Genomic DNA, 118213 nt, shown 5'->3' on the forward strand with positions numbered 1-118213 from the left:
CCCACGACCCCACCCCCAGTCTCTATAAAGGCTGGAGCCTCACCCACTCCCTGGGCTCTGAACACTCCCTGACCGCATGTTCCTGGGGACTGGAGCCTGGCTTTCTGGAGGGCAGGTCAGCGGGGAGGCCAGTTAGTAAATCCTCTCTCCCAAGTGAGGGTGGTCTCTACACTGTGCATGACCCCTGCTGTGCACTATAAATGCCACTTTTCTCTTTTACTCTTGAGCAGTGGTGGGGCCATCATCCTGACCCAGAAGCCAGCTTCCCTGTCTGTGCCTCCAGGAGAGAGTCACCATTTCCTGTCAAGCCAGTGCAAATGGGCATGGGGAAATATCTTGGATCTGGATGAAACTTGGACAAAGACTTGAAGCCCTTATAGCTCACATCCTTACGTTGGCCCCCACCATCCCAGCAGCAGGACAAGTGGAACCGACTAAGCCTTCAGCATCAACACCAAACCAGGGTGGGCAGCCTGTGCACAGACCTCCCCTGCCCGCGGGGTTTCTAGGGAACAGCTTGCCGTCAGGCAGCCAGGATCATGTTCCAGAGAGATGCAGGACATGTGGAGCTCCTGATTGAAAAGACCGTTTTTTTCTCGGTGGATATCATCAGCCTTCCACTTCAGTGCACCTCTGCTGACTTCCAGAGGCCCCCTCTGGGCCTCCCTGCTCTCTCTGCAGCTAGAGAAGGCAGCTCTGGCTGCATGCACGGCCCACCGGTGGCCTGGAATGAGCACCCCCTAGGACAGCCCTCAATTGTGATTGACAGGAGGAAGTGGATAAAATACCCCAGCTCCCCACCTCTCAGCTGGAATCATCCAGAGACATTTTCCCCTTGTTTCCACGTGGGGTTGAGATCCAGGCATCCTCACCCACAGCTGCCCTGCTGATGGGCAGTTTACCATCCATCTTCTCCCTGTCTCACTCCCCTGCTCCCCAGCCAGCACCCCTGCACCTCTGTAATACGCTGCCTGCACAGGACGCCTGAGCATCTTGGAGAAAGTTCTGTATATGTCTGTCAGGTCCATTTGGTCTATAGTGTTGTTCAAATCAACTGTTTATTGATTTTCTTTTTTTAACTGTTTGTTAATTTTCTATATGGATGTTTTTATCTATTACTGGAAGTGGGGTGTTGAGGTCTCTGCTATTATTATATTGCTGTCAGTTTTTCCCTTCGCATATGTCAATATTTGCTTTTCATGTTTATGTCTCTGATGTTGTGTGCATACAAATGCATAACCGTTTTCTTCCTGTTGAATTGACCTTCATCATTACAATTATCTTCTTTTTCTCTAGAGACAGTTTTTTTACTTAAAATCTATATTGTCTGGTGTAAGTATAGCCATCCCTGTTTTCTTTTGGTTACCATTTGCATGGAGTACATTTGCCCATCCCTTCGCTTTCAGCCTATGTGTGTCTTTAATGTAAAGTGAGTTTTTATAGGCAGCATATCTCTGAGTCCTTTTAAAAAATTCTATTCAGATGCTCTATGCCTTTTGAGTGGGGGAGTTTAATCCGTTTACATTTATAGTAATTACTGACAGGACTTACTATTGCCATCTTGGTAATTGTTCTGTTGGTTTTGTAGTTGATTTGTTCCTTTTCTGTCTTCTTTTGTTATTTGATTTTTTTTGTAGTGACTTCCTTTGATTCTTTTCTCTTTATCTTTTGTATATCCATGACAAGTTTTTTCTTTGTGATTATATCAAGGCTTGTATGAAATACTTGCAGTTATAACTTTTTTACTTTGATGATAACTACAATCACATATAAAAATCTTCACTTGTACTACCCCCATATTTTGTTCTTTTATTCAGAGTTTACTTCTTTTTTTTTAAATATTAAGGTTAAACTAATAGAACTTTTTATTTTTTAATATCATTTTTAAGGTTGACTTTTATATTAGGGTTAAAAATATTTTATATACAGATATATATTGACCTTTACCAGTGAGATTTATGTTGTCATATGATTCACATTTCTGTTACTGTGTTTCCTTTCACTCCTGGGGGGCTGGGGCCAAGGGTGTGGTACAGAGGTTCTGGCTGGGGTGGGGTGGGGCACAATGGTGCAGGATCTGGGCAGCTCCATCAGACGCAATCCATACTGAGGAAGGTTGTGGGGGGCCTCAGCTATGAAGGCTGTGACATTCACAATTGTGCTGATGGCCCCCCACCGCTGGGGAAGGCTGCTGGTGTCCTCCTCTCCTTTTCCTCCAAGGAGAGAAGTCGTGCTCAAAGGGATTCCTCTTGGTGCTGAGCTGTGGTGGTCTGGGGGGTGGGGTGACACAGGTAAAATGCTTCCCACACTTTCTATGCAGCCATCTTTGGTGTTTGTGCCCCCCTGGGTTGCTGCAGCTTCTTAATTGCAGTGTGGAACTCTCTCAGAGCGATTTTTGTACATGAGTAGCCATTAAATCATTGTTTCTGTAGGAGGACAAGGGGTGGGACTTCCCAGTCCACCATCTTGCTAACATCACTCTCCACCATAAAAATGTTCCCCAATTCATTTAGGTACAGCATTAGAAAGTTAGCCAAGGAGATTACAAACAACAGTGCCTTTAGTTTGGAGCTTCTTCGAGCCCCGTTTGTGTTCATTTCTTATGGCTACTGTAGCAAGTTATCTAAACAGTGGCTTAAAATAACAGAAATGTATTCTTTCACAGCTCTGCAGGCCAGAATTCTGGGCCAAGATCAGGCTAGGGCAGGGTCATGCTGAAGTCAGAGGCTGTAGGGGAGAATCCATGTCTTACCTCTTGTAGGTTCTTGTGGCTGCTGGTACTCCAATCCCCGCCACCAACTTCCCTTAGCCTTCTCCTCTGCTGTGTTCAACCCCCTCTGCCTCTCTCTTATAAGGACACTTGTGATTGCACTTAGGTTAATTCAGTATAATCTCATCTCAAGATCCTTGATTTAATCACAAAGACCCTTTTTCATGTCAGGTAATGTTTTGGATTGCAGAATTAGGATCTGATACCTTTAGGGACCATGACCGCAGCCTGTTATTGCAGTATCAATTCTCTCTCTCTTTCTCTCTCTCCTCTCTCTCTCTCATTCTTATGTTCACAAGACATTTCTCTTATCCAATGCCAAGTATGTCTAGGCCCAGAGGGTCACACAAAGGAAGACCTTTCTCATGATTTTTTTAAATGACCTTCTGTGTCATCCATTACCTTGAAGAAGAAAGACATCACCAGAGATAACCCTTGACCATCTGGAGAGAAGCTGTCTCTACAGAGAAAGTCATGGGCTATTATCTTTTGGACCTCTGATTGTATGTAGCGGCTGTGGTCCTCAGCTCTCATGGAGAGTATTTGTGGTAACTCTCTCAACTATGATATACTTTTGTCTCCCTTTTTATTTTTTTAAATAATTTTTTATTATTTTATTATATATTATTATATATTATGTTATATGTTATATATATTATATATATTATTAATATATATTATATATTATTATATATTATATATTATTATTTTTAATAATTATTTTTATTAAATAATTTTTATTATGTTATGTTAGTCACCATACATGACATAACATAACATATGTTATGTTAGTCACCATCATTAGTTTTTGATGTAGTGTTCCATGATTCATTGTTTGCGTATAACACCCAGTGCTCCATGCAATACGTGCCCTCCTTAATACCCATCACTGGGCTCACCCATCCCTCCCCCGCAAAACCCTCAGTTTGATTCCTGGAATCCATAGTCTCTCATGGTTCGTCTCCCCCTCTGATTTCCCCTTCTTCATTTTTCCCTTCCTTCTAATGTCCTCCATGCTATTCCTTATGTTCCACAAATAAGTTGAAACCATATGATAATTGTCTTTCTCTGTTTGACTTATTTCACTTAACATAATCTTCTCCAGTTCCAACCATGTTGATGCAAATGTTGGGTATTCATCCTTTCTGATGGCTGAGTAATATTCCTTTGTATATATGGACCACATCTTCTTTATCCATCCATCTGTTGAAGGGCATCTCGGCTCCTTCTACGGTTTGGCTATTGTGGACATTGCTGCTACGAACATTGGGGTGCATATGGCCCTTCTTTTCACTGCATCTGTGTCTTTGGGGTAAATACCCAGTAGTGCAATTGCTGGGTCATAGGGTAGCTCTATTTTTAACTTTTTGAGAAACCTCCACACTGTTTTCCAAAGCGGCTATACCAACTTGCATTCCCACCAACAATGTGAGAGGGATCCCCTCTCTCCACAACCTCTCCAACATTTTTTTTCTTGTCTTTTCAATTTTTGCCTTTCTAACTGGTTGTCTCCCTTTTTAATCTTTTTTACTTACTGGGGACAGTGTGTTTGGTATTGGCTGAGTGGCATACCTAAATTGCCCAAAGAATGGAAATGACTATAATTTGGTTATATTTTTCTTAAGCTCATGAGACATTTTGAAACATTTTGCAAAGTCTGGGATAAGAATAATTTTTCTGGACATATCCTGGCTCAGGAGATAGGAGAAATCCCTCAGTTAGGAATATAATATCCTACTGTCTCTCTGATTTGTGACACAAAAATCAAGTTCTTGCCTATTTGCCCCTCATCTGACTTCAGTTACTGCTGGAGGCTATTAGAATGATTCACTTTCCTACCAAACTGATACATCTCTCCCCTCCAGGACAGGCTGCAGGGATTCAGGGAAATATTTTGCTATCATATTACAGTGATGAATCAGGCCAACCGTGGCCCAGGGAGGCTCCATGTGACCCAATCTCTCAAGTGCCCAGCCAAGAACCCAGGGCTCCTGGTAAGATATCATCTCCAAATCAGCTGATGCCCTGGGATCACATCGCCATGAAGAGGGGATGGAAGAGTTGGAAGAACCCCTTCTACTTGAGTATCTCCCTCACCCTCACTCCTGCTCCATAACTGGGGAAGAGAGGCATTGGAGAAAGACAGGAGCTTCTGGGCTGTCCCTGCTGGTGGGGACTTCCTTACACAGTACAGGGTTATTGACCCTTGGCCCTAGAGATATAAATATTGAAATCTTTGGTTCCTACTTTCAAGGAAGCCACTGTCTATTAGGGAAGATGGACCCCTAGATACATAAATAATTACGTACTCATGAATACATACATATTATGGCTTAACCGAGATGTGCTGTGGTTATAGTGAAGATAAGATGAGGGTGTGGAGGAAAGAGGGGCACTGGCTGGGGGAGTCAGGGAAACTGCGTGGAGAGGAGAGGCTTCAAAGAGGAAAAGGGATTTTCAGGGGGACAAGGTGGGGGGAAAGTATTATCTACTCCAGGCAGAGGGTGAGGCAGCACTCACTGCTGATGTTCTTCATTCCCTAGGGCAGCACGGGGTCTTTCTCCCCCTCCCCCTAGAGCCAGGAGTGAGGGAGGCTTTACCTTTCTCTCGCAAGAACCATGGTGTTCTCCAAAGATCAGACCGAGATACTTTCTGTATACCTGATTTTTTAGACTTTGCCCAACTATGGGGAAAGGCTCACTCTACTTTGGGTGCTGAGGAGTTTCTAAATTTAGATGGCTGAGAATCTGTTTCCAGTGGACAGGGTATCTCTCATGAAGAAGAGGATTATTTTATTTTATTTTATTTTATTTTATTTTATTTTATTGTGTAAAGTAGGCTCCATGCCCAGCATGGAGCCCAACATGGGGCTTGAACTCAACGACCTTGAGATCAAGACCTGAGCTGAGGTCAAGTGTTGGATGCTTAACTGACAGAGCTACTCAGGTGCCCCAAAGAGGGTGATTACTGAAGAGCTTTCACCAGGCCAGGGACACTTTGTGCAAGTCCAGCCTTCACTCTTCACTCCTGTCTCCCTCAGAGGCTGTCCCACTTGCCACCGGGGCCAGTGCTCTTTGGACAGTAAGCTTGGTTCTATCACACACAACACAACACCCATGCCCTTGTCCCACCAGCCCAGATCAACAGTGCTAGGTCTAGAGCTGATCTCTTGCTGCCTACTAGCAGGTCTGCAGGAGAGGAAGGTGCACACTCTCTCTGTGGGCAATTTGCTGATGTCCCTCTCCATTCTGAGTCTTTGGCACCTACACAGGGCTGCCATCTAGAAAGCAAGGGGTGCATCCAGTGACCACACAGCCTCATCTTCATCTCTAACCACATCAGGCTCCTCATTTGTATTTCAACCCTCCTCAACATGTAGATTCCTCCTTAGTCATGAAAGATTCTTTTGTAGAGCCCATAAAAGTCTTTACTTCCAGTGAGGAGACAATAACTTATTCCTAAATGTCTCCTTAAATTCCTGGGGGATTCTAAATGCCAGTAGTGGGATTGTTCAACCCTCTGTTTTCCCAGAACTCAGGTTCTCTGAACACTGGTAGGTTCTAGAAGCAGAACAGTCAAGGTGACCACAGGTCTATATGCTGCCCCTGGGGACTTGCCTACTACCTCTTTTCCCTGTGTTCTGTTGACCTGTAACTGACAGCATCTTCCTTAGGGAGGCTGATGACAAATGGACAGACAAAAAGAAGGAGACCAGGTTGAACCATACAAGCATGCTCCATGGAGGCAGCTAGGAGGACACTGAAAATATCTTCCCAACATCCCAGGATGTCCCCCAAAACTTCATCCTCATTGTTCTCTCTGGGTCCTGTCCACGGGACCTTCGAATTATAACCTTGCCTTAGAAGGCTGCAGAAGTGTGCAGAAGATCTAACCTGAGACCCTTCGGCTGCTCCAGCTTCCAACACACAGGAGAGAAGGTAAAGGCCACAGCTGTGGTCTCCAGAGGCAAGAGACACCATCTTTTCTCTTGAGACACGGGCTAGACATGGTGCTGCATTGTTGGGTCAACAATGTGTACCCAGAATTCTTTTTGTGGGCATCCCTCTCCTCATAATAACTATTTTCTTCAACCCCAACTTAACTTTAAGTACCAGTCTCTGTTGTGTATATTCAGAAATATATTCTCTGTGATGAAGCAGTGTGGCTTGACTATTTTGCTTTATCTCTCTGGTCTGGGCTTCAATCAATGGTTAACTTGGCATCTAGTTAGAGCAGAAAGCAGAACAAGACCCCATCTCTGTAACAATAGATCCCTGAGTGATCACTCTGCAGGTAGCTGGCTGTCTCTGGAGAGGAGCCCTTTGAACAGGCCAGCCTCCCTGGTCTCCCTCAGTCCAACCTCAGCTTCCGTGGGACCAGAGGCACCTCCATCACCTCTACCACCTCCTCCAGCTTCAGGCAGAGTGAGCCTGCCAGCCTGAGAGGCAGGACTGAAGAGCTCTGTCAAGCCTTCAGACATGCAAATTGACTCCATGGAGACCCGTGCTTATTTAACCCTGGGCATGGGCCCCCATTCCAGAGCAGCCCTGACCACGATCTACCTGCCCAGCCCCATCCTTCTTGCCCTTTGGTGCAGAAGCAGCAGATTCAGGGGACCCTCCAAAATGAGCCTCCAGGCCCAGCTCCTCTGTCTCCTGGTGATGGGCTTTCAGGGTAAGCGTGTTTCCCACTGCTGATCGGGAGCTGGACCTTTAGCCTTTGACACAGTGATCATATGCTCAAAAGGGGGTTTGGGAAATTATAGTGGGATATGTGGTGTGGTTTTGACTTAATGCTTAGTAGGAAATCCGGGCACAGAGCCCAAGGCTGACAATGAGGCAGAGGCACAAACAGCCTTGAACCTGTCCTCGGCCCCCTAAGGACCATGGAGGACCCTGTCCATGCTCCCACCGCATGTCCACCCTGCCTTTGGAAGCTCACCGGGGACCGTTTAGGCTATAAGGGAGGGATGCGTCCATCGGCCTCTCAGGGTGGGGCCGTGCCCTGTTGGGTCACCTTTCATAGCTTACCCTGGGCCCGAGGACACATCAATAGAAAACTATGTGAATTCTTGGACACAGGCAAAGGTGGGAAGGCCCGGGGGCTCTTGACTTCTAGTTTCTGTCAGGTTTAAGCATGGCATGGTTCTTCTGAGGAACGATGTTTCCTCGAAGGCTTTGACCGACGTAATACACTGTGTTGCCTGGATGGGGTGTCCTTGCAGGTTGCGGGGGGTGGCTCGTCCTGACTCAGACCCCAGAGACCCTGGCAGCATCTCAGGACAGCTTCATCTCCATCACCTGTAGAAGTAGCGAGGAGGTAGGTACCTCCATGGCCTGGTACCAACAGAAACCCAACGAGGCTCCCAGGCTGCTCATCTTTGGGGCTTCTGCCCGGGCAGCCGGAACCCCATTCCGGTTCCGGGGAAGCGGCTCTGGCTCTGACTTCTCCCTCACCATCCATGGAGTAGAGGCTGAAGACGCGGGTGTGTATTACTGCCAGCAGCACTTCCGCTGGCCTCTCCCAGTGACAGGTTCCCAGACAAAAATACCCTTCTGGGCTGTGGATGCCAGTTGTTGAACAAAGACACCTGCTTCCTGCAGGAGGCCACAGTGTGAGAGGAGTGACGTACCCAGATTTTAGATTCCATACTCTCAGAGTCTATGTCTTCTGACCTGGTGCAGCAGGGGCAGGTTGGAGAGTTACTGTCTCCCATTTAAACCAGATCTACATAGAGGAAAATGTGGAGGTGGATAGAGCCAAGCAGCAATCTAGACAGAAGCTTTAGATGTATTGCTGTTCTCTTATTTATTACAGCATAACAGAGCACCCCAAAACTTAAAGGGTTAAAAGAGCAACAACTCATTATTTCTCATGATGCTGTGGGTTGGCTGGGTGGTTTCTCTGCTGGTTTGCCGGGGCTTGCTCATGCACCTGCAGTCTGCTGGAAGGTCAGCTGGGCTGAAAGACCTAAGCTGGTCTCACCCCATGTCTACCAGCTGGTGCTGGTTGTTGGCTGGGAGCCTCGGGGTTCCTCTCAGTCTCAACAAGGAGAGGGGTAGTTAGCGACCTCCTCCCACAGGTGCAGGGTCTAAAGGGTTGAACTGACTGTAGAAATTTATAAATTAATAATAACGCAACTTGTATTTTCACCATCCACTGACCATTGTGAATACTTCTCCCCAACCTGCATCCCCTGTCACGCCACTGGATGCACAGGCAAGCTCCCCACAACAAAGAATTTTCACGTCTACAATGTTAACAGTGCCCACACTGAGAAGCCTTGTTCCATGGGTTACTCTTTGCATTGACAGCTATCCCAGTCTCCTGTAAGTTAATAGTCTCCCTCTTCACTTACACAGTGAGATCCTTATGACTATGTACTGTCATCACCCCATGCCCATCGTTGTGCTATTTTTGTCATGCATTTTACTTTTACAAATGTTTTAAAACTTGCAATGTATTCTTATTCACATTGCTTTAAATAGTCAATTGTTTTTCAGGAAACTGTAAATCAGAAGACAAGTCTTTTATATGTACCTATCATTTACCATTTCTGGTGTTCTTCATTTCTTTTGTGTCTCCATCTGGTGAAATTTATCTTCTGCCAGAACTTTCCTTTGAGTTTCTACGGTGCAGGTCTGATGGTGACAAATTATCTGTTTCTTTTTCATCTTTAAATGGCTTTATTTCACCTTTATTTCTGAAGGATATATTTACTAGAAATAGAATTCTAAATTAACATATTTTTCCTTCAGTGCTTGAAGATGCTGTCCTGTGGTCAGCTACGCATGAAGTGTGCAGTCCTTTTTCTTGTGCTCTGATACTTTTTTTTTTCCTGTCTGGATTCTTTTAAGGTTTTCTCCTTATGGCCAGTTTCCATTAGTTTGACTAGGATGTGCCTAAGTGTGATTTTCTCTGTGTTCATCCTGCTTGCGGGTTGTTGAGCTTCCTTGGATCTGTGGGTTGACTTTTTCATCTGCCTTGGAAAATGTTTAGTCATTATTCGGCTCATAATTCTATGGACTGTTGAGGGTTGGCTGGCCGTAGGATGCTCTTGAATAGCTTTATCTTTGGCAGCTGGACTCTTTTCCACATGGTCTTTAATCTTGCAGCAGCCCTGTCAGGCCTTGTTCACAGGGAAGTTGTAGGGGCCAAGAAACGAAGGAGGAATTACGCAAGATCTCTTGAGCCTAGGCTTAGAGCTAGAACAACATCCTGTCTGCCACATTCTATTGACCAACGCAAGACACAGGCTAGCCCAGAATCAAGGGCTGAGCATATAGCCTCTACCTCCTGATGCATGGAGCTGCAAAGGCATGTGGCCATGGGCAGAGAAATCACCAGGTGGAAGAATCCTTGAGGGGCCAAGGCAGAGAGCACAGTACCCACACTGTGGCATGAGGAGCCAAATTCACTCTGCTGGGAATGTAGTGGCTTCAATCTGGAGAACACTAGAGACACTTGCATCATGTTTATTCCCTGGGGCCAGAGGTGACATCGTGCTGATCAAGTTCCCAGCCTCTGAGTCCATGACTCCGGGAGACAAACTCACCATCAGCAGCCAGCCAGTGACTTTAGTTTATAAAACACAAAAAACGAGGAGAGGCTCCTAAGTTTTTCGTTTACAAAGTGATTAATCAATGTTCAGGAACCCTAGGCTAGCTCTGTAAAATTCATAGATTCTGTATGTAAACAGCAACTCAAAGGCTTTGTGATACTGGATATTTTGTCAAATATTTAACTTGCTTTCACAACTTTACATCTGTGAACACAAACCTAATGCGCTCAAGCTCGTCACCCAGGGAGGCCTTGTGGTTCTAGCTGTTTCCTCTTAGGCAAGGGGACTGCTTGGTGTCTCAACAGCTGCTGAGCAGAAAGGTTTGCTGAGCTCATAGTGAAGGTGATTCACTCTTTCCTTGATAAAATAATAATCTACACCCTTCAAGAGTAATTACTGCACAAGATGGTGGGCTTGTGGGTTCCTTCCTTCCTTATTTATTTTTTTCATTCTTTTGGGTTTTCTTTTTCCCTTTGTACCTCTATTTTGATAACATTATTTTGAATGTTTAGAGCCTCTCAGAACAAGTTGAATTGTGATATTTTATAATTTATGTATCCAATTTCATGCACTATTTTGCTAAGTTTGTAATTAGAAATTGTACCCTTAGATGCACCAATTAATTTTTATGTGAATTTTTGAGCCAGTTAATTTCTATTAAACCAAAAAGCATGTTTTATGTTTATTAAACATACAGACTCTATTTTTAAATTAGGAATGTTATACATTATAAATTTACACAAGGATTTCCAAGTAATAGCAGAAAAGCATGGGAGTTAAGGACTCCTTTTTTCCTATGGGGCTAGAATGAGGAAAGAATGCTTTATGCCTTGAATGCCTGCCATCGTCAGGAGGAATGTGATGGGATGAAGGAAGCAGTTAATGGGCATCTTAAGACTTTAAATAAGAGAACTTATTTCAAAGATACAAAATCTGTACTAAAAGAGAGATGGAGTTGGGCTTTTCTCAGGAAAACAGATGCCATCATGGAATTTCCAAATAAGCTGGCTTAGCCCAGGGTATTATAGGGTCGAACACTGGGGAGTCTGAGGAGTAAAGGTCAAGGAAGCCACTTCCAGAGTTCCTCAATTCAAGAAATTCCTGAATCATGGAAAATCTGCTACAAATAATTTCAGTGGCAGCTCCAAAGAAGATGAGTCTCCAGAGATATCTCAGAACCCATGATAAACCTCAAGAATTAGAAGAAACCCATCTGTGGCCTGCATATACTTCGGCCCACAATACCACTGGAGAGTAAGATTTTCCCATGCTGTTCCAATTTTTAGATCTTACACAAACACCTTCCATTAACCAAACAAAATCTAGAGTCATAGGGGAAAGGGTTTGTGGGAAGTGATGCAGATGAGACTGTAGAAGGGCAAAGCAGTGATGCTAAGCAGATATATAGGCAATCTGCTCCACTCCCTTGTCCTCCAATGTCCAAAACACTTGTTTATGTGTGTTTATGTTTCCAATTAAAGTCCAGTGCCATCATGCATCTAGCTAATATGATGCCATGATTCCAGTAAAACTCAAGACATGTTCTCCTTCTTCCCCAGAAGGGGATGCTTATTTATTTTCCAGGTCAGCCATAATCACTTTTATATCAGGTAATTTAAAGAACGAATTATCAGGTTGATCACTACAAATACACCTTATTTAAAAAGTAAGGGAAAGAGAAGGGGATATAGCCACCAGGTGGTTAGCTAGAAGCCCCAGGCCCTGAAGCCATTGTGAGAGTTCAGGGATCAGTACTGATCTCTTCCTTTGTCTTGCTTGGCAGTTACCTAGAGTCAAAAAGCTGGATAAGTTTTGGTTAGGGAAAGTCCATGTTGTGGAGCCCATGCATAGCCTCATCCTTGCCACCATGGCCACTTTATGCCCGAGCTCGATGAACAAGCACTGAGGTGTCTGGATAAGAGGCTGCCTGACATCCACAGAGTTAGTCATTTACTCTGCCTGATGATTGAGAGCTCCTTGTGCAGGGCGTGTGTTGAAGTGAACATTTGCATAGGACACAAATATTCTTACAGTATGTGCCCAGGCCAGAGGTCTATTCATAAAACTCGACTTTTGAGCTCCTCTTCATCAATCTCCCAGTCTTGTTTTATCCAGTGTTCTGACCATGTCACCACACTGTTAATCCCTGCCCCTGAATGAGTGAAGACTCTGATTCAAGTTATCTCTATGAGAGGTAAAGAGGACTGGAGAACCCAACTCCGAGTTCTGCCCACTAGATGAATTTCTCCCTACATGCTCTTCCCTGACTATTCTTAAAGTGGTCTTTAAGCCTATAAAACTTGACTTCTGATTTCAATTTATGCATATCTTGCATACACTGGATCTGAATTGTTATTATTTATTATGAATCCACATTAGGATTAGGATGAAGGAAAGGGAGCAATTCAGCAAGTGTAGGTGCCATGAGAGTTTGAACAGCTTACCTGTGTGCCTTGGGAACTGCGTCAAGGCCTAGCCTGTAAATCCCATTTCTACCTGATGATAGGATAATACTGTGCATGGGTATGTTATGGCTTGTTGGATGTTACCACTCAATTCATACAGGTTAGGTCACATGTCTACTTTGGGATCTATATAAAACATGTAGTCTCTCCAGGACTTAACAGCAAGCTAGGACCCTATCTCAAAAAGAGAGTTGTTCAAAGAGATCATAGCACTATCCCAATACTCTAGAGGTCCGTACTGTGCTTTTCCTGTTAGAGCTTTCTGGAGCCTCCAAACGCTCTCCCTATGCGCCATAGGCACCTTAAGCTTCACTGCCCTGCTGGATCATCAAGTCCTCCGCAGGTTATCCTTACTGCACAGTGTTGTTCTTCTCTGGGTCTCACTCAAAACAGGCAACCTTACAGATTACTAAATAAATGAATACGTACTAGCTTCAAATCAAAAGAGGACTTCCTGGTGTAGAGTCTGTTTCTCAGTTACTGAAAATGTGGGTTTTATTTTTTTTTTAAGTTTATTTGATTATTTTAGTAACTTCTACACCCAACATGGGCCTCGAACTCACACCTCCAAGATCAAGAGTCACATGCTCTTCTGATTGAGCCAGCCAGGCACCCCTGAAAATGTGTTTTCATTTTGGAGACAATTTTTTTTTGACATTCCCCAGACAACTCAATTTCTAGAAACTTCTTTGCAACTGCACCAGGACCATGGAGGAAGTTCTGTGTGATCTGCCTTGCACTTCTATGTTCAACCATCAAGTACATGGTTTTAAGTGGACTCTGGATTTTTAATTGTGCAAGTCCTGATAATGATTTCTTAAAACTGAAAAAAAAATCACCCAATTTTTTTCAAAATGTTTCTTGTACTTCCTCACTTTCTCTTCTCAAGACTCCAATTATTCATGTAACAGACTGCTTGAAGTTGTCACACAGTTCACTGATGCTCTCTCTGTTCATGCTTTTTTAAGTATTGTTTTTCTCACAATACTACACTTCAGACAATTTCTAAAGCTAAAGTTGCTAATCTTTCTTTCTGAAATATCAAATCTTGCCACTTGAATCTGTCTGATGGACTCGGGTCTTGCTTTTAAGCTCTGTTAGGTGGGACCAGAATAGCATTTTGTCCAGGGGTAATTTGCCCCACTCCCAAGGCAAAGACTTTTTGAGTCCTCAGCTGGATGCCCTGTGAATCATGAGGTTTTCTACTCTCACTGGTGCACACAATAACTCTTTCTGGTCCTGTGTGAGCTCTGACAAATTTTCCCTGTAATATTCTCATGCAGTTTTTCTCCAGCCTCAGTGGGTTCTTGACATGCATGTGTTGATCAGTACACACTTGAATATTGAGAAGAACAATCTGTAGACATCTTGGGTTCTCTCTCTATGCTGATAGTTTTTTTTAAGATTTTTTAAAATTTATTTGACAGAGAGATAGAGAGTACGGATAAGCAGAGCGGCAGGCAGAGGGAGAGGGAGAAATAGGCTCTCCGTGGAGGAGGGAGCCCGACACAGGGCTCGATCCCAGGACCCTGGGATCATGACCTGAGCCTAAGGCAGACGCTTAACCGGATGAGCCACCCAGGTGCCCCTATGCTGATAATTTATCACACCAAGGACATCAGGGTATCGGAGTAAAGAAGAAGACTCTCTGTCTTAAAAGATGTATAAGCACCGAATGCAAGGACCTTGTAAAATTTCTTTGAATTTCTGGGCTTTTGTCATTCTGATTCTGTCTTGTGGCCCTCACAGATAGACATGTTCTCTGCAGACAAATTTGTGCAGGTCTGGCCTGGGACTGCTGGGAGACACTGCACCTGGGTGCTGTTATTGTAAAAAGTCAGTCCTGCAGCAAAGCCCAGCCTTGACAGAAGCAAAGAGGATTATATCAATATTCATCTTGTGATAAGTTCTCAGAATTCTATTAATTCTTGATTTCTAGAATAAAAATATTTATGTAGGCAACAACCTCTGGCTGCCAAACCTGGTGTTAGAAGTTTTTTTTTTTTCTTTTCATTTTTTAAAATGCAATAACCCCCCAGTGACCAGGTTCAACCAGAGCAGCACAAATTTGCCTGCAGAGGAGGTGTTTCTCCCTGGAGGTTACGGGACAGAATCAGTCTGCTGTCCTGTGAATAAAGAGTTCTTTTGGTCTCTTTAAGATTCATGATACACTTTTCTTACTGTGTCTCTAAGACAGCATCCATCAGATATTACACAATCCTAGATACTCTAACATCTTGTACAGGCTCCTTTTATTTGGTGCTTGTGAATATTATTGAGGCCACAGAGATTCTTCTTTGCTATAATTTCCTGCTATTCTTGGCATAAGAAATTATCATCACTACCACCCAGAGATGCAATGAGGTAGAAGAGTAGTAAAGAACTGTGGGTGTCATGATGTGTAAGTAAGTGCCCAGATATTGAGTATCTGCCATTGCTAACCTGTCTCCAGCTAAGCCGTGTGTCCTTCTCCATTCTGAGTGCTCTGTCCCACCAGGCAACACAAGTGAAAAGCTTCCTAAGTGTGATAAAACTTCTAACACCAACCCATAACCAGCAAGGAAATTGACGTAGTAATAATAAAAAATCTCCCAACAAACAAGAGTCCAGGGCCGGATGGCTTCCCAGGGGAATTCTACTGAACATTTAAAGAATAATTATTATCTATTCTTCTGAAGCAGTTTCAAAAAGTAGAAATGGAAGGGAACTTCCAAACTTTTTCTATGAGGCCAGGATTACCATGATCCCCAAACCAGACAAAGATCCCACCAAATAGGAGAATTACACACCAATAGCCCTGATGAACATGAATGCAAAAATTCTCACCAAAATACTAGCCAATAGGATCCAACAGTACATTAAAAGGATTATTCACCATGACCAAGTGGGGTTTATTCCTGGGCTGCAAGGATGATTTAACATTCGCAAATCAATCAATGTGATACATTAAATAAATAAAAGAAAGGACAAGAACCATATGATCTTCTCAATTGACGCAGAAAAAGCATTTGACAAAGTACAGCATCCTTTCCTGATTAAAATTCTTCACAGTGTAGGGATAGAGGGAACAAACCTCAATATCATAAAAGCCATCTATGAAAAGCCCACAACAAATATCATTCTCAAGCTTTCAGTTTTTCCCCTAGGATCAAGAACATAGCAGGGATGTCCACTCTCACCACTGCTGTTCAACATAGTACTAAAAATTGTAGCCTCAGCTAGAACAATCCGACAACAAAAAGAAAGAAAAGGCATATGAATCAGCAAAGAAGAAATTAAATTCTCACTCTTTGCAGATGACATGATACTCTACATGGAAACCCCAAAAGACTCCACCCCAAAATTGCTAGAACTCATACAGGAATTCAGCAAAGTGGCAGGATAGAAAATCAATGCACAGAAATCAGTTGCGTTTCTGTACACTAACAATGAGAAAGAAGAGAGAGAAACTAAGGAGTTGATCCCATTTACAATTGCACCCAAAACCATAAGATACCTAGGAATAAACCTAGCCAAAGAGGCAAAGGATCTGTATTCTAGAAACTACAGAGCACTTATGAAAGAAATTGAGGAAGACACAAAGAAGTGAGAAAACATTCCATGCTCATGGATTGGAAGAATAAACATTGTGACAACATCAACGCTACCCAGAGCAGAAGGGTTATTGCACTGTACCATTATTGCGATAACTCAACCCTGCGGCTGTGCCCAGTTATGCTCCATCCCCTGCTGATTTGCATATCACTGGAGCACAGCCCACCTCCCTGAACACTAATTAACAGGCTGGTCACACCCTGGGCAGGACGCAGTCCCGGTCAGGACACAGCATGGGCGTGAAGGCTCCCACTCAGCTCCTGGACCTCCTGCTGATCTGGCTCCCAGGTAAGGAAGGAGAACCCTGCGAATTTACTCAGCCAGTGTGGTCCCCAGCGAAGACCTCTTATAACATGATTCATAGTGTGGATATTTGTTTCTATGTTTCCAATCTCAGGAGCCAGTTCTGAAATCCAGATGACCCAGTCCCCATCCTCGCTATCGGCATCTCCAGGAGACAGAGTCACCATCACTTGCCGGGCCAGTCAGAACACTAACAGGTGGTTAGCCTGGTATCAGCAGAAACCAGGGAAAGCTCCTAAGCCCCTGATCTATGAAGCATCCAAGTTGCAAACTGGGGTCCCGTTGCGGTTCAGTGGCAGCGGGTCTGTGACAGATTTCACCCTCACCATCAGCAGCCTGGAGCCTGAAGATTTTGCCACTTATTACTGCCAGCAAAGTAAGAGTTACCCGCCCACAGTGTTACAGGTCAGAACATAAACCCCCAGGCAAGCAGACGTGAGGCTCTGGGCTGCCCTCGCTGCTCCCCTGGTGCCCACATCTGCTCAGAGAGTTTCGCAGAGGCAGCCCCGCTTTGGAGGTCACTGGGAGCTTTGGGAGAGGGGCAGGGAGGCTCCTCGGCCCCCTGACTGACTCCCTTTCCCCCAGCTGATTACACCTGAGGAGTGTGGGGTATGGCATCAGCCAGGCTTCGTGCAGCAAAAGAGAAGCCACTCTAGGTATTCCAAGCAGGAACGTTTCAAATTCATAGAGTTTGACTCTGAACCACAACCTTTCAAAACCTTTCAAAGTCTAGGGAGTGTGATAAGAAGGAGAACAGAGGCTAGAAATGGGTGATTCCCTGGTGCTGCCCCGGAAGCCAGAGCATGTCACCACTGAAGGTACAGGCTGCCTAACCATGTGGTCCTCGGGCCTGTCTGGGAAGCCCGGGCATGAGGTGCCTGATCCTGCAGCCTCTGAAGCCCCTCCCCTGGTGATCCTCCGGTCCTCGCCTCATCCACTCTGCCTGCAGCTGCTGATCGGTAGGATCAAATCCTCCCCTTCTGACCTCCAAATTCCAGTGAGGCTGCCTTATTGAGCACCTCAAAGGGAAGCTGTAGAGGAAAAAAAAGGGGAGATGTGCTTCCAGAAGGGATGCCAATGATGGGTGGCCAGCTCTCGGAGCTCTGCTGGCTAGAGGATGGACCCAGAAGACACTTGAATGTGCTTCCAAGTATTATCAGCAGGTCTGGGATCATAGCCTGAAACTTTATTGAGTTATATGGTAAACAGAAAATGAGGAAATTACATTAAATATATAGCAATCATTTGACAAATAAATGAAAAACGTTTTTGACACACACAAAAAACACTAAACGTGAACATACCATTCTTTTCCCTCAACATCTTCCCAGCGGCTTGCAGCATCATCTACATCACTGCGAACTTCTTATAAACACAAAATTGCGGGTCACCTTAGACCTTGAGATGGGAATCTGCACTTTAACAAGTTACCAGGTTTAGAGAATGTTTACTTCAGCTAAAAAGATTTTTTTTTCCAATGAAGCCATTTAAGACAATTTCTATTTAAACCTGTATGTTAAAACCACATTCAGCTCTATTTTGAGTTAACACAAAACTAGATTTGAAAACACTTTTACAATAGTAAAATCTAAAAACACTTATCTGCCAATGACATGATTAAATACTTTGTTTTTATTTAATTTAACTTAATTTTATTTTATATAATTTTATTTTATACTTATTTTATTTCCAGTATAGTTAGCATACAGTGTCATATTAGTTTCCGGTGTACAACACAGAGATTCAACAATTTCATACATCACCCTGTGCTCATCCCGACAAGCACACTCCTTAATCCCCATCACCTCTTTCACCCATCCCCCCCCACCCCCCACCCGCCTGGTAACCATCAGTTTGTTCTCTATAGTTAAGAGTTTGTTTCTTGGTTTGTCTCTCTCCCTCTTTTCCTTTTTTTTTCTTCGCTTATTTGTTTTGTTTCTTAAATTCCACATGTGAGTGAAATCATATGGTATTTGTCTTCCTCTGACTGACTTATTTCACTTAGCATTATACTCTCTATCTTCATCCATGTCATTGCAAACGGCAAGATTTCATTCTTTTTTATTTTTTATTTATTTATTTTTTTAAGATTTTATTTATTTGACAGAGAGAGATACAGTGAGAGAGGGAACACAAGTAGGGGGAGTGGGAGAGGGAGAAGCAGGCCTCCCGCGGAGCAGGGAGCCCGATGCGGAGCTCGATCCCAGGACCCCGGGATCATGACCTGAGCCGAAGGCAGACACCTAACGACTGAGCCACCCAGGCGCCCCCATTCTTTTTTATGGCTGATAATATTCCACATCTTCTTTATCCATTCATCTATCAATGGACACTCGGGCTGCTTCCAAAAGTTGGCTATTGTAAACAATACTGCTATAAATATAGAGGTACATGTATGCCTTTGAATTACTGTTTTTGTATTTTTTGGGTAAATACCTAGTAGTGCGATTAACTGGATAGTAGGGTTCTATTTTTAACTTTTTGAGGAATTCTTTGAAAATTTAATAGATTAAAGGTTTTTAGAAACTTGAGGAGTTACAAAGGCAAAAGAATATAAATTTTGTGCACCTGTGTTGGAGATCATTGGACTTAAATTTCCTTGTGCAGCTTGGTTTGGGGATTTTGTTCACTTCTGAAACTTGCCATTAGAATATTTCACCCAGAGCAGGGGTGCCTGTCTGGCTCAGTTGGTAGAGCATGAGACTCTTGATCTGGGAGTTGTGAGTTCAAGCCCCATACTGGGTATAGAGATTACTTAAAAAATAAAAAAGAAAGAAAGAAAAATGAGTAGTCACTGCCCTTCCATCTTGGTCCCAGATGAAACAATATCCATAGGCTGGAGAGCATCTCAGTGGCATGTAGCAGAACCACCCGGCTGAGCCCTGCCTGGATCAGCCAAACCATTGTTAACATGAACATCTGTGGATATTAAAGTTAATGCTTAGTATTGTGTGCCACTTGGTTGTGAGTGGTTTATTATCAATCATCATGCAAAAGTTGACAAATACAATATTTATACACCTACACACTTACTTAGATGCATTTTATTAAAATTGACCTCAATATGAATATTTAGCAATCTGTTCATAAAGATATTAAGAAGAAATTAAGACAAAATAGTATTTGAATAAAAAGTTAAAAATTACCTTATTTATAGAAAAATATACAATTAGGTGTGTGTATATATATATATAAAATATATAGGTGTATATATAATATATAATATATTCATGTTCTGTGACTATTATATATGTATATATATGGTGATGTAACTATAAATATATATTTTTAAAATATATAAATACATGTGTTTGATCATGCTGATAATAGTTATAAATATATTTGATAAAATTTAACAATTCATTACTAATTTTTAGTTAAGAAATGTCTTAGTAAACTAGGAATAAAAAAGATCAGAATAGAGGGCTGTCAAATAAGTTTTCACCCAAACTGGGTTATTTGTGAGAGCAAAAAGGGGGTGCTATTAAATGTTAAAGATCACATTGGGACTGTGTCAGACAAAAGAGAACTTATCATTACTCTAAGGCATGAGAATATGATCAGCAAAAACTGATGAGAAGAATGAGAAGCAGTAAAAATAGGAAGCGGAGAAAGTTAATACCCAAATGACATTAACCTCCAAAATAAAGAATAATATTAACCATGGAAATAGCCTCTAACAATGTATAAGCCTTCTCGACTGCATAATGCCTGAAGAAGCACTGCATGGATTTGATCCGAGGAGATACTCTCTCGTCTTGTTGTCCATGACTCATCGTTATTTAGTCTAAGTAACATATCAAGATAGAACTGGTATTTCACACCCATCCCTAGAAAATGAGAGCTCATGAATTCTATAGGGAAAAGTATATGTTCATACAAAAATTTAAGTCTTGGAGGGTCATCCCAGATCTATTATTTTCTTGTTTTGAGAAGATGCACAAAATTCAGAGCCATGAGGACATATAGGGATCAGAAAAATTAGAGGTGATTTTTTCTTTTCTTTTTTTTTAAATATTTATTTATTTTAGAGAGAGAGAGCGAGTGGAAAGGGGGGGGTGGAGCAGAGAGAGAAGGAGAGAATCCTCAAGCAAACTCCCCACTGGGCTTGGAACCTGAGGCAGGGCTCCATCCCAGGACCCTGAGATCATGACCTGAGCTGAAATCAAGAGTCAGACGCTTAACCGACTGACCATCCAGGCGCCCCAGAGAGAGAGTTTTTTCTGACAAACACCTGGGAGAAGCTCCTCTGGGGCTGGACGTGAATCCTGGGTGTGTGTGATTCCCCAGGAGGCACGGGTTCTGCAGCTGCAGCCAGACCTGCCCAACCCCTCCGTGATTTGCATGTTTCCCCCAGAGCCCGTTTCTGCTCTTCAGAATCCTCATGAATAGGCTGCTCAGACATCTGGGGCAAAGAAGAGCCTCAGGCAGGGCCTTGGATCGAACATGGGTGTCCTGACCCAGCTCCTCTGCCTTCTGCTGGCCTGCCTCCCAGGTGAGGAGGGGAGCGCAGGGGACATCCCCGAGATGGGGGGGTGCTCCTCTCCTCCTGACTGTGGGATCTCCCCAGGGCTCTGTGGATCCCTGACCCGGGGTCTCCCCTTCCCTCGGAGACCCAGGTGCTCTCAAGTTAGGGGACCAGGGCCGCCAGAATCTTCTGGGAGGAAAGTGGAGTGGGACCTGGTAGACAATGGTGACTTTGTGTTTCGCTTCCTTCCCAGCCGCTAGTGGGAACGCTGGGCTGACCCAGTCTCCGGCCTTCCTCACTGTGTCCCTGAGAGAGAGTGCATCCATCACCTGCAAGGCCAACGAGAGCATCAGCGATTACTTGAGCTGGTATCAGCAGAGACCAGGCCAGGCTCCTAAGCTTCTCATCTATGATGCTGATAACCTAGTATCTGGTGTCCCAGACCGGTTCTCTGCGATTCAGTCTGACACAGAATTCATCCTCAAAATCAGCACAGTAGAGGCTGAGGATGCTGCCAGTTATTACTGCCAGCAGGATTATACAGTTCCTCGCACGGTGCTACAGCCCTGAGCATAAACTGTCCCCCGGGCTGGTTGGGGTGGGGGGGGGCGGTGGGCGTTCCAGCACCTGCGCTCTGCTCTGTGCTCTGTTCATCGGGGCAAGGGCTGCTTTGGGGAAGGGCTTGCAGGGCTCAAGGGTCATGACCTGCAAGGGACTTTGTCCTTTGAAAGCTTCCTTTTTGAACAACATAAAACAACCAAACCTTCAGTGAATTCTATCAAGGAGGTTTCTAGGTCAGGCCTGTAAATCCTTTCTCTGAGAAACACTCTGCGAGGTTTTTTGTTTTGTTTTAAGACAGAGAACTAGGCAGAAAAAGGAACCCATATCCAAGAAAATATTCCTACTAATACTATTAATAATAATAGTAATAATAACAATAATACTACTGATGACAGTCAACCAGCGATAGTAATTACTCTGCCAGTTGCCATTTGTTGAAGTCTTGGAGATGTGCTCTGTGTCCAATGTGCTGCACCAAGCCTTACGCATCCAGAGCAAATAGTCACACAATCATCCTCTAGAGATAAGAAATCAGGGGTTCTCAGACACCAGTGCTTTAGGGAAGAAGATGGGGGGCAAAATTCTGATTTTCAGACTCCATAAGTCCTATTCATTAATTAACTCATTCATTTAAAGAGTAGATAATATTAAATGCAACAAAGTGAATTTCCTGTATATAAAGTGAATTTAAATATACACCTAGATGAATATACACATACGCATATCCTCCTCTAACTGCTACCCAGTCCAGAGAGTCGCTGCCTCCAACATCCCAACGGCTTCCTCATGCTCCTTGCAGTCACTTCCACACCCCATCCTCCCCCAGTACCAGCGGCCACCAGAGCTCCGTTTCCTGGTCTTAAACTTCACATGAATGACATCATACAGTATGTGCTTTTCGGCTTCCTTTGACAACATGTTTTTTGAACTTCACTTGTGTTGTTGGTGTGGCCATAACTTATTCCTTTTTACCGCAGAAAAGTTCTCCAGTATATGAATCTATCACAATTCATTTTTCAATCTATGAGTTCTTCTAGATTGGAGACTGTTATTGATGAAGACTTTAGGAACATTTCTGCAATGTCTTTTGTGGACTTTCGCACTCTCTTCCCTTGGGTACATTCCTCAGAATGCAAGTGCTGAATCACATAGGTTTGGCTTCAGGAAACACTGCCCCTTTCTGTTTCTGCTCCAGCAACTGTGAGTACAAGTTCCAGTGGCTGCAAATCCTGGCAATACTTGGTGTTGTCACACTTTTTATTATAATCATATTGGTAGATCTTGAGGTGGTATTGCGGTTAAAATGTAGATTTTCTTTGATGAGTAACAATGTTGAGTAACTTCTCATATGTTTTTCATTGGCTATTTGGATGTCTTGGGAAATATCTGTTCAAAATAGATAGATAGATAGATAGATAGATAGATAGATAGATAGATAGATGATAGATACGGGGGTGAGAGAGAGGGATTATCTTTTGTTATGTCTATTAACTTTCTTGATGAAGAAAATAAGCTTCTAATCTCGATGGGGTCTAATTTATCCACTTTTTTTCTCTCTTAATTTTGTGTGTGTATATGTGTGTTCCACGTAATAAATATTTGCCTTACCTTAGAGTCTGAAGTTATCCTCCTGGGCTTTGTTCCGAGGCTTTGTTATTTTAGTTCTCACATGTAGGTTATACTCCTCCAGGAGTTCATCAGGGTTTTTCTTCCCACTATCCATTTCATTGCATTTCCATCTCCGATGGCTCCTCACTGTTTATTGGAAAAGAAACACAGCATAACATCCACTCCATTGTGTGGAAAATGGCCATCCCAGGATCCCTTTTCATGTAGGGTGAAGTTAATTCCTTTCACAAAATCCTTTATGACACAACAGCTTGAAACAGAACCAACATCTGAAAAAATTAAGTAAAGGCAGTCTTCGGAAGTAAAGAGACTAGCAGTAAGCTAGAAACGGAAGAATTTCTTCAATTTATATGAAAATTCAAGGGCAGGAAAACCCAAACGACTACAAAGGGAGTAGGAAGGACAGTAAGCGTGGTTGGGAGTAGTTATGGACAGAAAAGTGCACGTGGGAGCCTTCTGGAGAATTTGAAATACTCGGTATTTTCATCACAATGGTGACCATTTGTCACTGTTCACTTGTGCCCTGAAAATGTTTGCTCTTTATTCTGTATGTATTTTATCTCAATCAAAATGAAAAAGGACAAAGCCCAGAACCTTTTAAACAAACATAAGAAAAAAACAAAAATCACCAAATATTTGTGGCAACTCAACCCCACTAAAATGTAAATATGACTAGGAAAGTTCTGAAAACCCATAAAACTGGGAGAGAAAATAGAAAGGGACATGTAACTGTGTGCCTTTACCCTTTGAGTGCCATAGATTTTATCTCTATTGGTTTTCCTTCAAATGCAGAGACATTTGATCTTACTTTGCTCACAGAAGAGCCTCCCCAACCCCTTCCACTGGCTCTCTCCACACAGGGAATTTGCATGTTGTTCTCTAGGGAGGCCCCTCCCTTGCAAGTCTGAGATAAAACATCATCTCTCATTTTGCTTTGACTTATCAGGACTCATCAGTTCAACCTCCCAAAATGACTTTCCTTTCTCAGTTCCTGGGGCTGCTGATGCTCTGGATCACTGGTAAGGATGGAGGGGAGATGAGAAAGGAATAGGGAGGGGGTGAGGAAGGTGAGCTCTGGGACACAGCTGCTTATGATGTGTATTTGTCCACATGTTAGATGCATACATCTTGCTCTCTAGGATGAGGCATGTTTAGATCCATGAGACTGAGGAAAATTCCAGAAGGAACAAGGAAGGATCTGTGCTCTGATGAAGACTGTGACACAGAAAGAGAGGGACGGTGTAGGTGACTTCTAGACATCCCTTTGTATGCTGCAAATCTTGGTTTCTTTTTTGAAATTGGGTATTTTAGGGTAGAAATCAACGTTTTTAAATGATTTAGCCTGAAATAAATAACAAGAGAAAAATTCTGAAAATGGCTCATAAAGTTTCTATATAACCTTGCATTTCTCTCTCCTTACTTTAGGGGATGTTGTGATGATGCAGACCCCACTCTCCCTGCCCGTCACCCCTGGAGAGCCAAGCAGGGCCAGTCAGAGCCTCCTACGCAGTAATGGAAACACCTATTTGAGTTGGTACCTGCAGAAGCCAGGCCAGTCTCCACAGGGCCTGATCTATAGGGTCTCCAACCATTACTCCTGGGTATCAGACAGGTTCAGTGACAGCGGGTCAGAGACAGATTTCACCCTGAGAATCAGCAAGGTGGAGGCTGAGGATGCTGGAGTTTATTACTGCCAACAAACTCTACAAAATCCTCCCGCAGTGGTCCACCCTGCACACAAACCTCCTTCCTCTGGGTGGCGCAGCTGCCCATGGGTGGTGATAGTTTGGGGAAGAAGCAGGTTTAGATTGTCTTACTCTGTTCAGTTAGTCTACAGGTGAGCTGGGATCAGCAGACAGTTTAACATTTATAGACAAAAAGCCTTCATCCCCAGCACACTATTTCTCCACTTATCCTTATGAATCAGTGGTGTATTTCTAAAGAATTTTTGTATTTATTCCAAAAAACTAGACTCCTATAAGGCAGATGGATAATAAGGTCTTGAGGATACAGAAAAGTCAGGCACGTCAACATACCTCTTTCTCCCAGTGTTTTGAAAGAACATACACGGTAAACACATGCACAGAGCCTTCCCTGAGCTCCCTGTAACCAGAATGCTTTGCCACAGATTTTACCTTTTTGGGTGACAATTCGCTGTTATTGGTCCAAGGCAACCAGCTTTAGTCACAGGTGACTCAGGGCTCAGCAATCCACTCCAGCCCACCTGCAGCTGGGGGAGCTCCCCTGCTGGGGGGGGTGATCTCACTCAAGGACAAACAAACTCCCCTTTAATCAGAGAGAAGAGCCTCCCTTTGGATCCAGGAGGTGACCAGACCTCCATGTCTCTAATCTCATCCGAAGCAGTGTGGGCCTGGCTGTTTGGGTTGACAAAGTCTAGAGAACACAGTGCACAGAATGGGGAACAGTAGCAGAGTCTCCATCCCTCATAAAGGGACTGCAGGGTAACAGACTCAGACCCCAAGGAGACAGTCTTCCCAGTCACACAGTCACACACTGGCCTCCAGCTTTATGGAGCTCAACCAACAGCATCTGACAACAGAGACAAAGTACAATGAGACCCACCTGCCTAAGTCCTTCCTCATTCAGTGGTTGATGGTCAAGGTTGGAGATTCCCAAAGACTGATGCTCAGCTGGACCTCATGTTCCTTGTTCTTTCAACCCGTACAAAGTCTTATTTCTCAGTGCTGTGAAGTGACTCAGGTAGCTTGCTGGTCAGTTTTGTTCTCCAGGCCCCAGTACACTTTGTTTATCTACAGGAGATAGAAATGTGTCCTTAGAATTAGGAATTTGTGTCCTTTCTCCATTTCTGATATTTATGAAGGGCCCACCACAATATGACCATATCAAAATTAACTATATGTATCTCCAATGACTCTTTTTAAAATAATGTCACATTCTGAAGTACTGGGGACTAAAAGTTAACATAATTTTGATGGGACATAATTCAACCAATAATACTGAATAGAAACATTCCTTAGTACATTTGAAAATAGTCCTACAAAACTAGCTTTACAATTTATAGAGTCTCTTTCTTTCTTTTTCTTTCTTTCTTTCACTACTTAATTTTCTGACAACTTTCATTGGTGTATTTAATTAGGAGGGTTGGAATTGTCAGGACACAGACTGCTACCTGCTAATAGAAACACCTATTTGTACAGGTGCCATTAGAAGCCAGAAGGGAGACCTAGAGTCACTCTCCTTACAATCGTAAGGAAGGACCAGGCCAAGAAAACCAAAAACCTAAACTCACATAGCAGAATGAAGGGGTGACGCATACTGTCACTAGTGAGATGTAGGACATATGCATTCCACATCCACCTGACACAACAGCTTCTCTCAGTGACCACGATTCTTGAGCCAGAGTTCAGGGTCGAAAGCTCAACAAAATTCTTGTCTAATTACGTTCTCAGCATTATTTGAAAATGTTATTCTTAAGGATTTCCCAGAAGACATTCAGGCCAAACAGTCTTGAGGAATCTTACATATTACACTGTCCTTGTTAATTTGTGTTCTTGGCCAATTAAATCTGACTTTGGGGTTAACTCAACATAAAATCAGATGACAAAATCTGTTTTTGCATTTGCTCCCGAATTTGACTTGTAAGAGAAAAGCAACTTGACATGAGTACCATTTTTCAGGAGCTGTTCAATTCCACATGACCTCATTAGGCTGACTCGAGAAGTAAAATCAGGTTATTTCACTATTTGATAAAGGCTGGTGAGGTAGACCAACACGCCAGAGCAGCTCTGACCCAGCACCCTATTCCATAGTGACTGTATTAAAACAAAAGCTCAGGAATTTGTCAATGATGGGTCCCAACGTCTGAACCTATCTGGGACCCCAGAGTAAGGGTTGGAAACCTTATAGATCAGGCCCTATGGAGACTGGCCTGGCTTCTGCTGGAACCAATTCAAATAAGTGGAAGAGTGTCAGCAACGTGGCACTCACCTTCCAGAGATGGACCCAGGACACACGTGTGTGATCCGCTCTCTGATGCTTGCTCAGAGTGAAGGAACAGTAAGCACTGGGTGTTTGCTGTGATGCACACTTTCACAGCGGGATTGCTCTTCCGACTGCTGCACGTAGTATGGCCTTGACTTTATGGTTTTCTCTCAAACACAAAGGTCTCAAAGACCTTTTATTTCAATCTGCTCACAGGTAGGCCCCTCCCACCTCCTCCCTGCCCCTTCCACACTGCTGCACCCAGCAGGGGATTTGCATAGTGTCCCCTAGGGAGGACATTCCCTTGCAAGTCTGAGATAAAAGGCCAGCTTGAATCTTGCTTTGACTTACCAGGACCCCTCAGTTCAACTTCTCAAAATGAGGTTCGCTGCTCAGCTCCTTGGGCTGCTAATGCTTTGGTTCCCTGGTAAGGACAGAGCGCGGAGAAGAAGGAGAATTAGTGGGGGTGGGGGGTGAGCTATGGGGGCTCCGCTGCTCTCCAAGTGTATTCTGTGTGCCTGTAGGAGGTGTGTGACTTGACCTCCAGGGTGGGGCAGGTGATGTGTAGATGTGGGAGGTGAGGAAGATTCCAGAAGGAACAAGGACCTGTGCTCTAGTGAGGACTGTGACAGAGAAGGTGGGGATGGGGTGGGCAATGTTCAGAGGCTTCTCTCTACTTCACGGATCTCGGGTTCATTACTGAATGTGCATTTCCGGAGCATGTTTGAAATCTCAAATAATGAGAGTAAAAAAAAAGCAGTGCTTTAGTTAAAAAAAATAACAAAACGGAGACAATGAAAATAGCTGAATATATTTGTAATGATGACGGCACTTCTCTCTCCTTGCCTAGGATCCAGTGGGGAAATCGTGATGACACAGACCCCCCTGTCCCTGCCCGTCACCCCTGGAGAGTCGGTCTCCATCTCCTGCAGGGCCAGTCAGAGCCTCGTACACGGTACTGGAAACACCTATGTGAGTTGGTTCCGGCAGAAGCCAGGCCAGTCTCCACAGACCCTGATCTCTAAAGTTTCCGTCCGTCTCACTGGGGTCCCAGACAGGTTCAGTGGCAGCGGGTCAGGGACAGATTTCACCCTGAGAATCAGCAGGGTGGAGGCTGACGATGTGGGAGTGTATTACTGCCAGCAAGGTACACAGTCTCCTCGCACAGTGGTTCAGGCCCGAACACAAACCTCCCTGCCTGGGGCGTCCAGCTGCCTGAGTGAGGAGCTTCTCTGGGGAATCACAGGAGAGTCTCTGAGTCTGTGTAAGAGGAAGGAGTTGGAGGACCCGGGGGCGCAGCTTGCAGCTGGGCGTCGGGCTCCACATGGTAAGGCCCCGACAGCTGCCCGGCCTGGCATGGCAGAAGCGGCAGGGGAATTTAGGGGCTCCTGTCCCGTGAGGAACCGCTTACGGCGATTGCCAGAGCTCCTGAGGGCTCCCCCTAATCCTCCGTGCCGTGCCCGTGTTTGCCAAATAAATGCGGCCCGTCTAGTGAGCAGGGCATTTCCCCACAGCGATCCCAGTCCCGTGCTGCAGCGTGAGCATGAGCTCTTGGCCTTGTCACCCTTACCTTCATGAAAGACCCTCGTGTTTTAGTCTCATGTGCTCCTCTTTCACCGGAATGTCATGGTGGCCGCTCTGGGGACTGATGTGAAACTTCTTTGCCAATAGGCATGTTTACTGTTATCAATTCAGAGCTATAAATTCACCGCTTTCTTGTCCCCCAGAAACTTTGCTCTGCGGTATTTTCTTTCACCTCAAAAAACTCTCCACTTTCCCCTTTTGTTCCTTCTGGACCCTACTTTTATTTAGTGTTTTCTTACTGGTTTCCAAATATCTGGGGCTTTTTCTGGTAAGTTTCTGTCATTGCTCTGGAATATAATTACCCTGTTTTCATAGAATACACGTTTTGTGATTTGTATCCATTTAATTTTATTGGCATAACTTGCGGCCCACACTTTGTGGCCTATCTTAGCAAATGTTTCAGGGGGAATATGTATTTCATGATTCTTCAACAGAGTGGCCAACAAGTGCCCATTATGTCCCGAGGGTTGATGTCCTCGTTCAAGTCCTCCGTGTGCCCACTGACCCAGGGGCCGGGCCACCTGCCCTGGGGCTGGACCTGCTGCAGGGTCCTCTGCTGCTCTGGGCCCCACTCCGAGCCGCCTGACTCCCCTGTCACCTGGTCCCAGGCCCAGCCCAGCACTCCTAGAGGTGGACTGTCTGGTCCCCGAAGTCAGTGAAGCCTGTCCCGTGATTCCTTCTTTAAAGGAAAAGCAGACATTAGCACAATGGAAGGGAATATACTGTCCAATCCTAGTCACGTGGTAACTCTTCTATCACTGGGGAGACTATTTCCCATGATTTCGTGCCCACTGACTGTAGAGCAGAGCGCCCAGAAATGTCATCGGGACAGCAGCACCGAATAAGGGAAATCAGCAACCAGGCCACATCCAGCTGTCACCAGCACCCCAGAAAGAGCTCCCAGGCCGTTTGTAGATGGTTGTGTTTGTCTTGACACGATTTCTGTATTGTGGCTCTGGTTAGGAGGGTGTAAAATTTGAAATTAGTATCTGTCCTTAAAATCTACCTGCTTTCACCTGGTGCTTATTACACCAATGCAACACGAGGGGGCGGCCAAGTCAAGTGTCGAGTTCTTACTGCTCTCCTGAGGCAGGCAGGTCCTGGTCCCAAGTTTTTCCTCATTTGCCAATCACCTGGAAGGTTCTATTGCTATGAGGATGTTTATTCAAATGATGCCTCTCGTCTCTCTCATGGTCTCTCACACTCTCTTTCCCTAGGTCTCCATCTCTCTTTCTGTAAATGTCAACAAGGAGACAAATTTGGTAGCAGGTTGTTCATGATCTTTCTCTCCTCGTTCACGTCCTGAGCATAGAGGAACTGCTGTTGTGACCAACACTGCAATGTAGTTTGAAGCCAAGGCAAATGATGGAAGTCTTGAAACCTTAGCATGAAACCAAAAACAGAAGTGTCGCTCTCACCCGCCATTTCTCACCAGTCACTAGTCAGTGACTAGCAAATATTTGCTTTAACTTTTTGCGTAAAATCAGTAGGCTTCTCCTGTTTATTTTGCCTTAAATAAATCATTTTGGAGCAGAGTTCCCATTATAATAGATTAACAAGTGTTCCCCTAATTGGCTTCAAATTTCACGCAGGGCTGCTGAATCTCCGGGATATGAGAGAGCCACTCTCTGGGTTGAGGATGTTCCCAATTTCCTAGGCTAAGCATGGGAGATACGAGGGAGCTGTGCCCAAGGGAGTTTCTGACAAGTTGTATTTACCTAGAGCTTCTTGTTCAGTTTGCTGATTTCCTCCTGTGTCTGCTCCACGGAGCTTCGAATCCAGTTACTCCATATTATTTTAATTTATTAATGATCCTTGGTCTCTACTTGGCCTAAGACGTGCTCTGTAAAGGTCAACATACACACTTCTGGAAGCGCTAAATGTCTCGGCAGGGGATACTTCCAAGAACATTTCAACTTTGGGTTACCCTCGGCTCCAGGCCAACAGAGACTGAGGAGATGTAAAGTTTACCAACGTGAGGCTGCTGCTCCCAAGGCGGAAAATCACCATTTCCTTTACAGATGTGGAGACTGTATCTTTATTAACAAGACAAGGAATGGCCACTAGAGCCATCGTTTGGCGCTTGCTTCTCTGCTGTTCTGAACATTCCATGGGTGTCAACGGAAGATGAAAAGAAGTGGTTAAGGAGCCCTTCGGTGGATTTCAGAAACCAGTTGAAGTGATCGAGTTTGATATGGTTTCTGCAGAGGCTCTTAACATTTCCCTATTGGAAATTTGTAGAATTTTGTAGATTCCTGAAATTGTTGAATAGGGAAAAAGAAGCATCAATCTTGAGAGTTCTCAACTTATAATCTCCATTTTTATTCAGGTAGACTATCTCTTACAATGAAAAATAAAAAATTCTTTCCTGTGGTCTTTGTGGTGTATTAGCACAAATTCTCCTATTGTAGGCAGCCTCACATAAAACTTAAATAGCTAGAATCCCTGATTTGGCTTGAGAATTTTCTGGCCTTTTCCCATCCCCATTTCTCAAGTCAGCCAGAACATCACACAAGTTCAAAAGACAAACCTCACCTGCAAACAGAACGAAAGTATTAGTAACTTCCAGACAAACTGTGGCTTTGAAGGAAAAACTTCGAGGACAGATGCCCATTCCTTCAGAATTAATCCTTAAGCGGAGATGCTAGAGATGAAGGACTTAGGAGGCAGAGAAAGCTCAGGCAGACAATGCAGTTGTGGCGTGACTTGGTCTAGTTAGTCTGTGGTGACTTCGGATCAGCAGAAAGTTTCATGTTTACAGACAAGGTGACTTCATTTAGCACATGATTCCCCCACGTATCTTTGTGGATCAGGTGTGATCTCTATCTGATATTTTTTATATTTATTCCAAGAAAGGAAACACAAATAAGTCAGACATTTGGATGCCGATTCATGTGAAGCAGAAGGGGAATGTGGTCTTGAGGGTCCAGAGCAGTCAGGCATGTAAGCACACTTGTTTCTCCCAGGGTTTTCAGAGACCATGCACACTCAGAGGATAAACACGTTCGTGGAGTCTTTCCTGAGCTCCCTGTAACCAGAAAGCTTGTCCATGTATTTTAGCTTTTGTGGGTGACAATTTGCAGTTATTGGTCCAAGGCAACTGGCTTCAGTCACAGGGCTCAGCAATCCACTCCAGCCCACCTGCAGCTGGGGGAGCTCCCCTGCTGGGCGGGGTGATCTCACTCAAGGACAAACAAACTTCCTTTCAATCAGAGAGAAGAGCCTCACTTGGATCCAGGAGGTGACCAGGCCTCCACGTCTCTAATCTCATCCAAAGCAGTGTGGGCCTGGCTGTTTGGGTTGGCAAAGTCTAGAGAACACAGTGCACAGAATGGGGAACAGTAGCAGAGTCTCCATCCCCCATAAAGGGACTGCAGGATAACAGACCCCAAGGAGACAGTCTTCCCAGTCACACAGTCACACACTGGCTTCCAGCTTTATGGAACTCAACCAACAGCACCTGACAACAGAGACAAAGTACAACGAGACCCACCTGCCTAAGTCCTTCCTCATTCAGTGGCTGATGATCAAGGTTGGAGATTCCCAATGACTGATGCTCAACTGGGGTTCCTTGTTCTTTCTACCCATACAAAGTCTTACTTCTCGGTGCTCTGAAGCGACTCAGGTAGCTTGCTGGTCAGTTTTGTTCTCCAGGCCCCAGTACACTTTGTTTATCTACAGGAGATAGAAATGCTTCCTTAGAAATAGGAATGTGTGTCCTTTCTCCCTTTCTGATATCATATTTATGAAGGGCCCACTGCAATATGATCACATCAAAATTAACTATACGTATCTCCAATGACTCTTTTTAAAATATTGTCACATTCTGAAGTACTGGGGACTAAAAGTTAACATGATTTTGGTGGGACACTATTCAACCAAAGTACTGTATACAAACCATCCTTAGTACACTTGAAAATAGTCCTACAAAACTAGCTCTACAATTTATAAAGAGTCGCCTCTTCCTTCCTTCCTTCCTTCTTTCCTTTCCTTTCCTTTCCCTTTCTTTCTTTCTTTCTTTCTTTCTTTCTTTTTCTTTTTCTTTCTTTCTTTCTTTCTTTTTCTCTCTCTCTTTCTTTCTTTCTTTCTTTCTTTCTTTCTTTCTTTCTTATCTTTCTCTTTCTTTCTTTCTCTTTTTCTTTCTTTCTTTCTTTCTTTCTTTCTTTCTTTCTTTCTTTCTTTCTCTCTCTTTCTTTCTCTCTCTCTCTCTTTCTTTATTTCTTTCCTTCCTTCTTTCTTTCTTTCACTGCTAAATTTCCTGACATCTCTTATTGGTGTATTTAATTAGGAGGGCTGGAATTGTCGGGACACAGACTGCTCCCTGCTAATAGAAGCACGTGTTTGTACAGGCACCGGCAAAATGTGTTTCTTCAATTGCTCCTGCATTTGGTTTGCAGGGTAAGAGCAATTAGCTGCCATGAGTAGTACTGTTCAGGAGCCGTTCAATTCAACATGACCGGCATCAAGCAGACATGAGAAGTCAAGTCAGGTTCTTGCCTTATTTATAAAGGCTGGTTGGGACACGGTCACCCCAGAGCAGCTCTGACCCAGCACCCTAGTCCATAGTGACCTTACTGAAATGAAAGTCCAGGAATTTGACAGCGATGGGTCCCTGTTCCCTGAGGTATTAAAATAATGGATGCAGTCATTGCTCTTCTCACAGTGCAATCTCCCACTGCAGCTGGAGACTCGTGGAGGAGCGTCCCCAGCCTACAGGTCAGGTGACAGCCTCAGGATCTCACACAGAGCTAACAAGAACTGGGGATGTCCTTACACGACCTGGTTCTACTTGATGACAAGGAGTCAGTATGAGCAGAGTACTTCTAAGCACTATTTTAATATATATATAATAAATTCTTTTTATTTCTTTCCCATCATCTCAAGGGAATTATTTCTCCGAGAAACCTTGGATTAATTCTCTCTCTCTATCTAGATGTGTATATGGAGTGAGAGAAGCATGACAGACCCTGCACCATATTGTAACAACTGGTTTTCCAGAATATCATGTTTTCATATTCACAGCCTGGGATATGATATTCTTTTACCTTTTCTATTGTCTCACGCTGGGCTAGTAAGTCTCTCTGGAACAGACACATCCTTTCCTCCCTGTCAAGTTCCTTTCATTTGAGTGCATTTCGCAAATTTCGTTCACTTGGTTTCAGGAAAAGGCCATTTCTAACACCTGATTCTACCGTTCTTAACACTTGACCTGATGACAGCAGGGACCAGACAACTCTTGAACTAGCTCCACTCCAAACTGTTATTGGGGGAAACGCTGATGACAAGGACCAGTGGGGTGGGAGCTGCTTCCTTACCCAGACTAAGTGGAAGAGTGTCAGCAACGTGGCACTCACCTTCCAGAGATGGACCCAGGACACACGTGTGTGATCCGCTCTCTGATGCTTGCTCAGAGTGAAGGAACAGTAAGCACTGGGTGTTTGCTGTGATGCACACTTTCACAGCGGGATTGCTCTTCCCACTGCTGCACGTAGTGTGGCCGTGACTTTATGGTTTTCTCTCAAACACAAAGGTCTCAAAGACCTTTTATTTCAATCTGCTCACAGGTAGGCCCCTCCCACCTCCTCCCTGCCCCTTCCACACTGCTGCACCCAGCAGGGGATTTGCATAGTGTCCCCTAGGGAGGACATTCCCTTGCAAGTCTGAGATAAAAGGCCAGCTTGAATCTTGCTTTGACTTACCAGGACCCCTCAGTTCAACTTCTCAAAATGAGGTTCGCTGCTCAGCTCCTTGGGCTGCTAATGCTTTGGTTCCCTGGTAAGGACGGAGGGGGGTGAGGAAGAGGTTGTGGTGGGGAGGGTGAGCCGTGGGGGCTCCGCTGCTCTCCAGGTGTATTCCGTGTGCATTGTAGAGGGTGTGTGACTTGTCCTCCAGGGTGGGGCGGGTGATGTGTACATTTGGGAGAGTGAGGAAGATTCCAGAAGGAACAAGGACCTGTGCTCTAGTGAGGACTGTGACAGAGAAGGTGGGGATGGGGTGTGCAATGTTCAGAGGCTTCTCTCTACTTCACGGATCTCGGGTTCATTATTGAATGTGCATTTTTGGAGCATGTTTGGGAAATCTCAAATAATGAGAGTAAAAAGCAGTATTTTAGTTAAATAACCAAATGGAGACAATGAAAATAGCTGAATATATTTGTAATGATGATGGCACTTCTCTCTCCTTACCTAGGATCCAGTGGGGAAATCGTGATGACACAGACCCCCTTGTCCCAGCCGGTCACCCCTGGAGAGTCGGTCTCCATCTCCTGCAGGGCCAGTCAGAGCCTCCTACACAGTAATGGAAACACCTATTTGAGTTGGTACCTGCAGAAGCCAGGCCAGTCTCCACAGAGCTTGATCTACTTGGTTTCCAACCGTTTCACTGGGGTCCCAGACAGGTTCAGTGGCAGCGGGTCAGGGACGGATTTCACCCTGAGAATCAGCAGGGTGGAGGCTGACGATGTGGGAGTGTATTACTGCCAGCAAAATCTACAGTCTCCTCGCACAGTGGTTCAGGCCCGAACACAAACCTCCCTGCCTGGGGCGTCCAGCTGCCTGAGTGAGGAGCTTCTCTGCAGAATCACAGGAGAGTCTCTGAGTCTGTGTAAGAGGAAGGAGTTGGAGGACCCGGGGGCGCAGCTTGCAGCTGGGCGTCGGGCTCCACATGGTAAGGCCCCGACAGCTGCCCGGCCTGGCATGGCAGAAGCAGCAGGGGAATTTAGGGGCTCCTGTCCCGTGAGGAACCGCTTATGGCGAATGCCAGAGCTCCTGAGGGCTCCCCCTAATCCTCCGTGCCGTGCCCGTGTTTGCCAAATAAATGCGGCCCGTCTAGTGAGCAGGGCATTTCCCCACAGCGATCCCAGTCCCGTGCTGCAGCGTGAGCATGAGCTCTTGGCCTTGTCACCCTTATCTTCATGAATGACCCTCGTGTTTTAGTCTCATGTGCTCCTCTTTCACCGGAATGTCATGGTGGCCGCTCTGGGGACTGATGTGAAACTTCTTTGCCAATAGGCATGTTTACTGTTATCAATTCAGAGCTATAAATTCACCGCTTTCTTGTCCCCCAGAAACTTTGCTCTGCGGTATTTTCTTTCACCTCAAAAAACTCTCCACTTTCCCCTTTTGTTCCTTCTGGACCCTACTTTTATTTAGTGTTTTCTTACTGGTTTCCAAATATCTGGGGCTTTTTCTGGTAAGTTTCTGTCATTGCTCTGGAATATAATTACCCTGTTTACATAGAATACACGTTATGTGATTTGTATCCATTTAATTTTATTGGCATAACTTGCGGCCCACACTTTGTGGCCTATCTTAGCAAATGTTTCAGGGGGAATATGTATTTCATGATTCTTCAACAGAGTGGCCAACAAGTGCCCATTATGTCCCGGGGGTTGATGTCCTCGTTCAAGTCCTCCGTGTGCCCACTGACCCAGGGGCCGGGCCACCTGCCCTGGGGCTGGACCTGCTGCAGGGTCCTCTGCTGCTCTGGGCCCCACTCCGAGCCGCCTGACTCCCCTGTCACCTGGTCCCAGGCCCAGCCCAGCACTCCTAGAGGTGGACTGTCTGGTCCCCGAAGTCAGTGAAGCCTGTCCCGTGATTCCTTCTTTAAAGGAAAAGCAGACATTAGCACAATGGAAGGGAATATACTGTCCAATCCTAGTCACGTGGTAACTCTTCTATCACTGGGGAGACTATTTCCCATGATTTCGTGCCCACTGACTGTAGAGCAGAGCGCCCAGAAATGTCATCGGGACAGCAGCACCGAATAAGGGAAATCAGCAACCCGGCCACATCCAGCTGTCACCAGCACCCCAGAAAGAGCTCCCAGGCCGTTTGTAGATGGTTGTGTTTGTCTTGACACGATTTCTGTATTGTGGCTCTGGTTAGGAGGGTGTAAAATTTGAAATTAGTATCTGTCCTTAAAATCTACCTGCTTTCACCTGGTGCTTACACCAATGCAACACGAGGGGGCGGCCAAGTCAAGTGTTGAGTTCTTACTGCTCTCCTGAGGCAGGCAGGTCCTGGTCCCAAGTTTTTCCTCATTTGCCAATCACCTGGAAGGTTCTATTGCTATGAGGATGTTTATTCAAATGATGCCTCTCGTCTCTCTCATGGGGTCTCACACTCTCTTTCCCTAGGTCTCCATCTCTCTTTCTGTAAATGTCAACAAGGAGACAAATTTGGTAGCAGGTTGTTCATGATCTTTCTCTCCTCGTTCACGTCCTGAGCATAGAGGAACTGCTGTTGTGACCAACACTGCAATGTAGTTTGAAGCCAAGGCAAATGATGGAAGTCTTGAAACCTTAGCATGAAACCAAAAACAGAAGTGTCGCTCTCACCCGCCATTTCTCACCAGTCACTAGTCAGTGACTAGCAAATATTTGCTTTAACTTTTTGCATAAAATCAGTAGGCTTCTCCTGTTTATTTTGCCTTAAATAAATCATTTTGGAGCAGAGTTCCCATTATAATAGATTAACAAGTGTTCCCCTAATTGGCTTCAAATTTCACGCAGGGCTGCTGAATCTCCGGGATATGAGAGAGCCGCTCTCTGGGTTGAGGATGTTCCCAATTTCCTAGGCTAAGCATGGGAGATACGAGGGAGCTGTGCCCAAGGGAGTTTCTGACAAGTTGTTGTTACCTAGAGCTTCTTGTTCAGTTTGCTGATTTCCTCCTGTGTCTGCTCCACGGAGCTTCGAATCCAGTTACTCCATATTATTTTAATTTATTAATGATCCTTGGTCTCTACTTGGCCTAAGATCTGCTCTGTAAAGGTCAACATACACACTTCTGGAAGCGCTAAAGGTCTCGGCAGGGGATACTTCCAAGAACATTTCAACTTTGGGTTACCCTCGGCTCCAGGCCAACAGAGACTGAGGAGATGTAAAGTTTACCAACATGAGGCTGCTGCTCCCAAGGCAGAAAATCACCATTTCCTTTACAGATGTGGAGACTGTATCTTTATTAACAAGACAAGGAATGGCCACTAAAGCCATCGTTTGGCCCTTGCTTCTCTGCTGTTCTGAACATTCCATGGGTGTCAACGGAAGATGAAAAGAAGTGGTTAAGGAGCCCTTCGGTGGATTTCAGAAACCAGTTGAAGTGATCGAGTTTGATATGGTTTCTGCAGAGGCTCTTAACATTTCCCTATTGGAAATTTGTAGAATTTTGTAGATTCCTGAAATTGTTGAATAGGGAAAAAGAAGCATCAATCTTGAGAGTTCTCAACTTATAATCTCCATTTTTATTCAGGTAGACTATCTCTTACAATGAAAAATAAAAAGTAATTCTTTCCTGTGGTCTTTGTGGTGTATTAGCACAAATTCTCCTATCGTAGGCAGCCTCACATAAAACTTAAATAGCTAGAATCCCTGATTTGGCTTGAGAATTTTCCGGCCTTTTCCCATCCCCATTTCTCAAGTCAGCCAGAACATCACACAAGTTCAAAAGACAAACCTCACCTGCAAACAGAACGAAAGTATTAGTAACTTCCAGACAAACTGTGGCTTTGAAGGAAAAACTTCTTTTGAGGACAGATGCCCATTCCTTCAGAATTAATCCTTAAGCGGAGATGCTAGAGATGAAGGACTTAGGAGGCAGAGAAAGCTCAGGCAGACAATGCAGTTGTGGCGTGACTTGGTCTAATTAGTCTGTGGTGACTTCAGATGAGCAGAAAGTTTCATGTTTACAGACAAGGTGACTTCATTCAGCACATGATTCCCCCACGTATCTTTGTGGATCAGGTGTGATCTCTATCTGATATTTTTTATATTTATTCCAAGAAAGGAAACACAAATAAGTCAGACATTTGGATGCCGATTCATGTGAAGCAGAGGGGGAATGTGGTCTTGAGGGTCCAGAGCAGTCAGGCATGTAAGCACGCTTGTTTCTCCCAGGGTTTTCAGAGACCATGCACACTCAGAGGATAAACACGTTCGTGGAGTCTTTCCTGAGCTCCCTGTAACCAGAAAGCTTGTCCATGTATTTTAGCTTTTGTGGGTGACAATTTGCAGTTATTGGTCCAAGGCAACTGGCTTCAGTCACAGGGCTCAGCAATCCACTCCAGCCCACCTGCAGCTGGGGGAGCTCCCCTGCTGGGCGGGGTGATCTCACTCAAGGACAAACAAACTCCCCTTTAATCAGAGAGAAGAGCCTCACTTGGATCCAGGAGGTGACCAGGCCTCCACGTCTCTAATCTCATCCTAAGCAGTGTGGGCCTGGCTGTTTGGGTTGGCAAAGTCTAGAGAACACAGTGCACAGAATGGGGAGCAGTAGCAGAGTCTCCATCCCCCATAAAGGGACTGCAGGATAACAGACTCAGACCCCAAGGAGACAGCCTTCCCAGTCACACAGTCACACACTGGCTTCCAGCTTTATGGAACTCAACCAACAGCACCTGACAACAGAGACAAAGTACAACGAGACCCACCTGCCTAAGTCCTTCCTCATTCAGTGGCTGATGGTCAAGGTTGGAGATTCCCAATGACTGATGCTCAACTGGGGTTCCTTGTTCTTTCAACTCATACAAAGTCTTATTTCTCGGTGCTCTGAAGTGACTCAGGTAGCTTGCTGGTCAGTTTTGTTCTCCAGGCCCCAGTATACTTTGTTTATCTACAGGAGATAGAAATGCTTCCTTAGAAATAGGAATGTGTGTCCTTTCTCCCTTTCTGATATCATATTTATGAAGGGCCCACTGCAATATGATCACATCAAAATTAACTATATGTATCTCCAATGACTCTTTTTAAAATAATGTCACATTCTGAAGTACTGGGGACTAAAAGTTAACATGATTTTGGTGGGACACTATTCAACCAAAGTACTGTATAGAAACCATCCTTAGTACACTTGAAAATAGTCCTACAAAACTAGCTTTACAATTTATAAAGAGTCGCCTCTTCCTACCTTCCTTCTTTCTTTCCTTTCCTTTCCTTTCCTTTCCCTTTCTTTCTTTCTTTCTTTTTCTTTCTTTCTTTCTTTCTTTCTTTCTTTCTTTTCTTTCTTTCTTTCTTTCTTTCTTTCATTTTCTTTCTTCTTTCTTTCTTTCTTTCTTTCTCTCTCTCTCTCTCTCTTTCTTTCTCTCTCTCTCTTCTTTCTCTCTCTCTCTCTCTCTTTATTTCTTTCTTTCCTTCTTTCTTTCTTTCACTGCTAAATTTTCTGACATCTCTTATTGGTGTATTTAATTAGGAGGGCTGGAATTGTCGGGACACAGACTGCTCCCTGCTAATAGAAGCACGTGTTTGTACAGGCACCGGCAAAATGTGTTTTTTCAATTGCTCCTGCATTTGGTTTGCAGGGTAAGAGCAATTAGCTGCCATGAGTAGTACTGTTCAGGAGCCGTTCAATTCAACATGACCGGCATCAAGCAGACATGAGAAGTCAAGTCAGGTTCTTGCCTTATTTATAAAGGCTGGTTGGGAGACGGTCACCCCAGAGCAGCTCTGACCCAGCACCCTAGTCCATAGTGACCTTATTGAAATGAAAGTCCAGGAATTTGACAGCGATGGGTCCCTGTTCCCTGAGGTATTAAAATAATGGATGCAGTCATTGCTCTTCTCACAGTGCAATCTCCCACTGCAGCTGGAGACTCGTGGAGGAGCGTCCCCAGCCTACAGGTCAGGTGAGAGCCTCAGGATCTCACACAGAGCTAACAAGAACTGGGGATGTCCTTACACGACCTGGTTCTACTTGATGACAAGGAGTCAGTATGAGCAGAGTACTTCTAAGCACTATTTTAATATATATATAATAAATTCTTTTTATTTCTTTCCCATCATCTCAAGGGAATTATTTCTCCGAGAAACCTTGGATTAATTCTATCTCTCTATCTAGATGTGTATATGGAGTGAGGTAAGCATGACAGACCCTGCACCATATTATAACAACTGGTTTTCCAGAATATCGTGTTTTCATATTCACAGCTTGGGATATAATATTCTTTTACCTTTTCTATTGTCTCACGCTGGGCTAGTAAGTCTCTCTGGAACAGACACATCCTTTCCTCCCTGTCAAGTTCCTTTCATTTGAGTGCATTTCGCAAATTTCGTTCACTTGGTTTCAGGAAAAGGCCATTTCTAACACCTGATTCTACCGTTCTTAACACTTGACCTGATGACAGCAGGGACCAGACAACTCTTGAACTAGCTCCACTCCAAACTGTTATTGGGGGAAATGCTGATGACAATGACCAGTGGGGTGGGAGCTGCTTCCTTACCCAGACTAAGTGGAAGAGTGTCAGCAACGTGGCACTCACCTTCCAGAGATGGACCCAGGACACACGTGTGTGATCCGCTCTCTGATGCTTGCTCAGAGTGAAGGAACAGTAAGCACTGGGTGTTTGCTGTGATGCACACTTTCACAGCGGGATTGCTCTTCCGACTGCTGCACGTAGTGTGGCCTTGACTTTATGGTTTTCTCTCAAACACAAAGGTCTCAAAGACCTTTTATTTCAATCTGCTCACAGGTAGGCCCCTCCCACCTCCTCCCTGCCCCTTCCACACTGCTGCACCCAGCAGGGGATTTGCATAGTGTCCCCTAGGGAGGACATTCCCTTGCAAGTCTGAGATAAAAGGCCAGCTTGAATCTTGCTTTGACTTACCAGGACCCCTCAGTTCAACTTCTCAAAATGAGGTTCGCTGCTCAGCTCCTTGGGCTGCTAATGCTTTGGTTCCCTGGTAAGGACAGAGGGGGGTGAGGAAGAGGTTGTGGTGGGGAGGGTGAGCCGTGGGGGCTCCGCTGCTCTCCAGGTGTATTCCGTGTGCATTGTAGAGGGTGTGTGACTTGTCCTCCAGGGTGGGGCGGGTGATGTGTACATTTGGGAGAGTGAGGAAGATTCCAGAAGGAACAAGGACCTGTGCTCTAGTGAGGACTGTGACAGAGAAGGTGGGGATGGGGTGTGCAATGTTCAGAGGCTTCTCTCTACTTCACAGATCTCGGGTTCATTACTGAATGTGCATTTCCGGAGCATGTTTGGGAAATCTCAAATAATGAGAGTAAAAAGCAGTATTTTAGTTAAATAACCAAATGGAGACAATGAAAATAGCTGAATATATTTGTAATGATGATGGCACTTCTCTCTCCTTGCCTAGGATCCAGTGGGGAAATCGTGATGACACAGACCCCCCTGTCCCAGCCGGTCACCCCTGGAGAGTCGGTCTCCATCTCCTGCAGGGCCAGTCAGAGCCTCCTACACAGTGATGGAAACACCTATTTGAGTTGGTACCTGCAGAAGCCAGACCAGTCTCCACAGAGCTTGATCTATAAAGTTTCCAACCGTTTCACTGGGGTCCCAGACAGGTTCAGTGGCAGCGGGTCAGGGACGGATTTCACCCTGAGAATCAGCAGGGTGGAGGCTGACGATGTGGGAGTGTATTACTGCCAGCAAAATCTACAGTCTCCTCGCACAGTGGTTCAGGCCCGAACACAAACCTCCCTGCCTGGGGCGTCCAGCTGCCTGAGTGAGGAGCTTCTCTGGGGAATCACAGGAGAGTCTCTGAGTCTGTGTAAGAGGAAGGAGTTGGGGGTGCAGCTTGCAGCTGGGCATCAGGCTCCACATGGTAAGGCCCCGACAGCTGCCCGGCCTGGCATGGCAGAAGCAGCAGGGGAATTTAGGGGCTCCTGTCATGTCAGGTGAAAGGAAGAGCAAATGAGTCTTCCGCCACCTAATTCTCCTGTGCCTGGGTTTCTCAAGTAAATGTAGTCACTCTGGTAACCAGACAAGTGACATAGATCTGTGGTAGAAAAGTGAATACGTATTGGAATGAACAGTGTGGGCTATATCTTCCACAGAATCAAATTTGCTAAGATTGGTAGTAGTGGTATTTTCTCACTTTACCTTTTTCTACTTCTCTACTACTTCACTATCCTCTCCATTAACATGTTCAAGAGAGTGATCTACACAGCTGTCCTCAGGGACAGTATGGGTGAGAAAAATCAGTAAAAAATTTTAAATCTGATAGGGCGCCTGGGTGGCTCAGATGGTTAAGTGTCTGCCTTTGGCTCAGGTCATGATCCCAGGGTCCTGGGATCGAGTCCCACATTGGGCTTCCTGCTCAGCGGGGAGGCTGCTTCTCCCTCTGCTTCTCTCTCTCTCTCCATCTCTCATGAATAAATAAATAAAATCTTAAAAAATTTTTTTTAAATCTGATAAATCAAAAGAAACATTTACAAATTTTTAGTTATTATAAGATTCCAATGTAAAGTGTCTTTGATTTCCCTCAGATACATTTTCCTGAGTGACAAGGGGGTTCCTGAAATTTCAAAAGTGGTTTTGAAAGTAAACAGCTAAGTAATGATAGAGACAAAAGTTACCTTTGTATATCACAGGAAAATCCTAAATACATGAGGTTTTTCTTTTTCTCCAAAATGGTAAGGATGTTAAGTATATAGAACCCAAACACTGCTTTAGTTGTGATGAATTTAGTGCTTTATTATTGTAAAAATAGGTTTTGAACAATAAGTAAATGCATTATTTTCACAGGATGTGGTCATTAACTGAAAATGACCCTGAATAGGATATTCTTTTGAAAATGTATAGAAAATTTATATATTGACTAGATTCCATTCAAAAGAATGTTTTAGAGTGACACTTGACCTAGAAATTGGTCATGCATAATGTCATCACACATATGATACAAGTAAGAGTGATTGAATTCGCAAAACACCCAAACTTGTTTGTAGATAACAAAATAAAGTGTATTACAGATGATTGCCTATTTTAAGGTAATGAACACAAGTACAGTTAAATCTAATACGTCAATTCCGGTAGCTTTGATAGTGTTTGGAAAAATGTATATAGAAATCCAGCAGACTGGAGCCCACAAATCATGGAACTTATAACACTTAATTATTTTAGAATATCGATAAATGCATGATCATGATGGAAAGAGATTATGGAAGCACTGGGAGGAAATGCAATGAGAGGTGGAAAGCCAGCAGGGCCATAGTCAGCCCACATGATTGACACACCTTGTGATCTGGAATTTCTGCTTTGATGTCAGGAAAGAAAGCCAAAGTCCCTCAGTGTGTTGAACTAGGTAGAGGAATCTTACATGATGCTCGTATCCCAAATGGCTGCACTCAAAACAAAATAGTAAAAAATAAATGATCTCATAGAACTGAAAGGAGATACCACGGAGAGTCAGAGGACAATCTAATTGGCTGTTACACAGAAATCTCAAAATACAGTTGATTGAGTATGACAAGATTTCTCTGTCTCTAAGGTAACAGTCCAGAGGTGGGCAGGCTCCCTTGGTAAGGGAAGTGGTTCTGTTGCATTAGGTCACTGTTTCTCCCCAGCTGGTCACTTTTGTGTAGAGACCTCGCTCCTAGTTTCAGCAGTTGGTTTCAAATCCTATTTATTTATTTTTTTACAGATTTCTTTTGTTTTTAAGTAATGTCCACACCCACTGTGGGACTTAAACTACAACTCTGAGATCAAGAGTCATAAACTCTACTGACTGAGCCTGAAAGTGCCCCCAAACCTATTCATTCTTGCACTCACGGTCACTATATCAAAATACAAAGCACATCTGAAGGAGAGTCTCTGAAGTCTACAGGATTTCATACCCAAGCAAACTCTTTTGTGTGATGTCATATATGGTAGGATTAATGGATGCCATAGTCATGAGTCCATTGTTACACGATCTTCATGACAAAATAGATTTCTTGTCACAACCAATACTCTCATGGGTAAACCAAAAGTTCTGTGAACTCTTGGATGGTGACAGCAGCTGAGCCTCACTGGGTCAGGAAGGCTTACTGTATCTGGAACACAACTAATCCCAGGAGTGATGCATCACACCCTCTCCGGGGGAACCGATGAGATGTACAAAAGTAGGAAAAAGTGGTTGGTGGTATTAGTCCCTGCTGGTGGCAGCTCAGATACCCAGAGGTGACAATAATTAGCTCTTCCCTATTGAAGATGGTGGTGGTGGACTCATGCCATTGGGCATATGCATAGACTCCATGTATGTCACCATGGCTGCATCACTCATGAACATAGTGAGCAAATAACATGGAACTTGAGATAAGGACTGAGGACAGCTCATCTGCTCAGAGGTATAAGCTTGTTTGTTTGGTGTCTTACCTGTGGTGGATGCTCTGTTCAAGTTTGACAAAACACTGAGTTCCACTGACATAATGTCCACTTCCTTCTGTACATCCACAGTCCTTTTTCCAGATCTCATAATCAGTGACCTTCCAATTTTCTCCTCCCAGGCCCTTGATTCATCAGACATCTAGGAATCCTTGTCAATCCTTATCTCAGGCCAGTTGTGCATTTGTAGGAGTTAGAGTCATAAAGACAGGAAACTGGAGTAAGTGATGTCCCAGGCATGTTAGTCATGCTGTGCCCATGGATAGAGAAACCCAAACACTTGGAAGAATTCAAGAATTCTACTCTCTTCACATCTATACTTCTCTCTCTCTTTTTTTAATCCTAAATACCAAAGCAGCCTCATGTCCTCCTTGACTTTACTCATCTCCAGGGATCCTTAATACAGAAGTGTGGTCAAGAAAAGTCAGGTACAATGTACAGAGTGGAGATCCCATGGGTCTCCTCAGCCCCAATGTGTATTTGCAGGTTTCCCTCCTTCTCAGGTGTTTTTGAGGGGAGGTTCTGACTCATCCCACTGAGTTATCATCAGAATGTGCATTTGAGGATTTAAAAAGAACACCTTTCATAGTATCCAAAATCTATAAAGAACTTATCAAACTCAACACCCAAAGAACAAATAATCCAATCAAGAAATGGGCGGAAGACATGAACAGACATTTTTCCAAAGAAGACATCCAAATGGCCAACAGACACATGAAAAAGTGCTCAACATCGTTTGGCATCAGGGAAATCCAAATCGAAACCTCAATGAGATATCACCTCTCACACCAGTCAGAATGGCTAAAATTAACAAGTCAGGAAATGACAGATGTTGACGAGGATGCAGAGAAAGGGGAACCTTCCTACACTGTTGGTGGGAATGCAAGCTGGTGCAGCCACTCTGCAAAACAGTATGGAGGTTCCTCAAAAAGTTGAAAATAGAGCTACCGTATGACCCAGCAATTGCGCTACTGGGTATTTACCCCAAAGATACAAATGTAGTGATCGAAAGGGGTATGTGCACCCCGATGTTTATAGCAGCAATGTCCACAATAGCCAAACTATGGAAAGAGCCAAGATGTCCATCAACAGATGAATGGATAAAGAAGATGTGGTATATATATACAATGGAATATTATGCAGCCATAAAAAAACACAAACGAAATCTTGCCATTTGCAATGACGTGGATGGAACTAAAGGGTATTATGCTAAGCGAAATAAGTCAATCAGAGAAAGACATGTATCATATGATCTCACTGATATGAGGAATTCTTAATCTCAGGAAACAAACTGAGGGTTGCTGGAGTGGGGGGTGGGGTGGGAGGGATGGGGTGACTGGGTGATAAACACTGGGGAGGGTATGTGCTCTGGTAAGTGCTGTGAATTGTGCAAGACTGTGGAATCTCAGATCTGTACCTCTGAAACAAAAAATGCAATATATGTTAAGAAAAAAAAAGAAGAAGAAGATAGCAGGAGGGGAAGAATGAAGGGGGGGAAATCGGAGGGGGAGATGAACCATGAGAGACGATGGACTCTGTAAAACAAACTGAGGGTTCTAGAGGGGAGGGGGGTGGGGGATGGGTTAGCCTGGTGATGGGTATTAAAGAGGGCACGTTCTGCATGGAGCACTGGGTGTTATGCATAAACAATGAATCATGGAACACTACATCAAAAACTAATGATGTAATGTATGGTGATTAACATAACAATAAAAAATTTTAAAAAATTAAAAAAATAGAATAAGCTCATCTTTTTTCAGAAAGAACTTCCATTTGGGCTCAGTCAGGACACAGGTCTGTTGTCTCTCAACTTGGCCAAAGCACTATGAGTTGGAGCTGTTTGGCTTGATAAAATTTATAGATTAAGTTCTACAGAATGTATAACAACACCACACTCCCCACCTACACACTCTGACCCCAGAATGATGGACTCGCATAACTGAAGCAGCAAGAGACTTGTCCCAGATTACACAAATCACACACCAGCTTCCAGTTTTATGGATTCCAAATGGACTGGCCTGGCAAAGAGACAACACTGCGGTAAAACCCATCTGTGTAAGTCCTTGCTTATTCAGGTGACAACAGTCAAGATTAGAGACTCTGAGAGTCTTGTTCCCACCTAGAACTCATGAAGGTTCTTCTTACACCCCTTATAAATGCTTATTTCTGTGTGGTGTGCAGTGACCAGCTTGATAGGGTCCATTTTATTGTCCAGGGTACAACATAGTTGGTAAACATGAAGGACACAAAGACTCCTGTTTAGAATTAGGAATACTCTTCCTTCAGTCTACAGGTAGTAGAGGAAAACTTCAAAGCCTTTTAGATGAGAAAGAATTTTTATAAGATTTTGCATTTTCTAGCTATTTTAGGGCAAGAAATTATGAGATACGTAACTAAACACAAAAGGAGACTTTTAAAGTTTTCATGTTAAGTTTTGTAGGAAATAGTAATATTTTTGAAATTCAAGCATTCTTAGGAATACTTGGTAAAAAATAAAAAACTTTCAGCTGAATAATTTTCAGCCATATATCCACACATTGTGGTTTCACATACGATAATGGGTAATGTGATTCTTTTTTTTTTTAGTATAGTTGACACACAGTATTAGATAATGTAATTCTTAATTTAACATCTGTAATGAATAGTTTTTCAAACTCACCTTAAGATTTATAATACTGTCTTATATTTTCCATTTATTTTTGTTGTGATTTTTTTCATTTTCAGTGGCTTAACTGTCTGAATTCATTCACTAGCAGGATTCATTAGGAAGGCTGGCATTTTCAAGAGTAAGACTCAGGATTGCATTGGCTAGCACTATAAGAATAGATCTAGGGAGTGCCTGGGTGGCTCAGTTGGTTAAGCGACTGCCTTCGGCTCAGGTCATGATCCTGGAGTCCCAGGATCGAGTCCCACATCGGGCTCCCTGCTCAGCAGGGAGTCTGCTTCTCCCTCTGACCCTCCCCCCTCTCATGTGCTCTCTCTCTCATTCTCTCTCTCAAATAAATAAATAAAATCTTTAAAAAAAAAAAAAAGAATAGATCTAGGAAGAAAACACAAAAAAGGGAGAATAAAATGCTAGCTAGTAAACAATGGGACATGGGCTATTATACTCCTACTTCTTTCATAGTTTGTCATCAACACCCAAGTCCTACACGAAATCAGGGTTTGCTTTCAATACCATTTTTACACAATATATCTTCCAATATTGGTACAAAATCTAACTCTTGGAGCATTTCCTAGAAGATATTCAGACTGAGCTTTTTTGTTAATCATGCCTGGTTTGTATGTATTCAGTTATTTTTCAATTCAGTATGACTTTGGATTTAAATTACCTGAGATCTAATAGAACTTCAAACTCTATTTTTTAGTTTCTCCAGGATTTTGTTTGCAGAACAGTGACTTTAGTTGTGAGGTAATTGGAAGTTGACACAATTCTCGCAAATGATTCAAAATGACATAACATCAAGCTGACACATGAAGAATCATCAGTTTCTGTCCCTATTTTAATGAAGGGGCTCACATATACCATATGGTGTGTGTGTGTCTATCTGTCTATCTCTCTCTCTCTATCTATGTATCTCTGAGGAGAGAGAGAGAAGCATGACAGGATACACACCACATTGTAACAAATGGTTACCACAAATTTCATACTCACTGCCTGAAACAAAAAATTCTGTCTTCTTTCCTATTCTCTTCTGCAGGACTATTACTTCTCTACCTGTAAACGAGAGATGCTTTTCTACCTGTCAAGTTCTTTTTACTTTCCTCTTCTCATAGAGTATAATTCACGAGGCCCCAGGGTGAGTTTAATTCATTATTAAATCATTATAAAATTGTCTAAACCATTAAGCTGGAAAGTGTAGATACCAGAGACTCTAGAACTATCTCCAGTTCATCTTGTGATTTGGAGATCTCCTGCCAATCAGCTGGAGTGGAAGTGGGACCTGTTTCCTCCTGGACATTAGCTGAGAGGAATCCAAGCAGGATGGCCATTCACCTGCCAGAAATGGACTCCGGACACTCATGTCTATATCTTCAGGGTCTCTGGAGCTTTCTCAGAAGGGCAGGACTATAAGCACTGTGTCCTGCCACAGATCCTGATTTTCTCAGTTAGATCCTACTTCTGACTCAGGCAATAAGGAATTTGTCTCTGTGAGTTTTCCTCCAAGCACAGAAGACATTTTAAGCTACTTGGCTCACAGGAGAGGGACCTGTACCCTGCCTTTGGCTCTTTCCACTCTGCTACACCCACCAGGGGATTTGCATAGTGTCCCCTGGGGAGGACCTCCCCTTGTAACTCTGAGATAAAGGTCAGCTCTGTGCTTGTCTTTACTTACTAGGACTCATCAGTTCAGCTTCTCAAAATGAGGTTCCCTTCTCAGCTCCTGGGGTTGCTGATGCTCTGGATCCCAGGTAAGAGCGGAGGGGTATTAGAAAGGAGATAGGGGTGGGGAGGGTGAGCTCTCTGGGTGCTACTGCTCCCCATGTGAATTCTGTCCATGGGTGAGATTGCCCTCCAACAAGGGGAATTTCTTTTTTCAACCTGCGAAAAATAATCTAAAAGGAATAAAGAACAATGCTGAAGTGAGACGCTGAAAAAGAAAGATGTCACTTTATGCCCTGCAATTTTTAGCTTATCTGTGGAAATTGGATCTATTTAGAGTATGAATCAAATCCAAAATATGATTTTGCCTAAAATATACACCACAAAAATCATAAAAATTATCTGTAATGTTTCTACATAACCTGTACTTATCTCTCATTATTTTAGGATCCAGTGGGGAGGTTGTGATGACACAGACCCCCTGTCCCAGCCGGTCACCCCTGGAGAGCCGGCCTCCATCTCCTGCAGGGCCAGTCAGAGCATCCAGCACAGTAATGGAAACAGCTATTTAAATTGGTACTTGCAGAAGCCAGGCCAGTCTCCACGGCTCTTGATCTATAAGGTTTCCAACCGTCTCACTGGGGTCCCAGACAGGTTCAGTGGCAGGGGGTCAGGGACGGATTTCACCCTGAGAATCAGCAGGGTGGAGGCTGACGATGTGGGGGTTTATTACTGCCAGCAAGGTACACATGCTCCTCACACAGTGGTTCAGCCCCGAATACAAACCTCTCTGTCTGGCTGTCACCACTGTGCACATGTGTTGCTTGAGTGGGGAGCAGGCCCAGCAGAGTCTCTGGGAGGGCGTGAGAGGCAGATGCTGGAGAATCAGGGCAGTAATGGGCAACTGAGTGCTCTGGACCGTGTTATGGCCCCTCGGCTGCAACAGCCCTGGCGGGGCAGAACCAGCTCCAGAACGGCCGTGATCAACCTGCTGTGTGAGCAGTAAGCTGGAAGGGAGAGCTGACCTGAACCTCATCCCGACCCTCCCAGCCTTGAGTGCACTGGTCAATTACATTTCGTCAGCCCGAGAGTCAGAAACGTGAGGCATATTGGTGACAACAGAATCACATACATTTTGGAGCTAACAGATTTTGCTACATTTTAATAGGATAATATTTGATATCATTCAGAATTTATTATTGCTTATTTTCCCACTCCTTGACCTTCTTCTTTCCCAGTGACCCTAACCGCTCTTGCACGATGTTCTCTAGATCGCATTCTATACATGACATCCCCACAGGAAATATGGCTGAGAACGATTAGTAAAATTTTGTTCTTCAAGCACCAAATAGACTTTTTAAAATTCCTAACAGATATAAGCTCCCAATCCTATAAAGAAGATGTGGTCTACATATACAATGGACTTTTACTGAGCCAGGAAAGAATGAAATCTTGCCATTTGCGACAACATGGATGGACCATCAGGGTATTATGCGAGGAGAAATAAGTCAGACAGAGAAAGGCAAACCCATATGATTTCATTTATATGTGGACTCTAAAACATGAAGCAAAACAAACAAAAGCAGAAAAGACCCATGAATACATACAGAGTCCAAACTGGTGGTTGCCTGAGGGGAAGGGGACAGTGGGGAAGGCAAAAGGGGTGAAAGAGAGTTTGAGGAACAGGCTTCCAGGTATGGGATAAGTAAGTCACAGGGATGAAAGGTACAGCACAGGGAACACAGTCAATGGTAAATAGTGTTGTATGGGGAGAGACAGCAGCTACACTGGTGATGAGCATAGAATAGCATACAGATATGTCAAAAAAGAATTATGAGAATTCTTCAGGGAATTTAGAATCTCAGTTTTGAAAACTGCTACAGCAATGTAAACTAGGTATCCACAGTCTTAGAAGTAAATATTAAATTTAAATATTGTCACATTTGATGGAAAAGAGCACTATTTTATATGAAGCTTCAAACAAAACAATCTGTAGTAAGACAATTTTAAGATTCTTTTCTTTGTAATTGAAGAGACAGCGATAGAATGCATTAAACAGGTGTTTTGAGGTAGGCAAATTATGGAGCTACTTTCAGTTTCATGTATTATATCCACATATTGCAAGAAATGTCAGACGAAACATTAAAATATCATTGTATACATTTATATCTAACATTAAATTCAGATTTACGCAAAACTGATTTGCGTGAAGAGTTAAGTCATTTTTCAAAAAATGGTTCATCAGGTCTAGAAATATTAAAATTTACATTTCAAAATAATTTATCAGAAAGGCATCATAATGCTGTCGCAGACTATAAAATATTCCTAACAGCTCAAGTTTGTTTTTTTTGTTTTTTTTTTGCATCAGAAAATAAACGCCTTCTCAAAGTTAAAAATTTTCAAAAAATATTTGAGGTCTTGTATTCGCCGAAAGAGACTGATGTCATTTTCAATTATGTATGGAAATTGAATTTGCTAAAAGTACAAATGTTGATGCCATAATAAATGAAATTGCAGAAAAGCAATCCAGAAAAATCTTATAATCAGTAAACCAAATTAATAAAGTCTTAATCATGTATTATACATACATATTTATTGTATTATATAAAATTATAATACACGAATATTATTCTTGCAAGTCTATCTGTTTGTAAGTTTACTGCAAGTTTACTGGAATATTTGCAAATTTATTGCCAGTATTATTTTGCCAGTTCTAACACACAAATGTCATTTTTGCAAATACTTACTTGTCTGTATTTGCTCTAGCCCTGTGGGTCTGAGAACTCAAGTCCTGCTGGCCACCAGAGCCAGGTGGTCAAGGGGTACTGGTCTGGATGGCAGCCATAAAACCCGGACGCCAGACGGGTGCACCAGCTCTTTCCAGGTAGACACCAGGGACCTGGAGCTGGGCAGAGAGAAAATGCAGAGTGCAACCACAGGCTTCCCTGATTTCCAGAGAGGAATGTAGTCAGCCCCTGGATGTGTTCCGAATTAGAAGCCTAACCCTCAGGCAGCAGCTTTTAAGAAATGAAAATAGCCCTCTTTGAGGGTAAGACTGGGAGGTGGGCCGTTCTGTCTGCTCCCTGTTTCTTTGTCTACTATTGTTTTGGGGGTCTCCGTGCACACCCCCCTGGCTTCCAGACGGAGGTGTTTGGGGGATGGTTCCTCAGGTGGAAGTCTTACAAGTTGGGGCACTGGAAGTTGGGTCCAAACCCTTCGCTCTTCAGGGAGAAGCAGGTATTTATAAGTTCCCTTCCAATCATACATTGTGCGTTGGGGGTGGAGTTTATGGCAAGAACGTGTCCCAGCTTTGTGCACCTGTTTCAGTGTGGGTATTTCCTCTTTAACCCAATGTGTAGGAGTCCCTCAGCTAGTTTCTGGATTTTTCAAAGTGGGAGTTGTCCCATGTGTAGCTGTAGATTCCGTGCGCCCACGGGAGGAGGTGAATTCAGAAGCCTCCTATACCACCCACCACCTTGGACCAGAACGTCTTTTTCTTTGGATTCTTACAGAAGAAGTTTGGATCATAGACTTTAAATGTTTCCTCTTTTTTTTGTTTGAGCGTAGTTGACACACAATGCTACATACTATTTCAGGTGTACAACATAGTGATTCAACGAGTTTATACATTGTTCTATGCTCACATCTGTCACCGTACAATGCTATTACAATATCACTGACTCGATTCCTTATGCTGTAAAAATATTAAATAAATAAATAAATATTTCTTCTTTCTGAATATAGGCATTTAATGCTATTTATTTCCGTCTAAGTATTGTTTAACCTCCCACAAATTTTGACACACTTATCATTTAGTTGTATTTGGTATTATCCGATTATGTAATATTCACTTAAAATTATTACAATATATTATTCTATCCATACGTTATATAGAAAGGTATTCCATCATATGTGAGGATTTTGTGAATAATTTATTGTTACTGCTTCTAACTTAATTATTTTGTTGTCAAAGAACATTTTCTGTAAAATTTCCACAGGTTTAGGGTTACTTAGACTTGTTTTATGGCACAGGGAATGGTTCATCTTGGCAAATGTTCAAGGTGCTCTCCACAAGGATACACATTTTTCCACTTGTGCTTTACTGTTCTTTAGCAATTAATTCAAGTTGGTTGGTAATGTTGCTTATGTCTTCTATTCCCTAATGGTTTTCATCTTGTTCTATCAAGAGCCGATAGAGCTGTTCTATCAAGTGTGTAAGATATTTAAATTTAACTACATTTATGGAAATTGGCAAACACTACAAACCAGAACTTTTATTTTTCTGGAGAGCTGGTTGTCAGACATTGACTAGCACAATAATGGTGCGATGTAGGCTGTAACTGTTTTGTCAGAGTTCCCTTTTTTTTCTATTTCTACCACCACTTTATTTCTACCGAAAAGCTTTTTATGTTGATGAAGCGCCAATAGCTCATTTTTGCCTTTGATTCCCTTGCCTTTGGAGACGTGTCTAGCAAGAAGTTGCTGTGGCCGAGGTCATGGAGATTACTACCTGTGTTCTCCTCTAGGATTTTGATGGATTCCTGTCTCACATTTAGGTCTTTCATCCATTTTGAGTTTATTTTTGTGTATGGGCTAAGAAAATGGTCCAGTCTCATTCTTCTGCATGTGGCTGTCCAGTATTTCCAACACCATTTGTTGAAGAGACTGTCTTTTTTCCATTGGATATTCTCTCTTGCTTTGTCGAAGATTAGTTGACCATAGAGTTGAGGGTCGATTTCTGGGCTCTCTATTCTGTTCCATTGATCTATGTATCTGTTTTTGTGCCAGTACCATACTGTCTTGATGATGACAGCTTTGTAATAGAGCTGGAAGTCTGGAATTGTGATGCCTCCAGCTTTGCTTTTCTTTTTCAACATTCCTTTGGTTATTCGGGGTCTTTTCTGGTTCCATACAAATTTTAGGATTATTTGTTCCAGAGGAAGATGCACATCAGCTGGGTGTTGGTGAGGAGGTCCTGGCTTGTAAGTCTCTGTGGTCCTTCCACTTGTATAAATTAGGCGGGCATAGGAGAGGGAAGGTTCTCGGTACTTTTGTGAGGTGTGTGTACCGCTGGTACAAGGCATCACTTACGTGTTCCTGTCCAGGCAGGCTTAATTCAACCCCATTAGCAAAGAAAGCCTTATGGGGCAGTGCAGAAAGTAACTTTGTTATAAGATGACCTAAGAGTGGGAGGGGGCGCCTGGGTGGCTCAGTCGTTAAGCGTCTGCCTTCGGCTCAGGTCATGATCCCAGGGTCCTGGGATGGAGCCCCACGTCAGGCTCTCTGCTCAGTGGGGAGCCTGCTTCTCCCTCTGCCGGCCGCTCTGCCTACTTGTGCTCTCTCTATATAAACAAACAACAAACACAAACAAAGAAAGAGTAATGCTCTGGAGGAAGGACGTCACACCGGCACCCTTCCCTTCGTGACCCAGGCTGCCACCGAACTGGAACCCATTGAGAACTGACTCATTCCCCAGACCTTGTTCCTCCCCTTCCCTCTGAAGGCCAAGCGTCTTCTACAGTCAGTAAGCCCAGGCCCCGTAGAGGGCCACCGTGAGGTCTCCCAGACACGGAAGCAGAACCCATGACCTTCACGGTATCTGAGGGAGAGCAGCTGGGCCCACAGCTGCTGGAGGAGTTTTTGGTGCTGTCTCTAACACTGCGGGTGGGTGGCTGCCCTCTGCTGGCAGGAAGAGTGGGCTGCATCTTTGGCCTCCAGGGCGCTGATGGTGAGAGTAAGAGATCCTACATCCAGCGCAGCTGAGGCGAACTGGGACCCCCGAAGCCAGGCTTGCTGTGCCGTAAACAAGAAGCTTAGGAGAAGCTCCAGGCTTCTGTTGGTACCAGTTTAAGTTGCTGGAGCTCATACTGGTGCTGGTCCTACAGGGGATGGTGAGTCTGTCCCCTTGGGAAGCAGCCAGGGAGGCTGGAGACTGGGTCAAGATGATTTCCCCCACCGGAAACTAAGATCACATAGGAGAGACGAAAGAGATGGAAGGGAGCAGAAACAGAGGTAGAGAATGTCTTCCTACCAGGCAACATACAGATTTACCGTAAGACTCAACCTAAAAAAAGAAAAAGCTGGTCTTAGACTCCAGCTCTGATGGCAAAGAGGTTCTAAGTTTTGAGCTTCCCTTCTTTCTCAGCTGTGACACTGAGCAGCAAAACGCTGAGAATCTGAGCCGGAAAGTCCATTACGCTGGCTGAGTCCTGTCACAGGCTAAACACCTGCTCTCGTAAGAACGCCTCTTAAAAACAATTCTGAGGGTTTTATGATTTCAGAGGAAGATGCAAATCAGCAGCGTGTGGGTGAGGAGGTCCTGGCTTCTAAGTCCGTGTGGTCCTTCCACCTGTATAAGTTAGGCTGGCATAGGAGAGGGAAGGTTCTCGGTGCTTTTATGAGGTGTGTGTACCTCTGGACCAGGACATCACTTACATATTCCTGTCCAGACAGCTTACTTCAATCCCATTAGCAAAGAAAGGGGCAGTGGCGGAGGTGAATTTCCTCTGTGGTGAATTCCCTCTGTGATAAGAATCTGCTGTACATAATTCCCATCGGAAAATCCCAACCCCCACAGGTCTGCCTCCTCTTTCCCCAGCTGCTGCTGGACTGAGACCCTGTCCATTCATTTAGGTCTTTGCAAATACCTCTGAACTCCCAAAGCATAGGAAAACTAGAAGCCCAGTGTGTGATTTGGAGCCTAGATATACTCAAGGATGTTCCATGAATGATGGGCACTAGGCACCGGTTCCATCTAGAGAAGAGAACCTGCCTATAAGGTTGAGCCAAAACACCTCTTTCCGAAACTGAAGGACATGCAGCTGTTGGCTCATTAGCACAATACATTTAGCTCTCTACCCCATGCTGGTTTCAAAAGGATCCTAAATTTTGAGAAGCTAGAATATATATTCCATTAATCTCCACTCTAATTTTTATATTTCCTTCATTCTACCTGCTTGGATTTTGTTTGCTCTTTATTTTCTAGGTTCTTAGGGTAGAAGCTTAGGTCATTGGTTTGAGATGGTTCTTTCTTTTCTAATTCAGGCATTTTTCAAATAACATTTCTAATATTATTTGTTTATCGTTTTATTACAAATTTAACACTAGGCTGAGGGAAACATTGGCTATTTCTTCATTTGGGAAGCAATAGGAGAAATATGAGAAGCTGGAATGGAAACAGGGCCTTGAGGGGTCGGTCTGATGCTGTTCATGATCCATTACCTGGGAGGAGTTTTCATATTTGATGTCCTGGGCACTGGAGCCTTTTGGGAGAAAGAGAATGGAAACAAGCAAACAAAAAACCCCATGTAGTACGACAGTTATAGAAGACTTTAGGGTGGCCCCATGACACCCACAGCCCAGGGTTCATGCCCTCCCATTTAGTGCGGGCAGAGCCTGTGACTTACTTCTAGCCCATACAATCTTGCAGAGGTGAAGGGATTTTGCAGATGTCATTATGATCCCAAATCAGTTGACTCTGAGTTCATTAAAATGGAGATTATGCTGGGTGGGCGTCACTAAATCAGGACAAAGCCCTTAAGGGAGAACTAAGCCCTCTCTGTTGTTGATAGATTTCCCCTTGCTGGTTTGATTAGTAAGTATCTCACACGTCAGGAATTTTGAGTGGTTTCTAGGACATTGATGTGACCTCTGGCCTGCAGCCACCAAAGGCCAGGACCCTTAGTCAGATAGTCACAAAGAAAAGAATTCTTCCCACAACCTGAATGACCTTGGAAACAGATTCTTCAAGCCTCCAGATGAGAATGGAGTATGGCCAACACCTTGGTTTCATCCTGGGAGACCCCAAGAAGAGAACCCAGCTAAACTCTGCCCAGACACCTAACTTCTAGAAACTGTGTGATGATCAATGTGTGTTGTTTTAGCCACTAAGTTAGTAGTAATTTGTTATGGAACAATAAGAAATGAATACAACAAGAAAGTTTCCTATATGCTGAGATAGTGTTACAAACTTAGAAACTAAGGGGAATCTGAACAGAGGGAAATGTTACAGAGCACACTATTTGTCAGTTTCCCCAACTCCCCCTGGGGAGGATATAGAAGCCCAAGGGAGGCCAAGGTAGGGGTGAGGAGGGTTGTAAAAACTGACCTTCCATGCTTGTCACTGCGCACACTCAAGCTTCTGGAGACCACTCTACCTGTAATGTTCCAGAAAATAGAAAAAGAGAGAGGACAAGAGAAGACCTTGGCCAGGTCCATGGTGGGTATCATAGAAAAAGGACATGAAAATTGGACAAGAAGAAAAGGATAAGTAAATATATCTAGGACAAAAGAACTAGTTTTTGAGAAAGACACAGAGATGGAGAAATCTGAATCAAAGGAGCACAGATAACTACATCACAATTCTTAGGTTTCTAAACAACCATGGAGGGATGTTTATGTGAGTCTTGTAGTAACATGATCGTTAAATTATAAAACAGGTTATGTGGAAAACACACACACAGAGACACATGTCAGTTTGAGATCTTCCTCTTTCATAGTTTGACCCTTTTACCCAAACCACCCAGAGACCCCGGGTCATGAGGAGCAACATCTGAGGGAGTTGAGCCTCACTGAGCAGTCGCCTGGGGAGGTTTTTGTTTAGACCCAGAGCACAGTGGGAGGAGCCTCCTTACGCTGCAGGCAGTAATAGTTGGCAGCGTCACCAGCCTCCACGGGATCACCTGTGAGGCTGAAATCAGTCCCAGACCCACCGCCACTGAACCTGGCTGGGAACCCAGACTCTTGACTGGATGCTTTATAAATCGGGACTTTAGGACGCTGTCCCGATTTCTGTTGATACCAGGTCATGTAGTGGATAATGCCCCAAATGTCACTGACTTTCTGGCTGGCCTTGCAAGAGATGGTGGCCCTCTGCCCTGGAAACATGGTCAAAGAGCCCGGAGACTGGGTCAGCACAATGTCCCCAGTGGAGCCTGGAATGATAAACACAACAAATTTAACAGATATGCTGAGAGCAACCCAGTGGAGGCCCGCAGCACTGAGGACCCTTGTAGTCAAAGTCATGGACAACACTCGGAGGAACCAGAAGACGAAAGGTAACTGAGCAACTGGAAACCTATACCAAATGCTTGAATTCCAGCCACCAAGAACCCGGAGACACCAAAAGCATCGTGGCCACAGTGAGGTTTGCCCACCATTTCTCCATATGCCCCCCTCTCACTTGGAGCCCAGAGCAGCAGGATCCACAGCAGGGGAGCCCTGAACCCCATCTCTGAGAGCTGGACTAGAGGCTGCTCCTCAGGGGGCCTGACCAGCTGCCTTTAAGGATGCTGAGAGCAGCCTGGAGCTCTGTCTAATGGCACAACATGCAAATCAGCTCAGAAGAGCTTGAGGTTGTGCTCAAAGGGGACACCTGCTCTCAGAACACCCTGTGGGACTTGGGGTCCCCAGAAATTTCCAAGTGTAGCTCAAGGGATTTGGGGGCCAGTTTCTTGAATCTTTGCCTTGTAGCCTGTCTGAGAAGCCATGTGGGGGAGTGCCCTGGGGCTGCCCTACCATTAGGATATAGGTTATTTCAGGAACACTCTTAATCCCCAGAATTAAAATCTCATACATTAGCACAATAATGCATTTCAAGTTGTGATTCTTGTCAGGAAGAGAAAGCCGTGGGATTATAAAGAGTGAAACAGGGTGGCCTGGTTCAGATGGGGAGGGGAAGTCGGCCCCACTGAGTAGATGGCCTTTAAACCGAGTCCTGAAATGCCCTCAGGACCTGGAAAGGGTGAGAGGGCTGAGCGTGGAACCTTGGTGAAGGCTGGGAACCGACACTAATCAAGGCACCTGCCTCGGTGTGGATAAGCCCGGGACTCTCCATCTGCTCCATCCTGGAAACCAAGGTCGTGTCCCCCCGGAAACCCGCCCAGGCGGAGGGGTCACTCCTACTCAGAGTGGAGAACAATCAGTGCCCGACTTCGGGTTCACCCTGCCTCTAACGTTGGCGTGTCATGTACAGGCACCACAACAAAGCACAGAGGACAAACCTGTGTGACTCCCAGCCCGCAGGTCAAGAGCACACCCTCTACCTATCACCTCAACACTTTCTCTCTCATGAGCTAATTCTTTGTCTTCTGCAAAATGCTCTCCCAAGTGGCTCCCAGTGACTCTTCCCAAACAGGAGCAGGCTAAGCCACATGGGATTTGTCATCTCCTAACCAGTAATTCTAGTTGTTGGTCATTTGTCAGGGGTAGGGCCAGGCACGGGCAGGCGGCCCAGGAGAGCGGCCGGCAGGCTGCCTCACCAGGAATCACCACGACCTTTGACTTTGCCAGCTCTGCCTTCATCCTGCACGGAGATTTGCACCATCCTCCCACCCCTACTGCCTCCACCACAGGCCCAGCCCTATAGCCCCATGCTGATCACTGGGTCTTTTCTAGGGACAGGGTCTGAGCAGCCTCGGGACGGTGAGAGGCAGCCAGATGGTGCCACCATCCCAGATCCTCGGGCTCATGCTCCTGTCTGTGTTCCAGGTGAGAGAACGTCCCCAAGTTGAGCGTTCCCTCGGGGGCGATTCTCGTGCTCCCTGAGAAGAGTGGCCTTGGGAGGGGACAGGAAGCGAATGTCACTGACCGCACAGGCTTGCTTGGGCCTGGCCTCACCTTGGGAGCCCATCCTGGCTCTACGGGGATCACAGCATCTCCGCATCAGCCCACTGTGCCTGCGACGGCAGGTTCCAGTGGGCACACGGCACCCCCCAGGCGGCTGCCTGCTTGTCTGTTTCCCAGGACAGAGTCCTCACTGGCTGCAGGGCCAGTGAGAGCCTCCTCCGCGTGGCCGGGAAGCACCGCTTAAGCTGTGCCAGCGCGGACCCGGAGGGGCCGAAGGCCCTCACTTACCTCCCTGCCACCTGAGTTAACGGGTGCCCGCCTGGTTCAGGGGCAGGGGCTCTAGGGCAGACTTCACTCTCGCCATCAGCAGCCTGCAAGCTAAAGACAATATGACCAGCTACGGCCTTGCAACATCAGGACGTACTGTCCCAATGACATGACCCCAAATATAAACCAGCACAACTGGGCAAGGGGGCAGGTGTCCCAGCTGCTTCTCACTTACTAGCCACGATTACAGATGCAGTTCATTTGTTTGTTTTGTTCAGCTTGGGGTGTGGGGCAGAAGGTTGGCATGGTGTCATTTTAAAATCTGCAGCTGGGACTCCTCTTCAAAAGAGCTCTAGTCTCCTTCTCTGTTTTCCCATTCACTTCCTTTAAATCTGACTTCAGCCCTCTCTCTGGGCCTCGTGTGAGTCATGACAGCCCCAGTCTGGTGCTCTCCACTCAGGTCCCAACCACCCCTCCCATTCCTTCCAACTGCTGTCCCCACGCAGAACCTCCTCCCTAGGTGGAAGTTTGTGGTCACTTTTAGTTCCCACCTCCTAGAGCCTCTCACATGCCTGTCACAATTCCTGGTGGTTTCGGTATATTCAATATATGATCCTTCCATTATCCTGCTCTCTCAGTTGTTTGGTTGATCCTCCTCTAAACTGTCTCTTCCTCACCCAATCTTGATCACTCACTCTGGTGGCCATGCCTTAGATGCGTCATCGCAAAATAATGACAAGTTCTCCATCATTAAAATGTTGAACATCTCAGGGGCGCCTGCGTGGCTCAGTCGGTTGAGCCTCTGCCTTCAGCTCAGGTCATGATCCCGGGATCCTGGGGTGGAGTCCGGCATTGGGCTCCCTGCTCAGCGGAGAGTCTGCTTCTCCCTCTCCCTCTGCCGCTCCCCGCTGCTCATGTGCTCGGGAGTGCGCTCTCTCTCTCTCAAATAAATAAATAAAAGATCTTTAAAAAAAAAAATGTTGAGTATCTCAGCCTTGTCCACTTCTAAGAGCTCTGCAGCTCACTCCACTGGGTATGCCACAGCCAATAATTTCTAGCTTTCATTAGAGTAAGACCTGAAATCTATAGGAAAAATATATGTTGTGTTTCCATGGAAAATTGGGCATGTCTGTAGCGTACCTTTCCAGGTTATCAGAGTCCACCCCTGGTCATTGTCTTTGAGCTGTCTTGCAACTCTTTATAAATTGTTGGTAACTGATAGATGGATGATTCTGTCCTGTCTAGTAGTAATTTAATTGACTTCTTACCTCACCTTGGAAAACCAGCTTGCCTCTATCTGCAGTTCATTCCTTTACTCCATATATATCTGTGTGTTTTGACTTTTCCTTTGAACCAGTTACAACATCTTCCTAGTTCCCTCATACCACGTGAGTAAAATAATTTAACATGTGTTCATCATTACTATATCTCCGTGAGAGTCATAATTTTACTGTTTTCTGAAAATTAGCTTTTAACAAATCTATTGACCTTTCTACATTTTCTCTGTCGCTAAGCCGTTCATGGTCTCATTTCCCTTCTTCCTCAGCTTAAATTCCCTGATCCTTCTTTATAATGACTCCCTTATACACAAGAACTTCTTCTGCCTTCCATTATTTCATTTCATGTAGCAAAGTCCCAACCCTCCACATGCCTGCTGGCGGAAAACACACAGCAGTCCTGACTTCTCCAACTTTGATTCATGACCACTCACTTCCTGAGGGCCCTTCTTCCTGCCCCACAATCATACTTCATTTCCCTGTTCTAGTCAGTCTTCACTCTTTCTCTTTTCATCTTTCTTCAAGTTCTAACAGCTCTTCCTCCATCCTAACTTAAAGCCAAGTACCCCATTTCCTATTTCCTAGGTCAAGAGAGGGGCTCAGAAGAGAACGTCCCCGGGTTGCCCATCCGTCTTCTGATCCGCTGATATGGGTATCATCGCCACACTCCGCCTTCCTTCCCGGCACTGTGGAGAGGCAGCCAGCCCTCCCATCTGAGGCCACTCCCTCTGATCCCATACCTCTTACCTCCTCAACGGTATCGCTTGGCACTTCTCCCTCTTCCCTGAGTTACCAATGTTCTCCTCTCTTAAGCATCATTCCCATCAATACGCAAACATCTTTTTTAAAAACTCCCTGACATCACATCTCCCTCCAGTTATAGTCTGTTTCACTTTTCTCCTTCACCATAAAGCTCACTGAAACAGCTGTCTACAGTCACCATTCCCAGATCTTCTATCCCTATTCTTTCTTGAGCTTTCTACATTCAAGCGTTTACCTCTGTCATCTCATTGAAACTGCTCTTCTCAAGGTCATTAGTGACCTCCACATTGCCAAGTCTGACGGCCGCATGCCAGTCCTCATCTCACTAGACCCAGCAGCACCATTTAACACGTTGACAACACACTCCCCCTTAATATACCTTTTGCTCTGAACTCCAGGGCATCCCACTATCTTGCTGGTCTTCCATCCGACTGCTCCTTCCCAGACTTCTTTACTGGTTCCTCTTCATCTCCGCTGCCTCAGACCTCAGCCCTTGGGCCTCTGATCTAGTCAATGCTCATTCCATTGGATATCATATTCCAAGCTCCCCAGTCCAATTCTCTCCGTGAACTCTAGACTCATATATCCAATGGTCTACTTGACAGCTGCACGTGGAAGTCTAATACCCATCTCAAACTTAAAATGCCCAAAACCAAATTCCTGATCTTCCTCCCCAAATCCACTCTTCCCACAGTCTTCTCTATCCAAGCAGATGGCAACTCCACCCTTCTAGTACTCAGAGAAAAACTCTGGAGTCACTCTGAGACCTCTCTTTTTCTCACACTCCTTATAAAAACCATCAGCATATGGTCATCTCTATCTTCAAAATATATCACTCCTTGCCTCCTTCACTGCCACTGCCACAGACCCAAGCTGTCACCCTCTCTAGCCTGGATGACAGCAACGGCCTCCCAACCGCTATCTTTCCAGTCTTGCCTCCCAGAGGGATCCTGTTGAACTATGTATCAAATCATGTCCTGCTCTATTCAAAACTCTCCCACTTACCACATCATTCCAAATAAAAGCCAAGTCCTTAGAGAAGCCCACCAGGTCCTACAGAAGGTGGCCTCCTTGTTATTTCTTTGATCTCATCTGCACTACCCTCCCCCTAGCACACCCCACTGCAGCAACACTGGCCTCCTTCTACTTCCCCAGCATGCTGATCACATCCCGGCCTCAGAAATGCGCTGTTTCCTCGAACTGGAACCAACTACACCACTATTGTCTGGAAATATTCCTATGGTTCCTTTCCTCACCACATTAAAACATTAAGTGAAGCCTTCTCAGTGCAGCCTTCCATAACCATCTATAGTAGACTGATTGCAAAAATGGCTCCCCTATTCTTGATCCTTCCCTTTACCAGTGCTTTCTGCAATGTAACTTTGCAGTTCCTCCTATCAAGAGCTAGGACCTACTTACCCTCTCCTTCAATGGGATCAACCGCATCAATCATTAGAATACATTAACACATCAAAGGGGACATTGTGTCAGTACTAAGGTTAGGCTTCAAGAGGCCTTATGTGCTTTTACTTTCTCACTTGAGACCCTGCTAACTGTCAAAGAAAGTTGGGATTAGTCTGCCAGCTGCTGAGAGACAGGAGGACCGGTCACCCAGACAGCACCGGCTGATGGTCAGCCGACCACAGAAATGTGAAAAATATGGAAGAAATGTGAGCCTTTCTATATCACGAGCACCCAGTTGACCTGTCGGCTAACCTTAAACACACAAGCAAGCCAGCCAAGATCAATCAAGATCAATCAAGCTCGGCCCATATTAAGAGAACTACTCAGCCAACCAATAAACATGACAGCAATAAACATGCTACCATTTTAAGCCACTGCATTTTGTGGGTGATTTATGACATGACAATAGCTAACTAATACGTCATCTGATTTTAAATTTCTACTCACTCTTACCCCAGCAAGATTTTATTCCCTTCCTTCCTTTACTTTCCTTTGTAGCTCCTCCAACATAACATAGTAAATATTTACTGATGCCGTTGTTTAGTGTCTGGCTCTCCCAGCCGGGGCAAAAGCTGAGGTCTTTGCTCTTGACGCAGAGGAAGCGCTCAGAAAACATACCTTGAATGAAGGATATGAATCCCTTAATATCGATCCTTGAAATATATTTCTAATTATTTGAGAAGCTGTTTTGTAGGTAAGAGTGACCAGGTTTGCTGCGGTCTTTCCCAAAGCTAAAGTTCATCAACCCATGTATTTCAGAAGGAGGTGAAGAAATAATACAAAGATGCTTGGAATTTTTCTGTTTTCACACGGAACTGGACATGTTAATGAAATGTTTTCCAAGGGACTCAAGTTATGGCACACTTAGAGCCTCGATTTCCTTCGGTCACAAGATTAGACCTGAATGCCCAAGGGATGACTCTAAAGAAAAAAGGTGACAAATGGTGAGAAAAGGTGCTGAAGAACAGTATCCCGTGTTCCTAAAGTGACAGGGTTAAAGAATGAGAGAATCAGAGCGCCTGGGTGGTTCCGTCGGTTGAGCATCCGCCGCTTGGTTTCAGCTCAGGTGAAGATCTCAGGGTCGTGAGATGGAGTAACCGGTTGTCAGCTCTGCACTCAGCGGGGTGTCTGCTTGAGATTCTCTCCATCTCCCTCGCCCCCCCCAATAAATAGATAAATAAAATCTTTAAAAAAAAAAAAGAATGAGAGAATTGTCTTTGTGAGAATGAGCACGCCTGGGAGAAATGGAGAGGAGAGAAGCCAGAAGGGAGGTAAATTTCGTCAGAGGCTAGAGACAGACCTTCCTGGCTCACTCCTGCCGTTGGTCCCTGGGAAACATGCAGGTTCCTGGGGCACAAAGACTCCTGACGGCATCCCTAAGACATCTTCACAGCATTTGTCTTCACTCATCTCCCACAAAAAGGGATGCAGGAAAAGCCAACTCCTTTCATTTTCTGCTGGGCCTTAGAAGCCCTCCAAGGAGTAAGTCAGGAGACGTGACTTCTCAGGCAGATACGGGAATGCACATGTTCAGGGCTGAGTGGGGAGGAAGCAGCTGGGGCAGCAAAGCCTCCCTGACCCGTGGCCCTGGGGAGGAGGTTTGTGTTCGAGGCTGAAACACTGTGGGAGGATAGCTATTATCCTGCTGGCAGTAATAATCCGCCACATCTTCGGCCTGGAGGTTGCTGATGGTGAGGGTGAAGTCTGTCCCAGACCCACTGCCGCTGAACCGGTCTGGGATGCCAGTGGCCCTGTTGGATGCACGATAGATGAGGAGCCTGGGAGCCTGCCCAGGTTTTTGCTGGTACCAGGCTACGTAGCTGCTAACACTCTGACTGGCCCTGCAGTTCATGGTGACCTGTTGACCTAGAGACGCAGCCAGGGAGCCTGGAGACTGAGTCATTGTGATCTCCCCATAGGCACCTGCAATCAGAATAGATAATGATGAGACAGACACACTTTATCACCGACACGCTGAAATATGTCATTGTAAATGTGCTTTCTAATGGTACTACATGTCAGTACATAATTGGGTCTATTTTGGAAATAGCCAGGATTTCTCATTATATATCTTAAAAATTTTTTTAGCTCTAAAATGACACTACTCCAAAAAGATTATGGCACTTTTCAGTTTCTCACCTGAGACCCACAGCAACAAGGATATGAGGATCTGCCTCTGTGACACCATCTTGCTGTCCCTGCCTGCCCAATGCAGCTCAGCTCACATAGCAAAGGCCTCTCTTATAAAACCTGAGCAGCTGGTCTGGGCCTGGAGGGGCCTATGCAAAGCAATCAGTGAGTATAGAAGCAAATTGCATGAGCGGTGGGTTGTGAAAGTACCCCGTGGAAATCTAAAGAGCTAAAAATATCACCAAAAGAGAGTTGTATGACAAGAAAACACAACAAGTCAACTTAGAATCTCTTAGAACAACTTAGAAGTTCTAAAATGACAAACTGCTACAAGATCTAATGAAGAGCTTCTATTTTAAATTCAAAAATGTTTTTAAATGGGTTCAGTTTCCAGAAATGATGAGCTTAGTTCTTCATATCAATAACCCTGGTAAAATAATAAAATATGCTGGGAAACAAACAAACAATGGGAGGGAGGGGGGGAAGGGATAGGAAGGCACAAAAAGAAAGTGGAGAACTTTGGGCCCAACTTTTTATAAAACCTCTGACCGAAAATGTTGAGCTTCAAAGCCATTTTTCTCCCGCAGATGGGTAAGGACGAGGCAAACACCAGAGCTTGGGTTCCTGGGCTCTGCAAGGAAGGGCCAGAGAGATGGAAGACAGGCCCAGAATTTACTCACTCAGGGAGACATGTGGTACCCTCATTTGAGCTAGGGGAAGTCTGAGTCCTGAATTTTAGTTATTCTATCTTTTCAGTTCAATATTTCCGTTTTGTGTTAAATTAACCAATTTATGAAATCTAGGTGCCTTCAAGAAAATTCAGTTCCATCCAGTGGTTTGAGAAGTCAGCTCAGGGTTGCTTGGGTACCATATAAACTTTCCTTTTCCCGTTCCTCGTCCTGCTGTTCATTCGCAAGCAGAGGGAAGGGGGCAGGGGTGGAAATCCCTTAAGACACCAAGCATGCAGTCCCGGTAAGGAGGGGAGAGGTTATTGTGGCCTTGGGTACACAAGTCCAGCTACGGACACTTCCACCATCTTTTCTCTGAGTGGGGCAGGTGCCTGAGGCTTCCTCTGTCAGGTGGCACACTGGGTGTTCTATGGGGGTCCACGTGGCTGCATACCACTTCGTGGCATGAGCCATTTCCTAAGACCCAGCTAGCCCCTCTATCAAGTAGACCCTCCTTGGGGATCCATACCTCATCCTCACAAAGGGTCAATTCTCCCATCACTCCACCCCTCAATTTGCCCCTGATGATGGTTAATTTTATGTGTCAACTCAAGTAGGCTAGGGCACCCAGTGGTGTGGTCAAATGCCAGTTTAGATGTTGCTGCGAAGGTATTTTTTTGGTGTGATTAACATTTACATTAGTAGCCCTTACCTAACACAGAGTCCCCGCCCGTTCAGTACAAAAGATTCACCACAGCCCTGTTTCGGTTTCGAAAAGGGAAGAAAATTTTATTATTATTATTATTATAGAAACCTAATAGAAACAGAAGAGGAAAGGAATCTACACATAGACGAAGGGAATAGCAGGCAAGAAATGAGAATAAGGCCAAGTGACATCGAATCGGGTACTTACAACAATCCACCTCACCAGCTGGGGAAGCCCGGTGGAGACAGCCAGCCTGGAGTCTGGATTGAGACGCCTGGGCGGAGTGTCCTCCCCTCAGGGGACACTTCCAGCTGACCATCCCCACAAGGGCCATATTTACAGGGCAAAACACAGGGTTTGAAATTAAACATTTGTTCGCCTACGTGCAGTTTGGAGCGAGCTGCATTTCCACGTTATCATGTTTCTATATTTTCAAGGAGCCTGAGCCATGTGTGTCTGCCTCCCCTCCCGGATTCCATTCTGGGGGGCCAGCCCCGCCTGGAGCAGGAGGGGATGTGAGACAAGACTGTACCTCTTGGCGTCCAGAACAGAAGGGCCAGAGCTGCAGGCCACCCAATATATTTTAAACAATTAGGCTCCCAAGGTTATTCACACAGCACGAGTCTCACAAATAACATTCTTTAGCCCACCTATGTGCATGCAGGCCCAGGTGGTCGGTTATGAGGAACAAATCACAGAAACATTTATCTATACAGAACACCTCCATAATGGGCCGGGGGGGGGGCGCTCATCCAATCAGTTGAAGGCTTTAAGAACCAAGACTGAGGTTTCCCAAAGGAGAAGCAATTCCTCCGTAAGAGGCAACATAGAAACTGGGCCTGAGTTGCCAGCCTACAAATTTCGACCTCAAGGCTACAATATCAACACTAACCTGAATTTCCAGCCTGCCAGCTGACTCTACAGATTTTGGATTTGCCAGTCCCCACACTCCCAATTCTCAAAATCTCTCTCTCCATACATATCCTACTGGTTCTGTTTCTCTGGAGAACCCTGACTGGTAACACTCTTCACATACCTCATGCCCCACCACTTAAGCCTGTAAGAACTCCAAGCATTACACTCGTTTCTGTCTCCCCACTGTCCTCTCAATGGCCCACTCTGATTACTTCTCTTCCTTTCTCAAAGCTCTCTATGGCTCACAGAAACACTTAACTGTCTTCACTTCTATCTCTTTCCCCTTCCCTGAACCTTGGTCTCCTCACAAGAGTATAGAGCAGTGCACAGATAGATAGGACGATCAAGTGACCCAGTTTTCACGGGACTTTCTCAATTTTAGCACTGAAATCCCAGCCCCTGAGAAACCCTCATTCTTAGGAAAACTGGAATGGTTAACCCTAGTGGACAGGGAATCAGGCCAACCCATCGAATTGTCTCTTCTTAATATTACTTGAAATCCTCTCCACCTATTGCCTGTCCACTAGGCTTTTAATCTCTGAAGTCAATAATCTGGCAGATTTGGGTCACTGAGGACTCTCCCACCCAGTGGAGACTTCATGTCTCCCTTCTGCATCAAAATTTCCATACTTGTAATACTAATATTCTACAGCGAAGACATGTCTTAGAGTCTAGGAAACTCACTATTATCGTTATTGATTTGGTAAAAACAAAAAGTGTGAAAATTGTACCATCGGTCCGCAAAATTCCACAGTCAGATCCAGGACATATGAGCACACAGACCAAGCTTGCCAAGAGGAGAAGCATGAGACTTCACATAAACAGGGCCTTTCAGCTGCGACCTGAGTACTTAAGTTAGCACGGTCAGGGAACTGAGGTGAGAACAGCAGTAGCAGTCGGATCCTGCAGGTGTATGAAGCAACTCAGGGTCAGGTAATGTAAGAAGCTTGTCCACTTGATACTTATTGTATTATTATAGACCTCTGGGGCATCTTACAAAGCAAATACCCCAAAAGTCCCATTTTAACATCCTTTTATACTTCCATCCAGCCCAGAACATGTCTACCTTCTTGGTAGTCTAGTCAGGAGACCCTGTGGTGACTGCAGTGAAGCGTGGTTAGATTCTGCTTCATATTTTAACCATAGAACAAATACATTTTGATGACATACGGGATGTGAGTTAGGACAGAAAAATGAAAGACCTGAAAACTAGAAAATTTGAAATGTCATTTACTGAGATTGGGAAAGGTGAGGGAAAGCAACTTTGGGGGAGGAGACAGAAATCAGGACTTTTGATTTGGACATACTGGATTTTGTCCTGTTAGAACTCCAATCGGCGATGTCCCTTGGGCAGATGGATACGTGAGTCTGGAGCTCAGGGAAAGCAGTCTGGGATACGGATGTGAATTCGGATACAGAATGAGGTCACGAGGCCGTGAGTGTAAATAGAGGAACAGGGACCAGGCCCTGTCAGGTAATATGTAAGGGTCAGAGAGATGAGCAGGAACCAGCAAGAGACAGAGAAGGAGTGGACAGTGAGGCAGGAGCCAAACCAAGAGAGAGTGAAGTCCCAGAGCCAAGAAAATGTCTTAAGAATGTCTTTTTAGTTTACAGATGTAAAAACAAAACAAAATTTAAAAAAAGAAAAGGAGAATCTCTTTCAGGACTGGCTCTTGTCAAATGGTTCAAACACAGTTTCCTTTATAGGACCACAACTCCTTCCTGGGTGGGTGGAAATTTTGGAAAATTACTTTAAAAACAAGGCGGGGCAGGGGTGGGGGTGAGGAGTTGGAGGGCACTTGCTGCCCTCTGCTGGTCACCTTCATGCCTTACATGTTAAAGGAAGATGGCTCAGGAGCCTTTGTCTTTCAAAATATCTCAGATTTTTTTTTTCTTTTTTTTTTTTTTGAGAGAGAGAAAGAGAGAGAGAGCATGAGTGGCGAGGGAGGGGCAGAGAGAGGGACAGAGAATCTTAAGCAGGCTCTGCGGCTGAGCGGGGAGCCCAACCCAGGGCTTGATCTCACGACCCTGAGATCATGCCCTGAGCCGAAATCAAGAGTCGGGCGCTTAATTGACTGAGCCACCCAGGTGCCCCTAAAATATCTCAGAATATTAAAACTAGAAAGAACCTTACACCTCCTCTGTCCCAACATTTTCATTTTGCACTAGGGAGCAGGTGCTCAGCCAGGAAAGCTTTGTGTAAGGTCATTTACGAAGTTCATCAGACTTGAGGCTCTTCCCATTATTTCAAGTCTCCCCCCCCCCCCGCCAATTTGCAGCCAAGTACAGCCACAAGCTAATCTGCACATTATTCCAACTCTACTGTCTTGTACTCTGATGTTCTTTAATTACAAGCTTTATGACCCTGCCTCTCGCACTCACTGACCCCACCAGTGGCCGAATAAACAAAATGTGGCTCTTCCAGAATTCTGAGGACTCACCCTAAAGCTTTCTGAGGAAACATTTCCTCAGTTTTCTGTTTGATTTCTTTTAATCTTTCATAGAAATTTTGCATTCTTTCCCATGATTGGTCTATTTGTGTTTTACTGTAAAATATTTTCGTCACAAATTGTATACTTCTGGAAATCCCTATCACCCTTGTTTGAGAAACACAACCCAAGAAAGCAAGCAGAATCAACTTCTCTCAAGTACACTACAGCTACGAAATAAAACAGTCCCCATTGGTATTTCTTTATTCACAAGATAGAGCCAGTCTTTCCTTCCAATTCTGATATTTTTTCAAAATGCATTTTTTTGCATAAATTCTGATTTTTAAATATTGCATTAAAATATTATTTATCTGAATTACTGAAGGGTTTTTTTTTTTGTACCTCCTTAAATTTTGTGCCTGAAGCCAGTGCATCACCTGCCTCATTCTGGTCCTGACCCTGCATAAAGGGCTCCAAAGAGCCTGGATGACCTTTGAATACCTCAGACTTACACATCTTCACTGTGAAGACCAGATTAGCCCTGTGAATAATGTAATTGATATCTAAAGATGCACACGTTTCCAAGTACAACCAGTGACAGAAGATTCTAATTGTTAAACTTCCAGCCCTCCAAACTTCCAGATTCCCAATATGAAGGATGACGCCATGTTCTGACCAGGGGCCGGGGTCCTAATAGGTGGAATGTGGGGTTGGCATGGAAGGGTTGGTAGCATCTGGCTCAGTAGTGAGGAAGCACTAGGTCCTCCTGAGGGGAGAAAGAACTCAACACACAGATCAGAAAGGAGGCCTGGTGGTTGGAGCTGAAGGGAGAGAAGGAGTGGTGAGACATGCGGTTAGACAGTAGGGAAGGGTCAGGTCATATCGCACTGGAATCACCTGGAGCGTTCATGAAAGTCCCAATGCCCAGTCACCACCCAGACCAGTTTCATCACAATCTCTAAGGGTGAAAAACAGGCATCAGTAGTTTTTAAAGTTCCCTAGGAGATTCCAACCATGGTGGCCAAAAATTAGAACCACCTAGGAGAATATGATAAGGAGTTTCTAACTGCAATGCAAAATCCTTGAAGACTTTTAAACAGGGGAATAATTACATCTAGTTTCTTTAAAAAAAAAAAAAAGGATCACTCTGGTTTCAAAGGAGAATAATCCAAAAGACCTATTGCTCATCAACCACCTATCTGCAAATTTGCTGTTAAGTGAGGCTACCCAGTTAGAATGAATATGTACTAAGAACTTATGACATGCCCAGGCACTATGCTAAGTAATTCATATATACTATTTTATTTACTCCTCACAGCAACTTTTATAAGAGAGGTGTTATTATTACCGCATTTCAGAAATCTGAGGCTTAGGGAAAGTTAGGTAATTTACCCAGTGTCACACTCAGCTCATAAAACACAGAGTCGGTGTTCTAATCAAATCTCTGAGTTGATATTCCAGCAACTATTCACCATGCCTCCTCAAGCTGGGAACAAGTGTATTGGCCAGAGGATGCCACCATCCAGTTTGCTAGATGGTTAGGCTTTTGGTTGCAAATAAATAAATTGGCCTTTGGGTTGGCATTAGGATGAAGCCATCCAGCTCTGAAACAGCAGCAGGGGTTTATAAGCAAGCAAGGCTAAGAGGTGGCCCCTTGGCTCTGGTGCATTCACCAAGGAAAAATCCCTCTAAGGTCACTGGGTGGATAATCCACCAGATTCCCAGGTCACACACCAACCTTACCACCTGATGTCCTCTATCCACAGTCAACATTTGTATAGGAAATAGTCGTATGAATTCCACTTTTGTAATTTCTATGAAATTGTTATTTAGAATATTATCCCATGCACAACTCCTGTGCAATGTCACCAAGAGAGAAATTGTCAACTTTGATACTAGGAAAACATTTAGTCACACAGAGAACTGGAACTTTTTCTTGTAGATAGAAGTATGTAAGTTAGCACATTTACTTCTTTTTCATTGGCTTCCAAGAAGCTCAGCGTCAGCTTTTATGCGCAATCACAGCATTTTTTTAATGACGTTTACTGAGATATAGTTTACTACGGTAAAACTATATACCTTTTTTAGTGTATAGTTCTATGAATTTTGGCAAGTACATAGCTATGTAACCACAACCATGTTCAAGACAGAGAACAGATCCATCGCCCTTAAAAGTGCCTTTGAGTCCCTCTGCAGGCAACCTCCCCTCTCTCCAGCCCTGGTCAACCACTGATCTGTTTTCTGATCCTCCCGTTTACGTCTTCCAGAATGTCATATAAGCAGAACCATACTTGTGCACAGGCTTTCGAGTCTGGCTTCTTTCACTTAGTAGAAAGCATTGAGATTCCCCTAGCTTGTGTGTCATCAGTCGTCTATGCTTCTTACTCCTGAGTAAGATTCCACTATGGCTGTATTTTTGCTTGACGAGATAGATAGCCAGTAACGGACTATAGTCATGAGGTAGGTGTATACTTAACTTTATAGGAAACCGCCCAACAGTTTCCCAAAGTGTGTCCCCATCAGCAGTGTATGAGCATTCCAGTTGCTCAAGCCTGGTATTGTCACTTTACTGTCGATCTTCCTCGGTGAGGAATCTGTTCGAATTTTTGGCCAAGTTTTTATTGGCGTGTTTGTTTTCTTACTATTGACTGTGAGAGTTCTTTGTACGTTCTGCATTCAATTCTTCTCTCACATTCATGGTTTATGACTAGTTTCTCAGCGGGCAGCTTATCTTTTCATTTTTGTACCTGTGTCTTTAGAAGAGCAGAAGTGTACTTTTACTGAAGTCCGATCTTGTTTTTTTCTTTTCTTTTTGGATCATTAAACACCTGTTTTAATCTTTATGGTTAGCATTGTTGTTTTATCTCAGTGTGGTTTCTGCCTTTTTATTCTTATTTTTCTAATGTCATTAGAGATTTTTAACTAAACCCAAATACTGTGGGGGAAGGAGCAAAGTATAAATAGACTAACTTGTGCACAAATTCTAGAGTCATCTTGACCTGCTGAGAAAGGAAACTAGCTCTTTAACATTGACCATCTAATTTTAGATTTCGTTACTTCATAAAAATGCTCATATTACAGGCCTTTTTAAAATAACAAAATTGGAGCCCCCACAAAATTAAGTAATTTGTCCACAATCACACAAGAAAGGATTCTAACCCAAGTTGGCCCAGTGACAGGGTCTGTATTATTTCTATAGATCATATTCCACAGCCTCTCCCTAAAATGATTCTAGATAACCTAAGTCAATTTAAGTTAAAATACAATGGTATTGGTTGAAGAATGTTGCTTAATTGTTATAGACAAAAAAATCTCTTAATCTTTCTATAGATAGAACTACACCAACTATAATGATGGTCTTTATGATATAATTTCTTTAATCAATGTCCAAAAGGGGCATCTGGGTGGCACAGTTGATTAAGCATCTGACTCTTGGTTTTGACTCAGGTCATGATCTCAGGGTTGTGAGACTGAGCCCCACGTCGGGCTCCATGCTCAGCACAGAGTCTGCTTGAGATTCTCTCTCCCTCTCCCTCTGCCCCTCCTGCTTGTGCTCTGTCTCTCTCCCTCTCTCTCTAAAATAAATAAATAAGTCTTTAAAAAAATCGAAGTCCAAAATCATTGGTAAAAGTGCATATATAAAATGTTTATATATATAATACATGTATGCTAAGAAAAAATATGTATGTTAAAAATACAGGTAGGCAGATGAGATGGAGAAATAGAGGTGGAAGTAGAGAAAAGGAAAGAGAGAGAGAGACAAAGAGACCAAATGTTTATACAGGGGTAATAATTTTACAGGGGTTGATTTTACCATTCTACCTAAATTCTCTATAGGACTTATAAATCACTTATTTTAAAAATCATTTATGACTGCTCTATACCTGCTTTTTTTTGCTCTTCTAATATTACCATGGCTTTTGGTCTAAAAGCAATACAATCTCACCTGGCTTGTAATACTAGAAAAATGTGTTACCTAGAAACCTCAATGATCCCTGCAAGACCCATTAGATAGATGAATGTAGGCTTGTTGGCTTATACAACACTGCCATCTACTGGCAGAACTTCACCACTGCACCCTGACTTTACTGGGGTGAGTCAGACAGCAGTGACACTGTTCTTTTCTAATATTATTTTCATTTTTAATGTTTATAGAAATGGCCAACCGTATACAAAGATAGATAACCCCCTGCGCGCACACGCGCGCGCACACACACACACACACACACACACAGACACAGGAGTATTTTGAAGCCAATCCATCAAGAATTTTAGTACATTGCTAATTGATAAGGACTTTTAAAAATAACTATGATGCTATGGTACAGAATTAAAAGTAAGTCTCTAATATCATCTGATTCCCAGTTTTTATTCAAACTTCCTTGGTTGTCTCTAAACACTGTCATTACAGTAACTCTGCTTAAATCAAGGTCCACATAAATGTATGGTTAATTAAGTTTTATCAAAACCTCAAAAAAAAAAAATCTCTGTGTTTTAAAAAATTTATCCAGGAAATAGTAAAGGAGGGCAAACCACCATTATTTAGAAATATAAATCATGTCATGGGACTAGGATAATCCTGATACCAAAATCAAAGACTCAACATAAAGAAAGGTAGAGACCAAACTCACTTATAATCCTCAATGCAAGAAAAATATTAGAAAGTTGTATCAGTTATAATTTCATCTGACCACCCATGGTGGGAATCTAACCAGAGAAGCCCGATGACATGAAGGGAGTGTTTTTTTCCACACAGAACCTGAGGCAGGGGTTCAGGGATAGAACTGCTGCCCCAGGACTCAGGTTCCTCTCCATCCTGTTCCCCAACCCCCTCCAAATTCTTATGTTGAAAACCTAATGCCCAAGGTGACCCTATTTGGAGGTGAGGCCTTTGGGTGTGTTTAGGTCATAAGGGCAGAGCCCTCAAGAATGGTATTAGTGCCCTTATAAGAGAAGAATCAGAGAACTCCCATCCCTTTTCCACCACATGAGGACACAGCGAAACAACATCCATGGAAGTAGGACCTCATCAGACACTGAATCCGCCGGCACCTTGATCTTAGACTTCCAAGCCTCCAGAACTGTGAGAACTACATTTCTGTTGTTGATAAACTGCCCGCCCCCGGGACGCCTGGGTGGCCAGTCGGTGAAGCGTCTGCCTTCGGCTCAGGTCATGATCCCAGGGTCCTGGGATCGAGCCCCGCATCGGGCTCCCTGCTCAGAGGGAAGCCTGCTTCTCCCTCCGCCTGAAGCTCCCCCTGCTTGTGCTTTCTCTCTCTCTTTCTGACAAATAAATAAATAAAATCTTAAAAAATAAATAAATAAATAAACTGCCCGCCCCGTGTTGTGTGAGAGCAGCCCGAGGAAGAACGGACTAAGACAAAGGGGGAAGAGTGCCTTGTTGCTGTCCCAGGCTCCCTGTGTGCTCTCCACTAGCACTGGGGGATGGACATCCTTGTCACCTCACCACGCAGCAGGGATGAGAGTCCTGGCTCCCCACTAAGGCCTCTCAGACACCATCCCCACAGGCGGTCGGGCGCCTCCTTACAGCCTGGTGAGGGTAGCCAGCTGGGCTCCCCACTTGGCCTTCACTGGCATAGGCAAAGGTGGGATCACAATCCCTTCTGTGACATTTGGCTGTCTCTGCGGCCATTGTCTAAATGTTTTGTTCTTCTAGGCTGCCCCTCTCCTAGTCCTTCTGTCGAGAGAGCCAGCATCCATCTATGTCCGTTTGTGTTGCTGGGTTGCAAACTGGTCCAGCACCCGGTCTGTGATTTACAAGACAAAAGGAAAAGCCAGGCAGTTTCCTGTCATTCTTCAGGTCCCACAGTCCCTTCATGGTCTCTCCACCTGTATGAGTGTCCCAGGGCCGCCACAACAAGCATCACATACGGGTCACTGGAACAACAGAAATGTCTCCTCTCAGAGTTCTGGACTTACTCGTTTTGATGCGGCTGTAAATGAGACTGTTTTTTTAATTTCTCTTTCTGACAGATCATTACGAGTGTATAGCAACACAACTGATTTTTGTATATTGATTTTGTTTCCTGCAACTTTACCAAATTCGCTTATTAGTTCTAAGAGTTTTTTGGTGGAGTCTTTAGGGTTTTCTACGTCTAAGACCATGTCATCTGCAAATAGAGACAATTTTACTTTTTCTTTTCCAATTAGGAAATTGGAATAAATCCCATTTGACCATGGTGCATGATGATTTTAATGCATTGTGGAATTCAGTTTACTAATATGTTGTTGAGGATTTTTGTATCTGTGTTCATCAGGGATATTGGCCTGTAATTTTCTTTTCTTGCAACGTCCTTGTCTGGTTTTGGCATTAGGGTAATGCTGGCCTCATAAAATGAGTATGAAAATATTCCCTCCTATTTTTTGGAAGAGTTTAGAAAGACTGGGTATCAGTTCTTCTTTAATTATGTGGTGGAATTCACCAGTGAATCCATCTGATCCTGGACATTTCTTTGTCAGTTCCATATGGTTTCTGACTCAAGAGTATATGCACTTTTCTTCTTGGTCTATGCATCCAGTGCCTATTGCTATTTCCCTATAGATTATCCTTTGTGTTGATCTCCAGCACTTCCTTCCCTCTGCTTGAGCAGGGATAACCTAACTGGAGCGCATGGGCTCAGAGCACCACCTGCAAACCAGCTGGACAACCCCCTTTACTCCAACCATCTGTCCTGATGCCAACGCTATGAGAAGGAGTCAAGTCCAAGTCCCATGGGAAGACATAATAATCAGCAGTAATCTCTCAGGCTAGAACAGAAAAGACCTGTCTAGAAGGAAGGACTTTCTATATTTATCATCTTCTTTCTGTGTGATTATTCCATGTAAGTCTCAATGCTACAATTTGTCTCCCACCTTAGTCACTGTCCTACTGCTCTGGAGATATAAATAGGCTGTGGCACCTTGTGGAATGAAGCTCACATGACACTGAGCAGGAGAGACTCCAAACCCATCTAGAGAATATTTCATAAGATATCTAGTCCTCCACCTTCTTCAGGGATCGATACATATCATCATATCTTTTGTCATATCTCATGGGCTCACATTATGTTACTGCCATCTGTATAATACTGGACCGCTGCAATACCAGCCTGGAGTTTTTTTTTTTAAAAAAGAAAGGGGGAGGGAAGAAGGGAGGGAAGGAGCGAGGGAGGGAAAGAGGGAGGAAGGAAGGGGTGAAGGAAGGAAGGAAAAGACATTTGTTGATGAATCCATAAAAATTCTAATTTTTTTCCTAATTAAATTATATATCCAAGTAGCTTCAATGTGATATATTCTCAAGCACACATATTTATCAAATTCAATTCAAAAGAGCAATCATTGAATACTCACTATCAAGGCACAATGGAGAATACCGAACTACCTGGATGAGGTCACTTGCCTGAAGTTGTTCAGTCTCTAGCAGAAAGATTAGAATCTGATTACAAAATCCCATGAAACAAGGCAGGATGTGGGAAGTATGGTAAATCACATTACCAAAGTAATTGTGTGACCCACTTGGAGAGGTTGTGTTCACTCAATTTTCTCTCTCCTTAAATGGCCATGGACTCCTTGGCAGCAATGGAGAACTTTATTATGTATAAAGCTCCTCATCCCCAAAGCTTCCACATTAGTCTGGGTCCAGCCCAATTCAGTGGCAGTGATTCTGAGATTGATTTTTCTTTCATAATCAGTAGTCTTGCAATTCACAACGGAAGCCTTATGCTGAAGATGGTCTTTGTCAGCCTGTGTGTCTCAGGGACAGCATGAAAGAGAACCTACCCTCTGCTGTCAGAACTTTATACAAGTGAAAAATAAATTTCTAATACATTAAATTGTTCAAGCTTGGGAGCATATCCATTAGAGTAGCTATTATTGCTCTTAATTAATACACTCACCAGCCTAAAGATTATTCTTGCACCAACTGGAAGCATTCTGCAGATTGGCTGCATCAGCCCCATTTAGTGAAAATCACTGGACTGGTTCTTGGAAGGCAAAGGTTTAGACCCTGACTGTGTGCCTGCAACCTTAATATCATTAAAAGGGCACCTTGGTTTCCTCAGTTATAAAAGTCAAATAGTTAAGAGCTCTTTCCAGCTTTAAAAATGGTGTGTGGTATCCTGACTGAATCCTACAGCTGTTGTCATGCTGAAAAAAGAAACATATGTCCGTGTTGCAGTCTTTGACTGAATTTCAGAAAATGCATTAAAAAGTCCCCTCCGACTTGGACCAGATGGCAACTGTGCAAAGAATTTTCCTGGTCTGCAAGTATTTTGTCAAGCGCCTCAGGAAATGTAATGGAGGTGCTTTAATTGGGAGGCAAGACATCCGGTTCTTCGGCCGTCCCAGTCCTTCCCTACCTATGTAGCCTTGAGTGAATCATTTCCTGTCTAGAGACCCAGTTTTCTCCTGTTTGTTATGAATGGAGCTGGACACAGTTTGTCGCTTCCAGTTCCAACAGTCCATGACCTACAAAACCCCTCCAAGGAAGCACTGAGTCTATTTTCTATTCATTCTAAAAGGTTTTCAGGGTCAGCTGTCATGAAGACAATCCCAGTTTAAGGCACCACCGTCAGTTTCCAGGGTTTCAGAAACTACCAAAGACTAGAGGGCGTCAGAGCAAAGAGAAAACCAATTCCCCTGACTCCTGAAAATCCTTGTTCATTTCATCCATTTATTCAATAAATATGTAAACGTGTCTGGATGCCAGACATTTGTTAGTCACTGAAAGCACAATGGTGAGTAAGAACTCATCTATAGTCAAAATATCATAATTCACCAGCTTTGGGTTCAAAATACATCGAAGGAACAGAGAACAATGGATGTTCCCTTTCCTAACTGCATCCCTGCCTCTTCTAAGAGCACACTGACCTCACCTCTTGAGGAATTTCTCCTTTCTGATTGGATACAGTCAGGTGAGAATGTCTTGGGGCGCCCTCTGTCCTAGCCCAGGGGTGAGCACCTGACTCAAGCGAGGCTTAACAAGCTTCACTGCTCGCTGAATCTTGAAGAAATGGACACAGTAGACTGAAAGCATTTCATTCCATTTAATAACAGCAACCTGACCAGACTGTTCCTACTATACGAACATTTGTGAGTGTGAACATAAATTAGAGGCTTGGAGGCAATGCTCTTCCAGTGACATTCATGATGTCAGGTATGATGTGACCCTCCCCGCCTCTCGGACTACCACCACCACCAGAGCCTCTCTCTCAGCCCCTACTGATCCCTGAGTCCCAAGGGACAGGCCCCTCCTTGAGTCCCAAGACCCACCCATCTCCTGTGCTGAGGCAAACTGGCAGTCAGCATACCCACTGCCTTGATCCCATGGCTCCCAGAAGATATTCACAAAAACAAATGAATCTGATATGAATATATTTCCACAGTCTAGGATCTTCAGTCTTACAATTGGTTGTTGTTATGTGTCACTTATCATGTTGGATTTTGTCCCTGGAAGTGCTCTTTCCTCTAATTCAGTGTTTCTGATATTACACATCGTTCCTCCTCCTGTCAGCACTTGCCTGACATGTCTTCCTCCTTTGCATTTGTTCTTCCAATCATTTTATGTATTTGTTTGAGCTGCATCTCATGTAAGCAGCATATGGCTGGATGTGTGTGTTTTTATTCACTCTTCTTTGTCTTTCCATTGTGAAATTTTTCCATTTATATTTTTAAGGTGTAAGTTTTTAAAAAAATTAAGACAGTTATCATGCATATATATTATGAACACGTGTCAAAGATTTACTTATTAACGACAAAACCAGATGATAAAGCTGGTCCAAAGGAAGACAAATGTCTACATGTCTACACACACGCACACACACACACACACACCCCTTTCGATGCCAGAATAAGATCGCTAAATAAGATGTATAATTGGTTAATGTCTTACACAGCAATAAGACTATAAGCATTAGAGCTGTCTCCTCAGACAAAAATAATTTATCATTTTCATGACATCAGTTTTCTCTAGGTTAACATCCAACCTTTTGAAATCTAGTTTTTAATCAGTTGTAATTAGTCAGTTGTATTTAGAAAAGTAAAAAACTTTATTTCTCTAGGAAGTCAAATAACCGTAAAAGGATACGTAGTGTTAAAGAAATAATTACTCAAGACACTGGTTGAAGAAAAGTAAGGCAGACTTAGTTAGGACCATCAAGATAATGTGGAGGGACCCCTGCAATGAGGTTCTGCAGTGAAAGGGAGAGATTGGGCCCCACTCCAACACAAGGAGAAGTGGGACTTTATAGCCAGGTAGCAGGGTAGGGGTCAGTGGATGGAAAATGACTAAGAGAAAATACCCCGTTTAAGGGAGGATCTGGTTAAACTGACCTAACAGGATTCTTGCTGAAGGCAAGCCAGGGTAATCAGACATCACCTGGGGACAGTGAAGGCTGAGGAAGCCCATCAGATGTTGACTGTGATCAGCTATCAAGAAGAGGGATTCTGGTAAAACTGACTTAGCAGGATTCTTGCTAAAATTGGACAATGCAAAGATGAACACAAAATTCCGAGCCCACTTGAGAAGAGAGCTCAGAGGAGCCTGAGCAGAGTTTGGTCAAGGAGAGAATCTTTGTCAATAGTCATCTTTTTGCCTCATTTACGAATTCTGAGTAACTTAACAGCATTTATTATAGTTTGTGACTGTTCTATTTGGACTCAGTCTTTCCATCTTATTTTATATTTCTATTTATCTAATACTTTCTTTTTGATTTTTTTATTTCCTTTTCCTGAACTTTGATAGATTGGTTTAATTTTCTTTGTCCATTTTTCTTTTTCTAGTGGCCTGGAAGAATTTTTTATCCCATTGCTTTGGAATGCCTGTAACTTTATCCCTTTTTATTTCCATCACTATTCCCATGGCCTGAAGGGGGGTGCAAGCTCAGTGGAGGCCGCCCAGGGTGTTAGTCCCCCTTGGGCAGCGTACCCATCCCACCCCTAGACCCAGTCCCTGATAGCTCGGAAGTATGCGTTTTCCAGGGCTTTGTGAGGAAGACTAGTACTGGCTGTGTCAAGGACCCCTCCTATTTTTGCAATGGAATGGAATATTCTAGATTTTAGTGTCTCAAAATTTAAATCTTAAAAAAAAAAATTAAATCTTTGTGGTTTTCTGCAAATGTCTTTTTTTTCTAATAGGCCCCTTCATGATTCTCCAACCACAAAATTAATTTATTCTCATTTTTATATTTCTTCTGTCATTGCAAGGGGGATTTTGAGCAAGTGATGGACATATCCATTATATTTAACTTAAAAGTTCCATTATTCCTTATTTCAATAGGTTGGGTTTCCGTGTTGATATTTGTATGTGTTTGTTTTCCTATAGGCCTGACCTCTTCCCAATCCCCCTGTCTTGTTGAACTCTAGGTATCAGCCAGGATAATCAGGACACTGGGGGCAGGAGGGGGAGGGAGGATGATGGAGAAGGGAGTGATCTGTGCTTCCTCTTTCTTTTTTTTTTTTTAAGATTGTTTATTTGACAGAGAGAGAGTGAGCACCAGTAGGGGGAGCAGCAGACAGAGGGAGAAGCAGGCTGCTTGCTGAGCGGGGACCGTCCCCCCCACCCCGATGCGGGGCTCGATCCCAGGACCCTGGGATCATGACCTGAGCCGAAAGCAGACGCTTAACGACTGAGCCACCCAGGTGCCCCTGTGCTTCCTCTTTCACCAGCACCAGACTAATAAGCCTTAAATGTATATGCTGATTAGAATGGGAGGGAAAGCCAAGAGCCAGCCTAGTTTAATCCCATTTATTTTTTAATTTTTTATTTAATTTCAATTTAATTAACATATACTGTATTATTAGTTTCAGAGGCAGAATTGAGTGATTCATCAGTTGCATAGAACACCCAGTGCTCATTACTTCAAGTGCCCTCCTTAATGTCCATCACCCAGTTCTCCCATCCCCCGCCCCCCTCCCCTCCAGCAACCCTCAGTTGTTCCCTGTAGTTAAGAGTCTCTTATGGTTTGCCTCCCTCTCTGTTTTCATCTTGTTTTATTTTTCCTTCCCTTCCCCTATGTTCATCTGTTTTGTTTCTTAAACTCCACATATGAGTGAAATCATACGGTATTTGTCTTTCTCTGACTGACTTATTTCACTTAGCATAATACCCTCTAGTTCCATCCATGTCATTGCAAATGGCAAGATTTCATTCTTTTTGATGGCTCAGTAATATTCCTGTGTGTGCGCGTGTGTGTGCGTGTGTGTGTGTGTATCTCACATCTTTATCCATTCATCTATTGATGGACATCTGGACTCTTTCCATAGTTTGGCTATTGTAGACATTGCTGCTATAAACACTGGGGTGCCCCTTCGGATCACTATGTTTGTATCCTTTGGATAAATATGTAGTAGTGCAATTGCTGGGTCACAGGGTAGCTCTATTTTTAACCTTTTGCGGAAGCTCCATACTGTTTTCCAGAGTGGCTGCACCCGTTTGCATTCCCACCAACAGTGTAAGGGGGTTCTCCTTTCTCTGCATCATGGTTAACATCTTTTGTTTCCTGAGTTGTTAATTTTAGCCATTCTGACTGGTATGAGATGGTATCTCATTGTGGTTTTGATCTGTATTTCCCTGATGCCAAGTGATGTTGAGAATTTTTTCATGTGTCTGTTGGCCATTTGTATGTCTTCTTTGGAGAAATGTCTGTTCATGTCTTCTGCCCATTTCTTGACTGGATTTTTTGTTTTTTGGGTATTGAGTTTGATAAGTTCTTTATGGATCTCAAAGGAGCCAGTTAAAGGAGGATCCAAGTTAAGATGATGGATTAAACACATACATTCCATCACAATACCTGCTTGTTAAAAAAAAATCTAAAATACAAAAAAGATTTTTAAGAATATTTTAAAGAAAGCAACACACAAGGACAGGAAGAATAGGGCAGGAGGCAAGAGCAGCACAATATTAGGTCAAGGGGTAACCAAGTGACCTACAGAGCTGAACAGAAGAGCTAATGGGAACAGAAAGCAGAGATCAGAATCCTTCGGGATGGGATCAGGATTATACATGTTGAAGGCATGAGGCAGTGTTGGACAGTGGGCAGTAAAGATCTGAGCCCAGGTCCTTACCCAGGATGAACAAGACTGGGTGGGGGGTGGGGGATAGGGGTACTCAGGGCTAGGTCCTGAGCCAGGAAGGAGAAGAGTAGAGTGCCCATGAGGGACCTGAAGATTTGACAACAGAGAAGAAAAAAAAGTATGAAGCATCAAGCCTGAATTCGTCAATTTCATAACTGTATCCAGAGCTAGCCCATTCACAGTAGTTGTCCATGATGCATTTCTCGGTGGTAGGAGGGGAGAGGACACAAGGCTAGGGTTAGATGCCAAGGGGACAAACAAAGGGGGGCAGGGAACTCCAGAGCAGAATTCAAGGGACTCATCACTTGTGTATAACCAACCAGAAACCGTAACACTTGATATGTAAATCTGGGTGGCTAAGCCTCTCCAAGGGTAATAAACCCCAGCACTGTTACTGTTTTCTCTTTCACTCTAGGAAGTCAGAGAATACCTGCAGCCTGAATGTCTTCTTGGAAACATGATGAGCATCTACATTTTCCAGAGTTGGTCCAAAATCTTGTGTCATGTTTATGGCACAAACACGTGCATATGTTTGGGCAAAGGACTTTGCTTCTCTCAGCACCTCTTTCTTCGGAGATGAGTGGAAACAGACACAGCTCCAAAGCCGCAAGGAAGCAGCAATTTCTCAAGTGACCTCCTCTGTCTCCCTTCCTCTCAGCTATGGGGCCAGCTTTACCCCTTAGGAATTCAGGACAGATGTCAGTTTGTGGCACTCCAGCTGAAAGACTGGCAATTGATCAAGTTCTAGGCACCACTGAATGTGGACTCCAGAATTTTGTCTTCACCTTGTGGGATATCAGCTTAAATCAAGTACAAATGACAGCCATTACAATCCTATGGAGGAGTCAAGCCGAAGTAAAAAGAATCACTGACCTTGGACTCTACTGTGATTGATGAGCTAGAAAAAATATTGAACCACAGACTTCAAGATGGATTATCAGACACAAATATCCCAGAGCCAGGTAAGTTTCCTTCCTCCTGGGGCGCCTGGGTGGCTCAGTCGTTAAGCGTCTGCCTTCGGCTCAGGTCATGATCCCAGGGTCCTGGGATCAAGCGCCATATCAGGCTCCCTGCTCCGAGGGAGGACTGCTTCTCCCTCTCCCACTACCCCCTGCTTGTGTTCCCTCTCTCGCTGTGTCTCTCTCTGTCAAATAAATAAATAAAATCTTAAACCAAAAAAAAAAAAGTTTCCTTTCTCCTCTCTCTCTCTCTCTCTTCCACAGTTTAGAATTTATTCTAAGAATCTAACTTTGCTGCGGGCCAAATGGGAAACAGCTTCATTATGAGTTTGTTGGAATGCTCACACAAATTTTTATTTCCATCACTCTTATATACAAATCCAAGAACCTCTCAGACTAGTTTATTGGCACTTTGCCTTTCCTCAGTAAAATCAGTATTATCAAGGCCCATCATGGACATTTTGTAAATAGTACATCCTGACAGAACTTCACAGATGCTTCAAAGACAACCTTTGCCTTCGAATAATAAACCATACACATATTAAGGATCTCAGCCATTTCTCAGTGATCCATGTTATGTTACATCAACACAGCCATTCTTATTGATCACTACTGTATGTGATCAATAAAATAGTTTTTGCCACAATGGTTCTTTTTTTTTAAAGATTTTATTTATTTATTTGACAGAGAAAGAGACACAGCGAGAGAGGGAACACAAGCAGGGGGAGTGGGAGAGGGAGAAGCAGACTTCCCACTGAGCAGGGAGCCCGATGCTTGATCTCAGGACCCTGGGATCATGACCTGAGCCAAAAGCAGACACTTAAGGACTGAGCCACCCAGGCGCCCCATTGCCACAATGGTTCTTATAACACTTTTTATTAGTAGCAAATACTCTCTTAGTACAATCATTCAGTTGTACTCTTCATATTTGATCCCAATTTCACATTATTCAATGAGGAACATAATGCCATGTCATCTTTATCATTCCCATTTTCCAGCCCCTACATCACCTCTACATCTCCTATGATTGTAAGAGTATCTCTTACGCAGAACCAGGAAAACAACCTTTTTTGCATTCTCAATCTAAAGATTATAGAAAAATGTTTAATTGACAAAGAAAACTCACGCATGTGTGTATATCATTTAAAACTGTATTTATACATTGTACATAAATACTGAGAATTCTAGTAGGTAAAGCCAGAGTTTACTCTTTAACAAAATTGATACAGTCTTACTGATCTTGAAAACCACAAAATTAATGTATTCACCTATTTTTTTTAAAAATGAGATAATCTACAATATACAAAAGGGGAGAAAGTGTCACTGCTCTCCTCTTCCCAAACAACACACCTCTGTAAGCCCAGGAGATAACTAATAAGTACAGTTCATTGTATTTCCTTCAGGAATTACCCTGTATTTCTACCCATATATATCCATTACAATAGAATCAGAATATCATACAAAATATACCATTCCGTGGCCTATATTTTCATGATCACCTTCCATGTGACCATATAGAAACCTACTTCATCCTCTTATTTGTTGCTTAGTGTTCCATTGCAAAGCTCTAACATAATTAGTTTAACCAAATTCCCATTGATGAAGATTTCAGTTATTTTCCATTTCTTCAACTTTTAAACAACATTTCAATGAGCAGTCTTGTATACACATTTGAGCACACTCGTCTACTCATTTCCAAGCCTAGGACAGTCTACGGAGTTTCTTTTTCCTTCCCCCACCCCAGGGTTTTCTGCCATGCATGCTGCTTCCATTGGGTGACTCTACTCCCAGGGCCAACGAAGTGCATGAGCTCTGAGTTCCAATCCCAGCTCTGCCACTCACTGCTATGGTGAAGTTACTTAAGTCTCAGCACTCAACTTTCCTCATCTACAGAATAGGGAAAATATCAGTTTCTAGTTCCTAGATTTAGGGGGATAATTAAATGTGATGATTCATGTACAATGTCTGATACTTTGTAAGTGCTCAATTAATGTCAAGTACAATGACTGGTATTGCTTGTATCTCTGCAGAGACAATCACTCTATCCTCTTTAGGATCTATGTTGACTATGTCCTCAGTCAACTATTTTGCACACTAAATGTCCACTTGCCAGTTTCTCTCTTCTCTCTACCTCCAAGATTCCTCTCTTTCCTCATCATCTGGGGAGATCCACTGCTGATTTTGCTATTAAAGACAATAGCAAAGGAAACAAGGAAACCTACCTATGATTTCTCTTGTAAAACTTAGTATTGCAGTGGTCAGTATTAGTCCTTGATCTATTATAGCTTATTAGCTCTGGTCCATTTTTGATTTTCAACTATTCATTGTTAGGTGTTTTTTTATTTCTTCATTCTGTAAATGTTTGTTGAACATTTGCCAAGTAAAGATAAAGACTGATCCTTCCAAATACAAGACAATGAAACATCAACTTACAATCCAGTAGGGTAGAAAGAATCTGAGAGCCGGTAAGAACAATTAGGCGTTCTAGATCTGCCTCTGTGCTCTGTAAAGTGGAGTCACTTGCTAGGGGATAATCCAAGAGAAGGTCTCTGGAGTTGAGTTTTGAAAGAATTCATTGTTCACAAGCTAACACAGGTGAGCAAAGGTGTTTCCAAGCAGAGAGAGAGTTTTGTTGTTGTTGTTTTTTTAAGATTTTATTTATTTATTTGACAGAGAGAGAGAGAGTTAGTGAGAGCAGGAACACAAGCAGGGGGAGTAGAAGAGGGAGAAGCAGGCCCCCCGCAGAGCAGGGAGGCTGATGTGGGGCCATCCCAGTGCCCTGGGATCATGACCTGAGCCGAAGGCAGACGCTTAACGCCTGAGCCACCCAGGCGCCCCCAGAGAGAGAGTTTTATAAGAGCTGGAAGCCACAGAAGAGCTGTAAGGAATTGAGGGTGGTGAGAGGAACGTATGCTGAGGGGGGGATGGAAGGTTAAGAGGGAAACAAGACTGCAGTAAGTGGAGCTGCACTTAAAATGAGATCTTCAGTGTCCTTGATGGGGTTACTGTGAAAACACCATGGCATGCCATGATTCCCTGACAGCTCCAAAGACAGCATGCACTTGGTTCAGCTCATTGAACATGATGGACAACAGATGACCAACTAAGTAAAGTCTACTTTCTACTCTATTGATCTTTGTTTTAGGGGCACCTGGGTGGCTCAGTCAGTTGGGTCTCTGGCTCTTGATTTCAGCTCAGGTCATGGTCTCAGAGTCTTGAGGTCGTGGGATCAAGCCCCATGCCAGGCTCTGCACTCCTAGCTCAGCACAAAGTCCTCCATCTCCCTCCACTTCTGCCCCTCTCCCCAGCCCCAACCTGGCTCACGCTCTCGTTCTAAATAAATAAGTAAAATCTCTATTGATCCTTTAGTTTCATGTGTCATCTGTAGCTTCATGCCAAAATACCGTTCAAAGTAAAACATGGGCCTTGATCTGATATACATTTAGTCTACCTTTTTTGAAACAACATCATGGCAGAGGAGAGGTTCAAATAGGAAAATGTTCTTTAATTTTTCTTAACTGAGAGAAACTAGAATCCCATAATTACACTGAATGAGGTTTATCATCTGCAACAGCTCCCCCACCCCCAGGAGAAAGCATTAAAAAGTGCAATTTTTATTTTTATTTTTAATAATAAACCATACACATATTAAGGATCTCAACCATTTCTCAGTGATCTATGTTATGTTACATCAACACAGCCATTCTTATTGATCACTACTGTATGTGATCAATAAAATAGTTTTTGCCACAATGGTTCTTTTTTTTTAAAGATTTTATTTATTTATTTGACAGAGAAAGAGACACAGTGAGAGAGGGAACACAAGCAGGGGGAGTGGGAGAGGGAGAAGCAGACTTCCCGCTAAGCAGGGAGCCCCATGTGGGGCTCGATCCCAGGACCCTGGGACCATGACCTGGGCCAAAGGCAAACGCTTAAGTACTGAGCCACCCAGGCGCCCAAGAGCACAATTTTTAAAACTTGTTTGTTTTCTTTGTAATTTCCATTCAGCCCACTTTCCAATCAATCAATCAATCAATCAATCAATAAGAAACAGTCCAGATATGGTAGATTGCTGAAGAAAGGGACCATCAGGCCATAGACATAAATAAATATATCCTCTTCCAGGATTTTAGATCTCACCTAAGGAAACATTCTCTGTCAGGGAAGGCCTAGGCTTTGCATACCTGCTGGGAAAAGAGTGAAGCTTCAGCAGCCGACCCAGGGCTTGGTTCCCCTTCCGTGAGAAGGGTTTTTGTACAGTGACACAATGGAGAGCTGTCACTGTGGTAGACGTTCGGCGCAGGAACCAAGGTGGAAATCAAACGTGAGTAAAATCCAAACCTTCCTTCCTCAGTTGTCTGTGTCTTATGGTCCCCGTGCCTGTGACGGGATCTATAGAAGCAGATGTTTTGAAACCAGGCTCGGACATCCTCTGGGACAAAGATAAAATCTGTAAACAAACTGGAAAATTGGTTGCACGTTTTCCATGAAGAACAAAATTCAGTCAATGAGTGAGATAAACTCGTCTAAGTGATAGTTTCAGAAATGTACTGGCAAGCATAGAGGAGAGCCTTGCTCGACTGTCAGAAAAGGAAACTCAGTTTTTGTATAGGAGGGAAGTTAGGAGGAATTACTGTGTGTACACGTTCGGCCAGGGGACCAAGCTGGAGATAAAACGTAAGTATTTTTTTCAACCAATTCTTCACTGTTTCTAATTGGTTTGCTGCTTTTTTTCCCCCCGCCTTTTCATGTGTTCTAATTAGTTACATGTCAGGGATAAAACAAATTTCATTCCCAGATTAGGTACAGAGGAGGGAAAATTGTTCCACTGGAGGCTAGCTGAGGGCTAATTTTAAGATTTCCAAATCAAAATAGGGTAATGGGAGAGAGAGGCTTGCTACCTTTTCAGGGAGGGTTTTTGTAGAGATGGAGGTTAAGAGAAATCACTGTGGTTCACTTTCGGCCAAGGGACCACACTGGAGATCAAACGTAAGTACATTTTTGCTCAATTCTTTGTGAGGTTTTTGTCCTGTTATATCATTTGTTCAAGTTTGTGACATTTTGGTAAAATGAGCCGTTGCTGGTGACCCAAAAGTAAATAGCAGAAAACAGCCAACTTTACAGCTAAGCAAACAAATTGTTGAGTTTATGATGAGAATAGGCTTTGTGGGGGGGAATGGGAGACGAATAGCTGGATTTTTCTCTGAATTGGCGTTTCTTCTATGATTGGCGTCAGAAGAAGGTTTTTGTTAAGGGGTAAGTGTCAGAGCCCTCACTGTGGCTCACGTTCAGCCAGGGGACCAAGGTGGAGCTCAAACGTAAGTACACTTTTCTAGTCCTTTTTCTTGTCGAGTTGTGAAATTTGGGGCTTTTCATGTGTGGGATGTGAGTTGAGGTCAATTCCGAAGAGAATGGGATTCTTCCGAAAATCAGATGAGTAAGGTACTGAAAATCAGTTTGTCTCAAGGAAGAGCGAAGAGCTAGTTAGTTGACATGGCATCTAAATTGCCAGATTTTCTCTGTATCCGTCAATCTAATGAGCTTAGCAGCAAATAGAGGTTTTTGCTGAGGGGAAAGTAATTAAACTAATTAACAGTGGGCCACCTTTGGCCCAGGGACACGTCTGGAGATTAAACGTAAGTAATTTTTCTCTATTGCTTGTTGAAATGTGGTTCTAAATGCCAGTACTGACTTTTAGAGGCTTAAGGTTGAATTCTGTGCAGATGAGTACATGAGACTATTTCACATTTATCACCAATTTCCAAAGTTAAACTCAGCTGCAAAAATGGATTTGTAGACAAAAAGATTAATTTAATCTAAATTGCAAGATTCAAAAGGAAAAAATTAGTATAGTATGAAAAAGAAACTTTGGAGCTCAAGAGAAAAAGAAAACTAATTTTTATTGAGTTTTGCCAAATGTTATATTGATTTTTGCTCATTATGTATGATACAGAAATTTCTTAGTCTACTTTCTCTCCTCTGACAAATTATTTTATAAGATAACAATTTAAATCAATAGAATGCATGAAAAGTCAGTAAGGAGTTAGAAAAGTATACTTGTTTGCTGTGTAAAAGATACAGTTTAATTGAGAACCAGCAGCAATGTCATCTTTAGAGTCTAAAATGAGTGATAAACTGTCAATATTCAGAAATTCTACAGAGATTCTATATCTTGAGAGATATTGCCTTTTTAAAAATCCAGTTTCTACACTAGACTAACTGTGAAATGATTTCTTATCATATATGGTGAAAAGATGGTTGTCGCCAAAACCTCCATTTTTAAGAAATTCGTTTAAATGAAGCAAAATAAAATAACTGCATGTTTTAAATGCCCACGGACTTGTAGGAAAATACTAAATAGTTTAGTGAGTGTGTTCTTGTATTTCCCTGGTTATTACTCGGCCATTTTTTTATACCGCCAAAGAGGCCACGGCATGGCTTGCGTGGTCTGTAGGCCTCATGGCGGTCTTTCGTCATGACTGAATGACTTTCGTGACCTGGCCACAGAGTCCGTGTGGCAGTGCGCCTAACAGCTAGAGGCCACGGCCTGTTCCACTCTGCTGTGGCGGCTTTTCCAACACAGTGGTACAAGTCATGGCGCTAACAGAAAAGAACAGAAATGTGGCAGGCGCTGAGCTAATGTGGGAAAAACAGGGAGAAGTCTGATTTATCAGAGATTTCAGAACTAAAATTCACACTTATTAGTATATCCCCTTAATGAAAATTTTTTTATAAAAAACTTAAAGCTACTTTTTTTCAATGACATGAAACCATTTCAATCTCCTCCCATCAAATGTATTTAAATAACAAAAGCGCAATCTAAAAGAAAGAAATATATGTAACTCCTTCAGGGTAAAGTCCCAACCAGCGAAAATCTAATTTAAGGCCATCTGGCCACTCCGGTTTTGATCAATCAACTTTCTACTGAGTTCACATTAAACACCATTAGAGAAAAGATAAATTTGTGACATGTTTTTGATTTTCAAAAATGTAATGGCTTGGGGAGGATTATAGTTCAGCTGTACAAAATATCCCATCATAGACAAATGCCATTAATAAAAACTTAATAACAGCGTATTTTCCAATACCTTCCTTCTGTGATAGAAAATTTTTAATCTGGGTATTTTAATCCCCTACCTTCTAAAATAGTTTAGTAATTTTTTGTTGTTTACTTCAGCTGATTTCAAGAGTGATGCGTAAGAACGATTATTTTTGGTCTGCAACAATTAAAAAGGACTATTTTAGGGCTGTTTTAAAACTCTGAAAACTCTTTCAGAGCTATTTAAACTATGTAAGTGTTTTAAACTATTTTAAAACTATATTAGAGCCTTTTAAAAACTCTTTTACAAATTTTAAACTCCATTAAAAGCTAATAAAATGTCCTAGAAGAATTTCCATATCAAATGTACTAATTGTTTAATATTTTAATGCAGGATAGATATTTTAAAGGTGTCAAGGATTTACCCAGATAGGAGTATCTTTATAGAATATGTCCCTCCTTTTTTTCTAGAATTCTTATTATTTTGCTGCCAAAGCTATTTTATAAAATTCTCTGAAAAAAATTAGTAATGAAGGTTCCAAGAGAAAAAAAAAAAATCAAAACATAAGAAGTTCAGTATCTTATGTTGAACTGCTTGGTTAATGGAGGTTAACTTTATAAAAACCTGTTCACTTATCTGCAGTGTTCTTCCAGCAAAGGCTTCCTGATGTGTTACTGTAGCTCTTGCCCTCTGAGCAGAGGGCCTGAATGCCCACAGCGGGGATTTCCAGGAGGCCATCTGGCAGGTGCTCAGGGTCAGAACCGAAGCTAGCCAGTTCCTCGTAGGCAGGTGGCCAAAGTTACAGTTGGCCCTCCTGGTCTGGTCTGTTATCGCCCCACATGATGACAACCTTCAGCCCAGGGCTCTGTCTTCCTTCGAGGCCTTTGTGAGAGGTGGGAGAGTTGCCGGCCTGATCACAGAGGGTGACAGGGCCTAACCCCAACCCAGGCACAGACTCAGGGCTTGGAGCCACTCTACAGGGTGGGTCTGGCCCTAACACACTCAAAGAAAACCCAGGAAGGACGAGGCAGCCTGCTATCATTGCACACAGTTCTGGGAGAGGCATGGGGGAAATCATCTGTGTAAGGGGCGGGGGGCCAAGACCTGGTCTCGCTTCTCAACTCTAAGGGGCTCAGATGAAATGGCCTTTGTGTCTTTGCCTGAACCACTCATGTTTACTGCAGGAGGCAGTAAAGTGAGGTCAGAAAAGCAAAAAGTCCTTAAAATGGCTGCAAAGATTCAAATGAAACACTTTAAAACTTTCTTAAGAGGTAAGAGCTAGAGAAAAACTCAAGATGGTAGACATGATATTTCTCCCTCATTGCTACACAGGATAAGCTGCTCTGTCTGTCCCTCCGGGCTCTGGGACTGCCCACAAACAATATACCTAAGTGGAGAACTTCCCTGTTACTTAGAGACCATTCTCTGTGCTTCCTTCATCAGGGAATGATGCCGAGCCATCCGTCTTTTTGTTCCCACCGTCTCCGGACCAGTTAAACACGGGCAGCGCCTCTGTCGTGTGCATGCTGAATAGCTTCTATCCCAAAGACGCCCGAGTCCAGTGGAAAGTGGATGGGGCTATCCGAAACACAGGCATCCAGCAAAGTGTCACAGAACAGAACAGCAAGGACAGCACCTACAGCCTCAGCAGCACCCTGACGATGTCCAGTACAGAGTACCAAAGTCATGAGAACTACTCCTGCGAGGTCACTCACAAGAGCCTGTCCTCCGCCCTTGTCAGGAGCTTCCAAAGAAGCGAGTGTCTGACAGTGGCCTAGCAGGCCCCCCACCTGCCCCTCAGTCCCAGGCTCCCTGCCTCCCTCCGTCAGGCCTCTGGCCGTTTCCCCATCAGAGACCCACCCCTGTTGCAGGCCCTTCTCCCCACCTTACTGCCTCCCCTTCTTTGGCTTTAATCATGCTAATATTTGGGGGAAAATGAATAAATAAAGTGACTCTTTGCACCTGTGATTTCCCTCTTCTTCCTGATTTAATGGTTGTTATACATTGTTTTTCTCCAATTACCCAGCTTATCTTCTAAGGAACTAAATATTGAGTTGCTATGAAATACACCATCATTTATAAAAATCCTCATCCCCCATTCTACCCTACCCTACAGTCCTCTCTCTACAAGACACTCCTCTGTGAAAGCCATAAACCACCTGTCTTCATATCCCACTCCCCTGGCCTATGGCATAAAAGCCCTGCTTCCTCATTTTACCCTCCTCCATAGGCCCTCTGCGGCCTTTTAAGGGTGACAGTCCTTATAGTCACATATCTTTTGATCCAGTTGAACTTACCAGGAGAATTTACCGAAACCAAATTTTTCAAAAGAAAGAAACATCTATCAAGAGTCATTCACTGTAACATTACATAAAATCACAAGACCACGAAAATGATCTAAATGAACAAAGAATAAGGAAATGTTAAAGTCCATTATGGCCCTTCAACTTAATGGAGTATGATGTATCTATCTGCCAAAGACCACACTGAGCACTTTACAGAAACTTAATTTAAGTCTCATTACACTGCAAAGTTAAAAATGTTAATTAAAATGTTGGGCAAGTTCTAGAAAGCTGAGAGAGATTCATACAGTATAACCTAGCAATCTTACTCCTAGATGACTGTGTCTCTGTCCACCAAAAAACCTGTGTAAAAAGTTTCAGAGCTGCCTCATTTATAAAAGCCAAATACAAGAAATAATCCACATGCCTACCAATAATAGAATGGGCCACTAAGTTGTAGTATGTTTACACACTGAAATACTATTACAGAAGGAGAATTTTAAAATTATTACTATGCCCACTGGCATAGATGAATCCCAAAAACATGACAATAAGCAAAAGAATAGAGCAGAGGACCACAGGGGAAGGGAGGGAAAACTGAATAGGAAGAAATCAGAGAGGGAGAAAAACCATGAGAGACTCTGGACTCTGGGAAACAAACTGAGGGTTGCAGAAGGGAGGGGGATGGGGGATGGGGTAACCGGGTGATGGGTATTAAGGAGGGCACATGTTGGGATGAGCACTGGGTGTTATACGCAAGTAATGAATCGTTGAACACTACAACAAAAACTTATGATGTACTATATGCTGGCTAACTGAACATAATAAAAAATAATTAAATAAATAAATAAATAAGCAAAAGAAACCAAACACAAAAGATATATTCTAGGGGTGTCTGGGTGGCTCAGTCGGTTAAGTGTCTGCCTTCGGCTCAGGTCATGATCCCAGGGTCCTGGGATTGAGCCCCGCATCAGGGCTCCTTGCTCAGCAGGGAGCCTGCTTCTCCCTCTGCCTGCTGCTCCCCCTGCTTGTGCTCTTTCTCTCTCTCAATCTATCAAATAAAATCTTAAAAAAAAAAAAGATTTTTTTTTTTTAATTTCAGGGTTTTTTTTTATTATGTTATGTTAGTCACCATACAGTACATCATTAGTTTTTGATGTAGTGATCCACGATTCATTGTTTTTGTGTAACACCCAGTGCTCCATGCAGTACATGCCCTCCTTAATACCCATCACCAGGCTAACCCATCCCCCCACTCCCCTCCCCTCTAAAACCCTCAGTTTGTTTCCCAGAGTCCATAGTCTCTCATGGTTGGTCTCCCCCTCTGATTCCCCTTCATTTTTCCCTTCCTTCTCCTAATGTCCTCCATGCTATTCCTTATGTTCCACAAATAACTGAAACCATAAAATTGACTTTCTCTACTTGACTTATTTCACTTAGCATAATCTCCTCCAGTTCCATCCATGTTGATGCAAAAGTTGGGTACTCAACCTTTCTGATGGCTGAGTAATATTCCATTGTATATATGGACCACATCTTCTTTATCCATTCACCTGTTGAAGGGCATCTCGGCTCTTTCCACAGTTTGGCTATTGCGGACATTGCCGCTATGAACATTGGGGTACACGTGGCCCTTCTTTTCACTACATCTGTATCTTTGGGGTAAATACCCAGGAGTGCAATTGCTGGGTCATAGGGTAGCTCTATTTTTAACTTTTTGAGGAACCTCCACACTGTTTTCCAAAGTGGCTGTACCAACTTGCATTCCCACCAACAGTGTAAGAGGGTTCCCCTTTCTCCACAACCTCTCCAACATTTGTTGTTTCTTTCTCTGTCCATTTTTGCCATTCTAACTGGTGTAAGGTGGTATCTCAGTGTGGTTTTGATTCGGATTTCCCTGATGGCTAATGATGATGCACATTTTTTCTTGTGTCTGTTAGCCATTTGTATGTCTTAAAAAGATATATTCTATATATATTTTCATTTATATAAAGTTCAAAACCAGTTAAAAATACAATTAGAAATTGGGATGGGGATTACTTTTGAGTGTGGGGTGAGGTAGTGCCTAGCAGGAGACTGGATGGGAAGGGGCTTCTGGAGTTTTGCTAAGTAAGTGCCAAAGTGTGCCACTTTGTGGAAATTTGTCAAGCTGTACAATTATAATCTGTGCACTGTTCTGTGTGTGTGTGTGTGTATATATATATAACTTCAAAATAAGTTCACATCAAGAAATATCTTACACTCAATTTACAGAGAAGAGAGGCTAAAGGCAGGGCCCCACAGCTGGTCAGTGTGGGGCCTGGGATCAAATCCCCACCTGCGTGCTCTCTGGAAACCTACACAATTCTGCCTTCCAGTGCTCATGGCGCTGCACAGAACAAAGGGTCAAACACGCCATCTTCCTGAGGTCTCTTCTCTTTTCATCTTCCCAGAAGGTGCCATTCAGCCTGGGAACCTGTGCTGGGGGGTAGGAGGATGAGGGTTGTTATAAAAGTGAACAAGGTGGGACCTAATGTTTTAGTAAACTAAATGGGTGGTCAGAGTGGCCACTGGAGGACCTGAAGCTGAATCTGAAAGACAGAAGCCAGGGGCTCTGTGCTCTCTCCCCACTGGGTGAGCACAGGCGAGTTAGCACTAGGGTTCAAATCAGCTGTCACCATGAGTCTGGCCAGATGCAGTGGACAAATTATTACACTGTTTTCCCACAGCATTGTTTATCTATAATTGCCTGGGAAAACATGCTCACAAGTCATAACAGAAAGTTACTTGATTTTCGTGCCTCAGTTTTCTCATCTGAAGGTCTTAGTTGTAAGACTGTTGTAAAAATTAAATGAAATAATTCAAATGAAGTGCTAAACACCCAGCCTAGTGTATACCAAGGGAGGTGCAAGCATTAGTCACCATCATAAGAGTAGCTCCATTTGGCTACCATTTGATTTCTTTCAAGGGGCTCCTTCAACTTATTCTCCAGTCATAATTCTTTTAACCCCAAAGACTTCCCTTTCCCCAACTGGAGTGCTTTAATACCTTTGTTGAAAATCAACTGACTACAAAGTTGGGTCTATTTCTAAGATCTCAATTCCATTCCATGATCTACTGTCCCTCCATCCTTATACCAGTAGACACTGTCTTGATTACAGAAGCTTTAGGAGCTCCCTTTTTGGATGTGCTAAGTCTGAGATGCATATCAGACAACCAAGCAGAGATGATAGGTAGACAACTGGATATAAGACCCTGTAATGTGGAAGAGAGAGGTCAGTACTAGAGGCATAAATGTAGTGTCATCACCATACAGATGATGTTAAAAGTCTCTCACAGACTGTGAGACAATACCTAAAGCAAGCAAGCAGGGATAGAGAAATTCAAGCACTGAGCTGGGAGGCACTCCAACATTAAGAACTTGGTGAGATGAGGAAGAACCAGAAAAGAAGACTGAAAAGGATGGGCCAGAGAAGGAGGAAAATCAGGAGAGTGGTGTGTCCTGGAATCCAAGAGAGGAAATGTTACAAGGAGGAGAAATTGATCAGTTGTCAACTGTGTCAATTGGAACAAAAATGGACCTCTGGATTTAGAGATGTGGGGGTCATTAGTGAACTCGATAAAAGCAGCGTCTATAGAACGGGAGAAGTAAAATTCTGATCAGAATGGGTTCAAAAGAAAATGGGAGGAAAGAAATTGGAGACAGTGTGCATGGCTAATTCTTTGGAGGAAAGAGTTGGGGAAAGGCAGCATCTGGAAGGAGAAGAGAAATGACAGCCTTTCTGAATGCTAATGCGAATAATCCAGTACAGAGGAAAATATGGTGCTGCAGGAGAGACAAGAGAAAAATGCCGGAGCGATGTCCTTGAGTAGGTGAGACAGGGTGGGTGGAGCACAGGGGAGGCACACCCCTTGCTGGGAACATGGATGGTTCACCCAGGGACAGAGGAGAAGGGAATGTCTATGCGCACTAACAGAGAGGTCCTCAAACATGCTGGGAAGTGTTCATGGCTTCTCCAATAAATGTGTAGAATTTAGATTGTGGAGGTTTAGCAATTCAGGAAGACTTTGTAGACTGAAGTACACAAGTAAAGTCTCTGGGCAGGGGAAGCTAAGAGAAGATGGAGAAGAGTGAAGTTCACAAGGGAGTCAGTCCCCTTACCATCTGCCACTTCCTCTCCCCTAGGCTCCACATGCCAACTCATTCCCCGAATTCTTAGAGACCATTGGCATGGGAAAGACCCCCACAGACACCTCCTGTCTCTCCCCTTAGCTCCTCTCAGCCTTTTTACCCCTCCATTTACCTACCAATCTCTTCTCAGGATTTGAATAGCTCTTACTATCCCTACTGTGTGGTTACTTATCTCTTAAGAGAAGATTCTACCTCCTAACTCTGGAACCTTCTGTATCCCTGAAGCCAGCAAGATTCACTGCATAGAGGAAGAAAAGGGATGATGGTGAGGACAGGGGCAATGGAGCAGGGGAAGCAGATGAGAGGAGGGTACTGCCATTTGCTAGTACCGTCACCTGTATGACGACCTTGATTCTCACCCCACACACTGAGGTATTTATTAACCTTGCCCCACAGATGAGGAAACAGGCTAAGAAAGGTTATGTAGCGTGCTTAAGAGTCTCATGCTCTACCGACTGAGCTAGCCAGACAAGGTTATGTAATGTGCTTAAAATTACAGAGCTCGTAAGAGGTAGAACTGTAACTTCAACCAGGGTTATCAAGCCCAAGCCACCATGTCTTTTTCATAGTTTACACACGGCAGGTTCTGTGTAGCCAATAATATTGGTTTGTCATAGTAACAGTTAGGCCTCAACCAACTGTAAAACTAACAAAAAGATTGGACTGGATGGTGAATGAAGGTCTTCCCTCTCTGTGAGTCTTTCTCAAGAAAATCTACAAGCTTTTATTTCACTATGGGCTCAAAGAACAAGTAAGGAACAGCCTCCAACCTATGACACCATAATAAAATGTGGATGGTCAAGACAGGAAACAGTAACTACACAGAGAAGACCTTCTGGAATACTCCTTTTGGCTCAACACACGCCAGTTTGTAGCCGGTTTATACTCTATAATAATAGCAATGCATATAATGTCTCTACGCTGACAGAGATCATGTCACTGAATCCTCCAACAACCCTGCAGGTAGTCTGTATTATAAGGAAACTAAGACTAAGTGTAAATACTGTGTCCAAGGTCACACAATCAGTATATACCAAAAATCAGGCCTCAAACTCAGGCAGCCTGATCAAGAGCCCTGTACAACACAGTGTGGTCCCTTTAAAACTGCCGTTCTCAAGGGCATAGAGTCTCCAAGTGAGGAAAGAACTTGGAAGTCCGGTCAGGAGACGAAGAGCAGAGGCTGGATGGCGTGGCCTGGTCACCTGGAGACAGACTGAGATTCAAGGCCAGCATTCTTCCCATCTGTTATCAGTTGCAACAACGAGTTAATTACGGACATTTCAGGAGAGAAATCCATGACGCTTAGCAAAAATGGAGCGTCAGCTAAGCCTGAGACAACTAGGAGTATTGGTCTAGTTTGGAAAAATAACTCAATAACCAAAGGTCCCATTTAGTACCCCAACATCTTCCACCATCACAGTGCTCAGGCCCCAGCCATGCCCTGCCCATCTCCACCCCAGGTGGGTTAGTATCGAGTTTCATGGTGACTGGCCTAAGAAGATTAAAAAAGTAATGCCACCTTTTGAGGGAGAGTCCCAGGGACCAAGATAGCAACTGTCATGGCAACGGTCACACTGCTTTGGTCAAGGAGAAGACCTTTTGGGGAAGTGAAAATAGAACCTTGAGCACATCTGTTGGTTTCACTCCCATCCTCCTCCAACACACTGGGTGGTGCCCACCACACCCTTCCAGTAGTTCCTATGGCCCCCTGCACCTGGGTCCTCACAGGACCTGGCCAAGGCTGTGTCCAGCACTGGGCTGGAAGTAACAATGACCCTAACTTTGCTTGATACCTTTCCACCTAAACTCACTGCCCCATCTCCAGTCCTAGGGTTCTCCCCCTGGAAAACCTCAGCCCAGAATAGGCAGCACCCTCTCAGAGGTCTGATATGGTGACAGGACCTATACAAGCTGCATGTAAGAAAGACATTGTGAGCAAGCAGGTTCTTTATGAGGCCCACAGAGGTCCTGGAAGTATTTGAGGGCAGCAAGAAACAATTCATGTTGAATAGTTTGGGCATCTCAGAGATAGGGGGCTGGGAAAAATAGGGATGAGTCATAGCAACATTTCAGAACACATTTTAGTAAACTTCCTGGCACCCATGACAAAAGCATTCTCTTCTACCATATCCCCCTTGCACCCATGCATGTACCCATCCACACGTCCATTTACCCATCCACTGGGCCTTACCCAAGTGATAGTTGTTTGCCCTTCTACACCATGCAACCCTAACTACTACAGACAAAACTTGTTTATCTGATTGGATATATGGATGCCCACCTTCATTCATTCACAGACATTGATTAGCATCTTCATGTACCTGGCTCTGTACTATGTTCTGCAGACAATACAGTGAACAAGAGAGAGCCCTCAGCATCAAGGAGCTCCCAGCCTAATGTGGAAACAGGTTAGCAGAAATTGCAACACAGAACAATGGATGGACTGTGGGGTGTCTCGGAGCTCTATGGAACCACACAGGAAGCACACACAACACACGCTGGAGGTCAGGGAAGGTACATACCTTCACCCTGTGCCCAAACATTAGCCAACCTGGGACTTACTGACACCAAGGGTGTCCTCATAAATCACTCCAGTGAGCACTCCAGTGCTCCAGCCGTCTACCCGGGAAGTCATAGCTTGCATTTATGAGCTCTGACATGGGGACTCATCACTTATAACATGTTGGAAGTAAGACCCTCTTGGTCTCTGGTTCTTTGTCTATAATAAAGTAATAGTAGTAAAACTTCTGTCTCAGCATCACTGTGAACATTAAATGAAACACTGTCCATAATCCACTTAGTACAAAGCATGCCACAGAGTATGTGCTCAATCTGACCTCTTCTTATTCTCAATTATTAACAGATTCTTGGAGTACATGGCTGAGCTCAATGGATATTCTCCCTGCAGTCATTCCACAAGGAAGCCTTTTTCAATTTGGCCTGAAACCTTCATTTCCTCCAATTTTGCAATAATACATCACAATGCTGTTCCTCTTTACCTATTTGACATGTCAAGGCAAGGAAAATCTCTCAATCTGAAAGATGGAGGAACTAAGGCACAAAGTGAAGGAACTATTTGTTGATACACTATCTCACCCACAGGCCTAAGGATAAGGTTAAGTTCAGTGTATTTCCCCCAAGCTTGCCTGACACCATAATGGAATGCTGAAGTTTTTCGGGATTAAGGTGGGAGGTGCATTTCCCAAAGACCAATATTCCATACTGAAAGAAAGGAAATGTTCTCCCCAGTCATCAGCATGTGATTTCAAGGAGTCCAACCATTCAGCAGTCTTCCCAGCTGGAAGGAGAGTGAGCTGAGTATGTGTCTCATATCCTTGTGGAAAAGAAGGCTCTGGAATCTGAGACATCATAAACTCTTCTCAGACTACATGCCAACTGAGACCTGCCTTCCTACCCACTTGGTTCAAGAGCAGGTGGGTGACAGCTCATTTATTGAAGTCCTCTACTCCTTGTAACTGGTTTGTTGCCTTTTACTGTGCAAAAAGACAAATATCAAAGAAAAAACTAAAGATAGAGAATAAGAAAATACATAAATAACCTGGGAATCAGAATATATTCAACCCAGTCTCTTACAACTTCTGATCTCACAGGTATTCCTGGATTCTTTCATTCTGTAGACATCTGTGAGCACCTGGTCTGTGTGCTGGGGGCTGGAGGTGGATGGTGGAAGGTGCACAGGGAAGAGGAAAACACAGAAGTCCCTGCCCCCTGGGGCAGCAGCATGACCTACAAACACTCACCTTGAGAACTTCAAGATCCTCAGTCCCCCCAACAGATGCTCAGATCCGTTCCCTGGGCCTGGATAATATGAGAAGAACCTCCTATCTACTCCCATTCAATTTTCACTGTGCTCTCCATGGATTTAAAACTTCACATATGGGTTTCCAATATATATTTTCTTTCGTTGTCCACCAAAGACAATAATCCAGACATGAGGAAATTCTGGACTGAGGATCACTGATCCAAACAAAGGGTGCCAACCCCCATACAGTCAAAAATCTACTCAAAAAAGCCTAACTTTTAACTCCTGGAAAACTTAACTACTAATAGCCTACTGCTGACCAGAAGACTTACCGATAACATAAACAGCTTATTAACACGTATTTTGTATGCTACATGTATTATATGCTGTATTCTTATAATAAAGCTAATGAAAAGAAAATGTTATTAAGAAAAGCATAAGCTAAAATACATTTACAGTACTGTACTGTATTCATCTCCAAAAATCTGCATATAAGTGGACCCACACAGTTCGAACCCATGTTGTTCAAAGGTCAACTGTAATCTGCTCTGGACTTCTACATTTTGGAGAGTTTTTTTTAATTCTCTGTCTTCTCTTTTTTCAAGAAATAGAAAATAGTGTGTGTGTGCGCACGCAACATTTTATTTAGCAAACCAATGTTTATGATTTAAGTAAAGTACATTTACAAGAGGATTAGAGGGAAAGGGATAATAAAGAGAGCTGGAAGAAAGACAAAAGATAATAGAGATGGAAGTAACAAGGAAGAGAGGAAAGACAGAAATAGAGAAATGGGGTAGGCTCTGTAGAGATCTAATCAGAGGTCTTGCCCGTGAGGGCGGTGGCCATGGGCTCCTGAGAACTGCTGTGTATTGAGAGATTGATCAGCTGGTCTGTACTCACTACACAAGCTCCCATTGCTAGATGATATCATTCCAATGAGTCTCCACTGACTATACTAACTAGAGCAGTCACCTAGAGATGGAATGCTTTCCTCGGATTGCAACACTAGTGAAGAGAGAGCCTCATCAGCCATGGGGCTGGATGGGTCTGAGGCCTCCTGCCCTCACGTTAGCTTGTCTTCTCCTTCCTACGCTCTCCCTGCTCTTCTAAGACTGTAAATGCCGGAAGATACAGACACTGTCCCCTAACCTGATGGTAAAAAAAAAACTTCTCGGAACAAGAGAAGCTAAATAGACATTTGTGGAAAATGACACAACCCAAACCTCATTGCTCTCGCCCCAACACACACCTACCCCCAGATACATGCCTCAGTCTATAGTGTCTCTCACCCCTGCCACTGATTTTCTCCACCCTCAACCTCAACTTGGTTTTTAATATGCATCACTGCCCACAAATACAGTAACCCCTAATAATTATGTAAGAAAGAGGAATATACTTTTCTCAATTACTGTGTTCTGTAGTAAGAGTTTATAAGTAAAATTTAACAAGTTCCTAAAGCTTATGTTTTCACCAAGCCTACCTGATATGACAGCTGCATATAACCTTTTCACCCATGTTGTCAGATTCATGACATACTCCAAGATAATGAGTCACATGTTAAATGTAAGACCATCAAATTTTTTAACTTCATAACTCTTGTTAGCTATTTATCTGAAGGTATGTCTGAAAATTAATGAAATTGGTTCTATTTCCAGCTGATCTAAAGAAATTCCACCTCCTCTAAAAGATCATCTGTGAATAATGAGGTAATCTGATGATTTCACCCAGAGTCTACTCTCTCTTGATGTCCCACGTTACTGAATTCACTATGTGCCATCTATCACTTATGTGTTTGATTTGTGTAAGCCCCAAGTATCTCTGTCTTTATTTCCTATCAAAAGTTAAGCTCCTAGGGGCGCCTGGGTGGCTCAGTCGGTTAAGCGGCTGCCTTCGGCTCAGGTCATGATCCCAGGGTCCTGGGATCAAGCCCCGCATCGGGCTCCCTGCTCAGCAGGAAGCCTGCTTCTCCCTCTCCCACTCCCCCTGCTTGTGTTCCCTCTCTCACTGTCTCTCTCTCTGTGTCAAATAAATAAATAAAATCTTAAAAAAAAAAAAAAAAAAGTTAAGCTCCTAAGAGGCAGGGCCTTTTGTCCATTATAAAGAAACCCACAATGTTTTACTTGGAAACTGTGCATCAAAACAACATTTGAGAATCATAAAAGTAGCTGGAGGACCTATAGAAAGTCACTCTCTATTTCCATGCTTCAGTTTATGATTCATCTACTATTTACTGAGGACCTGAACTAGAATTTTTACACCTTGATCTTTATCCAATTGCTTACTTGTTGCAGTGTTTAGCACAAAGCACCGTGCCGTGGTTATTCAAGCATTTGTTGAAAAAGCAAATGAGCGAATGAATAATGAATTGTTGATGGTTGATATATGTCTATAGAACTATTATAGGGGTTGTTTTCCTGTGTGTCTGGTTGTTTTTGTTTGTTATTTGGATACGCCAGCTCACAGAGTGTGACATTTACCCCAATTACAGATGAAGATACAGGACCAGAAAGACTGAGAAACTTGCCCAAGTGGAAAAGCCAACTCTTTGGTATCCTCCCTCTGATTTCAAGCCCATTGGTTTTTTTTTTTTTAAAGATTTTATTTATTTATTTGACAGACAGAGATACAGCAAGAGAGGGAACACAAACAGGGGGAGTGGGAGAGGGAGAAGCAGGCTTCCCGCAGAGCAGGGAGCCCAACACGGGGCTCGATCCCAGGACGCTGGGATCATGACCTGAGCCGAAGGCAGACGCTTAACGACTAAGCTACCCAGGCGGCCCAAGCCCATTGTTCTTTTTGCTCCACACAGCCATCTGCCTGGAACTACACCACTGGATCTGATGACCCAGGTCTTCCTGAAAAGTCCTGCTGCACTTATAATCCACTTCCCAACCATGGCTTTCAAGGATGGTCTTCTTATTCCTTTGCTGTCCTTGTACAGCATGCCTGCTCTATGCTGCCTTCAGTCCCAAAGAAATGTTGCATGTAAGTATAGGATATTGCACCTTCTGGAGCCAGCCAGCTACAAATGAAGTTTCATTTCTTATGACCCCAGATAATCCAATCCAATTCCACCAACACCACTCCCTACCCAGCACCACAGCCATTCACACTTCTGTCATGGCTGATCACAATAGGCACTTCCACTCAGAGTGGAAAGGATAAGTCCACTTTTGGGTACAGTGCTTTGTCCAGAGGAAAGAAGCCATTGAGCTGACAGAAAAGAACTGCTTATTTGGACTGAATGACTCACAATGATTGCTTTTTCATAACAGTAAAGGATTATTCTGTGTTTCTGTCCAGACACGTTTATAAAACAACCTTCTTTCGTGAAAAGAATAAATCTTTCAAAGAAATGTGTGTGTGTGAAATTATTTCCAACATTAACTCTAAAAAGAAATATTGGATCTATAAAACTTCCAGAATGTATTTAAAATTTTGATAACTTCTTACTTTTGAGTAGGAATGTGTTACAGACATGAGAAAGACCCTAAAAGAAAGGATAGAATCACCAAGATGTTGTTTTGACAATGGTTCCAAGAGTTTGAGTCACCATGAGGAGATTTATATACCACAAGCCCTGTAGAAGTCTGTAGAAAAAAACATAATCCTTGCCCCCCAAAATGGGTACAAATAAGGAAAAATTAGAATAGCACCAAATTGGACACTGATGTTCTGAGAAGAGCCAACTAAAAATATCAGAGTGGATGTAATTTGGTTTGAATTAATCAAGAAGTTTGGATAAAAGAGCTGAAGAATTCATAGACTACCAGGACTAGAGAGAAGTGCCCAGAAAAATCAGACTATCCTCTCTATTTTAATAAATTAGGAGATTAAGGCTTTGAGAGGTTGACTGACTTACTCAATGCTGTTAGTCGTTGAAGTTGAGACAAACTAGAAGACAGATGTTGAGGCTCTCTGTCTAGTTTCCCTTCCTCCAGTCTACATTCTCAAACATAGGCAAGGGGGCCTTGAGAAGTTGACACACAAAGTGAGTGAAAAAGGGTCCCAGGCTTCCCTGTGGTGGCAAGGACACCCAAGACTAGGACAACCCAAGCCATGTCACTTCGTTAACTTCTAATTCCGGGAGGTGGGGGAGGTAGATGTTGATCCTTAGATTCACTGACACAAACACCAACATGCTTTCTGGACTGGTTAGATTGGACTAGTTTGCACTGGATTGGCTTGCACAGGGTTGAAATGATGTGACTTAAGTCAAATTGAAAGCTGGAAGACCACTGAGGGTCAGAGCTGTGTTGTATCTCCTCAGATTCTTCCCCTTAACAAGAAGAACGCACTCACTCATGCTATGGAAGAGCCAGCCTAAGTATACATACTATCCACAGGGTAAGTCACTGCATGAAATCAATGTGTTCCTGAAAAGTCAATACATTTTGTATTGAATACATTTTGTATTGAATACATGTAGAATTCTTTTGAAAATGAAGAGTCCGTCTGCCAAAGTAAAATGTAAATCCCCACCTGAATGATCCATTTGCCAAGTTGACTGTTGGTATACTCGTTTTTCTTGAAGGGACATGTGCCTCTAATAAGGCTGACTGATGCTTGGGGAAACTAGGCATTTTGTAGAGAAATAGCAGGCCAAATCCCTGAAGCTCACAATCAGAGATCCCAAGTCCTTTCCCTTCCTTTGGATTCAATATCTGGTTGTAGGAAATTTGAGAAGGAAGATCTACAGAAATGTAAATGGAAAAGGACTCCATAATCTACTGGATTTGTTGTACTTTTTTTCTCTTTAAAAAAATCAAGCCATTCAAGCCATATTCACAGTGAGTATCACAGAGGAAGTCCTGCCCCAGAGAAGGATGGAAACTTCACCCAAGGACTGGTATAATATTCAATCCAAGTCATTATTCAGAATGAAATTATTCAAAATAGTTGGTCTATGTCAACTGTTAAAAGTGAAAGCCTACTAAAAAGAATATTTTTGAAATTCATCCATAAATCCATAATCCTAACACATCTATTATTTTGATTCCTCACATTATATTCTTGTCTAATATTTATGTATCTTAATACAAAGCTACGGAGTAATCCACATCGTTATAAGAATTTTGTGTTCAACTTCTCTCTCTCGCTATTTCACAGCACTTCTCTTTTCTACTTAGATGTCATATTGATCACTTTGGGGTTGTTTTTTGTTTTTTGAGTTTTTTTTAGTATGATAGTTTCTCTCTCATGTAAAAGCCCAGAGATGAGTGGTCCAGAGCTGGGACAGCACTCCACAGTGACAGGAATCCAGGTTCTTTTTCTTATTGTTCAGCTATGAGTGATTTTCTTTCCTCAAGTCATCTCACAGGCCAAGATGGCTGCTCCAGTCTCCGCCATCAACTCCATTTTCCAGCCACAGAGACGAAACAAGGGGGAAGGAGAAATTATACACATGACTTCTGCTTATAACTAATGGGACAAAACTTAGTCAGATGGCCACATCTAGCTGAAAAGGAGGCTGAGAAATACAGTTTTTATTCAGAGTGGCTATGCATCCATTAAAAATCAGAGGTCTTAAAAGGATAGGAAGTGAACCCTGGGCGTGGAGGGCAACTTGCAATCTCTGCCACACCCTTCTCCTCTCAACAGACATTTGGGTTATTTCCATAATTTTTAAAAGTAGACTCTATTCCCAATGTGGGGCTTGAACTCAACAGCTCTGAGATCAAGAGTCACATGCTCTGCCAACTGAGACAGCCAGGCACCCCTCCATATTTCTACTATTCCATAATTTTGAACATTCTTATGAGTTTCTTATAGAATATGACTGAGTAGGATTGCTAAGCCATAAAGTATGTGTATTGTTCACTAGATATCGCCAAATCATTCTCTAACATGGTTCTTCTTATATACATTCTCACCAGAAGTACAGTTGACCCTTGACCAACACAGGTTTGAACTGTGCAGGTCCACGTATATGTGAATTTTTTAAAATAATACAGTATAGTACTATAAATGTATTTTCTCTTCCTTGTGACTTTCTTTTTTTTTAATTCAAATTTTAGTTAACATACAGTGCAATACTGGTCATACTGATCATTTTGAATGATATGCATCTTTCTCTCTTATTGTTGGTACATAATTTTACTTAGCCTTTTCCCCATTGTTGGACCCCATAACCTTTGGTCTTGACTCTTTCTTAGGATGGTCAGCTATGCTGGCACACCACTCTCCTTGAAAACTGGACTCACAGACCATCACTGTGAGAATGTGCCTGCGCTGCTAGGGACACCTAGTCCCTTGGTACCTTGTCCCCAGGCAGCAGCAATTGGTCATGTCCTGACTCGAGCTGTTCTTTAATTGTTTCCTATGTATTTGTTCTGTCTCATTAAAACACTGCTAGCTCCTCGAGATCAGAGGGCCGATTTTTCAGCCTCAAGGCTAACCAATAGCTAACACTCATGAACAGAAAAAAAAAAATGAACTTATATGATCCTGGGTGAACAAACATTTTCTGAGTGCCCAGTATGTGTCAGACGCTTGCCAAGCAGTGCCCCATCCTTTGGTCAGCTAATTCTCACAACCCCATGAAGGAGATATTATTCCTACTTTACAAAAAAAAAAAAGACTGAGACTCAAGGATTGGTTTGACCTTCAGAAAAAAAACAGAGGAGTTTTATAAATATCAATTTCTTAAAATCTAGTCTCTTAAGATTTAGAATTTTGAGAGGAATCTTTAATTCTTAAGGAAGAACAGCTACCATGGAAATAACCTCCCCTGATGTTAAATTAAATCACCCACTGTTTCCTGTGATCCCAAACACATATATGGAAACTTATTCAAGCTTTTAAGTGGTATGTGGCACCTGCTTTAGAGAGGGTTGCTGATAGAAAGCAAAGGGATTGTCAAGATGGTGAGATGATGTATTTTAACCATCAAGAATCATTTTTAGGCCCAGCTACTCCACTAGAATAATATTGTTGGGAGAACAAAACAAGACAGAAGTGGTACATTCAAAGACCCAAGCCCTAATCAGAAACATGGATACAGAATATCAAAGCTAGGAAGGACACTAGTTGAGGTTACCAAGAACAAGTCCTATATTTTACAAGTGAAGAAACTAGAGAGGTCAACTGACAAATGAAAGGTCCCACAGAAGTCAGGAAGATGCCATGATGAGGGGACAGATCTTCATCCTGTCATTAATCTGAACAACAGGTGAAGAAGCAAGGGGGCTTCCATAGTGCCACGTCACATGGAACAAAGGTTTCTATTTTAAGAACCCACCCCTGCACCTGCTCTATCCAGATGGGCTTGGCAAAAGAAGAAATGAAAACAGGGTTTTCTCACTATGGGGCTGGCATTAGGGTCCACATCACAGGTTGCTTCAGCCACAGTGGAGGAACCAAATGTTGCTGATGTGTACCCCATAGAGGTGGGGGCCTCTCCTCCTAAGATTCCCAGTTCAATTACTACAGAGCTGTCCCCATACTACCAAGGGGAAAAATAAGGCAAAGTTGGTGATAGGGAATGTTTAATACTCTGACTCACATGAAGTCCCCCACCTCCCCCTGTATGCTGATTAAGCAGGAGGAATGGGAAAGAAGAGAAGGTCTAATCCAGCCATAGGTTAGAGGCAGAAGAGTTAAAAGCCCATACTCCCTACTCAGCACGTCCAAAAAAAGAAAATCATTCAATTTGAAATCAATTGACAAGAAAAGCAGAAAAAAATTAATCATGGTTTCTTGAGTATAATAAAACTACAAAGGAAAGATTATGGACTTCAGAGCTAAGCAGACATGACTTTGAATCCACCTCTGCCACTAACTTGGGTGACTGGCCTTGAGACTAACACTATCAAAACCTCAGTCTCTTCATCTGTAATTTTCAGATAACAGTGCACCTCTCTGGAGGTTATTGTAAGGACAACATGAAAGCAGTAGGTAAGTGCCTAAGTAAAGGTAACTGCTCTTGTTATTTTTATCAACCAATATGCAAGCATTGCTTTAACTAATTTTTCAAAACCCTTCACTGCCAGTTCTTCATTTCAGAACATGAGCAATCATTCCTGTCCTTGGGGCCCCACTGATGATACAGAGGCCACTCTCTAGTACCCTCCTCTTCCCAAGAACCTGCCATTCAAGTGCAAAGGATTCTGTGAGTTTTAGTTTAAATCATGTCATCAGACCACCTTGCTCTATCACTACCTGATGATTTAAAATCTGTTGTGTGCAGTTAACAAAATCCACAAACCATATTTCTTTAGCAAAAGATAAAATAAAAATACCCACGGCTAGGGAAATAGCCAAAATTTGTTAAGTGACCTCAGAAAATTCCCTGTTAACTGTCCCACTTAAGGAATGGGTTATTCTAATTAAAATAAATTGAACAGATTTTAAAAGATTATGGCTAGAGTAGAATAAAACCAGTAGATCTGGTTTCCTTTCTTTAGCAATTTTCTTTAATAATTCAGAAGTCACTTCAGAAACTCACAACAAGTTACTAAGGTATGACAAAGGGGCAAACTGTTGGCAAATTAAGAATCTATTTCATAAAATATCAACTAAATTTCATTTTATATATTCCTACTTCTGTATCTACAAGAGCTTACAAAGGACTTTACAATTATAGGGGGCTCTGTAGTTATTATTTGCCTCTGATTTCTGACCTAGAACATTTTTCCTTTTGTCTGCTCCCTTTTTGTAGAAGAGCAAGCATCTGATGCTTGCTATGCAGTCTTTAAAAGCAGTGGACTGGAGTCCCTCCTAGATCATCACCTTGCTAACAATCTTGAGCATGTCACCAGGCCTCAGTCTCCCAGTCTGTAAGATGAGGGGGTTGCACTGAGTGACAGAGAAGCTCCCTTACAGATCTAAAATGCTATGATTTCCACATGACAATATGAAGAATTTTTAAGATTCTTTCTTTGAATCTTATTTGGTATCCACAATGTGGAAATAGCCATTTTAATATGAAAAGAGGCCTGGCAAAATTCATTTGAGAACACTGTTAAAGTTTCACCAAATGAAAAGGCATATGAAGAGGTACTGCCCTAAGGAAGATGACTGGCCAAAGAGAAATTAAGATCACACTCTGCCAGAGACTGGGCCCACAGTGCAGATTAACCTATGACTCCCCTGACATATGTACCTTGTGCCAGGCCTCCACAGACCTGTAGGAGCTTACCACCTAAAACATGTGCTCACCCACACAGATGTTGAGAATACACCAACAGAATCCAAGAGCAAGATTAGAAGATTATCCAGATTATATAAACAATATAGTCAGAAGAAAGCATAAATTAAATCTAGAAATCCCTAAGTATCCTGGTTTGAGTGTCAACACTGGACAAAATCACCAAGGCAACTGATCTAGTCTTCTCTTCATCCATGCTGTGGATGCTGAGAGATGTCTAACCTCAGATGGCGTGTTTTAAAATAGTCAAGTGGCTTGGGGCACCTGGGTGGCTCAGTTGGGTGTCTGACTTCGGCTCAGGTCATGATCTCAGAGTCCTGGGATCAAGCCCCCGCATCGGGATTCCTGCTCAGCAGGGAGCCTGCTTCTCCCTCTCCTTCTGCCTCTCCCCCTGTTTGCTTGCTTTCTCTCTCTCTCAAATAAGTAACATAAATAAATTAACTAAAGAGTCCAGTGGCCCAAAATGGAAATAAAACCTACTAAAATGACACTGGATTTGAAAGCAGACTTATCCTTGGTTCTGGTTCTGCTCCTATGTGATGCTGACTGAGTCATTTCTCCCATCGAAAATAAAATGGAGGATTAAAAACACCTGTTTACGCTCTACACCATGTTGAGTAGTGGTCACACAAACAATGTTCAAGGAAACTCTTGGGAAGCTTATGATATACAACCTTCAGAACAACTCCCAGGGCTACAAGCAGAATTTCGTTTCATGAAAAGCAACATGGTGTGTGCACCTTTTTGCCTCATCAGCAATGTGAAATGAAACTGTTTTTTCTACATGCGATGGGCTCACAGGCCCACTCTCCTTGCTGACTCCATGTTGGGTAATGAGACTGGTGTGAACAATTTCCCTCAACTCCCTCATTCTAGACAGACACCTGCAATCACAGTCAGAAACAGAAAGTCAAAGTTTCCACTTAACTCCGCAGGGTTTATGACAAAAACTTAGCAGAATGGGGTTATCAAAAAGGAACTAAGGCTTGACTTGAGGCCTGGAGCTAAGTGGGTTGTTTCTGTATTTCTCAGTGAGGTAATACTGTAGAATTCAGTATGTGAGGCTTACTCACTCACAGTAAACATACATGTATGTATGTATGTATGTATGTATGTATGTATGTCCTCCCTCACCTTGAAACACTCTTTTCTGCTGGCTGGAGGGGAGGGATACAAAGGTGTGGAAATAGACTGTAAAACAATCCTCCCATAGTTGAAAAAGAACACTTGGGAAACCCTCCATTATCACTGTAAATTGGTATAACCTTTTGAGGAGGAATTTAGTAACACATAGCAAAAGCCACAGAAATTCCACTCCCTTTAACGCAATCATTTTAAGTCTAAAAACCAAACATTAGAAAAATCCTACATGCCCAATAGGAGAAACGGCCAAGGAAATCATGGAAAGCAAACTCAATGGACTAACTTACACTCATTTGAAAGGAGGCTTCTCAAGTCTGTGCGGCAACATGGAAAACTCAATAAGGCATTTGTGAAGCGAGGTGTGGAATTCCACACACCTTACAATTAGCTCTGTGTAAAAAACTATGTGCTCATGAACAAAGATGAGGGAAAAAAACACCAACAAAAATGCTAAGACGACTGTATCAAAGTGCAAGATTTGAATTCTCTTCCTTTGAAATTTTTATTAGAGTATCATTTTTCCCTGAAACAAGACGAAACCAGAGAGGGAGACAAACCACAAGAGACTCTTAATCTCAGGAAACAAACTGAGGGTTGCTGGAGTGGAGGGGGGTGGGAGGGATGGGTGGCTGGGTGATGGACACTGGGGAGGGTATGTGCTATGGTGAGCACTGTGAATTGTGCAAGACTGTTCAATCTCAGATCTGTACCCCTGAAACAAATAATACATTATATGTTAATAATGAAAAAAAATAAAAAAGAAAATTTGAAAAAAGAAAAGAAATAGTACTTCTAACATTTTTTGTATTAAGGTTATAGAATAAAAAAAATAGAATATCATTTTTCCCATATATTCAGGAACAGGAAAAGGAGGGGAACCACTTGCCAACAACTTGCTGCATGGTGGAAGTCAGAATTAAACCGTTGTCTTATTTTCTGATTCAGATTAAACCAATCCCTCCTGAGGACCGGCTCTGTGCCAGGCCCTGGTCAGACCATCCCGCAGCCGTGCAGACCCTTCTCCAGCACCCAAAGCAAAGCGCTGTTACTTAACCAGATGAACACAAAAACTAACCGCTTCCCAACAGTGTGAACTGATCTCAAAGGTAAAATTTTACCAGTTATAGCAAATACTTCTCAGAATCTTAAATTATCTTTTATTGCCAAGTGACATGTGAACCACTGAAATACATTTGTTTCGCTGTTCTGGACTAAGGACCGGCTGTCTAAAGTAAATTCACAAGGGCATGTTTGGGGACAGATACACGCTTTAGTTAATCAAGGTGCTTCTCTCCAATTGCTCACATCCATTTGTCCAGCTCCATTCTTGAAAGTATTTAAAATGGCAAGAATTACAGTAATGAAAACACTAACGTGGATCAAAATACTTTCCTGCCTTGATTACTGAAAGTTTTTCCATTTTATTTTTGGAACAGTAATACATGCACTTGGGAAAACCTTTGAATAATAACAAGGAATAATCATGGGAAGTAATTCTCTCTCTACCACTCTGTAACCCCTAGATTAAGAAATTCTTAATAAAGGATTTTAGCTCTAAAGTAGGTTTTTTAATAAAATGGACTGAACCCAAAAGCCAGTATGTTAGAGAAGATAAACAAGCTAGACATGGAGGTACAAGTTGTACAAACACTCCTTGTAGAGAAAAAGAATTCTTGAGTTACTTCTAAAACCAAAATTTTGAGGATTCATTTAAAATTATCCTTACTATAAAAAATAAATAAATAAAATTATCCTTACTATAAAATTCAGACTATAAAAGTATTGATCATTTTAATTATAGAAAATTATACAGAAAAATAAGCTCTAGAATCCAGTGTTTTACTTGGATAAATATTTTGGATCATTTACTCTCTGCCATTATTTATACTGATATACACTCAGAATTAGACATGATCCAATGGGGTTCCCACAGAAAGGAAAACACAAAAAAATATATTTTGCCCCATGAAATGAATTTATAATTACTGAGTACCTGTCACATGGGTACAATTAAACACAAAATCTATAAGGTTACTCAGAAAATATACATATAAAATAGAAACCCAGAAAATAAACATAAATATAAAACTCTCTACACTCACATCTTATAAAATAGCGATCTACTTTAGAAACAATAATGCACTGTGGTGACTTTTATTGTATGTGAATTGTAGCTCAATAAAAAATAAGAAGGCATTAAATAAAACCCAAGAAAACCACACTTAACAGAAAGGAGCTGATCTGAGGCATCAACCCAGAGAACACAACTCTCGGCTCTGCAAAGTACCTTGAGAATTTCCAAGATCAACACTTGCGAACATTATCAGTCTGAGTTGATGCTTATTCAGAGACTCAATTTTTCATGCCTGAAATAATTTACGTTGATGAAAACATGCTCATTTTTCACAACTAAAATTACATCCATTACCTTCTCTTACCCTTCGTATCTGTGTTTTTCCTAGCACTCTCTTTATTTACATTTCACCAAAGCAATCTTTTCCTTTAAGAGGTTTTATCTCATTTCCCCAAACAGAAAAGCATAAAGGTATAAAGCATTCTGTACTTATTTGGAGGAGGGGGGTGTCACATAAATAAAAGCATGCGCTCTCAGGGAGGGAGGGAGGGAAAGGACAAACCATCCAGAATTACATGGAATTATTCCTCTGCCTCACCGGACCTCTCTTGGATTTTCTAACAATACACCAGACACACACACACACACACACACACACCGCACACAACCCAGAACCCATGGCGGTCCTGGAGGGGACTGCAGGACCCAGCTCTTACCACAGAGTTTCTGCACCAGCAGCAGGTTGAAAGCACTCACTGTGGGGGCCCTAGTGGCAGAGACCAGGGAGGCTGCTCATGGGGTTACAGGCACCTTCAATATCAGAGCCCCGGGACATTTTGGCAATGTCCACAACTCAAAGTCAGACTCATTCTCCCCTGGGAAAGCATCCCCATTCCCTCGAATTATCTCCCGTGACCCTTAAAGGCCTGTGTATAGATGTCCGGCAAAAACTATGGGTCTTAAAAAGACCCTGGGGGAACTTCAGGCAGGCAGGAATTCCAGCCCAGCTCAGCCTGCACCTTCAGGAGGGGGGGGGGGGGGGGGGCTTTGTGTACCCAGGACAGCAGACAAAGAGAAGAGAGCAGAAGTACCCAACAGTGGTGATACACATCTTAACTGCCAAGAATTGTCCTGAATAATGCAGCTCTCACGACTCCTGGCTCTTTGCTGGTTAAGTGACCCAGACTGATCTCTCAGAGTCGGTCATGTTATGTAAGAGGGCTTGCTTGTAAAGTGTGGAGTCTTGCACTCATCAATTTGAAGTACTTGTTTAGGAAAAAGCCAAGATGGTTGCACAGAGCATTTATTTTTATATGACACTTAGGGCTGAGAGCTCTACCCAGTGACCACTGGTTCCTCCGTGCAAGTATAACCAGTACAGTAAGGCTCAAGGTTCAATGGACACACATGCCAAACACTCCAAAGGGACAAGGAAGTCTCCACGAGTTCTGGTGGTGGTTGGCTTTCTCAGGAGTCCTCCCGATAGCCTATAATGGGAAGAAAGGGGCAGCTCTGAGACAGACTGGCAGAGGCAAACCTCTGGGGCCCCTGGCTAGCCAACAGGGCAATGTCCCCCTTAGGGTCCTGCTCTACAAAGGCCCTGGAAAGCCCAGTTTGTCAGTCTCAGCCAGAGAGGCCTTGTTGTGCTGGGCTGGAGCGCCCCCTGCTGGCCCCCGCCAAGCGCGAACACCCAGCCCTTGGAAGGCCCCTGACAAAAGTCTGGAGCTTAATGAGAGAGACCCAGTGTCTACAATACAATTCTGTTGTTTGCATCACATCCATACTTACATACTTACATACTTTTTATTTTCATAAAAATGTTATTTGGCATCTCCCCCACACACTTGCCATTTTTTTTATTAATATTGTTTGGGTTCTTGAGAATATACAGAAGAACATAGGAAAACAAATCCTATATAATCCCATCAGCAAAAATAACTACTTTTAACAACATTTAATATGCACACTCTGTATCTAGTTGAGACCATGCTGTGTGGCAGAGTCATTATCTACCCCCCCCCCACCCCCGATCCATTTCCTGCCCTTGGCTCCACTGCCACCTGGCTTCTGGCTAGGTGTGGCTAATGGGAGGCACAGGTGAAAGACCGGAAAGTGAAAAGAAGGGATAAGCCAAGATATTTGCCCCTCTCTCTGCTTTGAGGAGGAACTTTCCTCCACCAACTGCCCAACTTCCGGCAACACCACCTTCTCCAGCCCTGGGAATGAAGTGGTTTCCCACTGTTGCTCATTTCGGGTTGCTTCCACATAATGATTGGCTTCTCTGCCTTTCCATCACCTGTGAAGCATTTCCTATAATGAATTCCCTTTGTTCAAAATACCTAGAGTGGTTGACTTTCTCAATTAGATCCTGTTATATGTCACATCAATAATTTGGGGTTAATTTATCGCTTGATATTATTCTATAAAAGTTCTCCTGTACCTTCGGTTCTTTACAAAACCGTTCTTAATGGCCGCATAGTATCAGATTACATCACACCGTAATGGGCTTGCATCATTTGAGTTTCCAGCGTCTGCTAAAATGTAACATTGGTATGGAAATCCTCATGCATACATTTATATCTACATTTCTGTGTTTGTTTCGACTAGATTCTTGGAAAGGATTTAAAAGGAATGATTCATTTAAAGATTCTTGATAAATACTGCCCAAAGAATCCCCAGGAAGAAAAGTTAGACCAGTTTACAATCCAGCCAGAGGTCTAAGAGAGTTTATCTCACTGTGCCCTCCGCAACTCTGAACACATTAATTTATGTGATAATTTGATAGCAAAAAAAAAAGGCATCTTGTTGTTACAGTTTTAATTTAGATGTGTTTTGTTTTTATTGTTAATGAGGGAGAATATTTTTGAGGTGTTTATTAATTGTGTGCATTTCCTCTTTTGTAAATTATCTATTTTACTACATAGTTCTTAAGTCATTCTCTTATTGACTGGGGCATGAGTCAGTGTTCTTAGATGCAAACAATGGGAGTTGGCTCTGACTCAATTAAGCAGAAATGGGGTTTATTGAAAGCATATCATGTGGCTCCAAAATGGATGGGAAGGCTGGAAAATGAGGTTCAAAAAATAGAAGCAAGGGAACCTGGTAAGCTGGAAATATGACTAAGAACTTACCCTATGCAGAGAAAGGGGAACCCTCCTACACTGTTGGTGGGAATGCAAGCTGGTGCAGCCACTCTGGAAAACAGTATGGAGGTTCCTCAAAAAGTTGAAAATAGAGCTACCATACGATCCAGCAATTGCACTACTGGGTATTTACCCCAAAGATACAAATGTAGGGATCCGAAGGGATACATGCACCCCAATGTTTATAGCAGCAACGTCCACAATAGCCAAACTGTGGAAAGAGCCAAGATGTCCATCGACAGATGAATGGATGAAGAAGATGTGGTATATATATACAATGGAATATTATGCAGCCATCAAAAGGAATGAAATCTTGCCATTTGCAATGACATGGATGGAACTGGAGGGTATTATACTGAGTGAAATAAGTCAGAGAAAGACATGTATCATATGACCTCACTGATATGAGAAATTCTTAATCTCAGGAAACAAACTGAGAATTGCTGGAGTGGTGGGGGGTGGGAGGGATGGGGGGGCTGGGTGATAGACATTGGGGAGGGTATGTGCTATGGTGAGCACTGTGAATTGTGTAAGACTGTTGAATCACAGACTTGTACCTCTGAAACAATTAATACATTATATGTTAAAAAAAAAAAAGAAGAAGAAGATAGCAGGAGGGGAAGGATGAAGGGGGGGAAATCAGAGGGGGAGATGAACCATGAGAGACTATGGACTCTGAGAAACAAACTGAGGGTTCTAGAGGGGAGGGGGCCGGGGGGATGGGTTAGCCTCGTGATGGGTATTAAAGGGGGTACGTTCTGCATGGAGCACTGGGTGTTATACGCAAACAATGAATTATGGAACACTACATCAAAAACTAATGATGTAATGTATGGTGATTAACACAATAATAATTTTAAAAAAAGAACCTATCCTAAAACAGTCTGAATAAATGCCAGCGTTGATGCTGCTATCCTGAG

At 43.3% G+C, this 118213-nt stretch overlaps 1 protein-coding gene, 1 long non-coding RNA gene and 1 gene segment (V, D, J or C); 2 read left to right on the forward strand and 1 right to left on the reverse strand.

Moving 5' to 3' along the window:
• The first annotated feature begins 16623 nt into the window (after positions 1 to 16623).
• LOC118535280 (immunoglobulin kappa variable 1-12-like) lies at positions 16624 to 17292 on the forward strand. The segment is given in 3 exon segments: positions 16624 to 16678; positions 16845 to 17069; positions 17279 to 17292. Coding segments are annotated over 3 exon segments (294 nt in total).
• Positions 17293 to 22506: 5214 nt separating this feature from the next.
• LOC144379346 (uncharacterized) lies at positions 22507 to 27453 on the reverse strand. Its single transcript, XR_013442169.1, has 4 exons — positions 27321 to 27453; positions 25935 to 26122; positions 23331 to 23477; positions 22507 to 23108 (listed from the first exon to the last, which is right to left on the reverse strand). It is a non-coding gene; the product is annotated as an uncharacterized LOC144379346 (long non-coding RNA).
• A 198-nt stretch (positions 27454 to 27651) lies between these two features.
• LOC118535277 (immunoglobulin kappa light chain-like) lies at positions 27652 to 93537 on the forward strand. Of its 4 annotated transcripts, none has more exons than XM_078056321.1 (4): positions 27652 to 27741; positions 28165 to 28477; positions 89172 to 89206; positions 93013 to 93537. In XM_078056321.1, the coding sequence occupies exons 1-4, from the start codon at positions 27693 to 27695 to the stop codon at positions 93345 to 93347; spliced, it is 732 nt and encodes a 243-aa protein (XP_077912447.1). In that variant the 5' UTR covers positions 27652 to 27692; the 3' UTR covers positions 93348 to 93537. The 4 variants fall into 4 exon arrangements, with proteins under 4 accessions (XP_077912447.1, XP_077912446.1, XP_077912445.1 ...); XM_078056320.1 differs by having other exon boundaries at positions 28165 to 28474; positions 89169 to 89206; XM_078056319.1 differs by lacking the exons at positions 27652 to 27741; positions 28165 to 28477 and adding exons at positions 41477 to 41569; positions 41984 to 42296.
• Positions 93538 to 118213: the final 24676 nt, after the last annotated feature.

Source organism: Halichoerus grypus, chromosome 10 (assembly GCF_964656455.1).
Source record: "Halichoerus grypus chromosome 10, mHalGry1.hap1.1, whole genome shotgun sequence".
Classification (NCBI taxonomy): domain Eukaryota; kingdom Metazoa; phylum Chordata; class Mammalia; order Carnivora; family Phocidae; genus Halichoerus; species Halichoerus grypus.

Excerpts from the sequence above, each read along its gene's own strand:
- LOC118535277 (XM_078056321.1), top strand. The coding sequence starts at position 27,693 with ATGAGGTTCGCTGCTCAGCTCCTTGGGCTGCTAATGCTTTGGTTCCCT. Across the intron at positions 27,742-28,164 it reads GCTAATGCTTTGGTTCCCTG|GATCCAGTGGGGAAATCGTG; the intron begins GTAAGGACAGAG and ends CTCCTTGCCTAG. Across the intron at positions 28,478-89,171 it reads CAAGGTACACAGTCTCCTCG|CACGTTCGGCCAGGGGACCA; the intron begins CACAGTGGTTCA and ends TTACTGTGTGTA.